This window comes from Alosa sapidissima, chromosome 12 (assembly GCF_018492685.1).
Source record: "Alosa sapidissima isolate fAloSap1 chromosome 12, fAloSap1.pri, whole genome shotgun sequence".
Lineage (NCBI taxonomy): Eukaryota > Metazoa > Chordata > Actinopteri > Clupeiformes > Clupeidae > Alosa > Alosa sapidissima.
In genome coordinates, this window is record NC_055968.1 from 22,646,348 (window position 1) to 22,788,933 (window position 142,586).

Genomic DNA, 142,586 nt, shown 5'->3' on the forward strand with positions numbered 1-142,586 from the left:
CAGTTCTCCCCTCTGACCAAAGACGCTCACAGTCCCAGAGAACTAGCAGCAGTCTGAACTGATGTGTGACAGCAGAGTAACAGAGCCGTCACATTCAAATGGAATAAGCTACTTGATAATCTAAGACATTACTGCATAACACATACAACACAATAAAAAGTTATTTTCCTACTGAACAACCTCATTTATGATCCTAAATCATTTTAGGCACTTTGGAAGGTATATGACAACAATGACTCCAAGCGCTGGCCCTGTGAGAGAAAGCTTCCTTTTTGCCAGGCGGGGGATTAAGGCGTTATATGCAGCACAAACGCGGCTAAGCTCTGGCTTTGCTCTAATGAGGGGCACACTGTGTTTCCCTCCCGAGAGCAGACACCAGCCTCCAGATGTGTGATAACATACAGCCAGGCTCTCCTGAGCAGAACAGAGCAGCCCAGCAGACCGACTGACCAGTCGCTTGCTCGGTCGCCGCAGTGGAGCAAGAGGGTCTCTGTTGCTCAGATTTCATTCTACTGCTATGGCTATGGCAATGGCTGTGGTTGGAGACTTCACAGAAAAAAAAAAGGGAATCTCACTGGTGTCATCTTAATGAGCAGCCACGTAAATCCTTATGCTGCCAAAGCTGATATGAAATAACATTTGAGTGATTTAGAATATTATAGAAATCAGGATGGTTAAAAATGTGTGATGTGTAAAGACATAGTCAGGTAGAGATTACAGTACAGCAGATTTATTTCATTTCATACAAAGGCCATTTCACCATGAAGAGATGACTTTGTCTCTTTGAAGCACTCCATACGAAACCAGAGATAAAGAAATGTATACTGACTTGTAAGCAAAGATTTCACTTCTTGTGAAAAATTACCCAGTCATTTCTTTGACCAGACTCTACATCAGCTTCAACCATATGACAAGATGCATATGTATAACTTATAATTTTCTAACTTGAAAAATCATATTGCGGACAATAATACTGCTTTCAAAAAAACCTACAAAATCTAATGCTCACATGCCTAACGCCCCATTTCTCAACGACTTGGTCACAGTAACAAATGAATGTACATGCAGCCTATCAGCAAACTCAGCAAAAACAGAACAATAAAAAGGTCCAACATTCAACTGATATAAAAAATATATATTTATAATCATAAGATTATGAGGTTTATAATGGTATATAATTTGTAATACTATTAAAGGATTCTCTGTCAAGTTTTAATGTACTGTACGAGGCAAATACTCCAATGAGTAAATATCCAAATGTCCAAATATCCAAATATACCCAAATCCGCAAAACAGGTTTCTGGGCAGTTATCAGCAGGCTCTTGGCTGGTTGAAATCCTTGTTAACTATATCTGTCTAATACTATTTCACAGACATCTTCATCACATCCCTGTACATCATGGCGTCACAGAGGGAGTACAAGTCTCTGTCGTGATCCTGTATACCAGCATGTGTTGGAAGTGAGTGTGGTTGCAGTGTTTAGGTTTGAGCTTGGGGGCACAGAACCTAGCCATGGTACCGCAAATGTGTGGTGCAAATCCATGTTTATGAGCCATTTATGTGCAATGTAAATACAACATTTAAACAGGCCACAACCCAGCAGAAACAACAAAGAGAAATACAATATGTTGGTTTACCAGAGATTATGACCAAAAATGGTTCAAATGAACTGGATACATTTTTATGACACCGACAATGAATGTTTGTACTGACTCAAGTACACCAATTTCATCAGTAAGACACTATACTGACTGTCTGATTACAAAATATTGTCCCCAGGGATTACCTTTGCTAATTACTTGACTGATACAATGTTACAACACAAAACAGTTATTCAGCACAAAGATATGCATGTTTAAGCAGCTCCATGACCTGCAACTAAATCCAAAAATTGTGAAACATCTTGAAAAGTGTAGTTCAAACACACACACACACACACACACACACACACACACACACACACAAAAGAGAAAGAGCACAACTTTCTTTGGCCTCATGTCCGGATCTGAGAGACAATGAAATTGTTCATTTGAAACTGGGACGATGGTGAGGGCACAATTGTGGGATAGAAGCTCATAAATGCTGAGACACATTCAGCAACATGTGGTTTGGATTTGGCAAGAAAAAGTAATAATCAACCCCTCCGAGTCTCGTTGTGCCGAGGGATGATTGCTAATATAAAAGTCAGATTTGTATAATCATAACGTAGAATGGGTGGATAATTACCTCCGCCCACCACCCCACTGACCCCCTCCTCGCCAGCGCCACACCATCATCTAAACAGGATGTCGGGGCATTAAGAGACATTGGGGTAAATGCCACTTGTGCATGGCCATGGAATCTGAGCATTATTGATGTGGACTGCTGTCACAAACACACACACACACACACACACACACACACACAGACACACACACACACACGTGCGCGCGCACACACACTGGATGCCCATGAGACAGGCGAGCCACATACAGACAAGAAACAAGTCCGAATCGGGTCAATAACACTGTGGCGAAGCGTAAAATGAAGACGTAAAAGACAAAACTTGCACTTCATTTGGAGAGAAAATCAAACTGCTGTGTCAATACAAGGACTTACAGCTGTTTCTGCAATATTAAATGTGTGAAGTCACATTTCGCAGTACTGCATGTTTAGATAAGTTGAGAGCCCTATTGTGACAAAAAATGTAGTCCCAACAGAGTCCCTTGAATAGAGCACTGTAATATGGAACTCAAAAAACACAAAAATGACGTCAAATGTATCTAAAACAAGAGAGCAATTTTAGATTTCCACTGAGTGCATTTTAATACAAACAAGTAAGTCCTATTATTGTTGTGTGATTTACTGAACTGCTTCATCATTTATTATTATGCTCGGCGCGACTCCACATAACAAACCGATGATAAAATTGGTATGTCTTGCATTTATTTGCCAAAATATTACACTCTGTTTCAATAATCCAAACAAATAAAATGCTCTACTCAAAACCACTACCCATTAAATGGAAAATGCTTGTTTCTTTTAAAAAGGTATTACTGCATTTATTGGAGGTTGGGATTTATTTTGAATTATAAAAACAATGAGGTCATACAAATGCATTATGCATTAGATCTGTCTCACCAAATTAATTTATTAAGATGGTCTCAACAAATTTAGCAGGTGAATCTTTCAGTGAAATTCATCATCTCAAATAATGATGAAAATGGGTATTCATGCAGTCAATATAATTTCATTTGCCATGTGCTTTCTGGGTACTTTCTAGAGTCCAGTAGTTTAAAAATGGTCAAAATCTCAGGCAATCTTTTCCAGTCTGTTCACAGTAACTAATGTATATGTTAAACACTTCCAATGAAATTATTTCAAGCTGACATCTGTTGGCATTCTTTCTAACAGAAGGGCCTCTGCTATCTGGCAGTTCTTCATGCAACACTTCATGATGTGATAGTTTTGGCTCCGTGTTAGATGCTGGCGGGACTTCATGCTCAGTTAATGAACAATCAGTTTAGTTGTGCGTTGGGTTGGCAAATGGGATATCCACACAATATTGTGTAATTGAGTGTGTGATGAGTTAGGGTCATTAGCTTACCCATTACTTTAATGGCTGTTAGTGTAAGCTAATCTAAATCGATTGGGGAAAAAGTAAATCTCAGCTGTTTTTCAAAACATTTTCAGAATGTTTTTTTTTTATTTAACATGTCCAATGCATTACTAGTTCTCGCCTACTCGCATTGTTCTTTGTAAGAACTTACCTTGTGCAGTGGTCAGGGGAAAGTATGCCGTTTGTCCTTTAGCCGATTGATGCGCCAGCGGTTTCTCCTGAGCTCCAAAGCGCTCTGCCGGGACAGCTACTCGCATGGGGCTGGGACCGTGTACATGATCTGGGTTATGATCAGGGCTACGGCATGGCTGGCCACCACAGTCGTCGTTCCCGAGGCGCTTGGACGCGATGTCTGATTTACTGTTGAACATGGAGATGGTCAGCCCTGCGAAGTCCGTGAACGCTGGGGCTTGATGGTGACTGACCATCCCAAAAAGCGCAGAGGTCCTCTGCATTTGGAGCTCTGACTTTCCTGTGTGCATGTCCCTTGGCTACGAATCACCCAGTCTGTTCTCCTACCTGCGTAAAGATCAGTGACATCAATGGTATCGTGGTATTGGTAAGAGAATACAATCACAGTGTTTTAACAACCCAGCTGCTTCAGTGATCGTTTCTATCTCTAGTGAACTTGAAAAAACACGATCAGCATTTAGATGAGTGCAACTTTATTACATTCCTGACATAAGGAACTTTCCCCTGATAACTCAACAAAGTGCATTGTTGACTCTTACCTTGATAAACTTTGGAAGGGAAGAGAGAACAGATTAGATTTGGAATGAGCGATGAGCATCCGCGTCTGCGTCAGGAAGGTTGGAACGTGCGCATTTACCGACCGCATCCTTTCTTGTTTCGGCCGCAAATTTTTATGAGTTTTCAGAGCTTGAGTTCTGAAAAACCAAAATACTCGTCCTTTTTTTCTGATTGACTTCTTTAACAACCATTCGGCAGCCCAAAAGAGGTAGGCACAAGTGACGATCACGCAGTGGGCAGGAAATTAGTAAATTGAGCGCTAAGACCGCTTGAACAAGCAGTTTGGAGAGACCGCGTTAAACAATGTGTCCCAGAGGATAACGACTGACAACCAGAGTGGACAGGTGCCAGTATCAATAGAAACAAATCATAGTGGGATGAACACTACGTCTCTGTTTCAGTGGACTTGAGTGAGACCCCTTTACCCACAGGGCAATAGACGCGCATAGTAAGCTACATCATCATCAGAAGATGCTGTGCGAGCTACTTCCACAGCACAGAATGTAACGGTTAATTAACATACCAAAGTTGTTGCTGACAAGTTTATTCAATATTTCAACGCACCGCCCCTGGCAGAAGAAGATCATTAGTCTTACCTCGTGTTGTTTCTCTTTACTTTTAAGTAACCCGTTTGAGAAACCCTTTTTGTGATTCAAATTTCAGAATAGATATATCATTATGTCACACATTTCAGTTGCTTGCGAGACCTCATCCATTGAGAGTTTATTTATTGTTAGAGTTAGCTATCAATCAATCCAATACCATTCCCTATATCCAGCATTTTCTGTGCTTTGACACTTGGTATATGCATATTTTAACTCTACAAAGATAACATTAGAAATACGCCAAATATGCTGGCGTAGTGCTACACCTTAGCACACTACAGTTAAGAAATGTTCCAGATGTTTATTTTAGTTTGCTAGAATATGTCCACAAACAATACGTATCAGGGAGCTGTTATATGTTATTAATCAATGTGGAAATAACTGTCACTATAGATTATGGTGATCTTTTTTGAAAGATGTAAGCCAAAGGGTTTTGTTGCAATATTGCTGGCCAGTTAGCTCAGGCATATTGCGGCTAATTAACAAAACATTCTTGTCTAATTGATGACAGCAGCAGCATCGGTCGACCCCGACAATCGATTCAACTGCACGAATCGATTGTTACATAGCTAAATTGCGACCTCATGTGGTCAATAATTTACTTTGCTAAAATGTATGTTGTTGTTCTGATAAGAGACTTACGTTCCATAATAATTTTATTTTGCATTATATTCACAGTTCAACTCTCCGTGGGTGCACAGATCATTACTGTAATAGTACATTATATGGACAACTATTTTTCTTTTAGATTTATAAACCACAAAACACACAGCATTCAGGTAGCCTACACTGCAAAAACGGCTTATCTGACCAAGTGTTATTAATCTTACATTAAGAAGTATCATCATTGTTTTTAGGAGCCTATAAAAACACTTAACTAGCACTTTGTAAGATGATTTTGATTTAGTTTAGGCCTAATAAGAGTTTGGTTTATTTTAAGACGTCTTATCAAGACAGATTGCCTTAATGCACTGGCAGCCAAGTTTGCTTGTTTTCTTGATAATATGTCTTATTAAATGAAGTTAAATGCTTTTATGAGAAACAGCTAGCTAACTGTCTTTATACTGAAAACAATACCAACAATTAGATTATTTGGTCTTAATATAAGATTAATAACACTTGGTTAGACTAGCAGATTTTGCCAATTTGCCAACTTTTAACTTCCAACAAGAATACTATATTTGTGGCTCAGAATAACTGAATGATGGCATCAATAGCTTACGATAAAAGATAAATGTCCCTTGTTTCTGGAAACCTGTATGGTCCATGTAAGGCATTTGAGGTGAAAGGGCGCTCACAGAAAGGGAACAGGCAGACATAACAAGTGATTGGGCACAAACAGGAAGCAAGTCAACTTTTGCTACACACATGTGCAAATACAGTATTTTTTTTTTAAATATCACCATAGTCCAATTAAAATACATTTTAAAAGCCCAATTACATTGAAATGGAATTGGGCCTATATAATAAAATTAATTTCAGACAAACTCATGTCATGTCAACTGACATGAGTAACAGGATCACTGCAGTAACAGGATCACTGCTTCTTGCTACCATGTTTTTTGTGTTTGCTACATCTTCAGGATGACCCCTCTGATGTGACTGTCCCCTCTGATGTGACTGTCAGTTATACTATAGGAGTGGCCTTGTAAACATGGACTGGTTTGAGAAGAACCTGAATGGTCCACTATAGCTGTGATTTTCAAGATCATAAAATGAAGTAGGCCAGGGAAGTTGGAAAACAACCCTCGTTCAATGTGTTGAGCCCAGGGGCTGTTGCCAAACAACCATAATGCCTAACTTCTTCGTTCTACTGAGGAGCATCGCCATTTGTTGTATAGTCTTACTTGCTCCTGTTGTGTCTATCTTAACAGTCATTTCTAAATATTGCATGGTACCTCTATTCAAATGTGTATGATAGGTAAGATGACCAGGCATTATCATAATAATAATAATAATAATAAAGCTTTATTTGTATAGCACCTTTCATACACAGAATGCAGCTCAAAGTGCTTTACATTTGAAGCATGTAACACAATAGTAGTCAGTCAGTCATTATCAATCACTTTTCTTTGCTGTTTATGATATGCTCAGCAACATATCAAAAATATAGAAAATGACGTCATAAGACTGGCAGCCTTAACCCTCTTACCCCCCACAAGCACGCCATATGGCAACTGTGGCAAGGAAAAACTCCCATATTCCAGGAAGAAACCTTGAGCAGAACCTGACTTAATAGGGGGAGCCCATCTGCTTCTGGCTGGCTGCGCCCTCCAATAGTAGCAGATGTAGAATAATCTGAAAATGTAGTCTACAGGATAAGATGAGTTAACTAAAGGCTTTCCTGTACAGGTATGTTTTCAGATCTTTTTTAAAAATATTTACTGAACTCGCCTGCTTGATGTACAGAGGCAGGGTGTTCCATAGTTTGGGGGCATAATGGATAAACGCAGCTTCTCCACTTTGTTTGTGGAGCACTTTGGGTACGATTAAAAGATTAGAATTGGATGATCTAAGTTTCCTTTGTGGTTGATAAGATATTAAAAGCTCAGAGATATATGAAGGTGCTATGCCATTCAGAGCTTTGTAAGTAATTAACATAACCTTAAAATCAATTCTATAGGAAATAGGGAGCCAGTGCAGTTCAGCCAACACAGGGGTGATGTGTTCTCTCTTCTTAGTCTTAGTTAAAAGTCTAGCCGCAGAGTTCTGTATGAGTGCCAATTTCTTTAGATGTTTTTTGGGAAGACCAGTGAAAAGTGCATTGCAGTAGTCTAACCTGCTAGTGATAAAGGCGTGAATTAGTTTTTCTGCATCTTGTTGAGTTAAAAAGGGCCGCACTTTGGCAATGTTTCTCAAGTGGAAATAGGCTGTCTGAGTAACTTTACTGATATGGGGCTTAAAACTTAACTCTGCATCTAAGATGACACCGAGGCTTGTTACTTTTGGTTTGACCTGGTGTGCCAAGTTCCCCAGATTACTAAGAATAATATCTCGCTTTAGTTTTGGTCCAACCAGAAGTACCTCTGTTTTGTCATCATTTAGTTTCAAAAAGTTTTTGCTCATCCACTGATTAATGGAGGTTAGGCATGCAGTGAGGGAGCAAAGGCCATCTGGGTTAGTTGGCTCAACAGAAAGATACAATTGGGTATCATCTGCGTAGCTGTGGAAGTTTACATTATGTTGACTTATGACGTTTCCCAATGGAAGCATATATAGAGAAAATAGCAGGGGACCAAGGCAGCTCCCCTGGGCCACACCAAAAGGCAAGTCATGTTTTTCAGATACATGATCTCCTAGACTGATATAAAAATCTCTGCCAGTAATGTAGGTTTGAAACCAGTTTAGAGCATTATCAGAGAGACCCACCCACTTCGCAAGGCGGTGAATTAGGATGCTATGATCAATGGTGTCAAATGCCGCACTCAAATCCAGAAGAATAAGGATTGAGACTTTGTTTGAGTCGGTAGCTAGTCTGAGATCATTGACTATTTTTACTAGAGCCGTTTCTGTGCTGTGATTTGATCTAAAACCTGATTGGAATTTTTCAAGGATACTGTTTTCGTTGAGGAAGGTATTTAACTGATTACAAACAACTTTTTCAAGTACTTTGCTCAAAAACGATAGATTTGATATAGGCCTGTAGTTGCTCAGATTGGTATGGTCAAGATTTGACTTTTTAAGTAAAGGTTTCACAACAGCGGTTTTAAAAGCAGTTGGAAATATACCTGTTTCTAATGAGGTATTTATTACCTTGAGAAAAAAGGGAGCTAAGCCATCATATACTTTTTTGAGGAATGTAGTAGGGATTGGATCTAAAACACATGTTGAGGAGCCGGTTTGAGTTATAATTTTACCAAGCTCAGATTGAGTAATAGTGCTAAAGGACCTTAATTTTGGGGGGCTGTTTTTGGGTGTACTATCAAACATATTACTTGTGTTACCAATAGCCTCCCTTATAGAAATGACTTTGTTTTTGAAGAAGTCTGCAAATTCTTCGCATCTTAGAGAGGATGCCTGACTGAGTGTATCAAAAGGTGTTTGATGCAATAGCCTATCAATGGTAGAGAACAACACCCTAGAGTTTCCACTGTTTTCAGCAATTACCTTAGAGAAGTGGTTCCTCCTCTCATTCCGAATAGCTCTATTATAATTTGCAATTTTTTCTTTTAGAATGGCACGGTGAACCTGTAACTTAGTTTTTCTCCATGTTCTCTCAGCTTTCCTACATGATCTTTTTAGATCATGGATATTTTCGTTCATCCAAGGTGTCAGTTTGCTACAGGGCCTTTTTTTAGTCTTTAAGGGTGCCACTCTGTCAAGCAGAGCGCCTAATTCACGATTGAGAGCCTCTACCATTTGATCAATGGGATGATGTAAAATATCTAAATTTATGGAGTCTATAAGAGCTATGAACTGCTGTTCTGCTCTAATGTCCAAGAGTCGCGATTTGATTGCAATTTCGGGATGAATTTTTGGAGTATGTAGTACAATATTAAAAGATACACAATGATGATCAGACATATTTATATCATTTACTGATAAGTCTGTGACTTCTATCCCTCTGGAAATGACTAGATCGAGGGTGTTGCCAAGGTTGTGGGTGGGTCCTGTAACATGCTGCTTTAGCTCTAAACTGTCCAACACATTAAGGAACTTACTGGCTTTAGCATCAGTTGTCTTATTGACATGAATATTGAAGTCGCCATTTACAATTATCCGATCATAGCTAGTGATGATGAGCGACATAAGTTCAGAAAACTGGTCGAGAAAGCCAGTCCATAGTTTAGGAGGGCGGTATAAGGTTAATAGAAGTACAGCTGGGTCAGCCTTCAGAGTGAGGGCAATATACTCAAAGGAAGCGAATTCGCCAAAGTTGACTCGTGTGCAACTATATTTGTTTGAGAGAATGGAGGCAATTCCACCACCTCGTTTGCCTTGTCTAATTGAGTGGAAGAAATTATAATTTGGGGGACAAGTCTCAACAAGAACAGCTTCGCTGTCTGAAGTCAGCCAGGTTTCAACAAGAAACAGAAAATCCAATTTTTTTTCACTAATAAAATCATTGATTGCAAAGGTTTTGGTAGTAAGTGCACCTATATTTAGTAAACCCATGTTAGCTGAAAATGCCTCTGGCTTTTGAGGAATATGCTGAGGTATGGAAAGAATATTTGTTAGGTTTCTAGTTTTAAATTTGTCTTTTCTTTTTACTATACGTTGGGTAGAAATCAACGTTGGAATAGAACTATAAGCATAAGTCATGCTATTGCATGACACAGCTTGATCTATGGTAGTAGTATTGTATGTTACCCTGCAGAAAACATTCTCAGACTCATCCACATGTATAATGCCATTCGAATCAATACCTGGGGGGCGTGAATCTGTAATATTTTCTACAGAATGTCAATGTCTCAGTGTGGACGCTATGTTGTCAGAGAGTAGCCTGGCTCCATGTTGGTTTGGGTGGAGACCATCACGGTTCATCATCTTATCCTGTAAGTAAGTGGCATGAATACATACACCAAGACATACACCAAAGTATTTGAGGAATTGTGTCCAGTCATGGTTCTCTGTACCCTTTGCATACAAATACAACTTGTGCTTCACAGCCAATTCAGGTGAAAGTGCATTGTCTGAAAGAGCCTACAGGAAAATCAGCGAAAAAAATGTGCTCTCTCTGTGAGATATTTGACCTACGTGTATGAAAGGAAGTATAGACTCATTTATAGAAAACATGACTATATCTCTTGCATGCAAACACACACTGCCCTGGCACTGCAGATCTGCAATCCCAGCAATAACAGCTGTGGGTAAAACTGAAACCAAATTGCAAACTTCATCTTTTAATGCTTATTCCTGGGAGTTTTTTGTCTTTGTTGGTATTTGAAGCAAATAAAATCATAAATAATAAATTATAAACAAAATCTGCCATATGATTACTTGGCAATATTAAGGCACACCTGTCAAAACAATAACATCAAAAGTACATATTATGATACTATATATGAAGTCAATATATCAGTTTTTCACCAGCAGCTTTTGATTTCGCTGTTGTGCTCTCTCTTGCTCTCTCTCTCTCTCTCTCTCTCTCTCTCTCTCTCTTAGGGAGGGATGGGCTGTTGGGGTTGCGCAGAAAATGAGGTAGCCACAGGGGATTAAATCAATCTTTGATTATTATCTAATGGGGGGTGGATTACAGAGGTGGGCGAGATTGTTGACTTGTTCTTCTTTTGTTGTATGGATAATACAACAGGCAACTACACTTACACATACACTATAGAAGGTGTGGAATGTTCACTAATACATCATAGCAAGGACTATCACTGCATCATAGCTTGTAGCCCAATTACTGTTTTTGTAGATTGGCATAAATATGAAGATGTCTGATGTGTCTCTCCCCCATACAGTATATTTTCTTTTTTCTGTGACAATAGGTGACTGCCAAACCATGGCTCTCTCCTGCTTACCATGGCTCTCTCCTGCTTGTCCAATGTCTTCACATTATAGAAGTAAATCTTCCATTGCTTTTAGTTTATAGTTTGATTTGATTTGATAGTTGTGCTTCCCATAGTTCTGAATATAAAATTGTTGTATAGGTCTTAACTGCTTGGTAGCCTCCAGTCCTGTTCTGGTTTTACGCACGGACATTGCTCATACAGTAGCCTAGCTTAAGAACTCAGAATTGAAGATTAAATTATTACCACTGTTTGCAATTCAAGGCCAGCCAGATGATGATATTTTTCTGTGTCCTTCTACGCACGGTCCGCAAATTCTAAACTAGTCAGTGTGCAGGCAGCCTCCGTTGTCCGGAAGTTGCGAAATAACTGAGTGAGGGAAAAGCGACGCTCGTGGAGAAAGTTGTTAGTGTAGCTGTAGAGCAGATAGTGGAGAGGGATATAACAGCGAACGAGAGGCCACTGAACACCAGCAACAGCAGCAATGCCTAGCGTCGCTGCTTTACTGAAGGCCATCGGCCTTCTTTGTTATGCAACGATACAGACTTCTGTCTTCTTTGTTCTTTCGTTCATTTCTCCGAGTTTAACAAGAAAAATCATTCTAAAAGTTAGCGAGAGGACAACAATGCCCCAGAATCCTAAATTTAAGTACGAAGACTGGGGGCCAACATTTATCAGCTGGACATTCATCAAAACCGTCGCAAAGCATGCCTGGATTAATCTTGGAGAAGAGGCATTTGTTGGCCATAAGGCTCCTAATTCAACAGTAATCACAATGGATAAACAAAGAACAACAATCCTGAACTTTCTCAAAGGTGAGTGGTCACGTAGCTGGTTATTTTGTGCGTAATGTGGCTTTCTGTGTTGCCGGTGTTTCTAACAGTATTTCCAATTCTAGGCAACAGACCGCTGGTGATTAGTTTCGGAAGTTGCACATGACCCCCGTTTCTGTTCAAACTTGGTGAGTTCAAAGAGCTCGTCAAGGACTTCAGCGATGTAGCCGATTTTCTCGTAATCTACATTGCAGAAGCACACTCAACAGGTAGGTAGTGTAGTAGGCTACATGGTATACCCTTTAAACTTTAAATGCTGCGTTTGCATTGCAAATCCAGTACATTCCTGCTCTGATATGCTGTTGTGTTTTGACAGATGAGTGGGCATTTGATAACAACGTTGACCTGAAGCAACACAAGGATCTGGAAGATCGGCTGGCTGCAGCACAGGTCTTGGCTAAGGAGGATCCCCTTTGCCCTATTGTGGTTGATGATATGACTAACCTCGCTACTGCAACTTACGCTGCAATACCTGAGAGATTGTATGTAATTCAGGGTGGCAATGTAATCTATAAGGTAAGTGATAAAGAAAACAGCTGCTATATTATTGGCAAAAAGTCACTCTAGCCTAGCGTGAGAATTTGCGTGAGGTAGCCTAAAGGAATTTGAAACAGTGGAATCTTATCACGCTGCTCCAGCCTTCACACGCAACCCCGTCCATATAGTGGCTCACTGCCAAGTGTTACGAGAATGCATTACAAGAGGTGCTGTCAGTGAACCTTTGAACTGACGTCGAGTTGTCACGCTATTCTTGAATTTCCCCTTGAGGATCAATAAAGTATCTATCTATCTATCTATCTTCAATCCAGGCCTCACACATAAACCTCGTCCATGGTGGCTTACAGACAGTTTTTTTACAGGGGCGTAGCCAACTTGGCGGATGGGATTGGTCTTTTCCCCCCAAGCAATGATAGGCCTCTGATATGAAAACAGTCAAAAAATGTTGTTTTTTATTTAAACATAGTATATACCCAAAGAGCCACCGTGAAGTAGACTGTTATAACTGTCCATCTACAGAAGACTGAAATGTGTTCCTTCAGATGGTTTGGTATACACCCCCCCTGAACTGACCTCAGGGATTAAAGTGAAAAAAAATTGTTTGACTGAACTTTTTTCAGGCCATAAGTCATACATATCTACCTATAGAGATAGCAACCCTTTTGCGGTCGCGACCTATTGGTTTTTAATGTACAAAAAGATGCAAACAGCAAAGTAAAGGGAGTATTCGCCTTATTCACACGGCGGCCATTATTTAAACCAAAACGAGGCTACAGGGTACACTTACTATAAAATTAATGCCACCTACAGGTGAATGCATAGAACATAACAATCCTATGGTTTGTGTACCCTGTAGCCTCGTTTTAGCCACCAATGGCCACCATGTGAATAAGGCGAATTGAGAGTGTTCTTGATTGAGATTTGAGTTTTCCTGATGAACAAAAATATATTTTAGTACCATCCCTGACCATTGCTGATTAGCCATTGCTGTTCTTTTCTACTGCAGCAATATTGTAGAAAGGCTTTAACACACTCTTATTTAATTACTTCAGGCCAAAAGTGTTTAAAGGGGAGATTTTTTTCTTGTTAATATGCAATTCTACACCAAGTAAAATCTATAAAATCAAGTTTGTAAGACTTCCCATTTCCTCATCAAAGTAACGAATCAGAACATTCTAGATATTGTTCATATTTCCATTTGTTGCCTCATCCGCATTTAATGAAAACATGGTAATTTTGAGTTTTACAGACAACTCAGTTTTCCAATGAGCAGCAATACTGTGTGTGCTCATGCAGGAGGTCTGCGCATTTGATAATGACAATCTGGAGATGGTGCTTTTGTCTTCAGCAACAGATTGTATAAGGTTGACAAAAGGGTTGCGATATGGTGAGGGACAGGTCGTGTTGCGCTATGAAAGAACATGCGTAGCCTACTTTCTAACGTAAAAACGGTCAGCCATAGATAAACGTAGCCTACCTCTGTCGTGGTGGCTAGTTGCACCAGGTAGGGAAGATGTCCTGAAGTGCACGAACGTTAACCTTATGACGGTCTTCTGATTGGTGGCGTGCTAAAACGTTTTCCTATTGCATCCATAAACAATTTTCTTGCAGCGAACCGCGCAAAAGCAAACCCCTGGCGCTTTAATTTCTTTACACCATGGCTTGTTAGTTCTCCCCCGTTTCCAACAGCTGACCATCTCCATTTATTTTTTTAACTTTTGACACCTGCCTTCCTTTAGCAACAACGCATCCATGACAGCTAGTGGCCTTGCCAAATAGACGCACAGAAATCATGACGCTAATATGCGAGGTTCTGGTAGGCCTACTGGTTATGGTTTTGTGCTATAAATGAATAATATTTTATAGAAAAGTTTTAAGTTGACTATTTTAATTGTATGGTTATTTTTTGTCAACATACACTCACAACCTACTGTCGTTAAAAGTGAGGCCTAAGCAAAATAGGCTACAAGGCTGTCTGTGCGTCACAAACAGACTGACCCCCTTACTCAACAGTTCGCGATGATGACAGTGATATTATTTTTTTTATGCTAACACGCTCAGTCAAAACCTTGCGTCGCAAATTGTGAAAAACATTGTTGTACATAACAGACGGGATAATAAATTGCATAGGCTACGGTTTATATTGCGTCGCTTTACACATAATGTTAGTTGCATTGATTAAAAACTGTAACAATAATAGTAGCCTACATCGGGTGGCATAGAAGGCTATCTGTTCAAGTCATAGGTGACACCCAAAATGAATGACCTCCCCTGACAAGAGTTCGCGATAGTAAGAAATTGTCTACATTGATGCACGGAAAGAACACGTACGCTTCTTCTCCGAATTCGCACATAGAGCTCACAATATCATATCCAAAAAAGTTAAACGGATTGGCCAACCTCATCAGCTGTCTCTAATGTGTCACTATAATCCAACTTTTAGACCGTTATAGTCCTCCATATGTGTTCTTTGGAAAAGCAAAGGTGATAGCCGCCGCCGCCCCCCCCCCCCCCCCCCTATTTTTTTTTCTTCTCATCGGATCTGCATCGATCTCAAATATGACATTTCTAAAATCAAATTGACGGAAATCCGTCCTATGACAGAGAACTTTAATCCTTGTGACCTAGAGTTTACAAAAGTGAACCTAAATAACCAAACATAAACTGTGTGTGCTACAGTGTGATTTACAGTTTTTCTCAGTCGCTTTGGTGCATTTCTCGAATCATCATTAACATTTGCACAACAGTAGGTGCAGTTCTCAAAACAATTAGTGCAAACTGCCCCACATAGTGGATTACATGCAAAAGCGCGTATCTTGCTCAAAATGTCTCAAAAGCAAATATTTAAACAATGAAACTAGCCTAAATCTAGACGCACCCTAGCGGCAGCAAATTTGCTACCAGGGCTAGTCTAGCAACTCTCCGTTGGCTTGTGAGCTTGAAAAATTTAACTTATTTTAGGACGGGCTTAACATAATAATGGATGGCAGAGTTGCAACGGTTGGGCTTTAATTCCCTGCTACTTGAAAACAAAGAACATGGATGTTGCTGTTGGCGAACAGTGTGACACGAGTTAAGCTTTTTTTAAGTTGGCAAAAGTTTGAACTAGCCAACTAGCTCCGCTGATGGGAAAATGCATGGGACTCATAGCACGTGCAGAGGGAATTTTAAAGACAACCGATTATCCCGCCCCTCGGACTGAGCACTGCGAACGGTGAGTGCCCAGACCCTACATGTGTGTCTGGCTTGTCAGGCTACCATGAAACAGTCAGTGCAATCAAAATGACAAGTCCTGACATCATTGTTTATGTTACTGTGAAACAGTTTTGTCAACATGACCGTTTTCTCTGTATTTTCTAATAAACAATGTGCAAAGCAGCACTATTTTCTATTTCAAAAATACAAAGTTGCTTATTATTGTGTGTAGAAGGGGTTGATTACAAGACAGTGGATATGTTTCAAAGCGTTTACTGTTGAAAGCCATTGTGACCGTATAAAGAAAACAAAGGCTTTTACAGCATTGTGCAAATGAAAAATGACCAATATACAGTAAAACACCCTTTGGTCAGAGCTGTGCACCACTGCATCTTTCTATACATCCTGACGTTCCTGTCTGTCAGATCACATATATGACAGACTATGACAACTAGTTATGACAACTAGTTCAACATATTTCAATGTAATGACACAAGGAATGAAATAAGGCCAATTTATTTTATGGGGTCTATTCAGCAGGGAACCAGTATAGTGCACTTTGACCAATATGGATCCGAAATTTAAAAAGCAGCCGACATTTGTACAAAATCAGTTGCATGGATGTACTAAAGCATTGCTATTTGTTCAAGATGGGGAGAAACTACTTTAATGATGTACACAAGTGATAAGGTGATATAGAACAAACAGTTTTGATAATTTCAATTCTAATCTGAGAAATGCACCAAAGCAGCTAAGAAAAACTGTACATTCATTATGCTGACATGATCAAAAAGATTTAGCTTGCTCATGCATTCCATGCATTTAATTTCCCAATTTTGTTATTTTTTGATTGTGATCTTAGTGAGTTGCGTTACTTAACCATTCATCTTTGACCATTTTTGTTTCTAGGGAGGGATGGGTCCATTTTTTTATGAACCCCAGGAGGTACGTGAGATATTACAGAAAATTAAGTAGGAGATTGAGGGCACTCTTCTGTGTGGTTTGTAAGGTGAGTGATGTTAAGGAATAGCAGTGATAAGGGATAGCATAAACCTGCTTTTCTTGTTTTGCATGAACTTAAAGCTGAAGGCAATCAACACAATTTAGAAGTCGCACCTTGTGTGCATAGCACATGCTCTTGAGAAGTGTCCACAGACACACACTATCTAGTAGTCCATAGTGTGCTATCATTGTGTCCTTTTCATTAGAAGCCTGTAGCCTAATCTTGTCTGCTGATGTAGCAATATATGTTTTCTAAACAAAGTTTGTGAGGTTCCCATGGGATGATTGACAGCCATCACTCCCTACTTCCGTTTCTAAGAAATTTAAGCACTCCTTACCTGTCCATGCCACACGCTCTGGTATTTCAAAGCCCCCCCCCCCCCCCCATTTTGTAGCCCCTGATCCCAAAGTTGTTTTAACTGCATGGATATGCCATCTGTAAAACTTGTTGTCCTTATCCTTGGCACTATCTTGTCTCGTGCTCTCTGTTCTTAGACTGTCAAGCTAGTGACTGTTTTTCTTTTTCAGGGAGGCAGTATATTTTATTCCAACTGCAGTCCTCAGGAGATGATTTATTTCATTAGGTAAATCCCAGAATAATCCCAGTAATACCAGAAATTAAAAAAAGGATTGTGGATATAACAGGATAAGAAGCACTTTGTTCTCATTTCTTCATTTTCAAGAGGGTTGTGTATAAGATCACTAACATGACAGAGGTGTGTTGTAGTGCTCAGCTAAACATTTGAATCACAGTAGCTCACTGTTTTGTTTATGATGACTACAGATCAAACCCCTGGCCTCTGTAATCAGATGTTTAAAAACATGAGCTGGTGATTTACGTGTTAAGAGGACACTTTCAACATTCTATAGGAGTTTAACATAATGTTTGGTACTTCAAGTTCGCAAAAATTGTATTTGTTTACCAAGAGCAAAAGCAGAACATGCTTGAAATCTGGATAAATGTGTTTTTTTGTTCCTGGAGATATTTCTGTCATCTTAAGCAGCCTATTCTTTTTAAAGTGGCACATTAATTACCTTTGGGGGTGAAATTTTTGCTGCATTCACCTACATAATATATGCACAACTCTTCATCTAGTTAAATGGTGAGAAAATGAACGTTTGGCTGACTCAAGAAATGAATGACAACGTTCCAATACATCTCTGATTAGAGACAGTTTGCATTGACACTGCTTTAGAAATTAAACAAAGACATAAAAGGTTGCTTTTTAAAATGAAAGATGAATGTTTTAAATATTAATTGACAGTTCCCGAAATATGCAGCGTGAGTGGATGTCTTGCCCCCCCCCCCCCCCTTTTCCCCTTATGTTTTTCTTTGTGAACAGCCATGTTTTGGGCATTATATCTATCCGAGTTGTGTTCATGATATCACCAAAATATATTATTTACAAGTTGTATTTGCATATATGTTAACATCTATAACATTAACTATATCTTGGAGAATAAATGTTTGTAATGTTATAACTGAACTGCAATGCTGAAGTTAAGATTTTCTCTCCATTCAACTAGTGTTTCATCGTATACGTACATTGTGTGCTAATGTTCTCCCATGATTTTGTATCATCAGTATGATATGTGATGATGACAGTGTAAACCTTTAGGTCACTGTAATCTGATGGCTTCATAGTAGATTGTGTACAAAGTTCTGAGACAGCATTGATATCACAATTGTTCAGCTCTGTGTCAACTTTTTTTTACTGTAATGCACACATTACCTGTTTTAATAAACAAATGTACCATATTGTTGTTTGTCCTCACAACACACACTAATTTAATATATATATATGAGATGTGAAAGGCATTTTGGAACACATAATTAAGAATGTGATGCTATTCATAAGGTATAACAAAAGCAAAGGAGAGAAAGACAAAGAGAAGAGTTTCACCAGCCTCAAGACACAGTTTAATAAAGAGTAAAGTGCAGAGGAAATACCTTAAAGTTATTTGGATTGAATATGTTAAGTTTCATTGTATTGTGCCTTAAGAACACATCCACATTCTCTCCTCAGCTACACTTAATCTTTTTGGATGAATAGAAAAGATAAAGCATTTACAGGATTTCCCATAAAAAGAATGAAGATGCCTATAATTTTGGCCTAGACATGTTCTCTGGAGTCGCATCCTATAAAAAATGTTTTACCAGCGTTCTGTTCTAGTTTGTATATTTACATTGGATTTAGTGGATGATAATATAGTGGAAAATGCTAATTTAAATAGACATCAAGAAGTATTGTATACCAGGGCACAAAACTCTTAAAATGTTATATAGCAGATAATACAGCTTTGTCATAGCACAGAATACTGACCGACATGGAAAAAAAAGGGAAAAATCAGTAACTACCTTCCGTGCACCAGCTTAGGGTTGCTATGAAATGAACCCCAAACACTCAGTTAACCTGTAAAGATTTATTAGACTTCTGTTCTACCGTGCTAAATCTTGCAATCACCAACAATAGGTCTAACTCAACCAGACCATGAGAATTCATGTCTTTGATTGTGAAGCAGGAAAAAAAAACATGCATAAATTAAAAGAATGGTATAATTATTCTCAGACATTTCAATGATGAGTTTGATGTAGTATGTCCTCATTTCAGCTTCAATGTGATCTACTGGTCAAGCCTTGCCCAGCACATCTGCAACTGGGGAGATAGGCAAAGGGAAACGGCCAGGTCTTGTTATGTTGACAAAGCGTGACCGTTACTGTATGCAGGGAACTGTTGAGGGAGGTCCAAGCCAACTCAACCAAACCCTCTCAAACAAACCCTCAGCTCACAAACACACACTGAACTCAAGCCACAGGTGAGACCTTTTCCCTGTTGCTCAAATATCTTTGTCAATGTGAGATAATTTCACACTCATCTTTAAAATATTCATGGGTGAATCAGCAGTCTAAATATGAGAAAAAAAGCTAAATTAATGGCATTCCATGACAATACTGACATGCTTTTAGGGAGATTGAGGGTCATGAACTATGTAAAATATAAAATCAGCATGTTCCCTTTTTTTCTCATATTTCACTGTTCTACTGTAATAGTTTCACGTCTGCTCTGTCATTCTGTGGTCATATTTTAATTCATACTCACTGGTAGCTGAGAAATGAATAGGTCCAGGGAGACACACAGGATGAGCTGGGTCCCACTGAAAGAAACAGGAAAAGGAAACAGTAAAGAGGACAGAAACATCTATACATCCAAAGAGGTACAGCACAGCTAAATCATTGATTATTTACCACTTCTCTTTCTTTGTGATATGGAAATGAATATGAATAACAATGATGTTTGATAGCAGAGATTACAGTTCACTACATAGCTTGGGGTTGAAGTTTCTTTGGTGTCTGTTTACAACAATTATTTAAGAAACCAAAGATGCTAAAATGTTAAGTATCAACATATGGAGTGGAGATCTCAGTGTCTTATTGTGTTTGGACCCCAGGCCTCCATCACGCCGGTGCAGTTTTCCAGACAAGTCCAGGTCCGTCGCCTCATCAGTCTGAAGGGCTTGCTCACTGCTCAGAAGTTCTCAAAGGGGTTAAAGGTCAGAGTAGTCTCTATCTCCATATCACAGCTTGAAATTTAAATCACAAAAGGTAGGGGGAGCTGTGGTGCAGGTGGCTGCAGTGTCCATAACACATTTGGGCCCAAGAACCCACAGGGAGCGGGCTTCAGTTCCAACCCGCAGTCACTTTCCGAGTCCATCTCATCCTCTCACTTCCTGTTAACATCTGTATTTCCAGCAGAAAGCCTGTATAGATATGTATGTGTAATGCAGTGATCTGAGACAAACTAATTATGATTTACACTCTTAAATGTGTTGTATTCTGATGTTTCTGATGGTTGGTGCCACCTTTGCCCAATGTTTGTGCCAGAGTGTAAAAACCTGTGCCATCTTGCAATTGGTATTATGTTTGAGTACCATCAAGTGAATAAACAGCATCTCTGTCAAAGCTTAATTTGACTGATATGTGAATAAATGACAAAAGGTCCCAAAAAAAACATTTCTCTGTGTGTGTGTGCGTATGGCTGTATTCTCAGGAGCGGACAGCACAGAAACTAGCAGCAAAGAAAGGCGTCAGAGGCCCTGCAAGAAAGTTGATTCCAATCATAAATGACCAGGTCTGAATACGAGTATTTTACAACCTCTTCCTTCCTTTAAGTAGCTGCAGCACCTTAGCCATTGCTAAGTTGTGTACTTGTCATTGGGTTGTCATGTCAGACCACAGGTCTGATGCAACGACAAAGTCTCATGATTGGCAAGCATCTATGAATAACGATGCCCTGATGAGATACAAGCTTTGGCTTCCTTCAGACAGTTGGAGCACATTAATCCAGAACTCCATTCTCTGTCTCTCAGGTCTCTCGCTCATGTTCACATTGTGATCTGCAGGTGCCAACCGGCTGTGCCCAGCCTAAGGAATGCTTCCCAGTGGCCCACGTCTCACAGCTGCTGCATGACTTCCTGGCCTCCCGTCTGGACGGCGTGGCCTATGTTGCTGGCACCGGTGGGCCCTTGTCGGCCGGACCCCTAGCACTGGCGCTAAGTGAGGATCTGAGGGCACTGGTCCGGGCCATCTGCCCACCACGCTACCGGCTGGTGTGCACCGTGAGCCTGGGACCAGCGGGGCAGGAAGGGTTGATGATGGCCAGCCGATGCCTGTGGGACGCACATGCAGACACCTGCATCTCACACACCACCCAGACAGCGCAGATCTTCTGTGTGGCGTCAGCCTTCGCAGTATATTATGAGTGACAATGAAAATTTTTATTTTTAATGGTATTTGGCAGATGCTTTTGTCCAAAAAATTGCAGTCAATACCCATTACATAAATATTCAAGTGTTTCTAGTTTTGCCTTAGATTAGATATGCCATGGTTTATCTGTGTTTCTTCCCAGAAGAAAACATACTTTAAGTGGGAATTAAAGAAGTTATTAAACTCTTAGGTCTAGTTCCCCATACATGGCTTAAACCTGATCCTAACCTGAAAGAAAACTACAATGTGTGCAAGAAACTGGTATGGTGGAATAGCACAAGAGCTATGAGCATTTAGCATCCCATGAATGAAAAAGATGGCCTTAATCGGTTTGTTTTCACTTCATGGTCTGACTTAACAGGCTGCAACTAAAACAATGTTTCAGTGTTTACAATTACAGACAGGATGTCACACTGTTTTATAGGATGATGTCTCTGAAATGTTTTTTATTACACACAATGATGGGTTTATAACCAGTGCTGTAGAAATGGGTTTAATAATGGTTTAGATACTTTTACGTTCAATAAACATTAGAATCAGGAACAGTGCACAGTATTGCAAAGAGAGGACACAGTTCAAAAGCAACAACAAAAAAAATAAAATAATAATAAACATAAAATACGCTGTCTGTTTTCATTACCACTTAAAACCCAGGTCCCATTTAAAATAGCATTATGACTTGTTCTGCTGTGCCCTGGTTCTATCCAATGTTCTGTTTCCCTAGACCACAGCTAAGCCTAGCACAGGCCATGCAACGTGGATCCGGTTCCAAAGCCAGCTGCTTTCTGGGTCGTCCTACAGGACCTTCACAATCATAGGAGTTATTGTAAGATCTCACTTTTGATGTTTCGTGACAAAGAATCTATACAACAACTCATAATGCAAACTGGAAAATACAGAATTCCCCTTTTAAGTCTACATCTAAAGGACATCTGTACGGTCTGCCCTGGCTCAGGAAGAGTTTTTTTTTTTTTCTACTACTACTGTACGCATCTCATTGCTAAAGCATGCAGTGACCGTCCAGCAGAAAAAAGGGCAAAAAAAGAAGGAAAGAAAGAAAAAAAATATATACCCATGTGAAAGGAGACATATAATTTAGTCATAAAATTATATACACACAGGCCTTTCCCCTAAACCAGGTTTAACAGGGACAATCCAACAACAAGTAAAACAAAAAGGAGTCATCTGCATTATCAATTGTTCACATAAATATAATAAATTAAAAAATATCCTATACTATATTTGTGGATGTTGGATGAAGCGTTCCAAGTGGAAATAAGAAAAGTATGGCAGAAAGATTTCAATTAATGTCTCAAAAAGTCTTCATTTACTGACAGATTACAGAGCTACTGCTAACTTCAAAAGGTGTTCAAAGGAGATGATCGGGGCATAAACGGTCTAAATAATCAGCTTCCAACTGCACTAACAATACAAGAAATGGAGTGGCTACAACGTGCAAGGAACCTGGTGCGGGCAGAGAGACTCACGCACGCGCACACACACACACACACACACACACACACACACACACGCCTATGCAGAGGACGATGATTCGCAGACCTGAGGAGTGACCTGGCGTGGGCTCAGAGAGCCGCCCACTACACCAGCAGCTGACTGGACCAAGTTTGGGGGGGGGTGGGGGGCGATTTCTAGGTAGTACACTTGCAGACCGGGCAGGGAGGGCAATACTCTGTAGTTTCCAAAGAGTTTGGGATCTCCTTACGACACAGCAGTCATATACCTCATAAAAAGTCATAAAACGTTAAGCTAAAATCAGTGCAGAGGACAAGACATGGGAACTTCTCAGATGGTGTGTGATCCTTATCAGCATGGAAGATTTCTTGAAGATAAAAATATCTATATAGAATAAAAACCATTTACAACGGTAATTGCTTCTATTGAAACGTGTTATTCGGTCACTCTGACATTTTGTTCTCTTTATCATGTTGGAGAGTTAAAACATAAAATAATTAAAAGCGAATGAACTATATATCACACAGTTGAAGGCCACATATTAGCAATTCCGGATTTTGAAGTTAGTCCACTTTACCCCATGCTGTAGTCCGGCAATGACAAGTAGGCAATATCAGGGAAGTGGGGATTCTGGGCTGAATTAAAATAAAAAACAGTGATGGGGGGGAAAAAAAAACATTAACATGCATCCAACTGTAGACGTCGCAGTGGAGAATACTTGCCGACACCCCCGTAAGTATACTTGGTAGGTGGAACGTCAGACCAAAAAAAAAAAAAAAAAAAAGTCAAGAAACTGGTCATCACATTAGGAAAGTTCGTAGCTTTATGGCAAAGTCCTTTTCAGAAAAAAAAAAATTGATAACTCCCCAAAAAACGCTGAACGTAACAAAAAATTTGGGGCCTACGGCAGTTGTATTTGGTCATGTCCAGTATTTACGTATGGCGGTCAAATTATGCATTTCCCAAGGCAGGGTGGACAGGTCATCACACACTCATCGTCATGGAGGGGGAGTACTGCTGAAAGAGGGAGAGAATGTTTCATTTAAAACAGATCTTTAAGAAAAACAAACTTAACACATCAAGAAATACTTCAACACATTTCATATAGTGCATTTACTATGTTGGAACAATGATCTAACAATGAAAGTTGGCTTCCCCGCTACTTTTTCAGGGCTTAGTCTTTGGTTCTTCGTTATGACACTACTTCTTCTAACACTGCCATAACTTCTTCCAGTTATGGCAGTGGATGTGGATGACATCATGTGTAGCAGGACCAGGTCCACCAGTTTACCAATAATCTCAGTAGCACCATTGCACATGTATGTTTAAACCACTGCTGCCTGTTTTCTGAGCAAAAAAAAAAAAAAAAAAAAAAAAAAAAAAAAAAAAAAAAACTCACTCCAAATTCCCATAAAGTTGCCTGCCTCCACACATATTTGTAAAGAACATGTGTACTCTAAGTGCAGAGTGTAAATAATAAAAATGATTATTCTAAAATAATATAATAGAAATGTGGTTCCGTAACACTATATCAGAACCTTCCATGAGGCTATTTTGGCCCAGAACTGGCTCCAGACCAGGTTATTTAGTATAACGGAGTGCTTGACGGAGAACACTCACACTCTCGCTCTGGAAGGAATGAAGGTAGCTGCCTCCTACATCATCATCTCGCGGAGTTCCGGATGGATTGCTCATGCCACTTAAATTGTTTGGTGAATTCTGCAGAGATCATAATCATTCATTCATGAGCACAACAATTTCTACATTGAAAAGGCATGTGAAAACATTATATGACACAAACAATGCAGTAAATAACCTGTACAATGTAACATAATAGCATAAGAAAAAAACATTTTACCTTGGGTAGACCATCCAAATCTCCAGATCCTGAAAACCAAAGAAAATTAATTTCAATTAATAAAACAAAATGGGCCAACACACTGCTTGCTCTGCGTCACCACTGAGCTTTTGGGCTGTACTGTCAGAGAAACGAACAGCCGTACCTCCGTTCAGGTGAAGGGGATCCATTCCTGCCATGGCTCCTAGTGGACCATCAGAGCCTGGGCCTATTGGAAACTACATAGGAAGATATGGATTTAGACAGGGTGGACTTATCAAAGGGGTGAGATACAGGGAGCAGAAGACACATCTAGACTGAGAGATTAAACTAAAGATGTCCAATGAACGAACTCACACTACACTGAACAATAAGAAAGACATAATAGGAACAGTTTTTGTTCTGGTGGTTAACAATTATGTTAAATGAAATAAATGTAAACAGTACCCGGTATTGTGTATAACTCGAACTTACGTTCGATCTGTTTCCTGGTCCAGAGTTAACCATAGTATACAGGTTTTCACTGGAATTATTGGAGTCTGTAAGGTTAAAAGTAACATTTTGTTACTTAAACTATGTAATGAAATATCCATAATGTCTGACTGTGTGTGTGGTGAGCCCCTACCTGCGGGGCTGGGCACTATGGGAGTTCCAGGAGGCCCTCCTCCACCAGGGGGTCCCTGTTTCAAACACCACAGACCAGCAGGTTGGTCAACAGCAGACTGTGCCAAACTGTACTCACAAGTGTAACGTGTGTGCTCTACGTGCTGCATATGGAACTCAGTAGTCCTAGTATTACCGTGCTTACACACAGTTGCGTTCCGTCACTGCATGCCAGTGGGTGTTCCCGACGGTCAGGGTGTGTAATCTACTATGCAAATGCCTTGAAGTAGCCCTATAACTGTAATTTGATTGGCTGGTGCCTTCGGTTGCTCTCTGTCGGTGCAGCACAAATTGAACTTCTCGATGGGGGCAACGGGAGCAACGCGACGGACCCACAATTCAGTTCGGCAGCGGATGACGTAAGCCCATGCAAAGTGAATGAGATGAGTCTTCAGCACTGCACTGCACGCAAGTGTGTGTAAGCACCGATACAGTGTGTGTTTAGTATTTGGTGTTGCCTTACCCCATAGTTGCCAGGAGAGGGCGATGAGTAAGGCATCTGAAATCCAACATAAAACCAGTTTTAAAACTGAAACTAGAAACACTATAACTGAACAACAAGGTGCAATCTGGGCTGGGTGAACTCACATTGTTGTTATTGTTTGGGTTGGGCCATGGTGGTCGTCCACCTCCTGGTCCCCTGGAAAATAGAAATCAATTGTACACCAATCACAAACTGCATGACCAAATACATGCACAGTACCAGAATTAAAGGATTAATGAAGTAGATGAATGAACGAATGAAGTAGAAAATTGCAGTCTTACATGTTCATTCCTGGCATGCCCGGGCCCATAGCGTTGTGTGGAGGTCTCATGCCGCCGCCAAAGTTCTACAAAAACAACCAGACGTCAGAACACCAAGGAGGGACCCTTAATTTGCAATCACGTAAGCGGCACTTGCCATTTTATCTCTTATTTCACTGAGTTCCGGAAACAAAAAACAACTAAGAAATGTCTGAATGAGATGGAACACACCATGTAGCTTGTCATGTCATTTCAGTTAGGACAAGTAATACACTTTCCTTGGTAGAAAGATTAATGTAGTGAGGGACCCTAATATTCAGTGGGAAAGCTATGGCTACAGTGATCACCAAGTTGTCATTGTAGCTTTTCCTCATGCACTTCCTGGTACTGATTTAGCTATGCAACACATGGAGAATGTTTTTGTTCCACTGAGCCTGCACTGAGCCAAGTACAAAATGCCTTCAGGAAAACAGCTTTAGGCCACTGGTGTGGACATGTGTGACTGGTGATGTTACCTGGGGTCCTGGGCCCATTGGGCCCATTCCTCTGGGATTGTTCATCCTCTGCATTGGTACTCCTGCTTTTAACACACACACACACACACACACAGAAAGAGAGAACTCAGAGAAAGCATGCGGCTCCAGAGAGGAGACCTCAGCAGCAACCTCAATAAACTCAAATTCACTTGCTCAGCAACTCCAACCCACCTTGCATTCGCATGGGGTCCATGTTTGGGAGCATGGGCTGGGCAGTAGGAACACCTCCGGGAGGCTGTCAGAACACAGACATGGGACACAGATTAAGGACATGCTAAATGCAACTGTATTGGATCTGGAGTTGAAACCACCATAATCCTTTTCAAAGAGAGCTCATCTCATTAAGCAACAGCAATGACTTGGGCTCATTTGGCTCTTCCTTTAACAAGATCTAAAAGTAATACAAACATTTTGTCAACACCACCAACAGCACAGTTGGTTGTGGTAAAATCTTGCTGGTATGCTAACCGGTGTATTTTGTTTTGGTTATATATTTTATGTCTTGTGAAAGCTTGAATGTTCACAAAGAATGTTAAAATGTTCACAGGTGGTCTCTCCTATAAAAGTCAACAAATTGCTGCATGGCAATAGCACAGTATATTATCATGTTAATAAATTGAATGAAGTACCAAACACAGAAGATGTAACATTGGTGAACACCACCATACCTGGTTGCCCATGCGGATGGGTGGGCCTCTTGGGCCTCCAGGAAAGCGTGGCGACATGAACGACTACAGAGGCAAAAAAACATACGTATTTCAAATACTTTCCGTAGTCCACGATACAACAATAATGGCAAAAAATGTTTTTATACTTGCACATTACAGGCAGACAGTACAGACATACACAGTAAAGCTTATCTGCGTAAGAGCAAAAAGGGTGTGTGACACTTAAAGCGAGGGAGTGAGCGTGAGCAGGACAAGTTGGGGTACCTGGCCGTGGGGTCCCATCATACCGCTAGGAGGGGGAGGCTGAGCGTGAGGAGACGCCTGGGAGCCAGGGGGTCCCTGTGGCAGATCGGCACAGAGGGGGGCAAGGAGGCAGAGAGAGAGAGAGAGAGAGAGAGAGAGAGAGAGAGAGAGAGAGAGAGAGAGAGAGAGAGTCAGCAAGCAGGTATAATAATAAAAAGCAGAGTGGAGAAGGGAAGCACTGGACGCACGAGTGGTTAATGAAAGCAGGCGTGGCAGGAGTGGAGCGCTGTGAAACTGGGCTGAGCGAGAGCAACTGAAACAGAACAAACAGAGCAGGCCTAACCAGACACAGGAAGCTCTTACCAGTCCTACACAACTGGTTCACTTCTATTTAGGACATTACACTACTGCAGTGACTATGAATATACAAAACAGTGGCCACTCACTTTTTGTGTATAATAATTGACTCAGTATATAAATGTCCTATGTCTAAAATTACTTTCACCATTTCTCAATACATTATCTACAGACTATAAGCTCTCTCGCCCATGTTTTATTTCAAACCAGCTGATGCACCGAGAGTGTGTGTACAGAGTACATGGTGGTGCGGTTGGACACATTACAGCCATAGAGTCTATTAACCTATTAGCAGTTTGCCAACTCAGCTAAACTGCAATTGGCGGACTTGCTTAGTTCAGCTAACATTACTGTTGACCTCATGGGCACTTCACCGACAGAGACTGCCAAAGTGATGATGGTGAGGTCAACCAGCCATCCTCATTGACCTCATTCTACCCTCGTCAATGCAAGTCACATACATTACGATGCCAGGTCAAGAATATACAAAAAGCACAAGCTAAATCAGAAAACTTTGCATTCCAATTCCTCCGGTGGACATGTCATGAAAATCCTTGGGTCCTTGGGTGTTAATGTAAAAGGTATAAACTATTGTGATTATCTGACACATGAATTGTGCTTTGGGATGTTTAAATCATATAATAGCCGCCACCTTGCATGACTGTCACACTGAACGTAGACACACAGAACGTAACTACTGAACCTTCTAATGCACATAATTTATTGTGTACCTGAAGTTTTGTGGCAACCTAGATATTCATAATTAAAGTTTAAATGAGGCAGCATTTTCACACTTTAAAGGAGACTCGCGCCCTTTTAGCGTCAACATGCACAACTTGACAGATATTATTCTCAGAAATGCTCTGCCATCTTCCTGGACCAAAACATGACAACGAAGCTATACATGCAAACGTAACCTGAGAAAAATTCCTACAACCTGCAAACAGTACTGAGCCAGTCCAACAAGAAAAATCGCCAGGTTACAAAGCTAATTCTTAAAATAACACAGGAAGATGCTACTGTGCCATAGGTTAATGGAACTGTTGCTGTCTGCACATACATTTAACAGAGCAAATACACATTAAATCAGCATATACCTTAAACATCCAAGAAAGAACAGCAATCCCACAGTCCAAAGACAGAAATTGATATCATATCCCTCTAATGATTAGTAGACAGCTTCTAAACAGAGGTGCCATGAGGTCTGAAGGCAGATTTAATTCAAAACGTGAAACTGATTTAAAACAATTATCACTAATAAAGACTAGACACCAATTATCTATTCAATTTAGTTCAATTCAATTCAGTGAGCACACCAAGTGGTCTTAACAACCTACCTAATCTCAAGAATGCACCCTGGACAAACAGCAGACTGGTAGATTGTTTCTGCATAAACTAGTAACATCACACGACCAAACCCCTGCTAGTTCACACGTAAATAAACTCACACACACCATAATAGCTCACACAGTCAATCGAGGAAGACAGATAGACTTGAACCTGACCTGAAAGAATCCCGGTGGCATCGGTCCCCCTGGCATGCCCTCTCCTGGAGGCATGTTGCCCAAGACTGGGCTGGGGGCGGCTGCTGCACTCTGTGAAGATTAAAAAGGTCAAACATGCAGCCAAAGGTCAAAGGTTAAAAGCCCAACAACAACAGAAAAATCCACAGCACTGTGTTTATAGTGCACAGTAGTGCATAGCACACCCAAACAAAGTGTGGGAAAAGTGCTGAACGCGGTAAGACATGTTGTCAGGCCAGCATAAAGATGGAGGCTCAGCAACAGTGATCGTCTCTACGCTACATGCGGTTTATTTAGACAGGCTCGGCTCGCACCGTCCCTGAAGAGCAAAAGCACTTAGAGGCATATCACCGAGGACTATTTCCCTGTATATCCTCAGATTTAATTTACAACCATCATTAGTTTCTGATCGTTTATTTGGGCCGTAATTGGCCATTTTCCTGTTGAATTGAGAGCACTTAGAAACATACTCTAATGCCCGCAGTGAAATCCTAGAAAAACAGCTGTGCTGGACAGGGAAATAAGAAGGCATATTAAAATGAGAGTAAACACTTGAAAAACAACGCCACACTGCCGCTGAAAGGGGTGAGTCTTGCTCACACCATCTCTCCATATATCCTGTGGAGGCTGCTCACAGCCCATGTGAAATACCACAACAGGGATCCAAGGGAGGTCTAGGAGAGCTTCTTCTAGTCCATTTCCCCCAATCCTGTGAGTATTTAAGACAAAACAAAAGCTCTCCCGAACCACTATAAAAGTGACAAACCTCTTAAGCTTTATTTACATAACATTTATTAGTTTTACTAAACATACTCCAGGCTTAACTGACTACATGCTCTACAGTGTTTTCTCCATCCCTCTCTTCGGATAGGGAGTGCTCCATCCTTATTTGAGAGGTCCCATCACCAGTACACTGAAGTTCCTCTTTGTTCTGGATCCTTCTTCTCCTCCACCACCTCTACTGAGCATCTGTCACTCTCCTCCCCTTGCAATCTGTCCCTCAGCTCCTTGACAGCCATCAATCACACTGCTAACGGCACGGGGGCCAGAGGGGGAGTATCCCTCCAACGCAACATGAATGCAACATGGCCTCCGCTTTACAAGGCTGGAGACAGCCACCTCCCCCACCCTCTCAAGGGAACGCAGAGCTCAAAACCCTGACTGAGCTGTCTACCCGCTGGGAACAAAGACAGGGCCCTAGTCAAACGCCGGTAGCAGCAAGCTCGCAGACTCATGGCCGGGTCACTGCTTACCGTGCGGTTACTATGGGATGCACAGCTCAGTTTAAAGGCTGCGGTTAAGGTTAGTTTAGTAGAGGTGTGTTTCTGACAGAACTTTTTCTTCCAAAGAAATGTGGTCATAGTAAACAAAGGGGTTTTTATCAAAGTCATTACAAAAGGGCAGTCACCAGGAATCAGTGTGGATTGTAAATTTAGAAAATATGGTCATGAAATGCTCTTTAATTCATCATGCTGACATTATTTTGCTTGTAAATGCTATTAGAGCAAACACGGCTACACAATTTCTTTGAACAAAACAAAATAGGCAAATCACTGGCATACTAACTGACGTTACACAGGCGGATCCAATCTGTTTATTTGCAATGAATTTAATGCTGATACTTGATGTGATTAAATGGAGTAAGCAATCTAATGTGTTTAATGGGCCAAATGTATAAATGACGGCTGAAAACTCCCAGATCTTTTGTCTCTCTGATCATTTCATTCAACATGGACTGTAAAGATTCCCCTCAGAAGCTACTTGTACTTCACACATAGGAGTTGGATGACGTTTTATTATTTGGAGGACCGCCTAAAGGCTATGTGTGTAGATTCCCTTCAACACTGAGTCAAAGGGGGAGAGAGAGAGAGAGAGAGAGAGAGAGAGAGAGAGAGAGAGAGAGAGAGAGAGAGAGAGAGAGAGAGAGAGAGAGAGAGAGAGAGAGAGAGAATGTGTGTGTGTGTCAGAGATCCTTGTGCTAATGCAACCTAATGCTAGGGAAGGGGATGAAGTAATGTTGATGGCTAGTGAGTTTGCTCTACACCTGCTTTTTAAAACAGCGCATCATCTGAACATCTTTACACAGACCATTAACCTGTGCTCAGAGTCTAAAATGTAGGCATGCATAGGCAGAATCTAAAATGTAGGCAAAAGGTCCAGATGAGGCTATTTTCAGTTATGATAGTATCTGGAGCTGAACTACCACCTCTCCCCACAGAAGGGAAAGCTGACAGCTTCTGACAAAGTCCTAGGCACCAAACTTGCCAAGGACATGGAGCTTTGTGTCCGCCAGTGACCCTGAGATTGACAGAGTGTTTAACCTAAAAGTTCTTGACGTCAGCAGCTCTTTCCAAGATGCTTGTGAACTTCTCTCGCTCCTCTCAAACAGGAAACGAGCAGCGAAGGTGTCATATGGATGCAGTGTAAAACCCAGGAGAAAAGGATTCTCAAGCATAAACATATACAAAACCAAGCTACTGTACATGCCAAGGGGAAACACATAGGATTCTAAAAGAAACATTTTTTTCTGCTACATCCTAATCTAAATACACATGAATGGCTATCACATAGCTGATACCCAACATGTAATTCACTCAAACTGTAACTACCAGGCCACTTCACCTGGATTTGTTTCTATGGCTATCAAAATCCAGGTGAAGCACTGTAGTTCTTTACATAAACTCACTACCACTGAGATTTTATAAGGTCTAAAAATGAGTGATAATACAGCTATTTTGTCATATAAAGAGTTTATCGCAAACATAGTATCTCCTGCTGTACAATTCAAACTGAACGGGATGAAAGAGAAAGTCTAACACATAGGGCTTTGTAAAACAAAAATGGTCAATAATAAACACTGCAACCAGGGTGTTAATACTTTCAAACAGCACATGGCCACAAAACACAGTTCCCTCTCATTTACGGTCATCTACCACAAATAAAATTATGATGGCTCATTTAAAACACATTGTGTGTTTGAGCACTGCCACAGCATATATAATATTCTCTCCCTTGCAATCATTTCATGCACATTTAGAAAATCAGAAAAGGCATGAGAGGGATGAGACAATGTGGTTCATAGTTAAGACTGAATTCTGAAAGAAATTTGAATCAGAGTTGTTGGATTCAATTCAGGCTGATTACAGTCATGGTATTCCCTGATCACTCAACCTACTTAACTCTCATCTTCACCTCCAGTTTGGGGAAAACTGAGCAGTACTCACATAGTCATGAAAGGCCTTTGCTTCACTCGAGTGTTCACAGTTTTCTCTTCTCTCAGGAGCTGCACAGTACAAGTCCCAGAAAACACTAAAGGAAAAAACAATGTTGTTCAAGTTACGGAGGGAATCAGTTGATATATTCATTGAGATATAGGCTAATATAATACACCACTGTCACACAATGCCAAAAATGATGGAGACTTACCACCACCATGAGTGAAGAAATCCTGGAGGTTCCCCTAGTGTGATATTCTTCTCCCATCTGATCTGAAACAAACATTCACGGCATATTGAAACTTTTCAACATCTTTGAGATTCCAGCATCACATAGGCCTAACACCATAGCAGCACACGTTTAACACTCAGAGAGAACCTCAAAGGTATCAAGAAGACTTCAGAGCATGCCTTACCTCTGACAGAAATGTCTGTGCCGACTTCTGTGCTCCTATGTGTAACAAGTACTCGTAGACGTACAAGGCTAACCTGGGAAAGAAACATAAGGATGAGTTTACAGACAGGTACCTGGGAGGGGGTCGCAGATGACAAGTGTGGTGCTATTCTAAAAGTGCCCGGCACCTTCTAAAATTGCAATCATCTCTTGTTCCCGAAGGAAACTGCCAAATAAACAACAACTTGCCTACTGCATACAACTTTGAGTCAATTTATTAATATGGTTACAACGATTGCTCACTTGTGCACACAAACAATGAATTTCGGCTGTGATAGAGACGGGGTTCGAATAGCCTACATGGGTTTACTTATAACGAAAAGAAACTATGTTGCCAACTCGACCACTACTGTGGTGAAGGCTAGTGTGTTTACTTATCTAAGTACTTGCCCATTCTGATAAAAAAAAAAAACTGTTTCCATTCCCGCTCAGATAGGTGCTATGATGTTTTAGAAAACGTTTAACTGCGCGGCCCAAATAAAAACATTTCATGCGTAGTACTCAAATGCGTTAAATTGTGCAACAACACGTTCGCCTAGCCACAAACATATTTTAATGGTTTCGTGCGTTTGCCGTTATTGATGGCGATTAACACTAAAACCAGGAACCTAATAGAATGGCGAATGGAAAGGGCGGTACATTCAATTCCTCACTGCTGGTAGTCGCCCCGCAGGCAACAACCAGTCCTGAAAATCACACAAGCAACGCCACAATAGATAGGGAAACAAAGGAAAGTCTTACTTTTCGCGTGCCTGGTTATCCGATGGCACAACGGAGCTTTTGCCTTTGGAAAACATAATTAATTGAAAAAGCTCGCCCGCGTTCTTTTTTTCGCTATACCCTAAAATCCATCTATGAAGACGTTTGTCTCGGCTTCGGCCGCCGCAGGCTCAACAAGGAAAGTGGTTGAGTCTCAACCGAGCCTGGTAAGGGATGGGTACACGCTGACTGGCAAATTTAATTACCAATGAGAGCACAATAATTCCCTGAAGTCCTGCCTTAGTGGAATGACGTCATTCACCATGTCCAACCCCACAATGGTTGCTTGAAAATTGCAGAACACCCTCTGTGATAGCCACCAACGTGGATACGAAGCCTATCTGATTATTTATTCTGGTTTGTAGCTTGGAATATTGTATTACGATAAAATCATTGCACGCACAGCTATTTTCCCCCGATGAACCTCCATCAGACACTGCCCATTATTTCCGCTGTTAAGAAAATATTAAAAATCATGGAAATGACACAAGTCTCGATTACATAGAACATTTAGAAAGCATGGCCACGTTAGTGTGTTGCGTTTGAGATGATAAGGGGGTATATTAATTTTATATCCGATTGGCATGTAGGCTACACAGAAAAGGCAGGCTGCGTGTTTGAAAACTTGACACCATGTTAACAGCAGCAAGCCTCCTGAATGTAACACAGCTAACAGACATAGCAGTAAAGCGCTTCACGATTTGCTCTGATTTTTATTGAGCTGGTGGTTTAAACGGCTTTTAAAAACACACGCCTCGCAGAATATGCGCATGCAAGATTAAATCTCTCCAGTCCAAAGACGGCAGATGTATTTTCTTTGGGAGCAGCAAACCGGAGTGTGAAAGCCCTCTCATTGGTTGGGCTTTTGGACTGGGTTTAGGGGTTCCTTAAAACCGACATATGTAGCCAAGCATGCATAGCCTAATGTCAGAAAACACAGTTGCGTCTGGTTCAGCCAGCTATACTTTTCAGTTTGTTACAGTGAAATTACCATGCTTGCTTTTCATTAGATATGCCTGTCCTAAACTAAAGAAGAAAGCAGGCGATGTACCAAGAGGCCTAGTCTATACGCAATGTCAAAATATGCAAAATAATTATTTTAGTGCCACCTATAAATTATTGTAATTCTGTCCAAAATCTAATTTCTTAATGGCATAATTAAATTAACATTTAACACTAAAATGTATCCAGTCCTAAATGTATTAGGCTACTGTTTCATAACCCAGTTAATATGAACAAAACTGGTCCCAGATAAATAAATGTTTGGTAACACATGTTTAAAAGCTTGAACTAAGTTGAAATATTCGTAACCTACAGTCAAATCTCTACAAAAGCAGACTACTTTTAAATATAATTCTATACTTAACCACTAGGGGGTATAAGTAAACAACAGAATAGAATTGTCTACAGGCCTGCGATGTGGTGGCTTGCGAATTTCCTACTAAGGCACATTTGATGGGGATCTCTATCTCTAGTAAGATACTATGAAAATAAAAGTTTGCAGACCCTTTCAAGTTTTCCACATTTTGTCATGTTGAGTTTTTGCTACATCAAATCAAGACTGAACTATTCAATCTACATAAGTATTCAGTCTCTTGGTTATAGCTCAATTGATTTGGTGTTGTGCATTTTTCAAATCAATGGTCCTTGAGATTCTTCTGCAATGTCATTGGAGTCCACCTGTGCCTAACTGAATTCATTGCATACATTAGGAAAGACACATACCAATCTCACAAGTGAAGGTGTATTTCAGTGCGGAAACCAAGACTTGAGGTTGAGAGAATTGTTTGCATATCTACCAGATTGTGTCAAGCCACAGATCTGGGGAATAAAAATGTCACCTGCATTGGAAGTGCCTAAGAGTACAGTTCCCTCCACCTTTCTCACATGGTGATTTGGAACCACCAACATTCTTAGATCTGACTGTCCAGCCAAACCAAGCAATCGTAGACAAAGGGTCTTGGTCAGACAGGAACCCAACAGTCACTATGAATTAGATACAGAGTTCCTTTCTGGGAGTAGAACCGAAGGATTAACATCAGGGTAATACCAGGCAGATCAGGCATTTACAGTGGCCAGACGGACACATTTCCACCCTAAAAGGCACATGGCATCTCACTTGAAGATTGCCAAAAATCATCTGAGCAGCTCTCTCATGAGAACAAGCATCCTCTGGTCTGATGAAATGAAGATTGAGCTGTTCGGCCAAAATTCATAACATAAAAGCAAGCACTGAGCATCACCTTATTAATGCAGGAAAAATAATGAGCAATCCGTAGTACTTTTCCATAGTGCTCAGGCTGGGGTGAAGCTTTGCATTTCAGCAAGGCAACAACACAAAGAATGCATCAATAAAACACAACAGTGGCTTTAAAATGGTTAATTACCAATGCTCACCATCCAATCTAGCTGACCTTGAAAGGATTCTGCCAAATAATTACCAAGAATACTTGAGGCTGTCATTGCTGCTAAAGGTGCTTTATCCAAATAAGTGAAGGGTCTGTATACTTTTGTAAATGATATCATGGATGGATTATTTTGAATCGTTAAATTAACAATTAACATTATTATGGAGTAATGTATGTTGGTGAGTCTCATTTAAGAAGAAACAAATGTGAGAAATTTGAAAGGGTCTGAAAACTACTGTATTTAAATGCAACGTACATGTAGATGGCCACTATACCAATGATGGGCAAGGCCTAGGAATATTGTTATATTATCCACACAATGACTGCCATACCGATGAACCCACCAAATCTACACCCCAGCATCAATAAACACTGCTAAGAAACACTGTCTGTGCAACGACATCTTTATGGGTACCAGGGAGAGTATTTACATGTAGTCATGTAATCATTCTGAAATGACCTGCAGCTATATATAATAACTGTACATCAGCCACAACATTAGGACTATTGATAGGTGAAGTGAATAGACGGGTTTCCTGTTTACCAACATTAGTAAATGTGCGTGCAGCCACGGGGCAAAATAAACGCTCAGTGGCCGGCCACAATCTTATAAGCATAACCTAATTGTCGACTGCTGTAACTTAGAATTGCCATGGTTAATAATAACATGTCATTTCAGAGTTTGTCTTTCATCTGCATTATTAAAATAACCCACTGTTTTTTGGTGAAGGCATGCATTCCTTTGGGAATATTGAACATTCTCTAACCAGCGCTGTTTTTATTGGTGCGGTTTACAACTAAAAAACTCCTTGTAATTGCTTTCGTGGAGAGGGCTGCTCTATGCTGTTTTCTGTCCAGGAGTTGCTCACACATTTTTTCGTGATGCTGCATAGAAACCCATGTATAACACTGATTATCTCATTATTATGCCACCTGTCAGTGGATGGGATATATTAGGCACCAAGTAAACATTTTGTCCTCAAAATTGATGTGTTAGAAGAAGGAAAAATGACAATTGACAATTGACAAGGGCCAAATTGTGATGGCTAGACAACTGGCTCAGAGCAACTCCAAAACTGTAGCTATTGTGGGATGTGCAGTAGCCAGTACCTATCAAAGTGGTCCAAAGAAGGAAAGTGGGGAATCAGCGACAGGGTCATGGGTGGCCAAGGCTCATTGATGCACGTGGCGAGTGAAGGCTGGTCTGTGTGGTCCGATTCATGTAGATGCTACTTTGACAGTACCTACCTAAGCATTGTTGCAGACCATGTAGACCCTCTGATAGGATTCAGCACCTCCCTCTGCAACTGGCTGCTGGACTTCCTGTTGCAGAGACCACAAGCAGTACGTGTCGGGAACAACACCTCAAGCACTCTGACCCTGAGCACGGGGGCCCCACAAGGGTGTGTGCTCAGTCCTCTGCTCTTCACACTGCTAACACATGACTGTACAACCACTCACAGCTCCAACCATCCGGTGAAGTTTGCGGACGACACAACACTGGTGGGCCTCATCACTAAGGGCGATGAGGCTCACTACAGAGAAGAAGTAGACCTGCTGGCTAAATGGTGCAAAGACAACAACCTCCTGCTGAATGTCAGCAAGACCAAGGAGATTGTTGTCAACTTTCAGAGAGGCCACAAACAACTGCCACCACTGTCCATCGACGGAGATGCTGTGGAGAGAGTGAGCAGCACAAAATTCCTGGGGGTGCACATCAGCGACGACCTCTCCTGGACCACCAACACAGCATCACTGGCGAAGAAAGCCCAGCAGCGCCTCTACTTCTTGCGCAAATTGAAGAAGGCAAGTGCCACGTCTCCCGTCATGACCACATTCTACAGAGGGACCATCGAGAGCATCGTGTCCAGCTGCATCACAGTGTGGGGCGGAAGCTGCACAGATCAGAACAGGAAGACCCTCCAGCGCATTGTTAACACAGCTAAGAGAATCATTGGAGCACCACTCCCCTCCCTACAGGACATTTACACCACCCGCCTCACCCGCAAAGCACTAATGATTGTCAAGGACACAACCCACCCTGCACACAAACTGTTCAGCCTCCTGCCCTCTGAGGTACAGGAGCCTCCGCTCCCGCACCACCAGACTTGCAAGTAGCTTCATCCACCAAGCAATCAGGATGCTGAACACTCTACCCACTCTCCCATCACTGACATTGTCTATGGCTATGTCTATGTCTAAAGTATGTCTATGTCTGTATTTAAAGTATGTCTATGTCTGCATGGGAAAGTAAGAAACGAAATTTCAATTCTTTGTATGACCAGTGCATGTAAAGAAATTGACAATAAAGCCGACTTGACTTGACTTGACTGATGGAAACAGTATTTCCTGATGGCAGTGGCCTCTTTCAGGAGTATAACCTCCTGGGACCCAGAAGAAAAAAGTTTTTGATATTAAGATTTTTTAAAGATCTAAAAAAAATCTAAAATGTTATTTCTTTATTTGTTATCGTATGTCCCTTGCAGTTGACATCGGGTCATCATTCTTCAGAAAATATCAATTTAGCGTAATGTTATAGCAATGAGTTACAATGGGATCCTACGGTATTTGTGACATTAAATGAAACTAGATGTGCTAGGGAAGAAGTGGTGCCCCTGTAGGGATTTTAAGACTGCCTCCAGAGATGAGCACTGTGATGGAGTGCTGTTACTAGGTTGAGCGTGCACTCTGACGGCCATACCAATGAGCCTAGGGTTTGGCACGGCCCCCTGTGTGATGGACCCTAGTAATGCGTGGGTGGGGCACCCTAGGATGACGTACAGACGTAGACGTACAGAGGAGAGATGCTTGGATGGATAATTCTGTCTGTGAATACACTTTTAACAAAGGCATTATCAATTGCATAAGCAAATGGGGTAGTAAGACCCGCTGTTCACTATAAAGGACATTGAATAAAAGTTATGTTTTGAAAGTTGTTCACTGTTAAATTTAACTTTGTATTGTTGTTATTTGTATGTCACTTTGGACAAAAGCGTCTGCTAAATACCATAACCATAACCATTACCATATGCAGGAAACAAGTTGATTATTAACAATAGAAACATAATGTCTGCAAAAAAAATATTGTTGCTATAAAATGAGAAAAAATGCTCTGTCTGCCATTTTGAAAAGAAAGTTTGTGAGTTCTGTTAACCACACACATATAATTGTGAAGAATCACCAGAAAGCCCAGGATGTCCTCTAGACTAGAGAGTGTAGTAGGACTCAAACACATGGCATAAATGGTGCTTGACTTAAAGGAATCTCATATATCTCCAATTAAGCATTTGTGGGAGATGCTGGACAAACAAGTCCGATGGAGGCCCCACCTTGTAACTTATACGACTTGGAGGATCTGCTGCTAAAGTCTTGGTACCAGATACCACAGTACTGTACATCTTCAGTCTGGTGGAGTCCATGCCTCGAAGGGTTAGGTCTGTAGGCTCTTAGTTGATTGGTTGTCACCGGGATGCAGACTTAGAGTTCAGTAAGGTGACAGCCGCAGGAAAGAAGCTTCCTCTGAACCTGCTGGTTCGGGTGCGGAGAGACCTGTAACGCCTCCCGGAGGGTAGTGGGGAGAACAGTCTGTGTTTGGGGTGAGAACAGTCTTTGATGATGCTGCACGCCTTACGCAAGCATCGTTTGCCCTGGATGGCCTCGATGGAGGGGAGTGAAGAACCGGTGATACGTTGGGCAGTTTTCACCACCCTCTGCTGTGCTTTTCGGTCATGGGCAGAGCAGTCGCCATACCAAACTGTGACACAGTTGGGGAGGATGCTCTTGATGGTGCAGCGGTATAAGTTCACCAGGATCTGGGGAGACAGGTGGACCCTCTTTAGTCTCCTCAGAAAGAAAAGACGCTGGTGAGCCTTCTTGATATATATATATGATATACATATGATATGTATAGTTGTTGAGGGTTCAAGAGAGGTCCTCAGAGATGTGGACACCAAGATGGTGACACGCTCCACCTCAGTCATTTGATGAGAATGGGGGTGTGTGTGCAAGCTTTAGACTTCCTGAAGCCCTCAAAGAGCTTTTTGGTGTTGAGAGCCAGGTTGTTGTCAGTGCACCACGATGTGGTGCTGGACCTCCTCCCTGTAGGCATGTTTCATTGTTGTTGCTAATGAGACCAATCACCGTAGTGTCGTCTGCAAACTTGACAATGGTGTTATAGCCATGTACAGGTGTACAGTAAAGAGGGAGTAGAGGAGAGGGCTCAGCACACATCCCTGTGGTACGCCGGTGTTCAGGGTGATGGTTGAGGAGGTGTGATTATCTAACCTAACAGACTGAGGTCTGTTGGTTAGGAAGTCCAGAATCCAGTTACAGAGGAAGGTATTGATGCCCAGTTCACTGAGTTTGGTGATCAGTTTGGAGGGGATGTAGTTTGTGTTGAATGCTGAACTAAAGTCAATGAACAGCATTCTCACATTATATAATATATGGGTCTGCTGCTTAAACATAAATTAGTAAACCAGATATAGTACATAATCAAGCTCTGAGGTTATGCTGTGCAGCAATCAAGACCACGCCACTGGCAGCACTTCAAGTAGAGATGGGGGAAATGCCTCTTCATCTTAGAAGAGACTGGTTGGCTTTTGTATATTGGGTGAATTTGAGGGCTCATAGGAAGAGTCATATGAGCCAGTCAGTGTTAATGCAATACTGAGAAAGAGAGAGAGAGAGAGACACAGAGAAAGAGAGTTCAAATTGAGTTATGGCTGAATAATAAAGCAAAAGGTAAGTTAATTGAAAATAAGCCCTGGTGTATCTAGCTGTTCCTCCCTGGCTATTTAAAGAGTTAAAGCCCAGATGCAGTACACACATTAAAATATAATTAATCATGTCATGATATTAGTGTTGTTTGCTTATCTAGCTTCTGCTCGAAACATACAACTAAATCCAGACTGCTCAGAAAGGACTGACAAAAGGGTGAGAATTGCCTGTTAACCCAAAACTAAAAATAACAATTGCTAAAAGAATGAATGATGATTTAGCTGTGTATACAGCAGAATAGTTACTAACTATGTAACTAACTTTGTTAGAGGACAATAGACCTAATAAGGCTGTAATAACTTCAGACTCTAGCTTAAGCCTCAAAACATTGCTATCTGAATCGAGAGATATCCTTTTTGAGATCATGCAACTGCCAAATAATCTGATAAATTCCGGAATTAGTAGGCCTATATTATTATTATTCTGCCCATACACTTGTGGTAGAAATGGGTAGGCTACAAGCTCATTGAAGAAGAAAACAAGTTAGCAGACAAATGTGCTATGTAAGCAGCAGGAAAAAATAATAAGTTGACATTAAATATGGTAAAGCAAAAGTTAAAAGTATGGTTAAAGCTAAAGGAAAGGATAAATGTCAATATCTGGATAATGAGCAGACTGGAAGACAGTTTTATAATATTCAAAGGAAAGTGAGAAAGAGCAGGAACACAAACAGAAGCAAGCAAAAAGATGTGTTGTCAAGAATGTCATATGGATAATAAATTATTTCCCTAAATATCACCCAGACAGACAAAGGTTAATTTTACAACTTGAAGAGAACCTGATGAGTTTGAATCGATATATCTTTTTTTTTTTTTTTTGAAGAAGAAGAAGACAGGGTTGAGTAGTAAATGTAGGGCCGGATTAACACCTTGATCCATACACTTCAGTCCAGATGGTGGCAGTAATGCACCAACAAAGCTGGTTGCCAACCACGATAGAAGTTGAAGAAGAAGAAGTAGTTGAAGTTAGCATGTTAACTGTTATGTATGTATGTAGCTACCACCTAACGTTATCGATAGCATGCTCTGGCATAGCTTTCTAGATGAGTAGTTGGATTGCAAATAGCATTCAGCAAACATTTGAAGTTAGGTACACCCCTGTGGCCTTTAAAACACTGTTTGGTGTGTGGTGGCATCAACCTTGGGAGAGACTACATTTCATTATTTGGACATAAGCGAAGAACCAAGATGGACAAGGTAACGTGTTAATGTTAGCCAGTTGGCTAGCAACCTAGCTAGATACTTTGCTAGCTATTAACGTTACCTACTGTGTTTGTCTAGGTGTATTGATTGGTTACTATTTAGTTTGCCATTCTGATAGATAAAGCTGTTAAGATGTTAACTGTTAGTTTATTCCTAAATCCTGTATTGAGGTCTATGATAATATAGCTTAGAAAGGCACTCACCGCTTTGGTGCAATGTGTCAATATGACAGCAAGCCAGATTATTTAAATCATCGAACCCATCAAGACATTGTTGCACAGGAATGTAAAGTATTTATTTTGTGCTACGGTAGAATCCAATCTGTAGTAATTTCTGTTTAAACCAAATGTAGCCTATCTATAGCCTGTCAGGATTGAAATAGCAGGCAGACAGCCTGGGAACGCCCATGTTTTATGGATGGATAATGTAACGCTGCAAGAAATCTTTAATGAAACTGAACTGAAAACAAATGAGCATACCAATATGCAGTATTTGGTATTTGTCTCCTTTTGAAGCAAGGAGAGCCACTTAACGTCTCTTACCAGGAACACTCAGCCTTGTTGAGTTTTACCGTTTTATCTTTCTGCAGGCAGATTTTTTGAAGGGTCTGCCCGTGTACAACAAAACCAACTTCAGCAGGTTTCATGCAGACTCTGTGTGCAAGGCGTCGGTAATGGTGTATTTCATTTTCAGCTATATTTCTTTTCATGATATTGCTATGTGCCTTTGGTGTAAAACATATATATATATATTTTCCTCTATCCAGAATAGAAGACCATCTGTCTATCTTCCAACAAGGGAATACCCTTCAGAACAAAGTAGGTATCTGCAGAATCAAATTGTGGCTTTGATAATGTGCTTTGTGCAATAAAAATAATGTACATGAATATTCACTGGACATTTTGTTCTTTATTGCTGGCTTTATAATTCAATATCCCATATTTGCTCTCCATAGTTATTGTGACAGAAAAAACCAATATCCTCTTACGCTACCTTCACCAGCAGTGGGATAAAAAGGTATGGAGTCCAAGATGGTTACATTTCTGGCTATACACACAATTTACAGACCTGCATGTATATAGGTATACAGCCGCCCAACTCTGAATTGACCTATGTGTTTATATATTAACCAAAATGCAGAATGCTGCTAAGAAACGGGAACAGGAGCAGGGAGAGACCGGAAGCCCACCACCGCCCCGAAAAATCGCCCGGACCGACAGCCAGGATATGAATGAGGATTCATAGACATGACTGGAATTGGAGAAACTACTTGGTTGGAGGACATGAGTACTGATGGAACTGTGGGAGGGCAGGCACAAAAGAACGATTGAGCATGTTGCAGAAAATGGCTTGCACATCCAGCTCTATGGTCCAGTATAGGTGCCTGAACACTGAACTGCTGCACAATAGAGGAGCAGGATTTTTGGAGATGAAATGACAACAGGATATCTATTTTTTAAGTTGTATTTTTTCCCCCCTTTGTTGTTGTTACTTTTACAAAGAGCTATCCGTCAGGCTCAGTGTGTCCTTTCTCAGCTTAACTGCCCAGTCTTGAGCACATGGTGGCGCTATATGATTCGATTTTCACTGCCAGTTATGTAGTAGACCCATGGAGACACTGTGAACTGCCAAGTATTTAGTCTTTAGGCGAAGTCTGCACAACGTGTTGACTCTTACCATGCATATTTTTACTGTGTGTTGGGAGTTTTGTTAGTAGTTCTTGCAGCATTTTACTTTTTGACACAGGTGGATCCCCTTGCGTATAGGGTCATTAGTATAAGATCCCATCTCAAGCGCGAATTCATAAATCCATTCATGTTGGTGCATGTCTATCTAGAATGGGATAGATGTATTATGTTGTTGAGTGTTCTTGTTTGTGATTTTTTTTTTTTTATCTGCACAGTGCACATACCAGGATTTACGTTATGTTTTTGTAAAGGTATTATGTTTTACATTTCTTTGTTACAAGGGATAAAAAAAAAAAAGGTATTCAGTTACCCTTCACCTCATGGCAGTAGTGATGTTTTCAACAGGATAAGTAAGACCGTATGATTTATCTGTCCCTGCTCATTTTTATAAAAGTTAAAGGTGTATGCACATTTGGTGCAAAGTCGCAGTGACCATGACCATCAGTGGCCATCTCATAGGACTCATCACAGTAAGGTGTTTATAGGCAAATGCGAGGCGTCACTGAAGAACCTGCTAGTAAGTTCCCCCCTCACTTCAAGCTACATTTTTGTGGTGTATGAATGCAGTCCACATAAATTGAGGTCATATCTGTTTAAGCTATGATTTTTCTCCAATGTTGTAAGGTGAACATGGAGGTATTTGTTTTCATAAAGAAGCATATGGTGGGCAAGATACTGGTAGTTTTGTCTCTTCCTCTGTCCATTTTCTTAAGTGTGTATGAGTTGTGCGTGGTTAACTACACTAGTTGCTATGTGATTCTTAGAGTTTTACACAGAGCAACTTATCTATTATACATACAGGTGCTGGTCATATAATTAGAATGTCATCAAAAAGTTGATTTATGTCAGTAATTCCATTCAAAAGGTGAAACTTGTATATTATATTCATTCATTACACACAGACTGATATATTTCAAATGTTTTTCTTTTAATTTTGATGATAACTGACAACTAATGAAAATCCCAAATTCAGTATCTCAGAAAATATTACTTCAGACCAATACAAAAAAGGGTTTTTAGAAATGTTGGCCTACTGAAAAGTATGAACATGAAAAGTATGAGCATGTACAGCACTCAAAACTTAGTTGGGGCTTATTTTGCCTAAATTACTGCAGTAATACGGCGTGGCATAGAGTCGATCAGTCTGTGGCACTGCTCAGGTGTTATGAGAGCCCAGGTTGCTCTGATAGTGGCCTTCAGCTCTTCTGCATTGTTGGGTCTAGCAGATCACATCTTCCTATTCACAATACCCCATAGATTTTCTATGGGGTTAAGGTCAGGCGAGTTTGCTGGCCAATTAAGAACAGGGATACCATGGTCCTTAAACCAGATAGTCTTTGGCACTGTGTGCAGGTGCCATGTTGGAAAATTAAATCTGCATCTCCATAAGGTCAGCAGCAGAAAGCATGAAGTGCTCTAAAACTTCCTGGTAGACGGCTGCGTTGACCTTGGACCTCAAAAAACACAATGGACCAACACCAGCAGATGACATGGCACCCCAAACCATCACTGACTGTGGAAACTTTATACTGGCAACGTGGATTCTGTGCCTCTCCTCTCTTCCTCCAGACTCTGGGACCTTGATTTCCAAAGGAGATGCAAAATTTACTTTCATTAGAGAACATAACTTTGGACCACTCAGCAGCAGTCCAGTCCTTTTTGTCTTTAGCCCAGGCGAGATGCTTCTGACGCTGTCTCTTTTTCAAGAGTGGCTTGACACAAGGAATGCGACAGCTGAAACCCATGTCTTGCATACGTCTGTGCATGGTGGTTCTTGAAGAACTGACTCGAGCTGCAGTCCACTCTTTGTGAATCTTACCCACATTCTTGAATGGGTTTTGTTTCACAATCCTCTCCAGGGTGCGGTTATCCCTATCGCTTGTACACTTTTTTCTACCACATCTTTTCCTTCCCTTCGCCTCTCTATTAATGTGCTTGGACACAGAGCTCTGTGAACAGCCAGCCTCTTTAGCAATGACCTTTTGTGTCTTGCCCTCCTTGTGCAAGGTGCCAATGGTCGTCTTTTGGACAACTGTCAAGTCAGCAGTTTTCCCCATGATTGTGTAGCCTACAGAACTAGACTGAGAGACCATTTAAAGGCCTTTGCAGGTGTTTTGAGTTAATTAGTTGAATAGAGTGGCACCAGGTGTCTTCAATATTGAACCTTTTCACTGAGATTTTTCTTTTTTTCTTTCATAAGTTGTCAGTTATAATCATCAAAATTAAAAGAAATAAACACTTGAAATATATCAGTCTGTGTGGAATGAATGTATACATTATACAAGTTTCACTTTTTGAATGGAATTACTGAAATAAATCAACTTTTTCATGATATTCTATGACCAGCACCTGTACTCAAGTTGACAGAAGAGGGTGCTCACATCACGAGTGCGTGCATTCATAATTTTACTGACTCTGGTATTCATTTTCACCCATTGGTAAGTTATGGACTATGTACCAGAGTACAACATGGAAACAACCTTAGGGTCTGTGTCAGTACCTACTACACAAATGGGCTACTTGCACGAAAGGCTCTCAATGTGGCCGCTTTTTTTCTAGTGGAGTGTTAACTGTGTTGTAACGGCATCTTGTTATATTCTGCTTTTAACATCTTCACTCCGACACTGAATATCATGCTTGCCCTATAACAACACTATTACAGTTTTTTTCTGAATGCTTAAACACAACCGTGATTCTTATAGCACAATTTCTAAAACTATTGATACTTATAGCAAAACCACTCAGTGAGTTCGCAAAACTAAAAGCACAAACACTGCTTTGCACTCAGTTTGCAATTTTGTAACACACACTTTGCACAACTGTAGGCACAATTCACTGCACAGCACTCTTTTTGCGGAACTGTAAACACAACTCATGCTTTACACTCAATTTCTAAATGATCAACACACTCCTAGCAAATCTATACACATGTATGGCTATTATTTTCACTATTTTGCCAACTCTCTGGCACACTTTCTCATGTGAAAACTGTTTTAGATAATTAGTTCACTTTGCAATCAGCCTAAGCACTATAAATAAGCCACAGGTAATGTACAATGGGTACAATGGAGGGAGCAGGAAAAGTGAGAAGAGTAAGAATTAGAGGAGGCCGAAGAATAGGACGTAGAGGTGAAGAAGTAGGAAGAAAAAGAGGAGGAAGAGGATGCAGAGGTGAAGAAGTGAGAGGGAGAGGATAACAAGGAGGTGGAGTTAGAGGAAGAGGACAAGGAGGAGCAAGAGGAGGACGAGGAGGGGGAAGAGGAAGGGTAAGAAAAGAAAGAAATAGACCTCACATCAGCTATGGTTCCTATATGCACAGGGAAAATACCCTACCCCAAAGTAGGAGCTTAAATAGTTATAGGAACTGTGGTCAGAGGAACTCTAATCCCCAGTTCCGTGCTGTCTGAATGCGTAAAAAAACAGGGTTCTAGGAACTGCAAAAAGTTCTTCTACATGTGTGCGAAAGGGACTTATGGTTCAAACACACCTGGCCCCACCGAAAACAAATGAGTCGTACATGCAAAGAGCCTATTGCATCAAATATTTCACTGTGCATATTTTGTGACTTAACATTTTTTGGGGTTATACTGTTTTGAAATCTTGCCATTAGGGCAGTCGTGGCCCACTGGTTAGCACTCTGGACTTGGAGGGTTGCCGGTTCGAGCCCCGACCAGTGGGCCGCGGCTGAAGTGCCCTTGAGCAAGGCACCTAACCCCTCACTGCTCCCCGAGCGCCGCCGTTGAAGCAGGCAGCTCACTGCACCGGGATTAGTGTGTGCTTCACCTCACTGTGTGCTGAGTGTGTTTCACTAATTCACCGATTGGGTTAAATGCAGAGACCAAATTTCCCTCACGGGATCAAAAAAGTATATATACTTATACTATACATCTCATTTGGCGTAACAGACAGTGAATCTCACGTAACAGGAATGTGCTTCTTATTCACCCCTTTCTGTAGAATCCCAATTTAAAGCGAAATTGGGATTATTGAACTGCTGCTAGACTTGCAGAAATTATATCACAAATTAATCTAATTGCAATTACAATACCCATCAGAAAAATTGCAATTAGATATTTTCCTCAAATTACCAGACCTATTGTAGTGGTCATTCAGAAAAAATAAATGGGTGTTGACATCAGATTGAGTTATGGCAGCTCATTGGCTATCTAGCAGCAGACACGACCTCAGTACTAGTATCCTTTTACGGTTCGAGGTTTAACATAATGAACAAATATTTACCCAAGCCAGATCAGAGTCCTTCATGCAGGTACACAGACAGTGATCTAGTTCTGGAACTCAAGTCAAGTATACCCAGATTTCTGACAATCTGGTTGTGGCAAGAGGGAATAATAATGGGTAATGCTTGCACTCCTTCCTCAGAGATAATGCAAAATCTCTACTTGGTAGCACAGGATGGGGGCATCATGCCAGACATTTCCTTCGACAGGAGCCTTGCTGGCTACCTCTCTCTGAACTCTGGGACTGCGCTGACAAACCACTACGAAACCGTTCAGCAGCGTCTCTCCACTGAGCAAATGGCTGCGTTCAACCAGAATCTTACTTCTACTTTCAGTGGTACAAAGGTGACGTTTGGAAATATAGGAGTTGTGGCGTTAGCATTGTCATTGTTCTTGGATTCTGTGTCCAATGACATCCTGGGTCAAACAACCCCAGACCCTATCCGGAGAATGTTGGGGACAAGTGACTCGTCAATTGGAAACATAATCGGTGAGTATCTGAGGAAGGTACCTGAAGTGGTCAACGACAGTGAGGGGATGGCAGACATAACAGAGCTCTGTGATCAAGAGCTCAAGTTTGAACTCATTGATCTTTTTGAGAGGATGACTTTGCATCGTCAATTAAGCTCACGTGCCATTAAACTGTGGTTGAACGGGGCGGCCATTCACCTGCATGTGAGGATTCATGGAATCCGCCTAGGCTCTGTTCCACGCGGTTCTGCAGAGTCACTGCGACTGTCCTACAGCACGGCATTCTCGAGTATTGCCCGGAGATACACCGGTTACCTGCGGCGCTACGTCAAAGAGATGCCACCCTCCACTAGAACACATGCACCCGGATTACTAATTATTGAGCCCAACAGGAACATCAGTCACTGGGTCAGGCACAGTCCCTGTGAATCTCAAGCAATTGAAAATGCCATAATGACTCAGATCATTGCAGCACAGCGCATACAATGGAGTGAAGACTATTTTGAGAACTTAGGGAAAAACATCAATCTTCTGGTTCGACAACACAGCAATTTTGAGTTGAAAAAAGGAGTCTGAGAATGTGCTATGCGTAGGGCAGATGAAAATGCACATGGCCTCTCCTTGTGAGGAGATATCAATAGTGCTACAATATTTCCTGGTATACAATTCCAAATGCATTACACAAAAACAAACAAATCAGTTATTGCACTGTTAAATGGGTTTATTGTCTGAGCTACCCCTCAACTCAATATGCTGTATTTTTGCAGGTATAAATCATATTTCTCACATCCATTTAGAAATATGCATGGGTTCACAACATTAACCTCAATATGTTGGTGCATTCACATTTTAGAAAACATTTACCCATTACAGAAAGATCCTCTCAAAAAGAAAAAAGTACATTTTCAAGGTCACACACAAATTGGTGGCTCACCTTAATACCATGTTTACATCTGATACACTGTATTAAAAAGATTTTGGGTGGACAACAAAAAGTCTATATCCAAGTAAAAACTGTACAAATACAGGCTATTAAGCTTTGAAAAGGCTATTAAGCTTTTTTGAAAAAAAAAAAAAAAACAGAAAAAAGGAGATGGAATTTGAATTGGTGGAAATTAAAAACATCAGTAAAAGTAAACAGACATCAATCTCTTCTACTCTTCTTGTGACTCCTCTTGGATCTGCTGCAGAATAAAAGTGGAATTAAAGGCAATAATAAAGTGCTTCATTATATATATTCAAGTGAAGTAAAGACAAGAATCTGTCTTTATTATTGCGTTTAAAGATTTCAGCTATATTCTCTTACCTTTCTGGAGATTTTGAATGACTGCGATGCCTGTGACTCCTGTGATGACCTGTGGAGGAAAACAGCTTACTCAGACTTTTCCCACTTTATTAGAATGTTGTATTTTAACTGCCTGGCTTAAGTCTTTGCACTATAATGACCGAAATAATGTTGACACAAAACAAAATTTTATGTGTTATGGGTATTTCTAGATTTGTACCTGGAGATTTGGAGCGGTGACGTCTTTCTCTGGAGCGGCTGCGATGCCGCCGCGGGCTTTTGCTGCGGTGGCGTTCACGCTCACGCTCGCGGTCGCGATCACGCCTCGGTGAAGGGCTAAAAATTAAATAGTAATAATTCATTTAAAAAATAAATAAATAAATAAATAAATAAATAAAAACACTACCTCACCATTTCTATTCATGATCAGTAATTTCTCCAAAATTGTGTTTTGGATGTTAAACATTGTATGCCAATTAAATTTGCAGATTAGTAAACTGGACAAGATGCAAATGGAATGAATGCTGCTCATAATTTTTATGAGAAAGAAAAAGGGCCATATTTACCTCCGGCGTTTCGGAGATCTGCTCCTCCTAGACAGAGAAGAATACAGCATGTAGCTTCAAAACAGTCGTTTTGTAATAGCAGTACATGATAACCAGGTTAGTAATAAAAGGTGTACTGGATGTGATAATGGAGTAACAGTAAGCGCATGAGTCCAACCTTCTTGGTGAGCGGCTGCGTCTGTAGCGAGGAGATGGCGAGCGGCGCGGCCGATCATTGTCACGATAACCCCGTCTGTGGGGTTCAGGAGTCACCACTCTCTCAGGCTACAAAAAGCAGTATGGAGTCAGCAGTATGCTCACCCAAAGCCACATGGTGCATGTATAATGTTCTATAAATTTGTAGATAGTTACTAGGAGAAATCAACAGTTACTTACAAAATAAACATATCAATCTCTGCTTGTGCTCCCAGAGAATTAAACCCCTGGGCTATGCTGGACATGTCTGGTAAGTTACACAAATACCATGTGTACATGCACTGTAGATCACTGCTATCTGTATAGCTAGGTATATGGAATCAAATCAAAATATGCTCTATTCTCCCTATGTGCAGGTTGGTGCCTTGCATAGCACCCTCCGCCATCGGTGTATCTAGATGGAGATCTGTGATTAATACCTTTTCTTCATCCTCATCCTCCTCTTCACTGCTCTCCACTTCATCTAGATCTTCTTCCAGGGCAGATATTCGTGCATCGAGCAGTTCTGCTTCTTCCAGGACCTGTCTTTTCTGTATTTGAAGCACAAAGTCCACTTCAATGTTGGTTCAAGTGATGTACCTTGACTCAAACGTATTAACCGAGATTCACAAACAACAAACAGATCTTCACTAAATAACCAGTCTTCACTAAACACCCTGTTCAGGTGAGAATGCAAAGGTATCAAGTAATGTCATTCAATTTATTGCAAATGTGTACAGAATGTGCACTATAATAGACAGGGCAACCGTATGAACTGACCTGAAGCCGAGGGAGGATGACATCACAGACTCTCTCAGCATGCAATAGCTCATCAATAAATTCATCCACATGCATCAGTTCAAACTCTGCAGGAGAAGTGGGGAGGTCAAAGATGAAATAACTTTGACAAAAAGAAGATCGATGGGGAGATATAACAGACGTCGTTACAACAATAGAAGACAAATATAAATACCTCCATTTCTGTTCTGCATTTTGACTTTCCTGTAGTCATTGTATAGTGGTTCCAAGTATTTGTAGCAATCCACTGAGGTGCCAGTCAAGCGCATGTACAATGCACCAAGCAGACGAACATACCTGTTAGAAAGAGTATGTGAGTTTATGACTAACCATGCCTTTCTAGTTACTATAATGCTACACCATAGATAAACATTAACGGCTAAAGCCAAATAAGCTCTAATAGGTGATGATGGATCGCTATTTCACATATTACACAGAAAGGCCTAGATGTGACAGACTTAACACCTCAACAGACCTGCAGTTTGTTTGCAACAGTACTTACTTGAAATCTTCGTTTTTAATAAACTCAACGATGATATCTTTCTCCGGTTGGATCTGTAACATCTTGAGGGTCAAGCACAGGAATGGGGCAGGTTTGATGTTACCACCATACACCCCACCAATATACTTCAGCTCCATGGCCTTGTCAACAACAAGCTCGGCTTTATGAGGGAATAAGAGGTGAAATAGTGACGTTACCTTATAATCACGTGTAGCATTTAGAAAATGCATTCACACATGTAACACATGCAAGTAATTACTAACTGTTTACCACAATATTTGGGCATACGTTATAACTTTTGTAGGCTAACTACATTAACGTACTGGCTAAATGGCTAATGCCTTGTTAGCTAACCCAGCCAAAGCATTACAACACACTCACCGGTAAGTCCAAAGCATTCTTCTTTCCAGTACTTAGACTCATAGATACGGGTGCGTATAATCTTTTCCACGAGATACTGGGGATTTGTTCCATGTATGCTGTTGGCATCTTTGACTGTCCTGTTTGCCATTTCCAAAGAATATATTCAATGGAACGCGTTTTGGATACAGTCAACAACTTCCGGGTCAGCTGGAAACACTTTCCTGTGTATGCAAGTGGGCGTACGCATTCTTTATGCCCAATCAGATGAAAGGTGGATGCAATCTACGCGCGAAAATCTAGTGTGGTATTCTCCGGGTTTAAATGACACCAACAGCTCATGGCAAAGTAAGGTTCTACTATTGAACAAAACGAAATTACCCGTGGATGCCACTTGAAGTAAATTAAAACAATTTTGTGATATTTAGTCGTGGTATCTAGCAGCACTAACCGACTGACACATACATTCTAACTGTAAGTACTTTTCCTGATCAACTTTGTTTGTCCAAGCTAGCCAGCTAACTTATGGTATTCGGCACTATGACTGTTAGCTATATGATCATATTTAGTTAAATGCATCTGTCTGATGTTTTTAAAAGATTGGAGTCTTTCCTTGTCAATTCAGATAACGTTAAGGTTGTTGTTGCACCGTTTTAGATTTTGTTTAAACCGTCTGTATCGCGTCTCAAAACAACTAACAGTTAACGTTAAGGCCTGTAAAATATATGTTCAAATCCACTGTCTTCATATTTTTCAGCCTTTGGTATTCAGCCTGACGGCCTGAAAAACACATTATCTGGAAAGTTATGTTTAGGCATTAATATATTCATACTATAAACGCATTACTCATGGGCATGGCCAGCCCAAACCATCGAAGACAAACATGTTCTCAGTCTGAACCTTTAACGTTAAAATGTTGGTAAGAAAAAAAAATGCAAAAGGGAGTGGCATTAAGGGTATTTTATCGTTTTTTACTCATTTGGTATCAATCACTATCTTTTTTCTTTAAATGCAATGTTTTATGAATGTTGGTAGAAGTAGCTTAATGTATGGACATTTAGCGTACCATAGAAAATCAGGGTTCCCAGGAACAAGTTGAATAGAGTTCCTTAGGAGCAAGAATGAAGAAGCAGAGGTACAACAATGTAATGAACTAAAGTGTATTTATCTATGAATGAAACATTGTAGGACATTGAGAGTTTGTACACACAAAATCTGGATCATACCAACTACCCCACATGTATTGCCAGTCCTATGAAAATGATCAAAAAATGTAACCCCACCTAGTTTAATCCTTAATTTATTCATGTTAATATGTATGCTGTGGATACCTCAAATATTTGCCCAAGATTAATAAAGTATTGTATAGTTAAAATGTTGATTTGATGTCCTGTGAGTGGGTATAAAAATATTGTTTATAATACCCTCAATATCACCCTCTTTCCACAACCTTCAATGGGCAAATCAAGTAGCCTGGAAATAACCAAACTAAAGTGAATAGAGTCTGGTACTCTCGATTGGGAAACGTTTGCAACACTTGCATCGCAACGGGCACTAACTTTGAAATCATTGGTCGAGCCTTACCAATCACATTGATCAAAGATTCCTATTGTTACTTCCTACTTTGCCTAAACTTAACAATCTGACAATAAACAGCATCAACAGTCAGTAAACAATGTATCTAGGTCTTTTATTGTAAATAAAATAAAAAAAAAAAAATTTTTCAGCTGCATTTTTTGACGTTTACAGGTGTTGCTGCTTCTGTTTATCACAATAAGTTTCTTCTTCCTCTCTCGTCTCTGATTGGCCTGACATTTTTCTTTTCCGAGAGAAATGGTAAACTATGGTGTTAACTTGGTGGTTGGGCCTGTCTACAAATTAAGGGGCACGCAGTACAAATTTTTAATGGTCCGGTCATACAGAAAATATGTTTCTCTTCCATCCTACAAACTTTTAAGATATTAATGTCCAAACAAGGCTCCCAAGATAATATATTTTTAAGTGTAAAAGTACCAGGTCAAAGACAACATGAAACTTTGAGCAAAATATGACACGGTGCAGCAACCATTTTCCTGGATTCTGTCTTGATTTGACATGGAATGACTCGCATTGATAAAGATGAATGTTTTACAGAACAAAACATTGGATCAAGTAAGCTGATTCGCTATGGTTTGTTTGTTGCTATGAGCATGGAATTTGCACCAGTCAAAATGCTTATTAAACGTTTACTTAGCAAGAGAACTATCTGTTTGTTTAGGGATTGGAAAGTAGCAATGTGTTTCACGCATTGTTTGTAACAGCATGCTTTTATCTTGTAGGTTTGCAACATGAGCAGATATTCCACACGGCTACGAGTGAAGAGGAGCTACAAATGGAAAAGTGGACCCATCAGTACTGATAGGAAATTGAACACACACTTTTATGAGTATGCTTAAGTTACCTATTGTCTAACATTGCACATAGTTTTGCCATGGGAACAGTGAAGCCTAAATGATTTTTTACACTTTGCTTTGTAGATCGTTGATTATTCAAGTGGAAGGGAAACCTGCAGAGACCATTGTCACTTTAGGCCAGTACATTCTCATTGAAGGTGACGATGACGACAACCCATATGTCGCTCAGGTCCTGAAGTTGTTCAGTGATGGTAACAGTTTTTGTCCTATCACATCACACAGAAATGCTTTGCTCATAGGTTGAAGATATCTTGACTTGTTCTGTATTTGCTTTGCTTTCCAGAGGATGGCAAGGTGAAGAAGGCAAAAGTGCAGTGGTACATACGCTACTGTGAGTTACCTCATAACAAGAGAAAGCTGCTTGGCAGATCTGCACATGCTCAGGAGGTCTTTTACTATAATGACTCCTCATGTGACAGTGAGGTGGATGCGGAGACCATTTTGGGCACAGTTGAGGTGAGCTGAGAAATTGGTAATGCCATACATTTGTTGCATGTCTGCATTTCATACAGTAGTGCTGTATCTGCTACATTTTTCGTTTTTTCAGTGCCAAATGCTGCTTATAAAGTGCTTTCGAATAATAAACTTTGAAGCTCCTAACTTAGAAATGATACAATTATTCAACATGGTCTGTAGTCAAGAATCATGGGACATCAAATTACAAAATGGTGTATTTGTTTTTTCAAAGAAGTTTTCTGAAAAATGATGATAAAAAAGGGTCTTTGTGTCTGTCATTTAAATGATCCACAGGTGAAGCATATTCCGGGAGAGCTCCCTTTCCCTGACAATGCAAGTAAAGACACTCTCTTTGTCAAGCTGTCTTGGGACACCAAGGCCTTCAAATCGTTCGACCCAGATCTCATGAATCCATTCCAGATTGCCATGACTCCTCCACCAAAGCAGATGCTCCAGTCACCCATGCAGAAGAGTCCCACGTTAACTCCACCCATCACCCCCAAAGCTCGGAGCACCACTCCACGCATGCTGCCCACACCAGACCCCATGGTGATGAAGTGGGCCAGCTCCGCCGCGAGCCAAACTCCCTACAACCGCGGCTGCATGAGCACGGGACGGAGGAGCAGCCGCGAGGCCGAGTCCATTCATTCGGCCTCCAAATTGTCGGCCTCCAAGCTGCTGAGCGGGAAGAGGCGCGGGCGGATCGCCTTCGAGCCAGCAATCCGCAAGAAGCTGGAGCTCAGCAGTGAGTCGCAGCTCCCCTCCTCCAGCTCCCCTCCTCCACCACCATCACCAGTACTGCAGTGTAATCACACAGTGAGGCGTAGATCACACAGGAAATGAAGCACAATTCAGGCCACAATAATTCTATATGTTAATGAAAAGTTCTATGACCTAGCTAGTGAAACAGTAATTTCTGTGCAGCGGAAATGAAACATCCTGAATGTGTAGGAAATCTTAAATCTTTTGATTAGTCAGAAGGCCTGAGATGTTCGGACCAATACATGTCCTTGCATGTAAGCTCTGTATTGACTGGTGTTTGTGCGTACAGGTCCAGGTAAGAAGATGACCAGGGAAGACGTGCTGGGAGAGCTCCTTGATGATGATCTGGCCCAGAAGCTCACCACCTCTCCTCCACGTTCTTTGAAGCTCACCATACGCCTGACTCCCCTCAGTGTCAAACAGCCGTCCTCCAAAGACGAGGAGGAGGAGGATGACGACATCTCCCTTCAGCCTCTTAGCCAGAGTCCAGATAAGCCCACACCTACTGCTGTGGACGAGCAGGATTCAACAAGGTGGGTGGTTATGGACACACAGGGATTTGGCATAAAGACTGAAAGGCCTAAGGACAATAATGAAAATCACATTAAAATTGGGCTTTTTTGTATCATTAGTGCTTTTAATGATATTCAATGTAGTGGATCGAGTTTGCAGTAGGTTTGAGCTGCATTTGCCCTATTTTCCTAGCAAAATGGAGGCATCATGCACTGTCAGCTCTAACACATTCCCATCGCAGAGGAGAGGAAAGACACAATTGTCCAAACACCCCTTACAGAAATTTCAGGTTTCTGGCGAAGTTGCCGCAAATTTGTGGCAAGGTCATATTTTCACATGCAAATTAGATTTCTGGCAAACCGTTGCAGTTAACTTTTGGTAATGTTGCAGCAAATTTGCAGCAATGTCATTATGCAAATTAGGTTTGTCACCAGAAATTCACGTGTGATGGCAAATCACTGGCGAACACATTTGTCACTAGTGGCAAACTTCTCATTGTTGCCAGAAGTTTGCCTCTAGCGGCCAACACTGGCAAACATTCTGGCGATATTTTCTAGCGAACTCATTTGTTTCCCACAAATCACCCACAAGTTTGCTGCAAATCTGCCACAAATATTTCATTTTTGTAAGGGACATTGTCTAAATATTCAGTCTAGGGGTATGTCCCCTGGAGGATTCTGCTGATGAGGGAGTGACCGTGCTTCCAACCCCCCTACAGAGAAGGGCTACTCCCAGGAGAGGCAGTCTGAGGAGGCAGTGAGTGGGACTCCTCTCTGGGTGTCTGCAGTGGGGCAGGTCACACTGGTGTTATGGGTTTAAGAGTGTTGTTTCCCAGGCATTCACCCTCTGAAAGATGCTCTTGAGGCATCCCACCATTCCATTCTTCTAAGGCACCAGGTGCAGGTTCTACATGTCCATATGAGTTGTTCTCCCAGTCACGCACTTGCCTCCTAAAAGATGAGGTCCCTCTGGGTATCCCACCAGTCCACTCTACTACGACACCAGGTTCTTGAAGAAGAATTTAATTCTGGCATTTTTCAACCAGAGCTCTTTTGTTCAATGTCTGTAGGTGATTTCATTATGGACAAAAATGACAAAAATCTGTTCAGTATTGAGCTAGCTAAAGAAGCGTCAACTTAATGAGGGCATTGGGCTAACGTCAAACACATACCGTTTCTTTGCCTTTTCTGATGTAAACAGGCACACTTGTATCTCCATGGGGATCCTGTCCATGTTGGCTGACACTTGTAATGACATGTTGAGCCTTGGTAATGGTGAAAAAAAGCAGTTTACTTTGATAGCCAGCTGCTCCCATGAATGCATTGCTGGTAGCAGCAGGCCAGCTAGTTTAATACTGAATATATCTTCATTGTTTTTGTCTCTAATGAAAGTACTTAGACGCCATAAAAATGGGGACCCAGGTTATCACAAATGCCTTGTAGAGGAAGAGGAGAATTATTTTGTTTTCTTACGCCTTCCTCTCTCTCAGGTCAAGGACCCCCTCGCAGAGGAAGAGTTCCTCTGATCTCCTGCGGGAGCCGTCACTGTCCGTGCTGTGAGTGCTTTTCAGTTGTCTGATGCCCCTAGTGGCTCTCCCTTCTGTGTGATGGCTGCTTTACTGACCTCTCTCTCCCCCCTCTTTTCTTATCCTGTCAGGGCGGAGGAGGAACATGAGGACTCTCCTTTCCAGACTGCAGTCACCCCACGCTCCAGGAGGAAGTGTGCCCAGCTGGTGTCCTCGCGAATCAGGAAACAACTGTAAGTAGCTAGATCCATCACCTTCATATTAATTTAATGTGAAGTCTTGTTTTGTTTGAACAATTTTAAATACCTGCTCGCATACACAGTATATAGTGTGGTGATGGTGATGGTAAAGGTAAAAATGTAGACCTTTGCATAAATGTTAGGAATGGAAGCATAGTTTTATGTCCATAGAGATGACAGAATTTTCACTCTTCCCTAATGTAATATGTGCAACGCAATGTAACACTCACTCTTATGTTAATAGTTGTCATCCTAAACAATGACTGTTACTTCTAAGATAGATGCAGATATCCATGCTCCTTATATCATTGGAGCTGTTTGCAGTGGTTCATTAGGAAGGTTCAGTACTTTTGTCAGTCATTGGTGAATGCTGATTTGATTTCAATGTTTCTTCAGTGGTGTTGGTGATTGTGATGCCATGAGCTTAGACGATGAGGATGGCGATGACGATGCCTTCGTTCCATCTAAAATCGACCTTCATAGCAGCAGCGATGAGGACGTGGACGCAAAAGTGGAGAGTGACGATGAGCTTGTGATTATAACTCGCAAGAGCCGAAAAATGACTGGGTCTCACACCCCGCAGGCCACAGAAAAAACGCGTCCCTCTACCAGGACCCCACGCAAGACTCCCAGCAAAAAGGTGGGTCATAAACAGCTGTGGCTGATCACCATGTCCACATTAATGTCCAAGATGTGAATGATGGCCCTTTTTCTTACTGCACATTTCTTTTGTCAGACTGCTCCCACTACCCCTCGGACACCGAAAACACCTCGTCATGCAACGCCCGTCATCCCCAGCCGGAATCAGCCTGCCAGAACTCCAGGGAATGTCTTGGAAGTAGCACGCGCAAGGTGAGGAATGGATATATAGATAGATAGATAGATAGATAGATAGATACTTTATTGATCCCCAAGGGGAAATTCAAGAATGTTTTCTCTATGAATGTTCCCAATGTAATGCAAATATATTTTTATTTATATATATATAGCCACTTGTAATGTAATTTGTAATGTAATTTGAGATGTATCGTAACACCTCCATTTATCACCCATTTCGTCCTAAAATTCTGAAACAACAATGTTTTTTTAATACTTCAAAATAACATTTGATAAATGAACCTTACATTTTTCAGTAGCCATAGATGTGTAATTTGAATAAAATCTGGTTTGGTTCTTACCGGGGCTTTTACTGCCTGAAATATCTGATTTTGTTTACCGCGCTCGGAGGTTAGTGCTGGCCTGGTGGGTCGTCTACTTCCACCCTTTCAAGGGCACATGAACGGTTAGACTAAGAATTGTTGTCGCTACCTCAAAATTCCACTGGAGCTCCAAATGGATTTGTACACGCAGCCTTACAAGACTGTTTATAGCTCTTCGAGTCACGGTAAAATGTAATTTGTGGTACATAGCTAATTTAGATACACTTGGGTGTGGGTGCTTGTGTTTCTTTAGGAATCCGCCGTCTTGGTTTGTATAGAAATGAATAGTAAGTGACCCATACACGTAAGAGGACGGAAACACGGGGCTGGTGTTAATAGGGGGCGATCCGATAGTTCCGTAATAATACAACTAATACTGTAATTCAGTTGTAATGCCATCTAAGTTGTATACCCTTAATAAGGCTGGCTGTTAAATAGCCATAACTCGTACACTCAGATGTGTGACTGTAGCAAATAATCACTTGTTTTTAACAGTTTGGCAATTAAATGCCTTATTTTGATCGCCGCACAGCAATTCCCAGGACACTGAAAGGCCGAGGTTGCCGAAACTTGGTGGCCATGTTTTTCGTTTTGATCCGTCGCCCACCCGCCGCAAGGAGGGTAGGCCGGACAAAGTTTTCTGTGAATATCTCGAGAACCGCAGGGCCTAGGATGACCAACTTTTTTTCGTATGTTGGTGCCAAGTTTCATAGAAATTCCGTTCATGGGGGTCCATACAATAAATGTATAGGTGTACATTTAGTGACTGTACAGTACACCAATCGGCCTGTAGATTGCCAGACACAGTTTTCTGTGAATAGGATGACCTAATTATTTTTGTATGTTTGTCTCCAGGCCAGGGCCCATGTCTTGAATTTCCCCTGGGGATCAATAAAGTATCTATCTATCTAACACATCCCATATTCACTCATTTGAGGTATAGCACCACCTAGTTAAAAATGAAAAGGCAAAAACGATGGCGTCATTTAGCTGACTTAAATATGCGAGCGCATAAAGAATGAAAACGAACGTAGATCTAGAAATCTAGACCGTAAATACAGAAACTGAGGGTTAATCTTGTGAATAATCAATTAATTAATAAAAATTAATCAATTAGTTAATAAAAAATAATCTTGTGGTGAATAAAACCTCCGATGCTCTGGGACTGGGAAATGTTTAAGCAGGCAGCCACTTACAACAACCAGACAGACATTGAGGAGTATACAGACACTGTAACCTCTTACATCACCAAGTGCATCGATGATGTGACCCACACAAAAGACATCATCACTCGGGCTAACTGGAAGCCATGGCTGACAGGGGATGTCCTCAGGCTGCTGAGGGCCAGAGACAAAGCCTACAGAGCTGCAGATGAAGCTGGCATGAGAACAGCGAGAGCCAACCTGTCCCGTGGCATCAAGGAAGCAAAAAAGGAATACACTTACAAGATAACCACCCACTTCAAAGACAGCAGGAACGCACAAAGCCTATGGCAGGGCATTCAGGCCCTCACGGACTACAAGCCCGCGCCACAGAGCTGCGAGAGCAACATCCTCTGCTCAACAATCTGAACCGCTTCTTTGCTTGCTTTGAAGCACAAAACAGCACTTGCCCACAGAAGACCCCTCCCCCCTCCACACGAGCACCCCCTGTGCCTCTCTGCCGACAGTGTGAAGAGGACACTTGCTGCTATCAACACCCGTAAGGCAACAGGCCCAGACAACATCCCAGGTCGTGTGCTGAAGGACTGCGCTGAGGAGCTTAAGGATGTCCTCACAGACATCTTTAACACTTCCCTGAAGCAAGCCATCGTCCCATCATGTTTCAAAGCTGCCACCATCATACCTGTGCCGAAAAAAACTGCTCCATCCTGCTTCAATGACTACCGCCCCGTGGCACTGACACCCATCATCATGAAGTGCTTTGAGCGGCTTGTCATGTCACACATCAAATCCATTCCCCCCACCCTGGACCCCTTCCAGTTTGCATACCGAGCAAAACGGTCCAGAGAGGATGCAATCTGCTCTGCCCCCCACCCAGCCCTCACCCACCTGGAAAAAAGAGACTCATATGTGAGATTGCTGTTTATAGACTTCAGTTCTGCATTCAACACTATAATACCACAACAACTCATCTGCAAACTTGACAAACTGGGACTCAGTACCTACCTCTGCAACTGGCTACTGGACTTCCTCTGTCAGAGGCCTCAAGTAGTACGTGTTGGCAACAATATCTCAAGCAGCATCACACTGAGCACGGGGGCCTTACGCTGTGTGGGGCGTAAGCTGCACTGAAAACAACAGGAAAGCCCTGCAGCGCATAGTGAACACAGCTGGAAGGATTATTGGTGCTTCACTCACCTCCCTGAAAGACATTTACACCACCCACCTCACCCGCAAGGCGACCACAATTGTGAGTAATGCAAGTCACCCCGCTCACAATTTGTTTGATCTACTGCCCTCTGGGAAGAGGTACAGATTGCCTGCGCTCCCGCACCACCAGACTCACCAACAGCTTCATACACCAGGCTGTTAGGATGCTGAACTCTCTCCCCCGCCACCCTCAGCTACATAACATCCTGGACTTTAGACCCACAATGGCTGCCTTGCACTACTCCACTTGTACACTTGCACACTTTGCAACTTGTTGTTGTTGTCCTGAAAACACAACACACTTCTGCTCTTACATAACTTGCACCACTATGCCACTTGCATACTTAGGTCAAACAGAACTACCTCAGCCATTTATTGGCCTGACTTTGCACTATTATATTGACACTCTGTGCACAATTGCACAATTTCAACCCAATTTTGCTGCTCTTATTTCTTCATTGTATGTGCCTTCTTATTTACTTTTTATTGTTTACTTGAATGTTATGTTTGTCTGTGGACTTAAATTGGTACAATACGTCTTGTCTCCACTGTGGGATAGTGATGTTTGCATCGGACAGCTCATCGGCTCTGTCTTCTGCTTGCTCTCGCTTTGAAACTTTCTACGCTCCACGAGTATTTTTTCCAACCGGAAACACGACACACACACACAGTAGCATCGGGAGGGGTTTTCTGATTTTTGAGGCAGTGAGGCCAATATTAGCACAAGCGCAAACTGTGATTGACAGGAAAGTGGAGCTTTTATTTTCTACAATTCACTGTTTAGAGTAACTCAAAAAGGGTCAGAAAAATACTCAACCAAACTTTAACAGCTCCGTTTCAGCAAGGTTTGTTATTCATTAAAGTCCCCCAGATAAATTCACAAACTTAACTTTCACACACACAACCCATTAACCCCCCCCTCCCCCCACACACACACACACACACACACACACACACACACACACACACACACACAAACACAGACAATTTACATACACAAAAGTAGGAGATGGAGACAAATTGACAAGCGTGAATTATTTTTGCTGAGAGAATGTGCAGGACTGGGCGGCGGTCATATTTTGTACCGTTTTGTGGTACATCTAGTATTTATTTTGACAGTGCTGTCTGTTGCTCCTAGGCTGCACGTGTCTTCAGTCCCTGAATCTCTGCCTTGTCGGGAGCAAGAGTTCCAGGACATCTATAACTTTGTGGAGAGCAAGGTCATCGATGGCACTGGAGGGTAAGACTGCTTTAGGTGTAGTTGGGATGTTTGTATTGATGATGTGTGGCTCTGTGTTACTCCTCACAATCATTTCTTTGATCATTCCAAAGCTGTTTGGTGACCATGCCGTGTGCGTGTGTGTGTGCTTGCGACTGACAGGTGCATGTACATTTCTGGAGTGCCAGGCACCGGGAAGACGGCCACTGTACATGAGGTGATCCGCTCGCTGCAGCAGGCAGCGGATCTGGACGAGATCCCACAGTTCCGTTTCATTGAGATCAATGGCATGAAGATGACTGACCCGCACCAAGCCTATGTCCAGATTCTACAGGTACTGGTCAAAAAGGCAGAACAATTTTGATCTGGTCTGACTCCACTACCATTGCTTTGACATTTGCAGGTCAACAATATAAGATGACATATATAGGAATGTGTATAATACTACATACTATAATGTTAATCTTAAAAAAAAAAACATTCTTGTTATAAATCTGATCATGAGAATAATAACAAGACTGTAGCATTTACATGGTTGGTTAATGACCTTCATGTGAATGCACACAAACAATGCTGAAAAGCCAACACATTTTTATCACCAAACAGAAACTCACCAATCAGAAGGTCACCCCAGACCATGCAGCCAGTCTTTTAGAGAAACGCTTCAGTAATCCTGCTCCCAAGAAAGAGACTACTGTCCTACTGGTTGATGAGGTGAGTTGTGTAGGAACAATTCTAATATGACTATGCCTGAGAAGGCACAGTTGCCAGTGTTGAAGAAAAATCTAGCTTGAAATATGTACAAGATTACTAAAGATAATTGTCCTTTACCGTAGGATGTTTTCAGCAGAATGTTTTTGTTGTATTTAATTGATGTCTGATGATATAATTGATGTCATAAATACATACTTAACTATTATGGTTGTACTGGGTATGTATTAAGAACTGACACACAAACACTTTTTTATTGTTTTGTCTTTTTTTAGCTGGACTTGTTGTGGACCAGGAAGCAGAATGTGATGTACAACCTGTTTGATTGGCCGACACGTCGCCATGCCCGTTTGGTAGTCCTGACCATTGCCAACACCATGGATCTTCCAGAAAGAATCATGATCAACCGTGTGGCCAGTCGCCTGGTAGGGCATCTCTAAACTGCTGTACTCAGGGCAGCTGACCCAAAGCCATCATGGCTTTTAATGTAGTGTTTGTTAGTGTAACTGGTTGACTAAACTGTAACATCAGAAGGGAATTATGATTCCCTGCACTATGAGGGTGAGGTTAGTTGGTTAAAGAAGTGTGTTGACACACAAGCCAGGGTTTTCAATGGCACTAAGGTGCCTCTCTTTTTACCTGGGTAGATTTTAATGACCAGGGTTTATTTTAATGTGGGAGTTTATACTTCTCTGTATTTGCAATTGACCACATGAGTTCAACACCACCCCATTCATGAAGACATGGACAGTGTGAAGCAAAAAACCTGGGTTAACAAATCAAAATCACCATCGAAGTACCAATCATCTCAGATCGCTAGATCATGGTTTGTCAAGCCATCTCATAGCCATCATCATATCTAGAAAGCCAAAATATGTGTAAATTGCTTTGTAGTATACCTCTCTGATTTGCCATGCTTTCCACCGAAAGTGTGTTTGTTTTCTCTTACTTAGTTACTTCTATCAAACATATCAAGATAAATCGTAGTATTAGCCCCTTTCGCACTGTAGGGACTTTTTGTAGTTCCTAGAGCCCCTTTTTCTGTGCATTCAGACATTATGGAACTTGGGATTATTGAGTTCCTCTGACCGCAGTTCCTATAACTATTTGAGCTCCTACTTTGGGACAGGGTCTTTTCCCTGTGCATAGGAACCATGGCTGATGTACAGTACATGCCAACTTGGCCTAGGCAGCTGAAGCACCATTTTTAAAAATCTCTAAAAAATAGTTCAGCTTATGTGTCATAACTGCACGAGAAGGCTGCAGAGACTAACCACTGTCATGTTCTGGACAGATGAGAAGATTAAGGATGAAAGCCAATGTCAAAAATTTTTTTTTTGCTTCCTGATACCATGCGCTTAGTTTGGCTATGAACTTCAGTAGCTAGTAACTAAATGGCAATGTTGTCAGTTTCATTACTTCATGTTCATGTAAAAATTGGGCTACTAATGTGTTATGTCATCTCAGAGTTCCTACTGTATGCGAATGTGAACAAAAAAGCCCTAGGAACTGGGCAGGAATAGACTCTCTAGTTTGTTATCAGTAGAACTGTGCTCATAGATCTGTGTTTTCATACTAACATACTATATTAAGGGGAGGTTGTGTTTTTCGGTCATTTTCATAGGATTAAAATGTTATGTGGGGTAGGCACTTGATGATCTACGTTAAAGTAGCTCAGTGTATGGGCATTTAGTGTACAAAGTGCCAATGTTGTACCATAGATAAATAAATTGAGTCAAAATCATTGTTTTACCAAGTAAGTGTATTTATGTATGAATGAAGCATGGTACATCATTGGTACTTTATTCACGAAATGACTATAAACTGAGCTATTCCCACGTTGATTTTCGTGTTACTACTAGCTACCCCACATGCCATTTTAGTCCTATGAACATGAATGCAATCACACCTTGTTTTATCCTTAATATTTTCATGTGAATTTGTTGCAGAGACCTCAAATATTGGCTCAACATTAATAAAGTATTGTATTTGTAGACAAAATAGTGATTGGTGCCATGTTGAAACAAAAAACTAGTTTACTAGACCCCCAATATCAGTTTTGCGCTTTTTTCCATATCTAGGGTCTTATATGAAACTAATGGGCATGTAGTACAAACGTTTAACGGTCCAGTCATACCGAGAACATGTCTGTCTTCCACCCTACAAAGTTTGGGCAGGCTAGGAATAATACTTCAAGATATTAATGCTCAACATGGCCTCCAAGATAAGGCATTTCTGAGTGTAAAAATGATACAAAGTCAAGGGGGGGGGGGATTAACAGACATATTTTACAGGTCTTATCAGGTACACAGACTTTGAGCAAAGTCTGAGACGGTGCAGCAACGGAATGACCCGATGGCTCAATTTCTGTTTCTTTTCTTGTATGTATGTCTGTCTGTGTCTGTGTATATATGTGTGTTTGTGTCTTAGGGCCTCACTCGGATGTCGTTCCAGCCCTACACCTTTAAGCAGCTGCAGCAGATCATTGCCTCCAGACTGAACAGGGTGCGGGCATTTGAAGAGGATTCCCTCCAGCTGGTGTCCAGAAAGGCAAGCACCTTTTGCTGCACATGGTCAGAACATTGTTTGTGGTGAATAACTGCCTATCCAGTGAGATAAGAGCTGTGTTTATGTGCACCTCTATGACCAGAGAAGACTTTCCATTCTTAGTAGCCTTATCCCTGAGTGTTACTGTCAGACTTGATTAGTTTATAGGGATTGAAGGTTGTCAGTGTTATCCGCTGCAGCCAGTTTGAACAAAAAAGATTCATGGTTGCAGAACAGTCATTGAACTTAACCTACACTGAGATCAAATGTCCACCTGTGTGTTCTCTTAAGATGGACTCGCCTTATATGGCTGAAACATGAACCCACTGTCATTAAGTGCAATGATGTGTAGCCTAACTGTGTTTCCATGTCAGGACATGACAATGATTATGATCGGTTGTCTCTCAGGTGGCAGCGTTGTCAGGTGATGCCCGACGCTGCTTGGATATCTGCCGCCGGGCCACAGAAATCTGTGAATTCTCGGCCAATCCCAAGAGCGGCACGGGATTGGTTGGAATGAGTCATGTGATGCAAGCATTGGATGAAATGTTCTCATCCGCCTACATAACTGCCATCAGGTGAAGTTAATTATTTTTGAGTGTTTGTTTCAACAGAAAGACTGGTATTCCGCCACGCCCATTTTAGAAATGTATTTTTCTATTTTCCTATTTTTACTTTCCGTCTTGTGTTCAATCTTCCAGTCGGCTAGTTCCGGCTAATTAACTTTATTGGGATAACACGGCAGAAGAGAATGGAGATTATTGTACTTCACCACCCAAGGCTATACACCTCTATGGAGTGGGTAGATTAACACTTTAGTCAGTGTTCTCCTAACTTCAGATCGGAAAAGTGTATTACAGACATGTCTGAAGTCACCAAAATCCTAAATAAACATTCCTAACTTTAGGATCACCCATAACATATGATAGCACAGCTCTATCGAGATGACTGGTATCTCAATGTATCGCAAATAATGTGCTACTCAATGGGAAGTTCGGGCACAAAGCGGGCAAAGATGGCACTGGGAACTTGGGTTGGGACATTTTTAAACTAAAATTAAATATTAAGTATGTCTTAAGTCTGCTGTTAAGGCTCTCTTTGACAGAACTAGTCAACGCTAGTGACACGCTATTCTCTAGATATTTTGTGTGTGTGTGTTACTGTAATGGCATCTAATCTAATGTACGGCCGATTGCCCTGCAGGTGTGCATCCGTTCAAGAGCAGCTCTTCCTTAGGGCCGTGATCGCAGAGTTCCGACGCCTCGGTTTGGAGGAGGCTACGTTCCAACAGGTTAGAGATCACTGCACCGCGAAAATCATTGTGTCTATGTAGGGCTTTAGCTGATTCAGATGTTTTACTGAATGCCTAGCTTAACAAAATATACACTGAATGCCAATGCTTTGCTTTAGCTACTGGACTTGTGTTTGGTACACTTGAAGGGAGTGCTTGAACTCCTCTTTCTCCCTCTGTAAACCTCCGTCAGGTTTTTGTGCAGCACCAGGCTCTGTGCCGCGTGGAGGGGCTGCAGCCAGTCAGCGTGTCCGAGTCGCAGGCAGTGTGCCAACGTCTGGGCGCGTGCCGCCTCCTGCTCCTGGAGCCCAGTCGGCTGGACCTGCTGCTGCGCGTTCGCCTCAACGTCAGCCAGGACGACGTGCTCTACGCCCTCAAGGCCGACTGACTGGAAGGCCTACTCCCCGTGGGCTGCTGAGCTTGAGGGTACTAGGACTAACTTAGGCTTGATGTCACACAGAGCGTTAAGCCTGACTGAGGATGTAACTGTGCTCATCTGAAATCCAGCCACACAACCTACCAGGTCTCACACAACTTCACTCATCTGTCTCTACTGACAACTACACCCAGTCAGGACAACTTGCTCTGAGCCCTGTAGGATGAGCACTTGAAGTAGCCATTATCCTAGGCACTTTTATCAGTCAGGATGGCATGTTTTATTGCCAACAAACTAAGTACACTTTAAAAGACTTAAATGCTGCAGGTAAAATCTTTTTTCACTCGTCTCCAAATATGAGCTCCAATTCTTTGTCTGTGGCTCCATCTTGGGTCTCCTGGGCCCCACCACTGATAAGTCTCCTCACTAACCCCCTCTAGAGGACACTGGGTGATAAGTGCAGAAAAAGTCTTGAAGGGTGAGCCAGGTTGAGCTTGACCTTCACACCATTGAAGTGTTATGACACATGTGGCTGATGTATGGTTTCTGAGTGTGATGTTTTTTGAGTCAGGTCGTGTTTTGGTTCCTCTTTGGGTCACCTGTGGTTTTAAACTTAAAAAAAGGTTTTAATTTTGAGAATTCTCACAGCTTTTGAGACCAGTAATGTGATTCAACTGTTTGCCATTTAACCCTTCAACTCATCATCATGTCACTCGAAACATTATATAAAACTGTGAATGTTTTGACTTCATTCAAGTTGTTTTAAATTATTTTTAGTATTGTATGTTTTAATAGGGTGTAGGTGATTGTGCTGTATTGTCTTGGATTTGCATATGGTGTCTTGAATTCCTTTGCTTGATTGGTGTGCTTTTATTCTCTCAAAATTTTAAATGTATGTATGTAAATGTGTTTGTGGATTTAATAAAGATTGAGTTTTGGAAGCATGGCGCTTAAGTGGAATCAAGAAGGTAACACTTTTATAGTTTAAAACAATACATATATACAAAGATATTTCCATTGATAAAGATGTTTCCATTGATTATTTAAAAAGGGTATGAATAATTTTGGACAAGGCATTTTTCATTAAAAAAATCTATTTCTGATTCCATGTTTCTACCACATTGTCTTACAACCTTTTGGCAGTGCCAATTTCAGTCAGAACAAATGTATTGGTCAAGAGAAAACATTAAATCAATATTTGACAGGGGTATGAGTAATTTTGTTCCTAACTATCTGTATAGTTTTTATTATATAAACAGTTATATAAACAGCTGACATATTAAGAATACATTTAATCAATTGTACCTGATGACTAGCTCATTTCAGGTTGTTTACCATGGATTTTCTGCATGTTTTTACGCAAAAGAAAGAAGGGTACACTTAGAATAACACATTTTATATTATTCAAAAGTAAAGATCACCACAGAGCGAAGCTGACCGCAAAATGTACCATTCATTGAATCTAAATATACAATCCCTAATATTATACCAGTGTGTGCAATGATCTTTACTTTTGAAGTCTGATATATCTGCATCACCAGCACATGGGATTTGAAAACGGACAGTGTACAGGGATTTTGTCTTACTAACAATATACATTGTTGTCCAGACAATATCTGCAAGAATATGTACACAGACTATTTAAATGTTGCTGAATCACATGACATATTGTTTTGCATCACAAACACTGGAAAACGCAACAAACAGTATAAGCATTAAAATATATTTATAGTTGTATATGTAATACTGTTTCCAGAGTTGTTTTTGTCCACCCCTATTTACACTGCTTTTTTGTAATCCCTGTGAGTACTACTATTACTTCATACAATGTACTGGACAACTGAGAGCCTGCCCCACAAACATGTTTTCTAAGGAGGCCTATCACAAAGGTTCTGGATTTCAACAAGACTGTCCCTACATGTGTTATTCTCTCAGTAGATAGAGAGATAGATAGGTAGATACTTTATTGATCCCCAAGGGGAAATTCCAGAAATACCAGTAATCACAGTGTGTGGCATATCTGGAACTTTACACTTGCGTTTGTCTTCATCCAGTGTGTTAGGACTTGTAATTGGAATGTTTGCACCTGGTGCATGTTGCAGGCCAGGTGCATGTTAATGGCAGAGCCACAGCAAAAACAAAATGCTTTGTAATGGATGGGGTTGCTGTTTTGTCCAGTTCATACTGTTCTGTACATTTGATTTCTTTATCTTTGTCTGAAGGCTTCAGGCAGTGCCCGTAACTGCAGCATCTAGGTTGGTGTAATGAGTGACGTTCTCATCCTCCCAGCCTTCTTCGCGCTCGTGGAGCAGCTGATATGAGAGGTTGAAGATGCTGGTTGGGGTAAGGCCTGAGGCGGGAGAAGTGAGGGTTTGTGTGTTTGTGCAGTGGTATTGCATCTCCGCCGAGCACGACACCGATATGTCATCGTACACATACTCATTGCCGCGGAGACAAGGGATGATTTCGCTGGTCAGGGTCACATAGTCACGGCCAGCTTCCACACAACCCTCTACCACTGGACCACCGACTTCTTTCTGAGCGACCCAATTGTAGGAGCCTGTTTCAGGGCCAGAGGTGCAGACTGTGTTCCCCTGAATGGTGTCAGAACTGGTAGGGTTGTCAGACAGGATCTCCAGCACCGAGGCAGGGGTTTCATCATCACACTGCTTAATGCTGAATGTCGGTTCCTGAAAACAGGAAATCATTTTGCCTATTCGTAAATGAACAAATTCTGTTGGAGAGTTATTTCTGCAGTTACACTCAACTGGGAAGAGCAGACAGATTTTTGCTACATTAGTTACTAGCCAGTGAAAACATTGTTGAACACAGAGAAAGGAATACTGCTGGACTACCCTTTGTTGTGTTTTATATATACAATATACATGTTACAAGACACAATATATTGCAGAATGTTGTATCTTTAAAGTATGCAATGTCTTCTGTCTGTAGAATGAAATCAATAAATATCATGCAGCTAGTCAGTGTTAAACACAAGAAAATAATGCATTGTTCACCCATTGGGGCCCCTCTGCTAGAAAACTCTCCAGTATCTTGTCAAGTCTGGGGACTGGTGGCCACAGATACCGTTTGACTTTACTGTTGGAGAAAAGTACATTTATTATAATTAAAGACATATTTGACAGCTGCCTGAACCATATATTTTTTTCCACCAAGCTTATTGTATGTAATACTAAAAAATATTTTCCACATTTCAGGGTATAAAAAGTGCAGGTTCAGAGAGTTTGTGTTTCCTGTAGGAGAACATCTCTGATAGTGACACATTCTGGTTAAGGTGGTTTAGAAAAAAAAACATGCTGAAGTAACAGAAACAAACCTGAAGTACTGTGAAAGCACAGAGGCAACCACAGCCGATAGGAGAAGGATCGCAAGAGGAATACACGCAATGAACACCAAGCCTGGACAGAAAACATAATCTGTACTGCTCCCTTTTAATATGCATCCACATAACCTTACAAAGCAGCTCCACAATCATATCTCACTATATTTTTGTGCTCTGTACGAACCATAGTTGGAGGGTACTTCAACAGTTAACATGCTAGACCAGTCACTCCAGTATCCCCCGTAGAAAGAACCATAGGGCTTGGATTTGACTTGGATGAAGTATTGACTGCTTGCTTGTTCATGTAGATATGTACTGGTCCTTGAGCTGTTCCATACAAAGTGCTGTGACCACAATGAAATTGAAGTGAATTTGTTTTGCAAACCAGTAATATTGCTGATTTTATTTATTTTTTCTCCTTACCTTCCAGTCTTTCTCATCCTTGGAGCGGTAGCGTATTTGATATATCAAGTGCTTTGCAAGGATCTCAGAGGGACAATCCCATTGCAGATGAAGCCTCTGTCCTGCCTCCGCCCGGAGCCCCATCGGTGGTTCAGTCTTAACTGAGCACACAGACAAGAGGTCAAATCCATCCACACTTTGGGCCCGTATACGTATAACGTATATATGATCGTATAACGTATAACGTATAACATATATATGATCGTTGCCATGTCAGAATGAAGTTGTTCTTTCAGGTAGTGCAAATATTTTATTTATTTGTTTTTTTTTTCTATGTGTGTGTTTTATTTATGTAAAATCTCTTTCAACTGTATATTGAGATAGGGCATCTGTGAAAACACACCTTCCACAGACTCCGTTAATACAGGATAGGTATCTTCTTGATGTTATTGAGGATTTTGCTTTGACCATAGAGAACATTATGCAAGGCTATAAAATTGAACTCACTGCTGTTGTGCATTGTAAATTCCTCCGTGTAGAATGTTCGACTGAGTGGGCCAGAGCCTGCATGGAGGCTCACTTGGATGGCTCTAGACTGCTGTCCATTAAAGCTGCAGCTCAGGGTGCTTCCGTGGTTCTTAGTACAAAGTGTCCAATTTCCCCATCTACTGCTGTTAGTAAAAGACAATGTCACCATAGTCAAGAACTGACATTATAGTTGCTTGAACAATGGTCATTCTGAGAGAAGCAAGACCTGATCCTGTACCCAAGTGCACCCAATTTAATTTTTACCTTTTTTGTGAGTGCAAGCACATGTGTTTTAAATGATAGTTTGTTATAGCCAAATTCCCAGAGGGGTATTTCACAAAACCTAGATAAGTGATTAAGCTCAAATTTACATTAAACACTAATTCCACTATGCCCTGCTGCAGTAAGAAGAAAGTTGTTAGAAAACAAAAGAAAATCTTTACTTCACTGTTAGTCTATATCAAAAGTGGTTGTTCTCTTTGTGTGAATGACGCTATTTTCTGCACCACCGTTTTAACTGCTTCGTTCTCAATACCAATTTCAAGTTTTTGCCTGAAATTGCACAGCGCCTGCTTCAGAGGCCACTGTTCCCACCTTGGCCTATAATAAAATTCTTGACCTCTTTGGAAAGCTGAAACACTGTAGTTTTTTGGAAAACAATCAGAGGAACTGTGTGATGTTAAAAGAAAATGAAAAAGCTGAGTGCTCTTGTTGTGAACGTCGGTAAACTCCACTTGTGCCAGTTGCTCTTAAAGTAAAAAAAAAAAATACTTTAGTTACTTAGTTACTTTAAGTTTTTAGTCAAAAAATGTGGTAAGCCAGTATGGCCTACTTCAGGCAACTCTCGCACTGAGCCAAGGAAAATAAGTTAAAAACCCTTTTTTTTTTTTAAAGCTGGGGCATATAGTAAACGCCAACCGGTTTCAACCCACACTGGGTCTTCGTCAGGGCGTAATACGGAAGAGTCCCATTTGTCAGAGAATTTATAGAAAAGGCAATAGTCACATGATCAATTAACATCAATCTTAACTATTTCTCTAGACATGTAATTTTGCATATGTAGGCTATGTAGGTCCATTTATATTCATTTAAATTCCAAATACTGTGCTGGAGATGCAAAAAGGTTACATGAATAAATACAAAAAATAAATAACAACATATCTATCTTCTCATTGAGGCCAGGATGACTTAATTCATCAAATTTATCGATCCAGTATGTTTCTCTTTGAAGTAATTTTTTGAGGCGGTCTCCACCTCTAGGGGGCAATTGTACTTGTTCCAATCCTTCAACTCTTAACAGATTAGCATCATTATTATGAAAACTATTAAAGTGCCGTGCCATCGGATAGGCCTCATTGTTATTTTCTAATCGCATATGTATGCTCCGCTATTCTATCTATAAGACGCCTTTTTTGTTCGTTATATAAAAACAATTTCAGGGGCATATGAGACGGTACACTACAAAAGTTGTGTTACATCTAATGAAATGTTTACTTCTAAATGTTTCTTGTGTTTTAAAATCTTTAAACTCTTTATGTTGTATAATGTTCGTGTAGCAGGTAGACCTTCTCTGCCTGCTATAGAGTGTCCCAGTGACTTCCGTTTTACTTCCGCTACAAGGGACCTATCTTTCAAAAAACTATGAACGGGAGTTAATGGAGAGATAACAATTATTTTTTGGTCCAGTTTGAATTGTGCCACGAATTTCACATTTGATGTGTGTGAATTTAAAAGAAAGTACTGTTGTTCGATAGACTTCAAAAGTTATGTTGGTTTTGTGCGAATCCGCTCAGTGGACTACATCTCTCGTCTCGAACGATGTACGTCACCAACGTAATTAACGATAAGATTAGCTATTATGCTAGAAAACGGTTGCATCTTGCTGCCTGCTATGTCACTTAACAGTATCTAATGTACAGTCTATGGACGAATACAACTTACCTCATGTGTTTAATCCTCTGACTCATGGTATTTTCATCGGCAAGGAAAGCCCAATTAAGACCTGTTGCTGGTATGCTTGTACAATCTAGTGTGGCTAGATGAATGAGCTAACGTCACTAGCGCGACTGATGGGTTTGTAGTCGTTGGAATTACGATCTTTCACAATGTTGTAATTCAATAGTTACGAAACAAACTGCAAATGTCTTTACATGAAAAATTGTCTTTAAAATTGACAAACATCATATGGGTAATTCAAGGCACAAGTCAACCGGGACCAGAAAATAATTTATTTTTCGCCATAGACTGGCGTTCAAAATATTTTGAAAGATAGGTCCCATGGAGGCAAATGGAAGTGGCGTCACTGGGACACTCTATGGTGGCAAATGGAAGTGGCGTCACTGGGGCACTCTAGCTGGTAAGTCCCGCCCATCCGCTAAACCCCCAGTGGACCTCTAGATTGAAAAATCGTCAATGCAAGTGAATGTGAGAAAATAATTATTTTCTGGTCCCGTTTGAATTGTGCCATGAATGTGAACATATTATGTTGTCTGTGAATTTTTAATATAATTTTTCATGTTACGAGTTTGACAGTATATTATATGATTCTTCGGCTATCCGTTGTGGAAAAGACATAACGAGAAAGACTACATGTCGCCTGTGACGTGAGCTAGCTCTAATTGCTAACATTAGCTGAGATGCTAGTTTTTGTAACGGCAGGAATAAACACACATGGTAACAAAAATATTCGAAACATGTCTAGCTTTACTCAACACATTAACACTATGATACAGTGCGATTGTAAAGTTGTATGGTTCACTGTGTTCAAAGTCGATCTTAATAACCCTCTACATCTCGACCAACTGATGGTTGTTATGGGAAACTAGTTAGCTGTCGTCTAGCGGAAAGTTGTAGTCCACAAAGTGCTCTCACACAAAGTTTAACCGCATCAAACTTCTACCTGCTCAATTGTAGCATTCTTTACACGAAAATTTATATAAGATTTATTTATTAAAAAAATGATAACATTTTTTATTTATTAAAATTTATATAAAAATTCACAGACAACATATGTTCACATTCATGGCAAAATTCAAACGGGACCAGAAAATAATTATTTTCTCACATTCACTTGCATTAACGATTTTTCAATCTAGAGGTCCAGCGGGGATAGCGGAAAGGGCGGGACTTACCAGCTCTATAGCACCTGCCAGTGCTAATGAAGGGGCATGGGCTTAGGCAATTAATCAATCTGGCACCAGTGGAGCGCTACTTAAGAGGGGCAGCAGCCAGTAGCAATGTAGACTCCACTGGTGTAGCCCCTGTATGCGCTACTGTCAGGTATGCTGGCTCCCCATAGATAGTTGTGGTTTTCTGTAATGTATATTGTGGTGTTTTCATTGTTTAATCTTCTGTGTTCTGTTTTATTAGGCAGCACAGTCATGCTGGTGGGGTAACATGGGTCGTGCTGCTGTCTTGTCTTGGTTTTAGTTTGGTTATTTGTTATGTTTGGTTTTTGTTTTGCTTGTCTTGTCCTTTTGTTTGTAACTTTCATCTTTATTTAGTAGGGAGGTGGCTCTGAGGGGGGTCTAGTTTAAGCACATGTGTGATGTTTTTGGTGTATTTCTTGTAGCTTTACTGTGTACCTTTGCTGTGTAACAGGTGAACCTTTCTTTATGCTTGCATGGTATTGGTGTGAACTTCCATAGTTGCCACCCTCAGATCTCCACTTCCCAACCTTTTGTCTTAATAAATATTGTTTTCCTGGAATTCATGTCCCCACTGTGTAGTTACGAACCTGAAAGAGGTACAATCTCTTAAAGATTCCCTGACTCCTTAGGCTTCAGGGTGGCGTAGTCAGGCTGCTGTGATTGGCCCCTTGGCCCTTATCACCCTGTTACATTCGCACAGTGATTACATGATTGCAAGCACTTCAAAAGTACCCACTTGTCTCTTTAACCACTAATCTTTTTTCTTAGCTGGGAGGTAACTATGAGTAAGACTGTCTCTCAGGGTAGGAGCTCGCTTAAAGCAAAAAGTAGGCAAGTTCTGAAATCTCATTTAGGGAGGGATCCCTTCTGAGGATATTCCAGTTAGACCGTATGATCTGTTTTATCTGTCTGGTTTGCGTACTGTGTCTAATGACAAAACAGATAGATACTTTATTGATCCTCAAGGGGAAATTCAAGTTTGATGTTAAAACTGATGTTTTTATTCATATTGTCCAGGTAGTTGTAAAAGTATATTAAATCATTCTGGCTGCCTTTTGTAAAGAAGGAAAATGTCGTCTATAAACCTGCAATACATTCTGATGTCTTTAAAGCAGTTCTTTTCTGAATTGGAACACATACTCTAATTCCCACAGTACTAAATATAAACAGGCATATTCTGGGGCAAAAAATTCATCCATACTTGTACCTTTTGCATTGTCTATACATTTCATCTTGAAACAAAAACACATTATTGAGCACCCAGTCAATTAATTCCACAATAAAATGTGTAGGGGGTAGTTATCTTTCTCTATCTGACAGATAGCTAACTGCTCTTAATCCATCAACATGATCAATATTTGAATATAGAGATTCTACATCCATAGTAACCAAGAAGTCCCAGTCATGTCTTCCATGTTGCTTATTTTATTTAATACATCGGTATAGTGTCCTGGACATAAAATGGTAACTTTTGCACAAAGGGTTTTAAAAAATGATCTACTGGGAGGCCGTTTCTGTCAGACTTCCATTTGCTGCCACTATTGGTCTGCCTGGTGGATTGTCCTGTGGTTCTTTGTGGACTTTAGGCAGCATGTAGAAGGTAGCCAGTCTATTATGTTCACAAAGTAAAAAGCCATATTCTTTGACAGTAATCCATCCAGAGTCTCTTGCTTTAGTCAGTAGTGTATCTAGCTCTTTCTTCATCACAGGTAATGGGTTGTTAGTGAGCTTGATGTAATATTCCTGGTTCTGTAATTGCCGTTGAGTTTCCTTAATATATATCCTTAATATATTTCCTTAATATATATCCTTAATATATTTTTCGTAATGCCATACTACTACTGTTCCGCCTTTGTCAGCCCTTTTAATAATAATGTCTATTCTCTTGAAGTTCTTTTAAGGCTATAGAATATTGTTTTTTTTTTCTGCCGGGTAACAAGCATCTCTGAACTGACCACATTTCAGCCCTCTAGGTCACTTGATATGACTTAGAAACACAACTGAGCCCTAGCACCAGGTCTTGTGAAGCTGTGTTCAAAAAGAGATCAATATAGAATGAAAATATTGAGTACTTTAGACCATTATTTGCCAAGGTATGCTCATGCGTTTTGTAAAATGCGCTATGAAAACTCCCCATAGGAGTTTAGGTTATCCAAAATGCATACTGACAATAAAATGCTTGCTGCATATGAACCACTGTAGAAGCATAATCTTGGTCTCAAATTAAAGTGGCGTTGGCGTTAGTGAAACGTGTTGATCTAGAATGACTAGACAACGCTAGATCAAGCTTCACTTTATTACATCTTGGATTTATTAATTCTGTCTTTGTGAAATACCCCTCTGATATTTGTAATGAGAAACTTGCTCAATTTGTGTCCCATTCAGGGAACAAATGCTATACGGATCAAGGTCATTTACATTTTCATTTATTTACATATATCAATTATATTACAAGGGCCATTCTCCAGAGCAGCTCAGGGTGCAGTGCCTTGCTCAACGGCAAGTGTGGAAGGCGAGAATTGAACGCATGACTTTCCAGGCTACTTTTATTGTTCTTGTTTTGTTATTATGACCGCCGCGCAGCGAAGCGGCGGTCATATAGGTTTAGTCAGATTTTTTTTTTTTTTTTTTTTTTTTTTTTCTTTTTCGCATGCCCAAATTTCCGTCAATGAGTCCCGGGACACTGAAAGACCGGGGTACACGAAACTTGGTGGGCATGTAACCCCACATGGATAGCATGGAACCATCGTTTTTCGTTTTGATCTGTAGCCCCCCCGCTGGACTGGACCCCCCGAAAGGAGGGTAGGGCAGACACAGTTTTCTGTGAATATCTCGAAAACCGTAGGGTTTAGGAGGACCATTTTTTTTTTGTATGTTGATCTCAAGGGGCCATGTCAACCCATTCCATAACCACTCATTTCATGTATAGCGCCACCTAGTTAAACACAAAAAAGTAAAAATGAGGTGTTGTAATTGAAGGTATCTGTGACCTAACATAGTCAAAACTGCACGAAATTGGAAGTGTAGGATCATTATGACACCCTCTGTATGCACGCCAAGTTTCGTGGAATTCCGTTCATGGGGGGCCACACAATAAATTAATTTATGTTACTATACACCAACTGGCCTGTAGGTGGCCGGAGACAGTTTTCTGTGAATATCTCGAGAACCGTAGGGCCTAGGAGGTCCACCTTTTTTATGTATGTTGGTCTTAAGGGGGCATGTCAACCCATCCCATTACCACTTATTTCATGTATAGCGCCACCTAGTTAAAAATTAAAAAGCAAAAAATTTGGTGTTTTCATCTCAATATCTCTGGCTGACAAGGTCAAAACTGCACGAAATTAAAAGTGTAGGATCATTATGACACCCTCTGAATGCATGCCAAGTTTTGTGTACTTTCGTTCATGGGGGGCCTTACAATAAAATAATTTATGTGTACATTTAGTGACGTACACCAACAAGGATTCCCGGGACACTGAAAGACCGGGGTAAACAAAACTTGGTGGGCATGTACCCCCACATGGATAGCATGGAACCGTCATTTTTCGTTTTCATCTGCAGCCCCCCTGCTGGACTGGACCCCCCGAAAGGAGGGTAGGGCAGACACAGTTCTCTGTGAATCTTTTATGGTATGTTGGTCTCAAGGGTCCACATCAACCTGGCTCATAATCACTCATTTGTGATTTGCCCCCCCGGTAAAAAATGGAAATCAGTAGGATTAAAAGAAAGCCAAAATAAATATTCATCATCATCATCATGGCTGCATTTTCAGTATTGGCGAGAAGTAGTCGTTTGTCCACTAGATGGCGCATCGTTGCAGTGAGACGTAATTTTGTTGGAAGTTAAAAGTGGGTTGGAAAAAACAATGGACTCTTCATACAAGGACTGTAATTTACCGCAGTGAACATCTAATAAGGATAGGACGATGTTCACATGAAGTGTAATTCCCATTTCTTCTTGAAGCCGAAATAAATCTGAGGATGTTTATCGGACATGCTTGGTTTTTACTGCAGGTACGTTAATCTTGTAATATCAATAAGGACCTAGGTAATGTTACCGTTAGCGTTGGTTGAGTGATGGAGGCATTTGATTTATTGCATTTGTAGAAAACTATACATGCGGTTATACCAAGCAAATGTATAGCAGCACTGTTTGTATCTTTCGACTGTCATTTATTGCACGTGCTACAAAATCATTCTGTGCAATGGAAGATTTACCAACGTTACACCGGTCTGATACAGTTTTGCCTATACATGTGTGAGACTGAGACGCCTGTTTATTTTGTTTTAAGTGCGTGCAGGGTGTGAGAGGGGAATCGATGTGCTTTGATTACAGCTTGGTAGTTGTAGTCTGTGAAATTAAAAAGCACGTGTGTGTGAAGTATCCAAACAATGACACCTTCATTTCATTATGGCTGCTTTAGCAAAACACCTTAAGCTACTGTGTAGTGGGTCCCATTTAGAAGTGGCTACTTCATTCGCGCTTTCCTTGACTCATGGAGCTGCGTGAATGTTATTACAACTTTTCGCCACGATATGACAGTTTAAGTCCGTTTGATACTGTAAGGCGTAAGCCATTGGTTTCCAAAGGAGATTTTATTTGTGTCGCCAGCATAGCCTATTGACAATTTATGTTGTAAATAGGCCTACCTTATAATCCTACCTGTAGCTTAGGGAAGCTTTCTATTAGGATCTAGTTTGTTAGTTACCGTTTTGTCATAACTCCCTGATGCATTTTTGCATTTAGAATAGCCAGAGCGTGTATATCTCAATCGGAAAATTAAACAATATCGGGTGCCTATGGACTAGGCTGGGTGAACCCAGCCTGATCTGCCCGCTATTTATTTTTTGATTTCTTAAAAGATTGAGCTTGGTCTGATGAAAGCCAGACTAGCCATGGACCTCAGTTAAACAATGCAAGGGAACATGAATCAGCCTATATTTGCACTAACAATAACGGACAAAAGCTCTTCAACTTTGGCCCGTTAAAATGTGTATGAACAGTCTAGCGACGCATTTCATCAAGGCCCATTTGGACATGTCAGTTATTTGCACCACTGGTTAGATGTAAAACAGCATTTCGTTTCAGACTAGGCTACTGTTACTTAATTTGTGCATTAACAATAACGTTTCAGACTACTGTTACTTAATTTGTGCATTGACAATAAAGTATTACATGAACTAAAGATGACTAAAATCTTATGTAGAAGAAGAAACATTCACAAAAAATCCATCCATCCAAAAATGACCTTTGTTTTTGATAGCTGTTGAAAACGGCATGGAGCTGACAGAGATGTTTTTGTTTAAAAATACATAAAAAATAAATAAATAAATAAATAAATAACATTATGCTGATACCTTTTGCTTTTCCCAAATACAATGTAGCCTACAGGTGTAAGTGACCTTTCATCAATCCAGTTGCAATGGATGAACTGTGATGAACTGCCCTACTTGAGATTGTTTAGAGATTTTAAAGGTTTTATAACAATTCTACATCTTCTTTGGCTATTCTACAATCTATTCACCTTTTCAGCACCGGTAGGGTACTTTCTGTGCAGCCGCACACACACACTCAGGCATGCCAAACAAGCATACACAAAAGTTTCAAGAGTGGGGGATGGAGTAAAATATGGAGACAAATTGAAGTGTGATTTATTTTCGCGGAACGGATGTACAGGACTGAGCGGCGGTCATATTTTGTACCGCTATGCGGTACATCTAGTTTTGATTATTGTTGTTGTTGTATGTTTTGTAAACTCATTGCTCTGATGGTAGAAGCAACTGTGAAATCTGACCTATTTTTTTCTCTGTAGAAGATGGTGACCACCTCGTTGCTGGCACTGCCATTGATCTGGGCTTGCTTGGTCCACTGACACTGGATGCTGTTCAGGTCAGAGGTGTAACACAGGAACCCCGTATCCTCTGCAAAAGATCAGTTGATGACATGTACATACCTGGCTCTTGTCAATACTCAATAGCTATTTCAGGTCTACAAGTAAATTTCAGTAATCTGCACTATCCCAGTGAACACAACCTAATGCAGTATTTTATTTTGGCAATTTTTTTTTGTATGTTGGTCTCTGCATGTCAACCCATCTCATATTCACTCATTTGAGGTATAGCACCACCTAGTTTAAAATGAAAAGGCAAAAACAAATTTTGAAGTATAAGATTATTATGACACCCTCTGAATGCATGCTAAGTTTCGCACACACACACACACAGGCACGCACATACATACATAAACACACACGCACTCATGCACACACACACACACACACACACACACACACACACACACACACAAGCACATACAAAAATGAACACACACTATGCACACACTCCTTTACATGCGCAAAAGTAGGGGATGGAGTAGGAGATGGAGACAAATTGACAAGCGTGATTTATTTTTGTGGAGAGAATGTGCAGGACTAGACCGCAGTCATATTTTGTACTGCTCTGCAACAGACAGGCCTTTATAGATTTAAATCAGCAGACAGTAGGCACATTTTGTGATATCTCAGCTTCCTGTAAGAAAATTTTGCAATATTTCTCAGTGTATTTACAGTAATATACACTGGATTGCATAGTATTTTGAGTGTTTTTTCAAAGACATGAAAAAAAAACAACAACTATACAGTGTCTTCCATTTTTGTGACAATTGTACAATAAACTTGAGAAGTGAAGTGGATTAGATTTGTATCCCTAGGAAGTAGGAACACATTGTCTTGCCTCTCGCTGCACATTCAAGTGTAGGCCTACCTGCTTTTTGAGGGACCATGGCCATGACGGGTTCGGTCCAATCACTCCAGTATCCTTTCTTTCTGGACTTGACTCTCATCTGAACACAGTACACTTCTCCAGAGACCAAGGATGTCAGCACAGCATTATCATGGTCTATCTGAAAGACATGCAATTTCTCTTACAGCAATAGGGGAGTTGTGTAGTTTAGTGAGACTTGAGTTTTGACATTTAAATTTGATATGGCAATATCACTACCGCATAAACAATATACTGTACAGTCATTGTATTCTGCTGTTGTCACAAAATGTGTTTACTGCATAGCTTCTTCATGTAGTAAGCATAAAGTTTAAACAGACATGCTTATAACCATAAACAGAATGCAAGATAGTGTGAGTATCTGAGTCCCATACCACTTTTCTCCTCTCAGGCTCTGTCTGGGAGAAGTATCGGACCTCATACTGCTTATGCTTATTTGCCTTCCACCTCACCAGCAGTTGCTCAGCTTTCCCAGTTTTCTCAACCGAGATGTTGTTCGGAGGGTATGGTAATTCTGTACGAGAGAGAGAGAAAGATATGGTCTTGACCAGTATGGTGCTGGGTAGATTGCACAACTCGTCCTCTCAGGTCCCAGGTGAAAAACCTGCTAGTAAAACCTACAGTTAGAACTAAACATGGTGAAGCAGCTTTTAGCTGCTATGCGGCTCAGCTGTGGAACCAACTTTCGGATGACATTAAAAAGGCCCCAACTGTAGCCAGTTTTAAATCTAGACTTAAGACCAAACTGTTCTCAGACGCTTTCTGCTAACTGTGCCGAGTTACAAATTCTGAATCTGCCTCGATAATTATTATGACCGCCGCGCAGCGAAGCGGCGGTCATATAGGTTTAGTCAGATTTTTTTTTTTTATTTTTTTTTTTTTTTTTTTTCGCATGCCCAAATTTCCGTCAATGATTCCCGGGACACTGAAAGACCGGGGTACACGAAACTTGGTGGGCATGTAACCCCACATGGATAGCATGGAACCATCGTTTTTCGTTTTGATCTGTAGCCCCCCCGCTGGACTGGACCCCCCGAAAGGAGGGTAGGGCAGACACAGTTTTCTGTGAATATCTCGAAAACCGTAGGGTTTAGGAGGACCTTTTTTTTTTTGTATGTTGATCTCAAGGGGCCATGTCAACCCATTCCATAACCACTCATTTCATGTATAGCGCCACCTAGTTAAACACAAAAAAGTAAAAATGAGGTGTTGTAATTGAAGGTATCTGTGACCTAACATAGTCAAAACTGCACGAAATTGGAAGTGTAGGATCATTATGAGACCCTCTGTATGCACGCCAAGTTTTGTGGAATTCCGTTCATGGGGGGCCACACAATAAATTAATTTATGTTACTATACACCAACTGGCCTGTAGGTGGCCGGAGACAGTTTTCTGTGAATATCTCGAGAACCGTAGGGCCTAGGAGGTCCACCTTTTTTATGTATGTTGGTCTTAAGGGGGCATGTTAACCCATCCCATTACCACTTATTTCATGTATAGCGCCACCTAGTTAAAAATTAAAAAGCAAAAAATTTGGTGTTTTCATCACAATATTTCTGGCTGACAAGGTCAAAACTGCACAAAATTAAAAGTGTAGGATCATTATGACACCCTCCGAATGCATGCCAAGTTTTGTGTACTTTCGTTCATGGGGGGCCTTACAATAAAATAATTTATGTGTACATTTAGTGACGTACACCAACAAGGATTCCCGGGACACTGAAAGACCGGGGTACACAAAACTTGGTGGGCATGTACCCCCACATGGATAGCATGGAACCGTCATTTTTCGTTTTGATCTGTAGCCCCCCCGCTGGACTGGACCCCCCGAAAGGAGGGTAGGGCAGACACAGTTCTCTGTGAATATCTTGAGAACTGTAGGGCCTAGGATGACCAATTTTTTCCGTATGTTTGCCTCCAGGGGTCATGTTAACCCATTCCATGTGCACACATGTGCATAAACAGATACACACGCATACACATACATTTACAGTAATCATACGTATGACACATACTCACACAGTAGACATATGTACGCATGCATGCACATGCACAAACACACATACGCAGGCAAACACACAAGCACGCACATACACACACACACACACACACACACCCACACACATAAACATAAACTTGTACATGCACACACACATGCACACAATTCAAGAATTTTTCCCGTCATCTACTTCCTGAATTTTTGGTCATTGATACCCGGGACACCGAACCACCGGGGTACATGAAATTTGGTGGGTATGTAGCCCCACTAGACTTTTACGCAAAAATTTCATTTCGTCCCCATCCCCCCGGTAAAAAATGAAAATGCAATATTATTCTGCTTTAATCGCCCCTATCTTCAGTTAAGATGTTCAGAACTGCACCAAATTTTATGTGTATGATTGACCTGGCATTCTCTGGGGGTATGCCAAGTTTCGTAGAATTTCATCCATGGGGGGGTCTAAAAAAATTAGGTTATGTGTACATTTAGTGACTGTACACTCATTGGCCTGTAAATGGCGGTGCACACATGTACACATGCACACACACAGGCACCCACATACTATCGGTATTAGAACGGCCGATACATAATTACAAATTCAGTAGGATTAAAAGAAAGCCAAAATAAATATTCATCATCATCATCATGGCTGCATTTTCAGTATTGGCGATAAGTAGTCGTTTGTCCACTAGATGGCGCATCGTTGCAGTGAGACGTAATTTTGTTGGAAGTTAAAAAAAGTGGGTTGGAAGAACAATGGACGCTTCCTACAAGGACCGTAATTTACCGAAGCGAACATCTAATAAGGATAGGACGATGTTCACATGAAGTGTAATTCCCATTTCTTCTTGAAGCCGAAATAAATCTGAGGATGTTTATCGGACATGCTTGGTTTTTACTGCAGGTACGTTAATCTTGTAATATCAATAAGGACCTAGGTAATGTTACCGTTAGCGTTGGTTGAGTGATGGAGGCCCATTTGATTGATTGCATTTGTAGAAAACTATAAATGCGGTTATACCAAGCAAATTGATAGTAGCACTGTTTGTATCTTTCGACTGTCATTTATTGCATGTGCTACAAAATCATTCTGTGCAATGGAAGATTTACCAACGTTACACCGGTCTGATACAGTTTTGCCTATACATGCGTGAGACTGAGACGCCTGTTTATTTTGTTTTAAGTGCGTGCAGGGTGTGAGAGGGGAATCGATGTGCTTTGATTCCAGCTTGGCAGTTGTCGTCTGTGAAATTAAAAAGCACGTGTGTGTGAAGTATCCAAACAATGACACCTTCATTTCATTATGGCTGCTTTAGCAACACACCTTAAGCTACTGTGTAGTGGGTCCCATTTAGAAGTGGCTACTTCATTCGCGCTTTCCTTGACTAATGGAGCTGCGTGAATGTTATTACAACATTCGCCACGATATGGCAGTTTAAGTCCGCTTGATACTGTAAGGCGTAAGCCATTGGTTTCCAAAGGAGATTTTATTTGTGTCGCCAGCATAGCCTATTGACAATTTATGTTGTCAATAGGCCTACCTTATAATCCTACCTGTAGCTTAGGGAAGCTAACAGCTTTCTATTAGGATCTAGTTTGTTAGTTACCGTTTTGTCATAACTCCCTGATGCATTTTTGCATTTAGAATAGCCAGAGCGTGTATATCTCAATCGGAAAATTAAACAATATCGGCTGCCTATGGACTAGGCTGGGTGAACCCAGCCTGATCTGCCCGCTATTTATTTTTTGATTTCTTAAAAGATTGAGCTTGGTCTGATGAAAGCCAGACTAGCCATGGACCTCAGTTACACAATGCAAGGGAACATGAATCAGCCTATATTTGCACGAACAATAACGGACAATAGCTCTTCAACTTTGGCCCGTTAAAATGTGTATGAACAGTCTAGCGACGCATTTCATCAAGGCCCATTTGGACATGTCAGTTATTTGCACCACTGGTTAGATGTAAAACAGCATTTCGTTTCAGACGACTGTTACTTAATTTGTGCATTAACAATAACGTTTCAGACTACTGTTACTTAATTTGTGCATTGACAATAAAGTATTACATGAACTAAAGATGACTAAAATCTTATGTAGAAGAAGAAACATCCATCCATCCAAAAATGACCTTTGTTTTTGATAGCTGTTGAAAACGGCATGGAACTGACAGAGATGTTTTTGTTTATAAATACATAATAAATAAAATAAATAAATAAATAAATAAATAAATAAATAACATTATGCTGATACCTTTTGCTTTTCCCAAATACAATGTAGCCTACAGGTGTAAGTGACCTTTCATCAATCCAGTTGCAATGGATGAACTGTGATGAACTGCCCTACTTGTGATTGCTTAGAGATTTTAAAGGTTTTATAACAATGCTACATCTTCTTTGGCTATTCTACAATCTATTCACCTTTTCAGCACCAGTAGGCTACTTTCTGTGCAGCCGCACACACACACTCAGGCATGCCAAACAAGCATACACAAAAGTTTCAAGAGTGGGGGATGGAGTAAAATATGGAGACAAATTGAAGTGTGATTTATTTTCGCGGAACGGATGTCCAGGACTGAGCGGCGGTCATATTTTGTACCGCTATGCGGTACATCTAGTTCTACTTTGTCTTTTATTACTTTTTTTACTACTTTTGCCTTTGTTTTTGCTTACTAATTATTCTTTATTTTTAAATGATTTTACCTTGTGTTTTATGTTTTCTTTTTATTATGATCTTTACCTTTTAACTATTCTTTGACTGTATTTCCCTTCTATGCTTTTATTTGTTATTATCGTTTGGTTTTGTTTATGTAAAGCACATTGAATGACCTCTGTGTATGAAATGTGCTATATAAATAAACTTGACTTGACTTGACTTGACAACAATTTCATTTTTAACAATTGTGAGGTGTTCATATTTTTGTTACTCGCAATGTTCCCAAGTCTGGTGGACCCACCACATTATTAGGCTTTTAAATCAATACAGCCATTACAATTTATGTAAACATACTTATTGATGTTCACTTAGCTTAATTACCAATGATAAAGACATCATTTATGGTTCATATTTGCCATTTACCCCTGTGAGATCAGATTTATGATTGTATGAATTGAGTTATTTTTTGTGTGAGAAAATGAGGGAATTAAATTATAAACATGGTCATTATTGATGCTTATTTCTTAGAACTTAATCAGAAAAGGTGGAAGTGCTTGAAATGTAACATTTTTGTAACTTTGTCTGGGAATAGCAGGTGCAGATAGACAACATTCCCGCACACAGACACAGACACACACACACACACACACACACACACACACACAGACACACACCAGGCCAAGTTAGGAGAAGGGCACAGTTAAGGCACATATCTTATGACTGCTTGCTTCTTTCAAAAATAATAAATAGCATAATGTTTCTTTTAGCAAACATTGAAAACTGATCCCACAGACCCAAACACCTTACAAGGGTGTAAAAAATAAATAAATGAAAAAGCACTTTTAGTTGCCTTAAAAATGTGTTAGATAAATAAACTTCACTTCGTTCTCTGCTCACCTGTTTCATCTATACTTATCTCCCGCTGGAAGACTGTCATGTTGGTGAGCGCATCCACCACCTTAATGGTGATGGGGATGTAGAGTAAGACATGGGAGCGTGGGAAGAAGCAGATGTGTAGGACGGTGCCGCTTGCCGTTGTCCACTGAGTTAGATTGCACTGTGACTTAGTCTCTGAGACACTGAGAAGGAACAGCACGCGTGAGTGTTTACATATGCAGAGTGCTCTTCTTTTGATTTAACATTACTTTGATTCAAACAGATATGGGCAATACAGCTCACAAGTACAGTGATGCACTGTGATAAATGCATTCATCTGGCCACTCACCCTCTTTTCTCCCTCTTTATCTCTCTCTCTCTCTTTTAGAACAAAATGGTGTAAAACATCATTTTACCTCTCAGTGTAATAATGACACCACTATTTATTGACATTCACAATTATATGAATACTTACTCATCTATAGCATAGGAAAAATTATAAGAGTGTCCATCTCTGGCCTCCCAAAAGCATGTGAAGTCATAGTCAGTTCTCGTAAAACACTTTGGGTCATTTTCCAAAGCCAAAAGTTGGAGTTCTGTTTAAAAACAGATCATCATGATAATTATCTTTTGATTGAACAGCATCATCATTACTTGACAACAGTTGACATCCGTTTACAAGCTTCACTAAGAATAAGACATATTATATTATATGACTAATGATTTCAGATAAGAGCAACAGATTTAAACCATTTGCTACTCTATGTAATGCATTCTTGAATTCATCAATCTAGAGGCTAACCATTCGTGTCAAAGTGCTGGAAGGTAGCAATACTTCAGTGATTTGTTGAAAAGAGAAAGGCCATTCTCAGGTTAAGTTCATGAAGTTCACTATGGTGTGAGAAGGGAACTTAAAATGCACAGTCATTTGTGTGCATACGCCTAAGCAGAATATCAGCAGCAATACTAAACTGCATATTAGATATACTCTAGATATATTGCAAGCCTTATGTATATCTTATGTATATATTATATACATAAGGCTTGCAATAAACCAACTTAAGACTTAAGATGCAGCTGAGGAGTATGTCATGAATTTAACCTATGAACCATTATAAGGGACAAAGTATATAAAAACAAATGAGTTGTTAATGTGCCAATTACAGATTTCTTACCTTTCTCCGATACCTGGACAGATGGCCCAATGTCTTGGGCCAAAATCCAAGAAGTTTGCAGCCAGACAAAAAACATCCAGAACAACATGGTGGTGGGCACCAGACTGTTATTATCAGGTGCTCAGTGACCCATGTTTCATCAACAACTGCATGTGTGTGTACGTGTCTGTGCGTGTGCATGTGTGTGAGAGAGAGAGAACTGAAGGTGTGATAAACAGAGTTGGTGTTTGTGTCTGTGCCTGTGTTGGTTGGGGGGTAGGCAGCCCTATCAGGCAAGGCTCAGACAAGCAGGAAGTGTGTTCAGAGAGGATTGAGGCAAGTACCCAGGCAGGGCCTCAGAAAACACACTCACACGCACACACATACACACACACAAACACACACACACACACACCCCGCACACACCAACTCTTTCCTCTCTATCCTGTGTATAATCAGAAAAATAAAAACTGTTTTTCTTGATACACTGGAAAAAACCAAGATAGTGGCCCACTTTACCACCGCACTCGAGAGCTTGCAGCTAATCTGATGGGGGCTGTCTGATACACATCAAAGAGTAGAGGAGCAAGCAGCATCAGTTAAGCTGTGTGATGTAAATGCAGTTGCCAATGCATAAGTTTATGAAATATGTCTGATGTGCAAGCCTACTCCACTATGATGACAGAAAGAGTGAAACATCAGTCCCATACTGGTTTAAGCATGACTCCTTGCTTCTTCTACATATTGTTTGTTCACAAATGTGCAGCCACAGAGAACATTCAGTGTTCATTAAATTAATTAATTAAGGAGTAACCATGTTTCAACTGTGATGATGTGTGTGTGTGTGTGTGTGTGTGTGTGTGTGAGGGTGAGTATGAGTACACATGCTGTCTCAGGAAACTGTGCTGGCATCCCACTGCATGACAGCCTGTGGCTCTGTGGCTTGTTGCTCAAGGAAATCCTCTGAAAGATCAGTGACTTGCAGCAGGGAAGAGGCTAAGTTTACACTGGTTCATCACTGTCCTACAACAACCCCCAACTAATCCCTAACTGATGTGCATCTATGCCTGTAAACACACAGTATGTGTGTCCATGTGTATTGATGCATATATGCAAGTAGATGATAATAGGCTTATAATGGTAGGCAGTAACTGACAAAATAACTTGCTATAACAATGAGCAAGTTGACCATTTTGCACAAATCATCAACTGGAGAGGCGACTCTGTATAAACCATAGAATCCTGATTGAAACCAAATATTTTCTTCAACAGTAGGGGAAGCATTTGAGCTATGAATTGGCTCTAAGTTTAGTGTAAACAAAACAAAACAGTTCAAGCAACCCTGTGTCTTAAGTCTATTCATGCATCACTTATGTTAAAAACATAGGGCAGAGCAGTAAATTCGTTTCTCTTTGTAGTGAGGCCAGTCACAGCAAAGATCCTTTAATTAAGAAAACACATGAGGACATTACTTGTAGATTTATATAATAAAATGTCAGTAAAAATAGGTTGCCTATATTCACTTTTCAAAAGACTCCACATTCCATCCAGTTCATGAAAAATGGACTTGGTCTGCACTTCATGACATGGGCTCAAAACACAAGTATACAAGGCAACATACAGTAAGATAATATGCTATAAAGCCTTATATAAATACACCAGTCAGAAGGAAGGAAGCGAACGTACATATACAGTATATTGTGTATACTATTTATCTTAAGTGCTACATTGTGAGACATTATTCACCTCTGCTGATTTGAGTCAAGTGTAATCCAACGTATGTCCATTGAGTCTGAAACAAAGGAATAAGTCCCCCATAGTTGGGGACAGCAGAGTTTTGTGAGCAGTGTACACCCCCAGACCCTGTCGTCTGGCAAAATCACCAACACAGGGAGTTGCTCGAAAAGTCCTATCCATGTTCGGGCGCTCCCGAGGCGAGAACCATACACGAGACCACCAGGCCTGAGGCTCAAGCCTCCCCGGCAGACAGCTCCACGGCGGGCTCCCATAGGCCCCCCCCGCATCAGTGTCCTTTCACAGTTTGCTGTCTAGAGCCAGGTGGTCCGGGTGGAGTGCCGGTTATGGACCTCGGCACGAGCCGCAGGGGGGTGGCAGTAGCGCGGTGTCCGGCCACGGCGCTCCCTCCCTGGGCGGCGCGCCCTCTCAGGGTCTGGGGGGGCGGGTAGTCAGGCTTCTTCAGCAGTGGCGTCTATACCAGCATAGGTGAAGTTCTCAAAGAGCGCCATGTTCACGTAGGCCTGTGAAGCAAAAAGCGTTATAAGGAGGTATTGACTAACACAGCAACACACTACATAGAAATGCGGCTTGAATTGCATGCTATCGTGCTATCCTCTTCAGCTCTTGCTTTGACTGACTATGCTGTGACCACACATATGTGACTGTAACAATATCCATAAATCTGTGCTTTCAAATTCTACCTCAGCACCACAACAGTTTTGTGTCTTTGTCTGGCCAATTAAAAATGGCTTGCGAGAAGGCTTTTTTGCTTGAGTTCAGCTTTACTGGTATGGACCCAAGTAGCCCATGACTACATTTCAACTTTTGCATTCAGGCCCTCACCTTCCTTGCCTCTTGCATCCTGGTGAGTTGCACAGAGATTTGTTGAAACGGTGGTCGCTCGTACGGCCGATCCCTCCAGCACTGTCGCATCAACTCATACCTGAAGAATAAAAAAAGCCTCTCTCAGTTCTCACTTCCGAGTCATTTGGCAAATGTGTGAGCATTGTGTGTTAAATAAGCCTCAGTCTTATTTACTGTGAATTTCAACATATGTTTTTATATTCATTTTAACATCCCTCCTTATAATGCACAATGCAAAGCATCAATGTATCAGTCGACAGTAGATAAACAATCAGGCCGTATGTCTTAATAACGCTGTTGGCCTTGCAGTGGAGATTGTGTGAGAATGAGAGAGTGGGTATATTTACACTTCATCATCACAGTTCTTGGGTTTCTCCATTCGGTATCCCTGTGGGAGTTTCTCATAGAGCTCTGCACAGGTCATCCCACAATATGGCGTTCCACCTGAAAATAGCATAGATAGTGATAGTGAGTGACACCCACACCAATATAACTAACCAGCCAACCTCATTATTACCAAGTACATTACAATTATCAAGTACAGTATCATTATCAGTGTGGCAATTAACTGTTATCATCACCAGCATCACCCAGTCATACTCATCCTTGTTGCTCAAGTCAAATTCTCTCCACCAGATATACACTCAAAAGTTTGGGGTCACTTAGAAATTTCCATTCCACTCCACAGAATACCAACTAAGATCAGTTGTATTGTTTTTTTTTAATCAGGGCAGCAGTTTTCAGATTACATTATGTCCTTACATAAATGCAAAAGGGTTCTCCAATGTTTTTTCAGTTAGCCTTTTCAAATGATATCAGATTAGTAAACAGAATGTGCCTTTGGAACATTGGATGAATGGTTGCTGATAATGGGCAATGTAGATATTGCATTAAAGATTAGCCATTTCTTTCTACAACAGTCATTTACAACATTAATGATGAAAACAAGGACATTTCTAAGTGACTCCAAACTTTTGAACGGTATTGTATTTGGTGCACATTACAGTGGTTGAAAATTGTCAGCTTCGTACTGCTAAACTGAAAAAGAGACATTTTGTAGAAGACATATTTGCTCACCTAAGCTCACAATCTCCCAGAGAAGGACCCCAAATGACCACCTGAGGTAGGTGAGGAAACAGGGAGGTGAACATCAGGAGAAAGGGAGGAAGAAGAGGAGAGAAGAAGGGAGAGAGAGAAGAGGGAGGAAGAGAGAGAGCAAAATAACATATGATTGGAGTTGTTTACTAGACAACATAACTGAGCAGAAAATCATATTCAGTCATTTTAAGATAACTTTCTTTAAACATTGGTGCATTTGTTTGTGCTTCTGCAATGTGATAGAATCGAGTCTGCCGAGGGGTAATAAAAGAGGTGGCACCTCTGAAGCTGCTTGCCACTTCTGCACTTGCCATTTGGGCCACCAACTTCCTTTGGTTGTTGAACTCTCTAGCACACTCTGTTCTCATGGCTATAAAAATAGGGCTTTGACAGGGGGCATGCAGGCTTGCGGCAGAAGTCTCCAACTTCCTCATTTACTTTATCAGTTCCTTTGCATGAATTTATCAGGGTGTAGAGTAGCACATGTTGTAGAAGAGTAGGAATTGTTGTTTACTAAGCTATATTAAGGTCACATTATGACATCGAACAACTGGTTGTTGTTCAGTAGAAATGGAACAATACAGTATATTGAATATTTCAGTATTGAAATATTTTTGGCACAATATATAATTTGTGGCAGCAAGTATTGCAATATTAAGTCATTTCATTATTTTAATTTCATTCCGGTACATTTATCTAGTCTGATATTATTGCTTCTGAATTCTGGGAAACATCCTCAGTTCTGTACCTTAGCATCATTGGGTGTTTCGGCCTTTTAATCAAAAGGACACCCTCTGCTAAGACAGGCCCATCGCAGGCTGATCAGACCCGGTATGTGTCCCAATACCCCTGGGGCCCAGCCAAGGTCTTTTTTTCTCTCATCAGCCATATCCTCTGACTGTAGTGCTCTGGAGTCACTGATGTTGCCTTACTGGTCCACCGCAGGGTTTAGCTATGAATTCCCAGGTTTTTCAGGAGCTGAGCTCATTGTCCTTATCCGCACCAACACAGTTCTTATCCACATTACTTAACACAACATTGGTTTTTACTCATTGATCTGAATAATACAAATCAAGATAGGATTAGTGAAACGAAAGGGAGTGATGCCCCAGACACTCACACATCACTCTTTGTGGTGTAAACACTGTAATTTAGAGACTCTATGGCCATCCATCGCACAGGCAATCTCCCCTAAGAGATAAAACAGAAAGATTTTGGTCTTTAATATTTAACACACATGCACACACATTTTCTTTCTTAATGCAATGATGCAATTAAACATTAGCATTTGTTCAGCCACAAGTGTTTATGTATTTTTTCGTGATAGGAGAGGCATGTAATTTGGCTCTCTGCTAACCTCTGCTGGCTAAAATTGAACACGCAAAACATGCACTGCTAAAATTATGAGGGAAAATTGATACTGCTCAGCTAGAAAAATGTTGCATTTTAGATATCATATTACAGAATAAACAAACACATGAAATACCAAATGCCAAATCCTAAAATCTAGTAGTGCATTTACCATAGTCTTCTTGACATACACCTCCTCCCCTCGAGACAAACCAAAATCAGCAATCTTGGCAACCAGGTTTTCTCCTACCAGCACATTTCTGGCAGCTAAATCTCTGTGGATAAACTGGAGACAGAGATGAGAGGTCATACTAGGTTTTAATCAGGACTGAACTAAAAGATCTGCACAGTGCTCAAACTAAAAGTATTATCCCTGTGAGAAAACATGTGGCTAAAATTACATTTTCCTCATCTTAAGAGACAAAAGACAAAACAAGTATGTAAGTATAGTATAAGTATATATACTCTTTTGATCCCGTGAGGGAAATTTGGTCTCTGCATTTATCCCAATCCGTGAATTAGTGAAACACACTCAGCACACAGTGAACACACAGTGAGGTGAAGCACACACTAATCCCGGCGCAGTGATCTGCCTGCAACAACAGCGGCGCTCGGGGAGCAGTGAGGGGTTAGGTGCCTTGCTCAAGGGCACTTCAGCCGTGCCTACTGGTTGGGCAACCCTCCGCTTACAAGTCCGAAGCGCTAACCAGTAGGCCACGGCTGCCCCTACACGAGTGAAATTGTTGAACAATTGAAATTGTTAAAAAAAAACATTCTAAAGCACATTCTACCCTTCTGCTCATTTAATAGTGCAGTCCCCTTTTTTAAAACAATTTCAAACAATACTACATAAAAATGTATGCTCCGTACAAAGCCAGCCACAGAGCCATACCTGTTTGTCACTAAGGTAATGCATGCCATTGGCTACATCAACAGCAAACTGAAGCAGCTGTTGAGAGGTAAGAGTGGAGGCAGTGCCATGCTCTTTGGCGAAGGCTGGATCTGTCTCTAAGACACGGCTCTTCCTCAAAAAGTCCAGCAGATTCCCGTAAGGTGCGTACTCAATGGCAATGTAGAGGTACCCTGTGAATGTACAAGGATATAAGACAACTCTGAATGTGTTAAAGAGAGAGTACTCTCAAAATACGTTGTTGGTTGAACATGCACCTGAAAAAAACTGAGAGAAGAAAAAACTGAAAGATTACTGCTCAGAACACTCTATGCATGAGTTGCTTTCAAGGCAATTATGCAACAACCTAATCTGGTTCTAATGAAGCTGTGGGAATGGCAAAAAAGGGATTTCTTTTTACTCAAAATGCACTCGGGGCCCCATATCAAGTTTTGTTTTCTATAATAGTGGCAAAGAAACAAACAAAACAAACATAATCGTCCAGATTTCTCTAACAGTGCTGATATTGGCGTGCCAAAAAAGAATCTAATAAAATTTGAATCTGACTATAGACGTTAACTATTTCCTGTATGCTTGCACACTAAAATATCAAGAGATTTAAGACAATGATTAATCATAATGTATATCTTGACTGTTATTTGTACTTAACTGATGGTCGATTTATGTCTAAGGTAAGTACCAGAAATACCCACAGGATGGCGCTCTCACCTCTATTCTCACAGGCACCAATGAGGTTAATGATGTTGGGGTGCTGGCCAAGCTTACAAAGGACCTCCAGTTCTCCTGCAAAGTCTCTGTGATCGTTCTCAGAGGCAAACTCTAGACAGGATAAACACAACGGGGACACACACACACACACACACACACACACACGCACACACACGTTGGTCAATTGGACAGTTGGACAGTTGGACAGTTGGACACATGTACGATCCTGCATATTCTGTGTGTGTCTGTGTTCATTGTTATCCGTGTCTCTCCCACACGATTCACCTTTCAGCATTTTGATGGCAGCACTCATCTTATTGCCGTCCTTGTTCTTGATCATAGCCTTGATCACTTGACCAAAGTTGCCCTCGCCGATAACGTCCTCAAACTTGATGTCGTCCCACTCCAAGATGGGGTATGTCAGAGGCTCTGGGTTGGGCTTTGGGCGCCTGGTCAGGGTCAGGGTGCCTGAGTTGAACTGTAGAATGGTCTCCTCCCCCTGAGCAGGAACAGGGAGAAAGGCATGATCTCCACGAGGTGTCAATGCCTATGAGCGTGTGATTAGACCAGTTGGCACTATGAAGAACAGTACAGGTTTTACCTGTGTGTGTGTGTGTGTGTGTGTGTGTGTGTGTGTGTGTGTGTGTGTGTGTGTGCGTGTGTGTGTGTGTGCGTGTGTGTGTGTGTGTGTGTATGTGTGTGTGTGCGTGTGTGTGTGTGTGTGTGTGCATGTATGTGTGTGTGTGTCATTACTATTCAGAAAGCTGGGGACTGCAATGCTTACCGATCCAGACTGGTAGGTGAACGTGCGCCGACGTTTGAGCAGACTTTTGCGTATGCAGAAGAGGACCACGAGGGCCAGGAGGATGGTGACACAGGTGACGGTCACTGAGCCCACCACTGCCACCAGGAGCTGAGAGCTGTCCCCTCCTGGTTTCATCACTTCCTGGGTGGTGGGTGTGAATCTGAGTGTACCTGCAGCAAGATGGTTTAATGTCTCAGAGCAGCCAGAGGAGCATCCACCCTTGTTTCATTGGCTCTATGAATCAGTTTAATGTGTTATTGTAGTGCTACAAGAAAATAGGTATTAGTAAAACAAGCATTACAGGTCTCAATAGGTAATCATGAAAAATGCTTTGAGCATAAGACTTTCTTGTACATTACACTATCAAGTGATTCTGACGAGACTAGTACAGAAGTGTTCTCTTGAAACACTCATCATGTATTGTGTAGATATTTTCCTTTCAAGGGTAAATTCTTTTTCAACAGTATTTTTTTTATGAGTATCTAGTTTTTATGGCATCCTCAAATTCAATCCCATGGGACAGCGTTATGAGAACAGATGATAGCCACACCTGTGATTTCCTCTAGCCTTGCAGTCTAACCACTTTGTAGTTGTGCCATTAAAAAAAAAAATTACAAATCAGCTTTTAACACGACATCAAATATACATCACTTGCTGTTGTTGGTGGCTGACAGTTAGCTAGTAAGCTTGCAAGTTTTAGGCAAAACACCATATGTCCTTTTTTATCAACTACAACTTTGTTACTCTGTCTCATTGCTAATATCCTTGATAAAGGCTTTGGTACTACAAAACAAAAAGTGCCTATTATGGCATTTGCCACACCACATGTTGGTTTTAAAACTGCAAGAATCATTCTTGACCTTTTCTAACAGCACTTAAACAGCACTTTAAATAACCTTAAAAATATTTCACAACCTGAGCAATAACATATTAAGATTTCTTTATGTTCACTTTTTATGTTCAGACACTCACCATCTCCTTGGATCGGGGCTTCCACAAACGCACTCCATTCTCCAGGCACCTTCGAAAATGCCCTGACCCTGAACTGATAGTGGGTGCTGCCATTGAGGGCAGTAATGTCCTTGGTGGTCTTATTGCCATCTTCGGTGTCCACCCAGAGATGCACGCTCTTTTGGCCAACCGGTTGGTACTCAATGGTGTACTTAATAATGCCCCCGTTGGGGTCCACTGGGGGCTGCCACTGGACTCGCACTGCGTTGAAGGAAATGTGGTCCACACGAATGTTCTGTGGTGACGAAGGTCCTGAAATGAAATTACGTAAAAGAAAGCCACAAAACAGGTTACTACCAGAGGTGGACTCTCTTTCACTACAAATCCACATTCAAGTTACTTTCCCTGCACTTGCTTTAGTACATCTGAAATTTAGCCTCTACTGCAATTTAGTAACTTTTCAAAGAATAACAAGACCTCCTCTCTCTATTCTCTCAGAGTCTAGCTAAAACTGTGCACCTATAGCATTGGACCTGACGTAGAAAGCACAAATGCAGCTCTCGCAGGCCTCTGAGTCAAGCACAGAGTGGCATTGCCGTGGATGGTTAAAGGGGAAATGTTACCCTGGCTGTTGACGCGGAGGATGTAGGGCTTTGAGGCCGGCCCAAGACTGCCACAGTTGACCAAACGGACGATCACGCGGTAGTCCTGGTGGTACTCCAGGTTGTGGAGATCGATGGAGTGCACACTGAGCATGTTGTGCTTCTCCCACAGCTTCGTCCCCGTTGGTCCGTAGAACTCAACTAAAAAGCCTGTGGCTGAGCCGTGGCCTTGAGGCAGAGACCACTTGACCGTGGCGTTACGGCCCTCCAGCGAGCGGAAATCGATCTTCGGCCTGGCCGTGGGCTCTGACGACACAGAACATGCAGTCAGAGGCAGTCCGCCATGCCTGCTGGATCACTCACAGACAGGCTGGGTCACTTTCAGCTACCCACTGCTGCTAGCTAGCGGGCCAATAAAATGGAATTAGCTATGATGCCAAGATTCTTTCCTCTCTGCTCTACACTGACCAATTTAGTGTACTGTGCTCACTACTCTCATGCCCTGACTGCCCTGGTTTTGTGTATCACTGATTGGACGGGTTTTGATGTCCCTTACCTGGACAGTCGGTCTTCATGATGGCCTCTGGTCCCGAGGTCCCCTCTCCTCCCTCCCCAGGCCGGCTGAGCTGAACCTGCACCAGATACCTGGTGGAGGGCTGCAGGTGCATCAGGCTGATGGGGTCAGTGTTGTATACTGGAAGAGAAAGAGAAAGAGTCAAAGACAAAGACTCTCTGATGGGTCCTTGATCTGTACACAACCTATTTATGTTTTAAATAGAAAACATTTCACAGAGGCATTTGTCTTACTTTTTTTGACTTGCAGGGCCAGATGTGATCAGCAATTTTTGAGGAGACTTTTAAGGAGACTTGAAAGAGATTTTGAATTGCTATTTATTTGCTACCCATAGAACAGATTCCTTAATGGTTGTCTTCCGAAGAAATCAATTCTGCCAGACTAACTCTTTCCAGACTAATCGAAGGTGAGATGACACCCTTGTCTCAAAGAACTGTATACGCCTTGTGCTAATACAGCTGTACAATAAAACAACATGCATTTTACCCCATTCATTTCATTGGTATATGACATCAGCTGTTACTACATCTAATACTACAAATCCATCTTGTGAGTGTAGACCAAACAAGCACAATGGCACAGTGTCAGCAGACAGCCTTGTACGCCTTCAGCGTGAACTCACCGCTAAAGGAGGAGAACAGGTCCGTTGAGTCCAAACGTTTATAGAGGACTTTGGTGGAGGTGATGGGTCCGTCTCCTCTGTAGGCGTCCCACAGCTTCACCAGTAGCTGCTTGCTGCCCTTCTCCAGCAGTGTCGGAGGTGTGGTAGGACATGGTGGCTCTGAGTGGAGAAGGCAGATCTTGTCATGAGAGGCAATATCACGTCAGAGTATCTACCAATGTACAGTGTAGGCTGAGTCCATTAGGAGGAGAATGGTGAACTGTAACTGCTATGACAGTTTATTAAGAGTCTAAAAAGTATGTTCAAAAGTATACTTCTGGTTTAACAAGACAATACATTACAATTATAATGCCATTAGTGTTTAAATGTGTTTTTTTTTTCATCACATATGCAACAACCACTTCTGTTATTTGCGTCTATTCATTTTCACTGTCGTATTCTTGATCATTATGAGCGTCTTTGCTTACCTTTGACAGTGAGATTGAACTTGCGTGAGTCCTGCCCGCCGTTTGTCGACACTCTGCACTCCCACAGGCCTCCGTGCTCTGCTTGCAAGCGTGGGATCTCAAAATGGGCGGTGCTCTTGTTCGAGTCTGTGGTCGTGCGGATAGGCTGGTGACAGAACATGGAGAAACTCTGTTAATGCTATCAATTAATATTGAATAGAAAATGACTGTAACACCCACACCTACCCACTCCTCCACACACACACACACACACACACACACACACACACACACACACACACACACACACACACACAGAGACACATACACAAACACACACACACACACACTGACATGTTACCTGAAGTTCAGTGCTGTCCAGCTTGCGCAGCACTATGCTCATGTGCCTAGGCGGGGGGTTGCCCGTGGCAGAGCATGTGAGCTTCGGGCTTGAGTGCAGGTTCCACTCTAGGTTGTCGTCCATTTCAATGATCCGAGGGGCATGCTCTACAAGGGCAGAGAAAGACCATCAGACAGCAGACAAATGAAGACAGCTTCAAATTCAGACATTTAGCAATTCAGCAAATAAGCTCAAGGACACTTCCACTAGCACCAGCTACCTACTGATTAGTGAACGACTCCTCTACCTCTCGAGCCAGTGCTGGTGATATAGTACACAGTTCAACAAAAATGCTAAATGCCATTCCTGTATTTAGAGACTTTAGTCTTTCAATATTTTAACCCAGTCTCTTTATAGTCTCATTGACTTAAATCATCAAGTATCTACAAAGCATCTGGGTGTCAGATGTAGGAGTGTTTGAGGAGTGCTAAAAACAACAGGAAGGCAGTAAACCAGCAGGAGTAATGAGCACAAACGTCACCAAATACAAGCATCTTTTGGTTCGTTGAATACCACTGGAGAGGAGTCACTGCATAGCACCAACTGCATGGGATGTCGTTCGAATAATAAGTAAATATTTCAACATTTTTCCCCAAATTTAATTCAAATTGAAATGATGGACATAGGAAGGCCCATGAGGTCTGGATGTGAGTCCTACCCTGTGATACCCTGATCTCTCCCAATTAGTGCATCAGGTGTCTGAGCTGAAATTCCTCTGTCACCTGATTTCTCGCAGTGTTGCCCGCGCCACCCTGTCTGGCACTGGCACCCGCTGTAAGGGTTGCAGGTTCCCCCGTTCTTGCAGTCACAGCGCAGCCGACAATCCGCACCATACATGCCATCAGAGCATTCTATCAGAAGGCACAAAGGATCTTAGTCGCACATTCTTTTTTTCCTGCAAGTCTCATACCCAGTAATCTACACTGATCCTGTGATCCTCACCTCTGAAACAAAATACATAATGTGTGTAATGTAAGTGTTTTACTCCTGTAATATAATGATTAGACTCCAATACAGCATCTGGAAGAGGAACAATATACAGCATCTGGAAGAGGAACAATATAGTGTCCCATATAACCCATTCAACAACTTCATTACAGAATCATTAACCTAACCAATGAAGTACTCTACACACGAAAAAGACATAAAGAGTTTCAGCAGACTTGCCACATACTACAGTAGATGTACCTATACTAGGTGTACTAAAGCTGAAGCTGCTCTTACTTTCATTGCAGAGAGCTCCATGCCAACCACTGGCACAGGAGCATCCATAAGGATCCAGCAGACAGAAGCTTAATCCTTTGCAGTTCATCAGCTTATTACATGATTCCTGACAGTTGTGACCAAACTTCCCTTCCCGGCATGCTGCAGAGGACAATACAGAGGCATTTTAGGAAGCAAAAGATCATTATAGACAATGGATTTTTTACTCAGACACAGTACAGTCGGATGGGTGTTCTCCCTCCCTAGCTCTGTGGGAGAAAGTTCTATGTCCTGTCTCACCACCAGGAGCATGATTCACTTCAGGGCGAACCTTTCCAGCCGTCCACACCCACCTGTCTCACAGCGCATTCCCATGAACCCCGGCGGGCAGATGCAGTCTCCACTCTTGTCATGACACACACCCCCATTGAGGCACTCGGGACAGTCCTGATCACATGCAAGCCCCCACTTCATGCCTGGACAAGCTGGTACAATCACACAACAGGGTGGTTAGCCTCAGCTCCAACATCAACAGGTATCATCTAAACACGATGTATACTTGTGGTTTACAATGGGTAATGCTCCATACCTCTCACAATGAGTCTCATTATGGCACCAAATAGCAGACTTTCACCAATGAAGTTGGCACTGTAGATCCCAGCGCTTTCCTCAGTGACTTGGTTTAAAGTCAGCCTGGCTGTATTGTCTACCCGTTCTTGCACATGTGTTGTGGAGTAGAAATTACCTGAAATGTTAAAATGTTTCATTTATCATCTTATGAAATCAGGCCATTTAACACAGGTAACTTTAGGTAACATAGAAGAGGAAGAGGAGTATTCCTGAGCTTAATTAGTCAACAAAGCAATATATGCAGCTCACAAAATCATGTTTTTGTTTACTTGGAGGAAAGAGAAGATATTATTACCATTATGTTTCCATGTGATCTCTTCTTTTCTGTCCGTTTTGTGGATATGTGTGACCAATTCCACTGTATCCCCCTTATTGGCAGTCATGGAAAGTTGTGCTGGGACCAACATCCCTTTGTTTCATATAAATAAAACATGTTTACTATGACACAAATCAAGTGACAGAACATCATTTTATAGTTTGTCTGTGTCTATTGTCATTACTCCATCTTACCTCTGTTGAGGTTGCTGACAAAAGTCACAGTATGATGGCTGGAACGGCAATGAAAAATGCCTGCATGCTCTATGTTGTGGAAGCCAGATGCAATCACCTTACTGGCTTCATTGGCCACATTGGCCACTTGTGTCACTTTGAACTTGGGTTCTTCTGGATACCTGATGATTTTGTCGTCTTTCTTGATTTCCAGATTAAGTTTGGGGTTGCGCTCACCACTGACACATGTCAAGGTGTGCGTGTTACTGTGCCCGTTACTACTGTGCCCCACATTAGAAATCATGGTGAGATCCATGACAGAATCTACAAAAGACAATGAAAGTATGTAATGTTTAAACTGAAAACCTTAAACTGTGGTCCCATTATCCATGACTTTTAACACAAAGTATTGTCCAGTTAACATCTAAAACAACTGTTATCCCAGATTTGATTAGGCTACTGTACTGCCTTATTCCCTAATGTAACAAAGAAATAACTTCAGTGGCCATATTTTGGATGCTCCCAAAGAGAGATAAGTTATAGTTAAGCCATTTTCGCTGAAGAACAACATGTTAAGCCATTTTCGCAGAAGAACAACATGTCTACAATCAGTAGCTTCTGCTGCTTTGAGACTGTTGTTCTCTCCATCCTCCACCTATCCCCTTCCTCTACATGCCATTACTAGGCATATGACCCCCAAACAATGGTAGGAAACAAAGATGAGCCCTGGTAATCTCAAGAGATCACATTCCACTCCAGACATTGTGGGCTGGTGAGTTCCCTTACCAACCAGGAAGGTATTTTACTGGCTGTAAAGAGTAAAGTTATAACATTGGCTGGGCATAAGTTTAGTCCGTGTAGAGGTGCCTTGAGTTGTCCATACCAGACCAGATTTCACGCACACATCAGATTTGCGATGGATTGATAGTCCTTTTGAAACGTCTGAATTCACCCATTTACCACATAATGTGAGCTAATGCTAAATACTATAACGTATGTAAACTACATCTTGACACTGACTCTACACACGGAGCAAGAGTTCATCATATAAAGTTGATTTTTTTGTGTAGGGTTCGGTTCGGGCTAAATACTGACTGTTTTAGCCATACACAAAACCTTAATTCATTAAATAGTAGCGGGTAAATATTAAAACAATACTCACCTGATGTGGAGATAAAACATAACAGTAAAATGACGTTAATCATAATTCCAGATATGTTGTAATCCGTTAATTTGTGGATAACTCCGATATTTTCAAATTGGTATAAGATCTGCTTTCCAGATTATTATTCCACTGTGGCGCGTTAATGCGCATCTCCAGTAATTCCGATGTTACATCCGTACCATTAAATTCAGACAAGATCTGATATTTTCTGAGATGTCTCTTGGTGTAAAAGCGTCTAATACGTCCAAAAGCCAAGCTATGTTTCCCAGTAAACTCCTCTCCTCTGGGTGGGAAAGGAAGGAAAACGCGTCACGGCGCTGGAGAGAGAGGATTGAGGGTTTTGGCACTTCACATTGTTTGACATCAAAACATGGCATACTTGTTGTCTGCATTAGAATACATAGAGCCTGTTAACTTCGATTATAGTAAGTTTATAGGATAAAAGTATTTCTTCAGATGTCATGATAATCTAAGTGACCTTTAATCTGCGTATATAAGAACACCTACTACAATATTAGTGAGAAATGTGTCAGCTACAACAAACTTTCTCCGATTTTTTTGAGGTTTTTGACAAATGATTGGTATAAATGAATTAATGTATAACGTAATCATTTTTGGCTTGCATTGCACTTATTAGCATATTTCTCTAATAACTTTTACTTATTTATGTGTTTAATATTATGATTTAGCCTATATGCTATGGGTCAGACTGAGGTTCATTTAAACCAACCACGCAGCTGCATTTCAGATTTTACATGTCCATTCTGTCCTGTATGCCACTCATCTGCATGTGCAGGTTGCAAACCACAGAGAGTGATTGCGCAAACATTCATAGAACCAGATGGTCGTCGTTCACCTGTGTTACCAATTGAACGTGATTCAAAATTCTTATGCTGTTGGGAACACGTGCACTGCCAATAACACAAACCTTTCTGTGGTTTCGTGATGTGTGCCTGTGCTTTAGCTCCCCTGATAATCAAGAACAACACATGGGTTTCAACTTTGGATTGGTCTGTTGGATTGAACAGATTGGAAATGTCATCAGCATTGTGAACATCCAAACATTCTTCCACTACTTCAGTGAGTGTGAGGAAATGAAGAACAATCTTGCACTGCCTTTGTTATGTCTGTCTGTTCAGTCTGGCCTGTAATTACATGGAAATCATCCAGCATCACACTTTTTAAAGTCATTAAGGGAGCGCTTCAGCACACTTTGAACAATTATGGATGGGCGGTTTGCAAAAGTGTTGATTTCATGCTTTCCCTTGGTTTCCTGATCACTGTATGCAGTTTGAGTTGACTCACTTCGGTATTGTTGGAGTTTCCTGTTTTCAGTTTGTCATAGGCTAAGATAAAAAAAAACAGTATGAACACTTCTATATATTCTTCTGCTGACTAGTACTTCTTCTCAGTTTTGTTCATTGTTTCACACAGCTATCATTCAGGTCTATCATCCTTATATGCTTATGCATGCACATTATGCAAGCAGGTTATCTTGAAGTACCATTGTTTTTTTTTTACTTCTTATGGTGACCTTTGAAGACACTGCAAAGTAGACACTGGACAGAGCGGAATGTTCTTTAGTCTTCTTTTGGCACTGTCACTAAAAGTCCACTGCAGGAGTGTCCCTCGCACCAAGAATAGCACATTACCTTGAGCAGCCTTTCCTTTTCCCCTTGCACATGGCCAAAAATGCAAAACACCCATAAACAATCTCATCTGTGAAAAAACAAAACTGTTGCCACTGGATATATTAAAAAAAAGTTGATTATTCTTTTAAATATACTCTGTAATATGCTCTTTAGTATTGGCAATATGCTTAAGAAGCAATACATTTGTAAACATAGGGTCATTGTTGTTTTGACTGTCTGTGTAAAGGTAAAGATGATAGAGATGACAGAAAAGATGTAAAGATGATAGACATGTATGCATGCCTGTGGGGTATATCAGTGGAAATAACTACTGTAACATTCCAACATACCAAGTATATCAAATTGATGTCAATGTTTTATGGTTCTCCAGTGGTCACATGGGTAATGACTGAGTACCTGGTGTTTCACGTACCCCAGTGTGCAGAGGACATCACTGAGGAGAAGGAGGAGGAGGGGGAAACCTCACGGGAAAAGGACCACATGCTGTATCAACACAGACACTGGACCCTGGGCTCTGCTAGACAGGGTGTGTAGATGTGCGGTCTGCTCTGTTGGGGTGGAGACCTGGCTGGGGTACAGCGCCACTCTTTAAGCACCAGCAGCCATTGTCTCAGCCGCCTTTTGTTGTTCCGCGCTGCAATCATGTGTTGAGTTTATTATGAGAGTGGAAGGCTTGTTGATTATTTTTCCTTGCTGTTTTTGCTTTGCTTGCATCAGACAAAGACAAGTCCTTCTCTGTGTCTCTTTACATGCCTTCCTTTTTGGGGTCAGCAGACAATATGCACATGGTCAGCAAGGTCATGTCTGAGAAAAAGAGATACAAAAAAACAAGGAACTGTTGTGATTTATCAGTACCTTTTCAACTTAAAGTTACTGGTATGTTTATTTTATGTTTCAATTTCAGTCATAGTATTTTGCTATTGTTTTATGTATTTGTGTATGAATTATCTTAATGTGGGTTTGCAGTTTAGTTCAGTGTTTTTCTAAACAGTACTGTTATGAATCTGTGGGAATATTTCAAATCTCACCAGTGCTCAGAGTCACTTAAAACACCCGGGCACTGCTTTGGCACTTTTTTTTTTGTGCTATGCATGTGTGATGGGGGTTTGGATGTGAAAGCCTTGTGAGAAAGTTTGTATTAAATTCCCATTTCCACCCATTGTGAGGAGCACTGGCAGACTTCCACACGCACCGAACCACTCTGTGTGAGGGAGAGCAAGAGTGTGTGTGTGTGTGTGTGTGTGTGTGTGTGTGTGCGTGGCACACGGGTTGTGACGGTGGGGGGGTGCGCGATCTGAGACGACCGAGTGGGCCCCCATGGAGGAAACCCTGCCTGGGATCCTGAGCACTCTGGGTGCTGCGATAGACCTCAGGGAGGCTGCAGGAAATCCCTGCCGCGATAAAAGAGGGTGAAAACACTGGGCAGCTTGGGAAATAAGTGTCGGGCCTCCTGTGTATACTGTCAGGACAATCCATCAATCAGCTTCCGGCCCAGCACTGCAGCGAGTATTTTTCCTGCGCACCCACTTTTCCCACCTTGCCAGGGTGGCGGGAAAAAGCTCCTCGGTGTTTGAGAGCTCACAAACAAACATCAATCCATCCTTCATCCTAGATGTCACTCCCTGTTTTATTCCAGAGTCACTGGAATAATATTGTCAGCGTTCTGTACATGTGGGACGGTCAGAGCTGTCCTGCAGTGCTCCGTGGAATAATAAACAAGGCGGCCTGGCTGAGGGAAGATGTTCCCTTCCTTGGACGCGGTCAGTCAGGGCCAGAACAGCAGAGCGACAGAGACAGAGGCCGATGTTTGATGATGAGCAGCAGGCCTGAGGGACCTTGTGAGGAGGATACAGGGGCAGGGTGGAGGAAGGGACAAAACAAAGAAAGGAGATCTTGCAGGCCGGGACGCCAAGGGGATCAACACTTCCTACGCTCCCGCCGAGCTCCATACGCTGACCTTCGATTGTTAACACGGTTATTCTTGTCAGGCGTTGTCCCATGCAAACACACAAACATGTGCACAGAGATGGACTGGACAGAGACTTTTGAAGTACATCAGACAAACAATTTTTGACATTCTAAACATATTTTTTACTGTGAACAAATTACTTTTGTAAATTTGTAAAATTACTTGTTTTGTTTTTTTTGTGAGTCATAAATATTGGCCTATCTCTTACAAGCAGATAATATCTAACATTATTGTTATATCTGTATTAATGGCACTGTAGTTTGAAAACAAACTATAGTAGTGCTGTATAACCCAGTTTAAGCTATATTTCATGCAGAGATCTGATATAATGGGCAAACAATGTTATTTTGTCAACGGGAGGTCAGATGAGCTCACTGTACAGGCAGTAAATTATATCCATGTACAGAGTGCTTGCTAAGCGCTTGCTCAGAAGAAAGTGTAGAAACTACCCAGCGTGTCAGGCACACTCTCTGCACTCTTTCCTTTTCCTCCTCTTCTGGCTGGAAAAAAAAAGAAAATGTGCTTAAATGTCTTGAGCCAAATATCTGTGATGCAAAAATATATTCTGTCATCCCATACCCTGATTTCCACTCTGCACTGGTATCAGTGCCTTAGTGACATATTAATGATTTCCTACCGCTTGATGTGGCTACTGGGTAATGGAAAAAACATCTTCTGTATAACGCTATGACAAGGTCATACACGCCTGTAAGATTTCCCTTACTTAAGCTGGTGGCCATGTTTTGTCTTGATTCTGTAAAAGAAAATGTGTTGAATCTGTTTTTTGGTGAGAATCATATTGCTCAAGGAGCCACTAACTATTCCACTTTTTCAGTTCAAGTCATCCTTGAGCATGCTTGGTGCCAAAATTGAAAAGTGCAACCGGCAACATGACAAAAAGGATAAAACTCAGACACTGGATCAGAATACGTTTATACTGAATTAGAAACAGTTCAAATATGCAGGCACTGGATGGGTCTGATATTTCCACAGGCTGTTGGTTAAGCTTTTCATACTTGTCATCTCATGTGGAATTAACTTATTGTGAGTCATTGCTCCTAGGAGGTCAGTTTTGTGTTGCAGTCTGCAATCATATTTCCACAAAGACTGCCCTGGCTTTTTACTCATATTGTCATTATTCAACCTTGTTTCCATGTGCTGTCACATACGATGTGTGTTGACAAGGGGGAAGTCCTCCATCCGGGTGTACTGTGACCATTCCCCTGAGTCAGCCACTGGCCTGTGCTGTGTTTCCTATCACGCCTTGGTCATCTGCCGTTCCTGCTAACGCTAACATAGCTTCTCATAGTGACCCCATGCCATATTTACAATGCTGCATAAATTGTCCTTCCAGCCAAGGGAGCTCCCACCCACCCACACACACACACAAACACACACACACAAACACACACAAAGCTGGACACTACAAGCTGACATATGCTGTAGTATGGTGGTATAATGGACAAGAAGGGAGAGAAGGGGAGGTCTCTGCAGGTGATGACTAAGTCAGTCAAACAAGATGTCCATGTACTGTACTTCCTGAACTCCCAGCCCACAGTTTATTAGAGGGAAGTAGTAATCATAACATATCTGGTGTCGATATCATGCAGCATTCCTCTATTTGTCTGCCAGACTCGTTGTCAGAGGCACTTTTCTTTTTGGGGGATTGGGCTCGCCAATTTAGCAGTGACATCTGTTATTCCCCCTGAAGAGTAAATCATTTCAACTCACTGTTTTTCAAAGAAAAACATTTTCCTCTTATGAGAAGTCAGATTGGGGCACACAAACTTGTGGCTGTCGGCTAATATATTGCTCCTTGTGAAGGTTACAATAACAGAAGGAGATAATGACTATCTGTGAGGTAATTTTAGCCACAGAGCTTGGGCAATCACCACAGGAATAGGACAACCTACCCTTTACAATTATTTATAACATGGACTGGGATGATATTTTAACCAGCGATAGTCTCTGGGGAATAGAACCACAGTCAGGAAGTTTTGATATTGGACAGGACATGGGTGTGGTTTTTATGAACTGTGTGTATTTATGAGTCAAAGAGATCAAGAAGAAAAACAAATTCTGTATGAATAAATGACAATATTACACATAAAAAACATGACAATAAAAATAGAAGGTGCTAACTGAGAGAGCATGTAAGAGAGAAAGACCGATAAAAAGAGACTTCTTACTTCAAAACTATACCTTAATACACTTAAAGGACACCTGCATTATGCCTTTCATGATACTTATTGATCAATCGATGACACTGTTAAAGCAACAGTGGATGATGTGAACTTTTTCACAAATACCACATTTCACTGTTTGTCAGATTTTCATGCACAGGCTACCCATGGTGTAACATTATACTGTCAGAAGGCATTGAACTGGTTTACACACTAAACATTGCCACCCACATTGAGATAGTAATGTCTGAGCTGTCTACTACATATTCACAATGGAATGTCTACAGCTCGCTGTTTGCCCCAAACTATTAGTAGCAAACTATAAAAACATCAACCACAATATAACAAAATTGGGAAATGATTCCATTTTAGATTTTGGAACTAACAGTTTATTGCATAATTTATTACATTGCCAGGTTTTTATTACATGTTTTATGGAGTTAAGTAGAGATTTTCATTACATTATTGGGAGTTATTACATTATTGGGAAATTATTATATAATTGGGTTCTAAATGGCACAACACATAAAAAGTAAAATAATCTGGCAAACGACTGTACTATGTATAAATCCATGACAATTAATGACAATAATGATATCAGTTCAATTCATTGTCACTCTTTCACACTGGCACGGCATAGCTCATACTGGAATAACTTGCTTCCTATAGTGTAGATTATGACTTGGCATGCTTGACATTTGCTGTCAGTGACTTTGATCTAATTAGTTGTATGCTACAGCCCACATATACTTCAGAGTGTAAGGATTTATTGGTCACGCAAAGGACTGAAGTAGTGAACATGATATGGTAGAAACATTATAATGGACCAGTGTTCGACAAGTTACTGCAACCTTAAGCAGATATTAAAAGTCAACATTCAATTTATTAAAATTTCAAAATATGTACAAAGAATTTAAAATCATTTAAATCACAAAGGCCAAAGTGATTCTATGGTAGAGCTTTAAAGCAGTGTTTTAGGAGATTTTGACAAAATTAAAATATAACCAAAGTCTTTGTCCAAAAGAGTCTTTATTTCAGTACGTGTAAGAACTGACTGTCAAATACCTCTGATTTCAACCTTTTGTAAAATGGGCAAGATGACTGAGTTTGACTTTGGCTGCTGGTGCAAGTCTCTGCTATCTCTCTTGTACCTTTTCCAGCAGGCCACGCCTAAAAAGGTACTGACGATGGCGGCCATGCAGACCACTACAATGATGATCAAATGACTGTCCTCACCCTGGTCTGGCTTTTTAGTGGCATTGGTGGTAGGTAGGGGTGTGCTTCTTCGTGGTGGGGTTGTGTATGGTCTTCTCCTCTTCTCTGTTGGGGTCACATGGTCCACAGGTGTGGTGGGCTGTGTTGTTGTAATTGTTGTTCTTAAAGTTGTTGTAATTGCTGTTGTTCTTAAAGTTGTTGTAAGTTCAGTAGTGGTTGGTGGAGTTGTCAAAAGCAGTGTTGTTGTAGGTAATGTTGTGGTTGTTGGTGTTGTTGTTGTCATAAGCGGTGTCGTTGTAGGTATTGTTGTGGTTGTAGGTAATGTTGTGGTTGTTGTTGTTGTTGTCATAAGCGATGTTGTTGTAGGTATTGTTGTGGGACATATTAAGACACTTTCTTCTAGTTTGATGATCTCTTGGCCTTTCAAAGACTCAGGTGAGGCACATAGTACTACAGATTTTAACATTTTGGGATTGGATTTAATCCATTCGTAAAAGGGTTTCAGGTTACAGTCACAATGCCAAGGATTGCCATCCAGGTATAATTTACGCAGTTTCGGTAGAGAACTGAAAACATCATTTGGTAGCCATTTCAGTTGGTTTCTAGAAAGTTTCAGGGTTGATATAGAGTTTTTTAAGGGCTCAAAATTGTCTGATGTAAGGGATGTAATAATATTTTTCTGAAGATTAAGATCTCCGACCTTCTCCAAACCAACAAAAAACTCTCCTGCCACAGTTTCAAACAGATTCTCTGACAGATCCAATTTTTTGAGCTTTGAAAGGACACTCAGACCTCCTGGAGGAAGTGTGGTGAGATTGTTGCTCTTCAAACTTAACTCTGTAAGTTTAGGCATTTCTCCAAATAAGTTTGGTGGCAGATGTGTTAATTGATTACTGTGCAGTGTCAATGTTTTAAGTAATGGAAAGTTGACAAACATCTGCGGTGGCAACTCTGTCAAGAGGTTGTTGTCTAAAAATAACTTTACTAAATTATCTTTATGCAGAATTAATTGTGGCTGTATGTATGATATTTTGTTGTTTTGTAAAGCAATCTCTGTAATTTCTTGCAGATTGTCAAATATTCCATCAGGTAGAGATGGTAATTCATTTTCATACAGTCTGATTACTTTGAGTTTCTTCAATTTTGAGACGAGAGATGATGAAATGGAGCTGAGTTTATTTTTTGCCAGATGAAGATTCTGAAGATTTTCTAGCTGATCGAATATCCCATCCTCGATGGTAGCAATTTCATTTATATGCAGCTGTAGATCTTTGAGTTTCTCAAGACCATCAAACAATCCCTTCTGTAAACTCTGGATTTTGTTGCTTTTCAGGACAAGATTTTCAAGGCTGGTCAAATCCTGAAAGACTCCCACAGAAAGTGACCTCAGTGGTGTGTTAGATATCTCAATGCTGTTAATGTTATTTAAGCCCTCAAATGCTCCAGGTTCAATAGAATCTGTAGAGGTACCAAGGAACTCAACCTTCTCAAGCTGAGGATTTGTGGCAAAGGCACCTTTGTGAATTAAACTGATTGGACTGCCCACAAAAAAGACCTCTTTGGCCCCTTCTTTTTTCAGTGTGACCGGGATTGCTGTGACCTTTTTGTCATAGACGTCTCGGTTGACACAGCTTTCCTCATCTTGATCACACTCAGACTCACCAGAGCAGGCTGTTAAAAAAGCCAGCAAAATGCATTGTGTAGTTTGAACATTTGTCCTAAAGTAAAAAAGAGAGAAAGACAGGTGTATTTACTTAGTGGTAACATTGACTGTGTGTGTGTGTGCATTGTTGTGTGTTTTTTTTTAGTGACCCAGTTATAATGATAACTTCTTTCACAGATTAAAGAAAGAATTAAAAGAGATGGCATTTCTGCAAAACACACACAACAGAACAAAATATGATTTACATAATGTATTATTACAATGCATCATGTGTTTTAAGCAAAATCTAAAATGTTGGTAGGAAATAATATTATTACCATACTTTCAAAATAATTGACTCCTTATATTTTTTGCATGCTCATACTCATACTACTTTTTTGATCATTCACCAATCACATCCAGGAATAAAGTCTAATTTAGCCAAGCAGTAATAAAGGCTGCAATACATACCACATTGTTGCGTATGTCTTGTAGGAAGCTATGAACATAAGCACTCTAAGGGATACCACCACCACGTAGCCGACCTGCCTTATCTCTGAGCTGCCGCAGGCACAGGCTCTGTGGTTTTACTTGGCCAGAAAAGGCGAGGCCAGCTGACTTTCTGTTTTAACCTTTAAACACTGTTCCGGTCGAAAATGACCGATTTACACATTCCCTGTACCATAAATATGGCATTTTTCATCAGATTGCCACAAGACCTTATGATCCTTCAAAAAAAGGCATTTGAACACATAGAATTCATTGTGACTACTTTCTTTGAATTTTGAGTGATTTATTCAATTTGGTAACACTTTTTTTGTCAAAAATGACCGCCATAGGAAACATTACATTACATTACATTTGGCTGACGCATTTTTAACCAAAGCGACTAACAGTTTAAGTTTGAAAGCAATTCTCAATAATTTTAGGACAATTTAAAAACGGTAGAGTACAGTAAGAATAAGTGCGTCAGTGAGTGCTGTTTTTTACAGTTACAGTACGTGTCAGTTCAAGACGGCTGGTAAGTGCTAGGATCAGCAAGACTTGTTGTAAGTGGTGCTATGAGAGGAGATGTTCTCTAAAGAGCTGGGTCTTCAGGAGTTTTTTGAAAATGGAGAGGGATATCCCTGCCCTTGTAGGAACTGGCATTGTGTTCCACCAACGTGGAACAACAGATGAGAAAAGTTTGGATTGGCCTGAGCGTACCGGTGGTAGAGCTAGCCGTCGTTCATCTGAGGAGCGCAGCGGTCTGGAGGTAGTGTATGTCTGTATGAGGGCATTCAAGTAGGCGGGAGCAGAACCGGAGACTACTTTGTAGGCAAGCGTTAGAGCCTTGAATTTGATGCGGGCCGCCATAGGTAGCCAGTGCAGCTGGATGAGCAGCGGGGTAACATGTGCCCTTTTGGGTTGGTTGTAGACCAGGCGCGCGTGAGACGACTATTGCCTGAACCAGAAGTTAGGTAGCATCTTGAGTCAAGTAAGTCCTGATTTTCCGTATGTTGTAGAGTGCGAAACGGCATGAACGGGCAACTGAGGCAACATGATCTGAGAAGGTTAGTTCGTTGTCGGAACAACTCCTAGCAGTCCTGGTAGGTGAAACAGACGGGGAGTCAAATTTGATGTTGATGTCGTGGTGTATAGTAGGTTTAGCTGGGAGGACCAGCAGTTCAGTCTTAGAGAGGTTCAGCTGGAGGTGGTGTGCCTTCATCCATGTAGCTATGTCTGAGATGCAATCCGAGATCCATGCTGAAACCAAGGGGTCTTCAGGTGGAAAGGACAGATAGAGCTGTGTGTCGTCTGCATAGCAGTGGTATGAGAAGCCATGCGAACGGATAATCTGTCCCAAAGAGGTGGTGTAGATAGCAAAGAGAAGGGGGCCCAGCACTGAGCCCTGGGGGACCCCCAGATAGCTGACCAAGCCATGATACAGCCGTGGCCTACTGGTTAGCGCTTCGGACTTGTAACCGGAGGGTTGCCAGTTCAAACCCCAACCGGTAGGCCACGGCTGGAGTGCCCTTGAGCAAGGCACCTAACCCCTCACTGCTCCCCGAGCGCCGTTGTTGTTGCAGGCTGCTCACTGCGCCGGGATTACTGTGTGCTTCACCTCACTGTGTGCTGAGTGTGTTTCACTAATTCACGGATTGGGATAAATGCAGAGACTAAATTTCCCTCACGGGATCAAAAGAGTATATATACTTATACGATACGTTAAACGAGCATCATGTGAGGTAGGATTCAAACCAGATGGGAATGGGAAAGAGTATGTTTTTCATCTCCTGGATGAAAATTATCTTCATACACACACTCCTACAACTTACCACCAATGTTCCCACACACATGCATGCACGCACACACAGAAGCACACACACCCACCCACACACCGTAGTCACCATAGACATTGAGGGGGACGTGCCCCCACCCCACCCCCAATATTCAAATATACGGACATAGCAAAATAGGTAGGGCCAGGGCTGTAGTCACCATAGACATTGACATTCCCAATATGCAAATATGACCTAAATGCCCCCCCCCCCCCCCCAATATACGGACATAGAAAAATAAATAAAGAAAAAAAAACGCTATACTACAGGAAACCAACAAGCACCACCATCTGAAATGTAATCACAAATTAGTACCTAGTGATGGTTCCATTGGTTTGTCCTGGTGGTTTTCCGTTTATCTAATGTTAGGAGGCGGTCCTGGCCCAAGCTCTTCGTTGTCTAGGATGTTGTAACTACGACTAAAGCCTTCCACAATTGCAACTTTAACTAAGCAAAACAAACACAGACAGACCTAACTTCTCCCTACACGCTTGGTATAGGCAAAGTCCTTTTAGGCAAGTCCCCCCACTTGGCGGCCATATTGCAACGCTTTTTGGGCACTCTTAGGGGATCCTCTTCGGCAGAAATGCGTGTGAGCAAGGCTTCATGACACCAATCTTGCTCCAGCGGCGAGTTCACAACACACCACATGATTGGCTCAATGTATTCACATGTCGACATTTTGCCGAGGAAGGGGTGTGATATGTGTAGACAACGGCCATATTGGCGTTACAAACTAGCCCCATGCATTTCTATGGAGGATTTTTTGAGTGCTGTGTCTCCTCGTTAGAAAGTCTCTGGTATAGGTCCTATCCATGTGTGAATGCATGTTATGTGTGTGCTTGGCAGGAGCCTCAGAGAGCGGTCAACATACCTGTGGCGTGCTGGCACTCCCTCCCCGGTACTCCTCTGTGTAGCTGGACCAGCCCAAGCTGTTTTGGCTTTTAAGTTCAAGTTTTTATTTCTCTTTAAAGTGGCATAAAATCCAAAACCACACACACACATTATATATATATATATACACACACGCACACATATATATATATATATATATATATACACACATATATACACCGGTACATGTTTTTGCTACACTGTGCAATTAGTTAACCTTAGGCTACTTAGGTAACTAACTTCACAGTGTAGCAACACTTCAGCAATTCAAGTATAGTTTACTTGATTTAAATGATCATGTTTACTTTTCCTCATTTTAGGCAAGTAATCTCAAAAGGCAAAATCAACATAATCAACAAAAGACAAAAACTGAGTTACAGTAACTAAACATTTTAAGTAATGATAGCTATTAGATACAGTGCAAAGTAACCTTCCCAAAACTGAATGTATGTGAGATTCAACACATTCTTTCTGTCACAGGAATGACAAGCAACACCTGACTGGCATAAAGCAACAGCTTAGCTACAGCAATAAAAAAAATCCTGTCACCGCCACTGTTTTTTTCTCAACTGGTTGTAATTTTCACACGTGTCACGTGTGTACCGATTTTTAGCCAATTCATGGTGCATTGTTGCATACTTGTTGTAAACTGGAAAACGGTATGCTAAATGGTTACTTATCTGACAGAGAAAGGTAGTGCAAAGGTGAGATGATCTCAGTTAAGTGAAGTGAAACCTGACAGAACACAGATTTGACTTGCACAATAACCCTCACTTGAGTCTTCGCTTACTGGATGTGAAAGTTGCAGAATACATGGAATTCTAAAAGCGAATGTACAGATTGAGCTCACACACCGTGTTCTCTCTCTGCCCTTCCTCTCCTGTAGCATGCTCTTTTTAAGTTGAACTAGGGTAGTGCTTAAAGGGGAAATCTGGTGTTAAATGGGTTTTAGATATGTTAAATATGACCATAAGCTATGAGTCATGGACAAGAAGCACCTTTTTTGCCTTTACTTTGTTCATGCCAATGCAGTAAAAAGTTGTTGTAGAGTATCGTCATGAGTGCACACATAGGCTAAAGCCTAACACGCAAACTCGGGTCATGTCAGGTCAGATCAGTTCGTGTCACAGATATGGAGCGCAGAAACGTCATTTTTCCATCACTAAATTTAAAAAAAGGTATTTATTTCTGTAGGGCGCACACCACATACAGTACCGTATGTCTGTAAATTGCTCAGCCCCCTCCACCATGGTTCTTATATTGTCTGGCCTACACATACATGAAAGTCATGTCCAGCTGGCAGCTTGCTGTGGGGAGATACATTTCAAATTTAAAAATTGTACAATATGATTTTTGTTTTATTTAAAAATCAAAACCAAATCAATGTAAGAAGTAATATATGAAATGGTGGCAGATCTAGGTAGCTTGTGCTGAAAAAAAATATAGCATGTGTAAATCACACTTACAATGACAGGATAAATGCTTATAACTAAAGGTAGTGAGAATGGCCAAACATAGAGTAGTAGGGCTCATAGGGCTAAAAATGGCATTTATTTCCGCAAGGCACACACCACATATTTTTCACATTTGCTCAGCCCCAGAGAATCCCTCCACCATGGCAATGATATTGCCAGATTCAGGACAGTCTGCCCTACACACCCATGAAAGGCAAGTCGAGCAGCCCGCTTGAATTGGTGAGATACATGTCAAAATATAAAAATTTCTATAATACGCTTTTTGTATTTTTATTATTTAAAAATCAAAATGAAATCAATGCAAGTCACCGCACACTGTTATATTTCTTTAGTGATTTTTATTGTGCAACGCGTTTCGCCAGTTGCTTCATCAGGCTCAATTCAAAACTAAGCAAGTGAGATAAAATAAGGTCCCATCCCAACAGGTGATAGGCCACTGATACATCACATGACTCAAGTCATCACATCAATTAGTCACATAGTCCATTGACTCAGGTCATCAATTAGTCAATTAGTAAATCTATCACACAGCTCAACTAGTCATCTTCCCTACTAGAGGCAATCCAGAAATCTTTTTCTATTACTAGTCAAATATTTCACAATCAACATTTCACAATTTTAGTATCACATTCTGATATTAGAGTCCATTACATTGTTTACAGTATTTAAATGTCCATATTTGTGTACAGTACATATCCACAATCACATGAATCCTTAAAAACGCCAATGTTCACAGCAAATACATATTCAATAAACAGTTACACTTTTAAGCAACATTTAGACAATTCATTACAGTTAACCTTTCTATTAAAAATGTGCCCAAAATGTGTTCCATACACAAATGTCAGAATTCATATACTGGTTAACTTTCAATTAAAAATGTAGTATATTTTAAAGTGCTTCAGTGCTTACAAGTACAATTATACCATACAAAATAATAGTAATTTCCCATCTTCATAGCAGAGTACAAGTTACCAATAGACCTTCCTATAAAACTCCACCTGTTAATTAAAGTGCAAGTGCTTGATTACTCATATTTTCTGTCAGTGTTAAGATTCAAATTTTCAAAAGACCACAACTTTACAAAAACATACTTAAATCTAGTAGTTCATTCAAACCAGCAGGCTCTACAGTATTTAATTCATGGATCCAAAATGCTTCCCTTCTTAGGAGTTGATTAATCAGATTGCCCCCCCTCGGATGAGGCTTAACTCTTTCAATACCCATGAATTTCAGAGTGGAAGGCGATCCATGATTTTTTTTCTTTATAATGTCGAGCAATTGCATAGTCCATATTTCCATTTCTAATTGCGGCTTTATGTTCAGCAATTCTTAATGTGAGATTCCGTTTTGTTTGACCCACATACATTAAACCACATGGACATTTTAACACATACACTACATGTGTGGACAAGCAATTAATAAATTCTTTTATGTGGTATTTTTTGCCTGAATGTGGGTGGTAGAATATTTTAGTATCACTAGTATTCGAACAATGAGCACACTTTCCACATCTGTAATTTCCATAAACAGTTTGGGTAAGCCAATTTGTCTGCATAGGTTCTCTGTACATAGAACTCACAACCATATCCCTTATTTTTTTTTTGCTTCTTTTAAAACAGAATTGTGGTTTTACCGACGACAAATGATTTAAATTGGGATCACAATCCAGTAAGGCCCAATGTTTGTTTATTATTCGCTTGACCTGTCTAGAGACTGTGGAGTACTCAGACACAAATGTAAGCCTACTATTGTTTTGAACCCCCTTATTGGAAGAGTTTAACAATTCTTCTCTGTCTCTTTTACTCACTTTATCCAGAGATTGGCTAATGCATTTGTCATTGTACCCCCTTTGTCTGAATCGTTGTGCCATTTCTTGGGCTTTATTTTGGTAGTTGTCTTCATTACTGCATATTCTTTTTAACCTTAGGAACTGCCCATATGGAATATTTTGAATCATGTGATCGGGATGGAAGCTTGTTGCATGCAATACTGTATTCCTGTCAGTCTCTTTTCGAAAAATTGAAGTTTCTAATTTCCCCCCATCATTTACCTTTATCAAAAGATCTAGAAAATGGATGTGATCATTGCTGTAATCCATTGTAAAACGCAAAGAAGGATGAGTTCCATTAATCTAATGGTTAAATGCAATCAGCTCATCTTCTGTCCCACTCCAGATCAAAAAAATATCATCGATAAAGCGTTTAAAGCATTGGATGTGGCCTTGAAAAGGATTATTATTGAATACATGTTGGTCTTCCCACCAGCCCATAAATAGGTTTGCATAATTGGGTGCAAACGGAGACCCCATACTAGTGCCCTGACACTGTAGGTAATACTTATTATTAAACATAAAGTAGTTGGATTTGAGAATGAATTTAGTAAGAGTCATCAGAAATTCCACTGGTGCGCCACTCTCACTGGCCTCCAGAAAAAAATTGATGGCTTGCAAACCACCTTCATGCGGGATGTTAGTGTAAAGACTTTCTACGTCAAAAGTTACCAAAAGGGAATGCTTAGGTATAGACATCTCTCTGACCAAATTTAAAATATCCCTGGTGTCAGCGACATAAGATGGAAGTGTTTTGACTATGTCTTTAATAAAAAAAGTCCACAAATTGGCTCAGGGGTTCGGTTAGGGAATCCCTACTAGCCACGATAGGCCTACCCGGTGGATTCACCAGTCTTTTATGTATTTTAGGCAAAAGATACAATACAGGAGTGATTGGATGATCTATTTTCAAAAAATCATATTGACTTTTGGTAACCCATTTACTCTCTAAAGCATGGTTTAGCAATTCATCTCTCTTTTTTATGTGCTCATCTATTGGATTTTTACCCAGCTGTGTATAATATTTGGTGTCACTCAATTGTCTTACTGCCTCTGCAACATAATCCTTGGTATTTTGTACAACAATTGCCCCCCCTTTATCTGCAGATTTGATAACAATTTCTGTGTTCTGTTGTAATTCTTTTAGTGCCTTCCTCTCCTCACCACTGATATTTCCAGCATTCATTTTGTTTGTTGATTTCATCATAAGATTTATATCTTTTTCTACAAGTTTACAGAATGTGGCTAAAGTGGAGTTCGGGGAACCAGGCGGCATAAAGGTGGATTTTTTCTTAAATTTGGCAATTGGATCTATAGATCTAGAACTCATTGCATTCCCATCAATTCTAGTATGAAAAAAATGCTTTAAGTGCAGTTGTCTAAAAAACTTATAGCTATCCACTTTCAGTTTGAATGCATTTACTTTGTTAGTTGGAACAAAAGACAATCCACGACTTAACACACTTAGCTGAGGGGCTGTTAAACTGTAATCAGAAATATTGATCACCGTATTTTCTGGTTCTGGACCAGGAATCGGGTCACTCGATTTGGATCTCTTTCCCCTCCTCGTTTTCTTCGTCGATTTTGTTTTTTTCCTAAAAAACTCCCATCTGTGGAGGTGGCGCTCGTTTGTCCTTGGTCACTAGTGTCTTCTTCACTGGTCAGAAACAGTTCACGTCTGCGTTCTGTTGGCCTCTGATTCCATGAATGCCTTTGTTGCGGCCTGCGGCTTTGCTGTCTGTGGTCATTCCAACTGTAGACCACTCCTTTTTTGTAGTCTTCAGCATCACGTTCATACTTTTTGATCTTGAAAACTCTAAGTTGTTCCTCAAAAGCTGTTAATTCCTGTTGGGTCTCTGTTTCCAGTTGAGTGAGCTGTGTGTTTTCCATCTCTTTCTTCAGATTTTCTTTTACTGCCTGTATTTCTGCTGTTACTTTCGACGAATCTTGCTTAGTTTGTTCAATAATTAGTAAAGTTAAGTCTTCCAATAAGGGGTTCAAAACAATAGTAGGCTTACATTTGTGTCTGAGTACTCCACAGTCTCTAGACAGGTCAAGCGAATAATAAACAAACATTGGGCCTTACTGGATTGTGATCCCAATTTAAATCATTTGTCGTCGGTAAAACCACAATTCTGTTTTAAAAGAAGCAAAAACGTAAGGGATATGGTTGTGAGTTGTATGTACAGAGAACCTATGCAGACAAATTGGCTTACCCAAACTGTTTATGGAAATTACAGATGTGGAAAGTGTGCTCATTGTTCGAATACTAGTGATACTAAAATATTCTACCACCCACATTCAGGCAAAAAATACCATATAAAAGAATTTATTAATTGCTTGTCCACACATGTAGTGTATGTGTTAAAATGTCCATGTGGTTTAATGTATGTGGGTCAAATAAAACGGAATCTCAAATTAAGAATTGCTGAACATAAAGCCGCAATTAGAAATGGAAATATGGACTATGCAATTGCTCGACATTATAAAGAAAAAAATCATGGATCGCCTTCCACTCTGAAATTCATGGGTATTGAAAGAGTTAAGCCTCATCCGAGGGGAGGCAATCTGATTAATCAACTCCTAAGAAGGGAAGCATTTTGGATCCATGAATTAAATACTGTAGAGCCTGCTGGTTTGAATGAACTACTAGATTTAAGTATGTTTTTGTAAAGTTGTGGTCTTTTGAAAATTTGAATCTTAACACTGACAGAAAATATGAGTAATCAAGCACACTTTAATTAACAGGTGGAGTTTTATAGGAAGGTCTATTGGTAACTTGTACTCTGCTATGAAGATGGGAAATTACTATTATTTTGTATGGTGTAATTGTACTTGTAAGCACTGAAGCACTTTAAAATATACTACATTTTTAATTGAAAGTTAACCAGTATATGAATTCTGACATTTGTGTATGGAACACATTTTGGGCACATTTTTAATAGAAAGGTTAACTGTAATGAATTGTCTAAATGTTGCTTAAAAGTGTAACTGTTTATTGAATATGTATTTGCTGTGAACATTGGCGTTTTTAAGGATTCATGTGATTGTGGATATGTACACAAATATGGACATTTAAATACTGTCAACAATGTAATGGACTCTAATATCAGAATGTGATACTAAAATTGTGAAATGTTGATTGTGAAATATTTGACTAGTAATAGAAAAAGATTTCTGGATTGCCTCTAGTAGGGAAGATGACTAGTTGAGCTGTGTGATAGATTTACTAATTGACTAATTGATGACCTGAGTCAATGGACTATGTGACTAATTGATGTGATGACTTGAGTCATGTGATGTATCAGTGGCCTATCACCTGTTGTGATGGGACCTTATTTTATCTCACTTGCTTAGTTTTGAATTGAGCCTGATGAAGCAACTGGCAAAACGCGTTGCTCAATAAAAATCACTAAAGAAATATAACAGTGTGCGGTGGCCACCTCTTTTTATATATGAACTTTAAAACCTGCAATCCACCAGCACCTTTTTAAGTTGGCTGTGCAAAGGGATCTCTTCTATTTTTCAAAAAAAAAAAAAAAAAAAAAAAAAAAAAAAAAATATATATATATATATATATATATATATATATATATATATATATATATATATATATATGAATCCCAAAATATGAAATAGAAACCTATATATGACAACCGTCACCTTCTGTGTGTGTGTGTGTGGAGGGTCAATCAAATTCTATGATCGCCACTGATGTGAATGGTGGCGTCAAGGTGGTGGGGGCCCTCAAATCAAATCAAGAGATTCAAGAGAATAAATCGAGATTCTTCACTTGGTATTGGTATTGAAACAATACTTTTGATATTGTGACAACAGGAGTTGGCAATGTGTCCCCACCAAAGCTGAGACTTGCTTGGCACAATGCAGTCAGACAAGTACGACAGTAGAGTTTGGTGTGGATGAACTTGACTGTCCTGACCTCAACCCTACACCTTTGGGATGAACTAGAATGGAGACTGAGAGCCAGGCCTTCTCGTCTAACATCAGTGTGTAACCTCACAAATGCGCTTCTGGAAGAATGATCAAAAATCTCCATAAACACACTCCTAAACCTTGTGGAAAGCCTTCCCAGAAGAGTTGAAGCTGCAAGGCTTCTGAGGACTGACGTCAGATTAAACCCTATGGATTAAGAATGGGATGTCACTTAAGTTCATATGTGAGTCAAGGCAGGTGACCCAATACTTTTGGCAATATAGTGTACAGTACCCTCCAGAATTATTGGCACCTCTGCTAAAGTTGATTAAAAGGGAAGCAAATTTATTTTGAGAAAAAGGAAAATCTCATTAAGAAATAAATATTTTTAACAAAAACATGTTGCTCACAATTATTAGCACCCCTGCTTATAATACCGTCTTAAGCCTCTCTTTGCCAATAAAACAGCTTGTAATATTCACCTATGACGCCCCATAAAGTTGGAGAATACAAAGTAAGAGATTTAAGACTGTTCATCTTTACAAAATCTCCCCAGATTGTCCAGATTCCATAGGTCCACACTTGTGCATTCTCCTCGTTGACTCACCCCACTGTTTTCCTATGGAGTTTAGATCAGGGGACTGAGATGGCAATGTCCAAAGCTTGATTTTGTGTTCAGTAAACCATATTTGTTTCGATCTGGACGATTGTTTTGGTTCATTGACCTGATGAATGATCCAATCATGACCAACTTTTAGTGTCTTGTCAGAGATTGACAGATTTCCTTTGAAAATGTTCAGGTTTTTCTTGTTGTTCAGGATACCATGCACCTTAATTAGATTCCCAAGGCCTTTGGGAATAAAAAACACCACAATAGCACAGCGCCTCCACCATAATTCTCATTAGGTATGGGATTCTTTTCAGTATAGTCATTCTTCTATATATGCCAAACACACCTAACGTGTTTCTAGCCAAAGACCATAATTTTCATTTAATCTGACAATAGACCACACTTCCAAACAAAGTTACTGTACCATTTAGTAACACCTTCTGTTAATGAATTATTATCACCCGGAGAGAAGAAATACTCTTTGCATAGGTGGATGGACTGAACTGAACATCGCGAGACTTTGGGTGAGATCCAAAATGGCAGCGCACTGAACACTGACGCTTGTAAACAGAAATACAAAACTTTATTTTTCTTCTACTAAAAACAACCACTACCTCTCTACAACTCTCATCAAAAACCGGATTATATTCTCCACCTTTTCCAACGGCAACCTCTTCATTCTGGACGTTATGTCATCTGAACCAAGCAAGAAACGCACTCGTGACTACTCAACAGAGACTGAACCAGAATCACCTACCGCTTGCGCTACTTCTACATCCATCGAGGTTAGTTTACTACAATCCATAAACAACAAACTTGCAATACTGGAACATCTGCACGCAGATATTAAGGACTTAAAAGCCAGCCTCGAATTTTCCCAATCACAGATCGACACACTCGCATTAGAAAACCGTGAACTCAAAGGAAATATCACAAACTTATCCGACCATGTTAATCAACTCACCAGCGAAAATCGGATCATGAAAGAAACAATCCTAGACCTCCAGTGCCGCAGCATGCGCGATAACCTAATTTTTTCCGGAATTCCCCTGCCAACTTCTAAAGATACACCCGACGACCCAGAGAAAGCAGTTAAAGAATTCTTGCAGTCATCTCTCAAACTACCGCCAGAAACAGTTGACAAGATTACCTTCCACCGTGTACACCGTCTCACTTCCAAAGACAATAAAAAACCTCCTCCAATTATCGCCAAGTTCGAACACTTCAAACACAAAGAACTCATCAAAAGCAAAGGAAAAGAACTGAAAGGCACTTCATTCGGACTAAACGACCAATTCCCACAAGTAATACAGGAAAGAAGAAGAGCCCTCTTGCCCATAATGAAACAACTCAGGCAAGAGGGCAAACGAGCAGCACTGTCAGTCGATAAACTGTATGTCAATGGAACTCTGTATCGCAACCCCAATATCACCACCTGGCTATAGCACATCATACCTCATGCCAACATTCATCTTGATTATAACATTGTCACCCTCAACTCTCTCTAACCCACTGCCTATGCTTGGATCACCTCTCTCTTCTCTCTTCTTATGTTTCATTCCTTTTGCTCCCCCTACCCACCCATTCTCTTTTGCTCTCTCAATGTTTAATGTTATTCATGGTGTTTTGTCTATACATGTTTGCTTGTGTGTCCTGTCTGTTTTTGTTTATTATGTCTATAGGCTAAAGTCAAATTATGATCTATATGTTTTCAATGTTAAACAGGAAATGTTCATGCTGTCACCACTCCAGAACCAAATTCCTACCTCTTTATGCTCTATATTCTTCTCAGCCCCTACCCTTTACATCTCATTCGCACACCACATTACATACCTATTCCTCCACCCCCCCTTCCCCCTCTCCTATCTAACGGACACCTGCACACACTCTCACACACACAATACCCACCTTATCAAACATTTTCATAACTGTACAATCACAACATGGTACCACTTACATTCCTGACCTGGAACATCCGTGGGATTGGATCTCAGGCAAAGAGGCTCAAAATCTTAAATCATTTGGATAGTTTAAAAGCTGACATATGTCTCCTACAAGAAACTCATCTCTCAGAATTAGACTACACCCGCATCAAATCAAGACAATTCAATCACATTTTCTCATCTCATTACAATACAAAACAAAGGGGAGTTTGCATTCTGATTAACAAAAGAATCTCATTCATCCATAACGCCACCATCACAGACCCAGAAGGACGTTTTGTCATCATAAACATCTCAATTCACAATACCCCTGTAACAATTGTTAATGTTTATGGCCCTAATACAGACAACCCAGTTTTCTTTCAGAACCTCTTCACCTCCATCTCAACTCTATCTGGCTGTCCCATCATAATTGCAGGCGACTTTAATACCGTGTTAGACCCCACATTTGACAGATCTGATCACTCTAAAAGCAAACGAATCTGGCAATCCACAAAAACAATAAAACAGTTCATGAGCGATTCTGGCCTTGGCGATTGTTGGCGGCTTCAGCACCCAGACTCCAAATGCTACTCTTTTTTCTCTCCGGTCCACCACTCCTATTCCCGTATTGATTATTTTCTAACCAGCAACTCTATAATGAAAAATATCTCTGATTCAACTATTCATCCCATAGTCATTAGCGATCATGCCCCAGTGACAATTAAATGGAACATAACGAACCAACAGCGACCAATTAGCAAATGGCGTTTTAATACATCCCTCTTACAAGACCCAAATTTCATCAGTTTTGTTGGGAGAGAGTGGGCATTCTTTCTAGAAATGAACGGCTCCCCTGAATCATCTCCTTCCCTTCTGTGGGAAACAGGAAAAGCAGTACTCAGAGGAAGAATCATCTCATATTCAGTATACAAAAAAAAGAAGGAAAAAGAACAGGAAGTAGAACTCAACAATAAAATTAAACAGTTAGAAGAAACCAATGCAAGCAACCCAACTGAAGAAACACAGGCAAAACTTAGGAAACATAAATCCAAACTCAATGAAATACTCAATAAACACACTCAATTTATGATTCACCGTCTAAGGCAGGAAAACTTCCACCATAGCAATAAATCAGGTAAATACTTAGCAAATCAAATCCAACGTAACAAAGAAAAATCAACAATCCCGGTCATAAAGAACTCAGCAGGGAAGCTAACCAGCTCACCTGAAGAAATAAATCATGTTTTTTACCAGTTTTACAATAAACTATATTCTTCAGAAATAAACCCCAACCAGGAATTCATAGACTCTTTCCTAAACAGCATCGAATTACCACAAGTCAATGAGACCGAAATAAAAAACCTAGAATCACCTATAACTCAACAAGAACTGTTTGATGCCCTGAAACAGATGCCCGATAATAAAGCACCAGGTCCGGATGGCTTTCCTGCTGAGTTCTACAAACAATTTTGGACCATCTTAGCTCCACTTTTCATCAGAATGATTAATGAATCAAAACAGAAAGGACGTCTTCCAACTAGTTCCACCACAGCCTCAATTTCACTGCTCCTCAAGCCCAATAAGGACCCAACAATGCCATCCAGTTACCGACCAATTTCTCTCCTCAATGTGGACAATAAGATAATCGCAAAAATGCTAGCACACAGATTAGCAGAGGTCACCCCATCCATTATCCACCCAGACCAAACAGGCTTCATTAAAGGTAGAATTTCATCCACCAACACCCGCAGACTGTTAAATATAATGTATCACTCTACAAATTTTCAAGATAATACCATCATAGCAACTCTGGACGCAGAAAAAGCTTTTGATAGGGTGAACTGGAATTTCCTGTTTTCCACATTAGGGAGGTTTGGCTTCGGGGAGTCGTTCATTAACTGGATTAAACTTCTATATACCTCTCCTTCAGCCACAGTAATCACCAATGGACTAACATCACAAAGTTTCACTCTTCACCGGGGAACTAGACAGGGGTGCCCACTCTCCCCCTCACTATTTACAATCTTCATTGAACCCCTAGCAGCTGCCATCCGTCAGAACCCCCTCATCAAAGGTGTCCAGACTCCATATATGCACCACAAAATCAGTCTTTATGCTGACGACATTCTTCTCTTTCTTCAAGACCCCACAACATCAGTAGAAGAAACCATCAAACTCATTGACACATTCTCTAAAATTTCTGAATACTCAATCAATTGGAATAAATCTGCAGTTCTCCCATTACATCCCAACAGCTGGGATGTGACAGCCAACTCTTCACCTATCCCACTCTGCACTAACTATATCACTTACTTAGGGATAAAAGTCTCCCCCAGGCTGTCAGACTTATTTAGCCTAAATTATTCCCCTCTACTCACTTCAATAGATCATGACCTTCAACGCTGGAAGAACCTCCCATTATCCATCATGGGCAGAATCTCAGTAATCAAAATGACAATACTGCCCAAAATAAACTATCTATTCTCTATGATTCCAACCCAGCCCACCACCCTCTGGTTTAAGTCTCTCGATTCATTAATCACTAAATTCTACTGGAAAGATAAGACCCCAAGGATCAAACTCGCCACTCTCCAAAAACCAAAAGCAATGGGAGGACTAGAGGCCCCACACTTCCAGCACTATGCCCTGGCCAACCAGCTCCACTTCATCCACAAATGGCTACACCCCACCCCCTCAGACAACACCTGGTTAGACCTAGAACAAACAATCTGTAAAGAAATTAAAATATCAGATCTCCCTTTCTGCAGTCAGTCGGTCAAAAAACATCCATCCTTCAAAGCCCCAACAATTTCAGCTACTCTGACAGCCTGGTGGAGATTCTACCACATCACTGATTCACCTATAGCACCATCAATTCGCACCCCGATTTGGAATAACCCAGATTTCACCGTCAATAAAAAAACACTTAACTTTCACACATGGATGGGAAAGGGCATCACTCACCTTCAACACATTCTTCAAGACAATAATCTGGCCTCATTTTCCTGTTTGGTCCAGAAGCACGGCATCGAGAGTAAACACTTCTTACAATACCTGCAAATTAAATCATCTATCCTAGGAAAAATTAACATCCAGACAGCTAACCTTGACATTCCCCCACCAATCTCAGAGCTGCTTAATATTCCCTCTCCCAAAAAAATACTCTCCCAAATTTACAAAATTATATCTCGTTCAGAAAAAACAATTGGCCTGCCATATCACAAATGGGAATCAGACTTATCAATTACTCCCGGTGCCGACTTCTGGACCAAAATGTGCAAAAACATCTACCTCATGACAAAGAATAGTAATCTACAACTAATACAATACAAGGTTCTTCACAGATTCCACTTCACTGCACATAAATTGGCTAAAATGGGGTTTGGCTCGGATCTTTGCACTCACTGCACACAAAATAACCCAGATACATACATTCATGCGGTTTGGCATTGCACTCCAATCAACCACTTCTGGGTGAGTGTCACAAAATCTCTCTCTTCCATCTTTGGCTGTCACATCCCAGCATCCCCTTCCTTATGCATACTTGGTGATACATCCACAGTCAATTTAAGCAACTCCTGCAATAAAACACTGCTGGTAGCGCTGACTATCGCCAAGAAAACAATCCTCATGAACTGGAAATCTAGGAAAAAAGCTCACATCACTCATTGGAAAAACTTGTTAACAGACTATATATCATTAGAAAATCTATCAACTACAAACTTAATCAATACTCAGGATACAACCTCTCCTTGGTACCCCTTTATCACCTACTTACAGTCCTGACCCTCTTTGCCTGAGTTCCATCTCCACACGATCATAACACACTTCATCAACAGATACACATATCATCGAACACTAGGCAGGGGAGGGTAGCTGGAACTATTGTTGTTGTTGTTGTTGTTATTATTATTATTATTATTATTATTATTATTATTATTATTAGTAATATAAATAGCACCCCCTTCTTTCCCTCCCCCTTTTATTTACATTCTCTGATAACTTTACTAATTTCACTCTTTCTCTCTGCCTCTCCCATCGTTATTCTGACGGGGCCCCATTGGATGGCTTGGGAGACTCGGTCCTGGCGGGTCGCTGTGTGGTTTTGGCATTGGTTGGGTCCTGTGGGTTATCTATTGGCCCTGGGCCCCCGGTGTGCACCCTCCTCATACGCTCATGCACATGCCTTGTCCTGGAAGCACACAGCACGCTTTACTCTCTTTTAATCGCACTACATGTTAGGTGACATACATAAACAAAAACCACAAAACGGGCTAGGGTAAGAGTGGAGTGCAGGTAGATGCCTCATCAGGTGTCTATCTGCATGCCTCACTTATTTTAATGCACACATTGAGGAGGCATACATCTTACACAGGGTAAGTGTGGTGTGCATGGGGAAATCCTGACAGATATTCACCATGCATGCCCACTTCTTTTAATGCTACACTCTAGATAGACCCCTCAACCTAGCCATTCACATACTGTACATATTTAGGTCAAGAGTGGCGTGTTGGGTGAAGGTCTGGGGGCGAGGTGTGGTTGGTCGTGGTAGTGGGGGATGTGTGCATATGCTGGGGGCCTGTGGCGATGGGTGGCACGCAGGTCCTCCCCTCTGTCAGCTCGTCACAGTATAACTGCAGGGGCTGGGTGGAACTGTGGCCATTAATGGGTGCCCAGGTTGGCAATCAGTCAGGCAATCAACCAGGCAATCAGTTATTCCTATTATTATACTTATCTTTAATAGAATAATTACAACTCCTCTCCTCTGAAACCCTCCCTCTCTATGTTCCAGCTTCTCTCCTCCTGGCCTTAAGCCAGCCTTATACATATGCGCACACACACACACACACATACATCCTCACATACTCACTACCCCTCACCCCCCATCCCCACCCCCATCCCAACACCACCTCATTCACACTCTTAGAGCTACCATCCGCACCCCCCCCCCCCCATCCCCCCTTCTTTTCATTCCGGTCATCAATTTCATCCCTGATAATCATATCTGTAATCATCCTGGACGCAAATCATCCTTAGCCTTTCTGTTATTAATGTTATGTTGTGTTATGTTTGTGGAAGCCAAGTCAATGTGATGTCTTGTTAAGTTACAGTATGTGTTTATGTAATGTACGTCTGTTTGTCGTATGTAGTGTTCATGTGCATGTCGTAGTGTTGCATTTTCTGTAATGTCAATGATGTTTGCAAATAAAAAAAAAAAAAAAAAAAAAAAAAAAAAAAAAAAAAAAGAAATACTCTTTTCTGATTGGCTGGCGGGGTGGCTTTTAATTCTGAATAACAGGACACCTAAGTAGATCTGGTAAAACAAGTTTAATCGCCGTTCCATATTAATGCTTATGAATGGTAAATAACAACCATAGTAAGACGACGGTTGAGACTGTAGGCAGGCTTCGCAACAATAAAATCAACTGTAAACAAGTTGACTGTCCACGCTATCGCTGTTATAGGGCCAAAGAAAGTTGTACAACAAGCTGAACTATGGGCTTCTTTTTAAACGGAGCCGCATGTTTCCTTTGCGTGCTATAGAGGCATGGCTTTACAGTGGCAACCGGGTGATAAGCGGAATAACGGCCTTCAAGGTTTGTCCTGTTATAATGGGATTAATGGACTCGGGCGGAGGCAACTCCGCTGTGCATCGGGGAGTTCTTTGCCCCTCGCCCTCGTCCATTAATACCGTATAATAGGACACCTCGGCGACCGTTATCCCTTACTTAACATTAATTAAATGACTGGACAGGCTACAAGGATACAAGGATACAAGGAAGTTTATTGTCACATGCATATAGTTACTGGAAGTAAGAAATGCAGTGAAATTATGTCTGGTGTCAGCCTATTTGTGCATTAATGGGGGGGGGGGTAAAAAGTGCAGTAGAAGAGGGGTTTAGTAGATTAAGTGGCAAGGGCTGCATAAAAAAGGTGGGCGAGGATTGGGATTGGGTGGGGGGCACCAACAAGGAGCACCCAAGAGCAAGGCTGTTAGGCTGTTACCTAACATGCCCTCTAAATAAGCTATTAGCAATGAGGTCACTTTTAAAGATTTTTTGGGGGACTTGGTGACCCCAAGATGACACCTTTGTTTGTAACTCTCCAATAGTGGTTCTTATGGAATTGTTTGCCTATCTTGCCATCCTCCATACTGTACGTGGAGGCAAGATAAGGGTCTTTGTTTGTCACTTTTCCAGATGATTAGAACCTTTTAATCATTGTTTTAACTATAAATATAGGCATTTTCAACAAAGTCCCTATAATTTAGAGCATTCTCTTGCCTTTCAGATGTTGAAAAATGACTAGAGGATTTAGCCTCTGTGTGACTTTATGAGGTAACACTTTATTTGAAGGGGTCTACATAAGGGTGACATGTAACCGTCATAAGAATGACATGACACGTCATGTACATTAAGGACACATTATTGATGTTTATGACTGTTGTCATAATGTGTCATTCGGTTTTTGGAATGTCAAGTTGACATTGTTTGGGTGTCATCATTATGACATTAGCCAAGATTACATTATTTGACGGGTCTTTGTCATGACAACTTGACATTAGCCAAGAAAATGTAACCCATTTACAATATTGTCATGACGACTTGACATAGCCAAGAAAGAAATGCAAGGTGTTTGGCATGATACTGTCATGACAATTGACATATAACTGTGTTGGGCCTGACTTATCTTCTAGGTTTGTAAAGTGAAGGGCCTGAACAATTGACTGTCATGACACCATTATAATTGTGTCATGAATACTTTCCTTGACCTCAACTACAGTGGTACAGTTTTGACTTGTCATTAAGCTGTCACAAAGAACTATTACACACCAAAATAGTTTCCTGACAGTGTCATGAATTGTCATGACAATTTGACATAACTGTTTAATTATTGCATGAACAAGTTCATATAACTGTGTTTGGCCTCACTTATCTTCTAGGTTTGAGAAGTGATGGGCCTGAACAATTGGCTGTCATGACGCCATTATAAATTGGTCATGAATACTTTTCTTGACCTCAACTACAGTGGTACAGTTTTGACTTGTCATTAAGCTGTCACAAATAACTATTACACCAAAATAGTTTCCTGACAGTGTCATGAATACTTACCTTTGACCTAAAGTACAGTGAACCATCTGAGATGTTTCCTGAACATGTCATTAAGTGTCATTACACTATCATGTAGGTCCTATTTCTGTACATTTTACATTTCTGGAACATTGAGTCTAATTTCAACTATAATGACAACAAATACTATACTCAGTCATGACTTAAGAGTTTATTTCAGCAATGCATTTTGCAAAACCATAATACATGGACATGTTACTATGCCAGCTAACCTAACTGTGCATGTGGAACATGCATTCAACTATTCCATACTAGTCTTTAAGTACCATTTCATTGCCATCATTTCTGCAGCTTTTTCAAATCATGCACGAGTCTACCCAACACACCATTAGATGACGGATTCCTAACCAGTAGTACCATTCAATTATTTTAAGGTGTGTTTTGAGGGACTGAGGGGTTCGATTCCCCCTGAGACGCCATATTTGTCTGTGTAAGGGGCACTTATTTTAATGTAGAGTGAAGTGCTGCCTTTCTAAGGAACTTTTCACAAGAGGAGTAGACAAATGAAAGTACCAAAATAGTTTACCCAGAACATATAGCCGGCATTTATTAAACATCAAATATCAAACAGTATGACCTTGTTTCTCTTTTCTGTCCTTTTAGTTGTGAAAATCAGTATTTCTCTCAGTTTTCAACCTTTTAAACACATGTTGAGAAAAATATAAAGTAAAATGACCTCAGAGCTCTGATAAAATAACCCCAAAATAATAATAAGTCCATCTACCTGGGTAGTATGGTTTTTTTTTAAGTGGTGAGATCTCGCGCTTATCTGTGGGCTACGATGAAATGAAGAAATATTGAGTAGAAGCAGTTCATGTCGCAGGCAAGATTATCATTCGCGCCCTCTGCTCTTCTGCCTCCCGTGTCCAATGGCGAATTTGTCCAATGGAACACTCTCAAATCATGTAGGCTATCCAAACAAAAAAACAACCTGCATAGCAGAGGGGTATTCCAGAAAGGAGGTTTAACAAACACTGAGATAAAACTTAACCTCTGGGTTGTCTGAACCTGTGGCGACTAAACCCGAGCTGTCGGTTCCAAAACACCGGTTACCAGTTAGTTCAATCAACCCTGTGTTAGATAACCTAGAGTTGTGCGCGTTCATGGCGAACTTATAAAGGCATCATCTATTGAGAGTCGAAACAATGAGTGAAACCGGCGAAACGAAGAGCACCGTATTTTTCAGAGGCGGAGTATAGTCGAGGCTTACGAGGAGAGAACTGTAAAAACAAAAAAAGAGCTTAATACTACTAAAATACTTAAGCGCCTGCGTCCGAGACCTTGCTTGGCAGAGAATAGCCTAACTGACCGTGTAAATGCGTACGTTTAGGATAGCCTATTTAATGTCAAAAGCACAATTAAATAATTCACTGGACATCACGTATTGTATTGACTGCTTTGAATGATGCTTTCTTAAACTAGCCTACCTTATCACAGATTGAGTGGGCCATAGAATTCTTTGAGAATCCCAAATGTAATTTTCTATTTTAACACGGGTTCTGCAGCTGTGGGCCAAGTTAAACTTTTGCGCTCCATCATCGGAAGGGTGAATGTCGGAAGGCATGGGTAGCCTATTGGGCACATTTGGAAAATTTAATAAAGTGATGCTGACCTGCCAGTTGGTGAAACTACACATTAATGATCCTCGTTAGCCTAGAAATCTAGACGCACCCTAGCGGCGGCAAATTAGTTTGCTCAGCCTGTACGTCTAGTATCGAACCATAGGGATTTCTATTGGCTTAGCACCGTGGATGTTCTCCAATCACAGCGCTCTATTTTGTTAGAGAGTCTTAAGGCGGGCTTAACAGGATAACGACAGTCCTGCGACTGCGAACAACAAGGAAGGTGGCTATGGCGAACGAAGAGCGGTTGTTTGAATCGGCGTTGGCGTCAACTTTGGAGGAGTTGGACTTGTGCTTTTCTTTGAAAGTTGAGCAACACAATGCACTTAAGTCATTACTTTCGAAGAAGGATGTATTTGCCGTTTTGCCGACCGGATACGGATATGGTCGTAGCGCTGGCCTATTGCATGCCTAGGCAGTTTGAAAGACAATTCTCTGCCCGCCCCTTGGATTAAGCGAGGTGAATGGTTCGATGCCAGACTATACATCTCAATGATATAGGATGGCCCCGCCAGGCTAGATCCTCGTGGGTTTGTGTCCAGGAAAACGAATGAAGTTGTGCCGGGACTGCTTTAGCGCAAGGCAAACTTTACGCACCGACCGACAGCTTGCCGATATGCTCTGCGTCTCCAACACTACAAAAACTCCCAGTCGGAGAGCGTGTGTAGCCTATTAAAAAAATATTTTATCCCAAATGCCATCAGCATTCTAAACCAAACTTAGTGACAACATGCATACCCGGCTGAGCTGTACAGCTATATTTAAACTTATTTATCAATTTTCTATAGGTCATGTTTCCCCTTTTTTGTACTGTACTTGTTTTAATTATATCTTCAATGTGTCTGAGATGTTGTTTGTCCATCTGTCTGGTGAGCAAAACACAAATGTCCACTATGGTGTAGGCTACATTAAAGATTTATTTTTATTCTATTCTAATCCACCATGCTGCTTTTCAAGTAGCCTATATTTAGGATTCAGCTGAAAAACTCTAGCGCTCTTGAAAAACTCGTTTGGAAAAGAATGGATAGGCTATCATGTGATGTCGTGGTCTTATCGCCCTCTCACGGTGAATTGCACGGATGAATATTACATGATTTTGTGCTTCTTTGTCAATCGGACCTTCCTCAAAATGAAACGCCATTGTGTGAAAACTGTAAAAATAGCGGCCTGATTGAACATGCACTGAAATAACCGAACATAATTGAACATAACCTGAACAAAACCTACCAGGTTAAGTTCAGAGCCTATGTTACCATAGTTACTTACATAGCCTGATCATTTTTGAGCTTTCTGGAACTGAAATCCCAGGTTTACCGTTTACTCTGGGTTTACATACCCAGTTAAGCCAGTAAACCTGCTTTCTGGAATACCCCTCAGGGCAACAATTCAATTCAATTACTCTCTCGATACATTTTAGCAGATCTGGGAATATAATTCATATTCATGAACTGTAGTAGCTTATTCTTATTTTTAATCTATACATTCACTACATAGCCTACATGAAACTTCAGCACTAGCATATCACGTTGTTAACATGGCTTCAACATAGCATGAAATAGCACTTCAAATCATTAAACTCATGTTCAACTCCGATTGGTTTTTAGCTTATGCAGTACCATCAATACATTTCCACACAATGCATTAAACAACTGAGTTACAGCAAAATAAAACTTTTACGTGCTTAACTCATTAAACACATCTATCACGCCATGTCTGCTACTAACATAAATGACGAACACGTGTAAAACACTCACCGGAGAAAACTCATACAAGTAAGTAAACTCCTTGTCGTAATTTCGACCCTTTGCTGTTATTCCTTCCTTAGAAGTAGGTTTGGTGGGAAAACCCCTTTTAACTAGCTCTTCAATGTTATTTTTAAGTTTTCTTCTCAGTGTGGAAAATCTAAATATGGCTTCCGCTCACTATCTTTCTGCTGTCCTTCTGCTGTTTGCGATTTCTATCTTCTTCTCTAAGAATCACTGTAGCAGTTTCCCCTCTATGCAGCGCCACCACTGCCACCTACTGGACAAATACGGTGTGCAGGGAAAACATAACTAAAAGTAATCAAGAAATTAGATATTAAACTAGAATAATGTAATCCTATTAGTAGGCTATTTTCGAGTGGGTTACATCTGCAATGCACCTTCAATATGTTGAGTATATCTAATTTATAATGGTGTCATGACAGCCAATTGTTCAGGCTCATCACTTCATAAACCTAGAAGACAAGTCAGGCCAAACACAGTTATATGTCAAGTTGTCATGACAATATCATGCCAAGGAAAATATTCATGACACAATTATAATGTTGTCATGTCAATCAATAATTCCGGCCCACCACTTCACGAACCTAGAAGATGAGTCAGGCCAAACACAGTTACATGTCAATTTTGCATTTCTTTCTTGGATAATGTCAAGTTGTCACGACAACGGTTTACATTTTCTTGGTTAATGTGAAGTTGTCATGACAGAGACACCCTCAAATAATGTAATCTTGCCTAATGTCAAGTTGCTATTATGATGACACCCAAACAATGTCAACTTGACATTCCAAAAACCGAATGACACTTAATGACAACAGTCATAAACATCAATACTATGTCATTAGTGTGCATGACATGTGTCATGACATTCTTATGATGGTTACATGTCACCCTTGTGTAGACCCCTTCAAATAAAGTGTTACCCTTTATTTTCATACCATAGTGAAAAAGAAAGTCATGAACTACTTCTGAAAGTTCACAGACACTCTGATTAACTTAAATAAATTCAAATTAGTTAGGAAAATGCTTCTGTTAGGTTTTGTATATAAGATTGTTCAGGGGTGCCAATAATTGTGAGCAACGTGTTTTAGTTAAAAATATTTATTTCTTTGAGATTTTTCTATTTTTTTTTTCATTGTGAGATTACAATAAATCACCAACAGATTTTTTTTTTTTATACCGGTTTTTAGTCAACTTTAGCAGAGGTGCCAATAATTCTGGAGGGTACTGTATGTAGCTCTACCCCAGTGACTGTTTTTCTTTTGTTTATAGAACTTGAGAACAACCCAACAAACAGATATTCTAGTGTATAACAGAGGGTAAGAAAAAAGCAGCATATGCACTAATTATGACTACAAGTGCATTATTGCAGCTGTGCAGTAATCAAAGCTGCGAGAGGTTTGGAGGAGTAGGCAAGAGAGGAGATAGTCAGATATGTCATAACCAAATATAAGCGAAAGAGAGAAAGATGGACAGATATGCGGCCTTTGGAGCCTCTGGGTCAGGAAGCGTTGCTGCTGGAACTGATATACGAGCAGGAAACGGGCCAAGCGGGAATGAAACAGTGGGCAGCAGAAACAGGAAGTCCTGCGCTGGCCTCCTGTCTGTTGTGTGTTTGCTCAGCCCACAGCTCCTATCCCAGAAGCCTCTCTGGAGAGCAGCTGGAGTGGTGGCTGCACGCCATTGGCCCAGCATGCACTTGGGCCTGACCAGGAATTCTATCAGTGTGACACATGCAGTAGTATTGGTTTATGATAATGTACACTTCGGTTTCATGGTGACTTCCACAGTAAGTGTTTTGGGGGTTTATTCACATGACCAAGAGATTCACAAAGCAGCCCATGAACACATGCAGTAAGGCAGTACTCAGCAACATACATATATGTATACATACTGTATTACTGCTGACTCATTGGGGGTCTTCATGCATGTTGTATATTACCCCCTGAGATATGGAAAATACATGCCAGAGGTTTCAGATTTCTTTTACAGGCTTTTTGTCTTCATTCAGGTATAGAACAGCCTTTGTTCAGATAAGACAGTGATATGTGAAGAGTAAGATGATATGGGAGAGAGATAGGATTGAGATAGATGGGATTGGGAAACAACCGTGAATCAGATTTGAACTCAGATCCCCATGAGCAGATGAACCAGAATGTGGTATGGATACTGCAGCCACTTGTACCAGAGCTGAGATTTAAGATTATTTTTGTTTTGGTGTAAATGCTGGAAGGACTTTTGTCCCTGGTCAACTCTGGAAGACTGTCATGTCTAGTGTGTTACAGTTTAGCTTGCTCTTTCAATGATTAGTTGTTGAGTTTGTCCTCCTTGGTTATATGTTGTTTGATCTTATTGAACTACACTTGCAGAAAATAAAACTATGACATCATACAACCATAGCATGTTAAATAGTTATTTTCAGTAAAATATTTAATACTGACAGTAAACATTCTCATTTGTGTTGTTGTGTAGTAAAAGTGTAGCTTTTTTGAGCTATAAACTATGTTAGATTATTGTTTAAGATTTGAAGTCTGTTTCGATGGATTCGAGGTTGGAGGGGCAATTAATCTGGGACACTGAATGTGACTTTTAAGCATTTACAGGCTACGACAACCGGGGGGAAAGGTGCCTGTAAAACACAAAATGACACACTTGTTGACTGCTGCTGTTTAGGAGACAAGTCATTTGCATCTGGGAGAATATGAATTTAAGTGAATGGGTGAAGAATGCCCCCTGATCACCAGTACAATACACTCAAAAGATTATTTTTTTAAATTTGTATTAAAGCAACAGTAACATCAGCAGTCACATTGGTGCAACTATTTGATATGTGTGCATCATAGACTGTATAGAACATATATAGTCTATGGTGTGCATGCATTGGCTGACATTCCAACAGCTGTGTTGAACAAATCAGGACAAAACAAGGGGCAGGTAGGTTTCACAGAGTGCAGTGCTGAAATGAACAAACCTTCAGGCTTTTGACAGCATATTGGTTCTGTTGTCATAACCCTCTTGGTCACATGCTCATGAGCCAAACTAAACAGTGCTGTGATAAAAATCACTGGAATACCACCTGAACAAATCACATCTGGTTTTCAATGCAGTGAGGATGTTGGTAGTTCCCATTTCAAAATGGATGGGATGTTCAGATGCTTATAAGGAACTGTATAGATGCAAAATTACCAGAGTATGCACCATGTGGTCGTGTGTGTGTGTGTGTGTTTGTGTGTGTGTGTGTGTGTGTGTGTGTGTGTGGGGTGGGGGGGGGGGGGGTATAAGTGTATGTGAGAGAGTGAGAGTGTGAGAAAAAGATGTGGGATATCCAGACAGCTGGTCTAAATCTTTGTTGTGCCAAACACCCGCATCTTGAGTGAGTAGACCTTGTGGACTCCATGGCTATTGTTTTTGTGTCAGTTGTTTTTCCTGACCAACAGAGCGAAGCTACTGCAGCTGTCCCTGTGGAGACCTGTGACCCTCTCCACACCAGCCATGTCTGTAACATCTGCAACAATAGGGACACAAACAAACAAACATGCAAGCACATAAACACGCACATATCACCATGATTAACAACAACAATTATTGTCATTATGAATCATGATTATGATAAATTACACTTACACTGCATATGTGTACACCCATCACAGTGAAGAGCTAATTTTTGCCACAAATAGGCTAAAAATGAAGCTGCAAATGAAACAAAATGAATGAGGTGAGAAGGAGGTTATGGAACATAACATGTACTAAAGAATGTACATATTACTCAAAATGAAAATAATCAAACAAATTAAACAGATTAAAATGTTGCAGAGTGAAGATGGTGGAAAGCTATCTGAAGAAAATTCACTTTTTCATGCAGACTTGCTTTAAATCTTGACAACTAAGTAACTTTTACACACACACAAACACAGGCGCACACACCTACACACACATGTGCGCACACGCACACACACACACACACACAGGCGCACACACCCACACACACGTGCGCACACGCACACAAACACACACACACACACACACACACACACACACACACACATGACAGAGGGGGGGATTACTCCATTGTTTTTAGAAGCTCTCCTTATTTTCTTCACAGCCACCAAAATGGTGGTCACTGCTTTGCGTCACCTATGTGATAGCAAGGACTTAAGTGTCTAAATCCCAAGTGCTGCATAATTTAGAACTTTTAGCTACAAGTCATTTTAGAACAAGTATTAAGTTCAGCCTGTTGAAGTGTATCTTAGCACAGATACATAAACCATTTGAATTTATTCTGAGATCATTCTGAGTCATATAACTTTTGTGTTTTTTTTTGTGTTCCGTGTTCCAAAGAAATAATTGTTGACATTCTAATTTCCTCTGACGGTGATTGGGTTAAGTCAAAGTACAAAGAGAATGGGGGGATGACTTATCTGGTTACAGAGTTACTTATTAACCAGACTAAGGGAAACTATAAATGTAAAGACACAATGCTCTCAGACTCGACACAACATGGCTCTCCCTCTGTCTTCATCCAGGTAAACAGTTCTATCCCTCATTACACTTTGACGTAGCTGTGATATAGCAGGAGCTGTTGGACTAAACAACGTCAGATTCCTGGTAAGATGTCTTCCCAGCCATGTTTATGGTGGGTGAAACTGAACTTTGCACTTAGCATACAGTGTGCTTGCACTGAATTCATACCTTTCATACTTTCATATGTAAGTGGTCTAACACTTGATTTCAGAATTCAGTCTAACACTTGATCTTAAATGTATCATTTAAAAGTATCTTTACTAGATAATCTATGAGAGGTGAACAGGATTAGGAATGGTCAGTGTTTGTGTTATGCTACATTTAGTCTAACCCGTATAACACTGCATGCCTTTCTGTTTTGAAAATAAGATCAGGTAAGCCGTACATGAGGTGATCTCTCTTCTAGTTTCCATTCAGAGTGGAATACAGAACTGGATTGCTCTTCATGGGGCTGCCTGTAACAACTTTACAGTAACAACCAAAGGTAAAACAAAATACATAATCTGTTCCCTATTCACTCTGTTTATCAAGTGTTAAGGGGCTAATGGTTTCATGTGCTTGAGGGTGAGAATTAGCCTTAATATAACTAACTTGAACTAAACACAGAGACACAGTGATTATATTGTCTGAATTGCATAAGCTAATGGAAACCACAACATACTGTAGTTGAATCTTTGTTTGTGTCTTATCTAAGTGTATGACATAACATGAAGGAAACACAGGAAATTGGCCTCTCTCTGTGTACTGGGTGGTAAATTACAATGATATCATGTAATCTACCTGAGATTTAAAGCAAAGACAAGAGATTGTGTATGTACATGGGGGAAGGGAATTACTCTTGGGCTTGAGCAAGTTTCACCATGGGGGTCAAGTGAAGGACTCTTTGTGTGAGATTTCCGCACTTTGTGCCGTCTGACGAGACGAAAGAAGCCTGGGGAACACATTAAATTCCACTCTGAGTAACAACTGGTCAGAGTAAGATAAGGCACTGGGTGTCTGATGTTTTACTGTGTTGGTGGGAAAGATGCTTATTTTGCAGGGCCAATGGCCCACATAAAACTAGACATAATATAGTATGACATAGAAAAGCTTGCAGACATGATTGAGTGATATGTTTGATACGTTTTGTGTATCAAATATATTACGACAAAGAGAAACTTACAAATTGCATGAGCACATGATTTACTACGACATACTATTACATCTCTGGACTGTTACTTAAAAAAAACAACAACATAGAATTACACACACACTCACTCTCTCTCTCACTCTCTCTCACTCTTCCCTTTCACACACAAACAAACACACACATTCACTCACACACACACACAAACAGCCACTCCTGCTTCACCTCACAGGCTGCAGGGTGCAGCGTGATGTGTTGTTGTGCCTGTGAGCAGAGTGGGACAGGAAGAGATAATGGGAGACCCTAACGAGTGTTTACAGCCAACAATGCAGAATTCAATAGCAGGAGGGAGAGAGGGGAAGAGGTCTAATAACAGACCAGGCCCCTCGCTGAAAAATGGCTTCTGTGCCAAGAGGGGTCTACAAGACTAGGGGTGCACACGTACACACAGACCTATGGGAGGCATAGGGCACTGTGGTATTGTAACACTTTCAGACCGTGCAACTCTATAGTCAGTGTGAACTGTGCAAAGTGTGACACCCACAGGTGGACCGTGTAGGTTCTTTAAGCTGTTTTCAACATAACATTGACCAAGTGATCAAATTGCCAGTGAGAACAATAGCATGAAATTCTTGCAACAGCAGTTTTTATGATCGGCAGACACTTCTCAATGTGCTCAATGCTGAACATGATTTATCATATTTCCCAAGTTACTGCAACACTGCTCCACTTTGTGCACACTGTTCAAAAGTCAAAAAGTAAAAACAGGAGACACTTTCCTCCTTGACAGAAGTTCTGTTCAAGAGGTATTCAAAGTATCTTGTGAAAATGCCTTACAAGTTCTCATGCGGACTAAGAGAACAGAGCTTTTTGTGTTTATGTAATTTTACAACATAATTGTGTGTGTTGAGTTGTGCATTCTGTATTGAAATCTTTATATGATGGGAACTCTATTGATGTATGGGTGGAACAGCTAGTAAAGTTTGAACACTGTTCTTATAGTAATTAATTTATAAAGAGAACT

At 40.8% G+C, this 142,586-nt stretch overlaps 10 protein-coding genes and 1 long non-coding RNA gene across 28 annotated transcripts in view; 5 read left to right on the top strand and 6 right to left on the bottom strand.

Annotated features, from left to right (window-relative positions):
- The first annotated feature begins 11,784 nt into the window (after positions 1 to 11,784).
- On the top strand, positions 11,785 to 18,695 carry dio1 (iodothyronine deiodinase 1). Of its 3 annotated transcripts, XM_042057743.1 has the most exons (6): positions 11,785 to 11,847; positions 11,882 to 12,223; positions 12,307 to 12,450; positions 12,558 to 12,757; positions 16,844 to 16,879; positions 17,465 to 18,695. In XM_042057743.1, the coding sequence occupies exons 2-6, from the start codon at positions 11,893 to 11,895 to the stop codon at positions 17,522 to 17,524; spliced, it is 771 nt and encodes a 256-aa protein (XP_041913677.1). In that variant the 5' UTR covers positions 11,785 to 11,847; positions 11,882 to 11,892; the 3' UTR covers positions 17,525 to 18,695. The 3 variants fall into 3 exon arrangements, with proteins under 3 accessions (XP_041913677.1, XP_041913678.1, XP_041913676.1); XM_042057744.1 differs by lacking the exon at positions 11,785 to 11,847 and having other exon boundaries at positions 11,856 to 12,223; positions 16,844 to 16,943; XM_042057742.1 differs by lacking the exon at positions 11,785 to 11,847 and having other exon boundaries at positions 11,856 to 12,223.
- Positions 18,696 to 18,768: 73 nt separating this feature from the next.
- On the top strand, positions 18,769 to 21,922 carry LOC121678308 (dynein light chain Tctex-type 5-like). 2 transcript variants are annotated; one of them, XM_042057751.1, is made up of 5 exons: positions 18,769 to 19,753; positions 20,044 to 20,152; positions 20,387 to 20,488; positions 20,986 to 21,066; positions 21,338 to 21,922. In XM_042057751.1, the coding sequence occupies exons 2-5, from the start codon at positions 20,051 to 20,053 to the stop codon at positions 21,698 to 21,700; spliced, it is 648 nt and encodes a 215-aa protein (XP_041913685.1). In that variant the 5' UTR covers positions 18,769 to 19,753; positions 20,044 to 20,050; the 3' UTR covers positions 21,701 to 21,922. The 2 variants fall into 2 exon arrangements, with proteins under 2 accessions (XP_041913685.1, XP_041913686.1); XM_042057752.1 differs by lacking the exon at positions 18,769 to 19,753 and having other exon boundaries at positions 19,922 to 20,152.
- Positions 21,923 to 22,117: 195 nt separating this feature from the next.
- On the bottom strand, positions 22,118 to 34,348 carry ssbp3b (single stranded DNA binding protein 3b). 7 transcript variants are annotated; one of them, XM_042057721.1, is made up of 18 exons: positions 34,156 to 34,348; positions 33,377 to 33,449; positions 33,172 to 33,233; positions 32,970 to 33,054; positions 29,728 to 29,817; positions 27,887 to 27,961; positions 27,623 to 27,685; positions 27,126 to 27,189; positions 26,934 to 26,995; positions 26,440 to 26,504; positions 26,263 to 26,314; positions 26,138 to 26,173; positions 25,637 to 25,691; positions 25,459 to 25,550; positions 25,178 to 25,250; positions 25,033 to 25,061; positions 24,795 to 24,893; positions 22,118 to 24,191 (listed from the first exon to the last, which is right to left on the bottom strand). In XM_042057721.1, exons 1-18 carry the CDS (start codon positions 34,209 to 34,211, stop codon positions 24,159 to 24,161), a joined length of 1,164 nt encoding a protein of 387 aa, XP_041913655.1. In that variant the 5' UTR covers positions 34,212 to 34,348; the 3' UTR covers positions 22,118 to 24,158. The 7 variants fall into 7 exon arrangements, with proteins under 7 accessions (XP_041913655.1, XP_041913657.1, XP_041913656.1 ...); XM_042057723.1 differs by having other exon boundaries at positions 25,486 to 25,550; positions 34,156 to 34,345; XM_042057722.1 differs by having other exon boundaries at positions 22,118 to 24,188; positions 34,156 to 34,344.
- A 7,958-nt stretch (positions 34,349 to 42,306) lies between these two features.
- Positions 42,307 to 44,925, top strand: LOC121678311 (DET1- and DDB1-associated protein 1). Its single transcript, XM_042057757.1, has 5 exons — positions 42,307 to 42,556; positions 43,152 to 43,232; positions 43,329 to 43,380; positions 43,518 to 43,579; positions 43,703 to 44,925. The coding sequence occupies exons 1-5, from the start codon at positions 42,548 to 42,550 to the stop codon at positions 43,805 to 43,807; spliced, it is 309 nt and encodes a 102-aa protein (XP_041913691.1). The 5' UTR covers positions 42,307 to 42,547; the 3' UTR covers positions 43,808 to 44,925.
- A 4,737-nt stretch (positions 44,926 to 49,662) lies between these two features.
- On the bottom strand, positions 49,663 to 52,856 carry prpf38a (pre-mRNA processing factor 38A). Of its 2 annotated transcripts, none has more exons than XM_042057735.1 (10): positions 52,666 to 52,856; positions 52,285 to 52,444; positions 51,958 to 52,079; positions 51,765 to 51,850; positions 51,425 to 51,535; positions 50,968 to 51,074; positions 50,811 to 50,837; positions 50,465 to 50,580; positions 50,266 to 50,314; positions 49,663 to 50,140 (listed from the first exon to the last, which is right to left on the bottom strand). In XM_042057735.1, the coding sequence occupies exons 1-10, from the start codon at positions 52,793 to 52,795 to the stop codon at positions 50,104 to 50,106; spliced, it is 945 nt and encodes a 314-aa protein (XP_041913669.1). In that variant the 5' UTR covers positions 52,796 to 52,856; the 3' UTR covers positions 49,663 to 50,103. The 2 variants fall into 2 exon arrangements, with proteins under 2 accessions (XP_041913669.1, XP_041913668.1); XM_042057734.1 differs by having other exon boundaries at positions 49,663 to 50,143.
- Positions 52,857 to 52,926: 70 nt separating this feature from the next.
- On the top strand, positions 52,927 to 69,248 carry orc1 (origin recognition complex, subunit 1). Of its 2 annotated transcripts, XM_042057663.1 has the most exons (19): positions 52,927 to 53,118; positions 54,963 to 55,069; positions 55,161 to 55,288; positions 55,381 to 55,553; positions 55,848 to 56,298; positions 56,605 to 56,848; positions 57,480 to 57,584; positions 58,318 to 58,383; positions 58,485 to 58,586; positions 58,989 to 59,232; positions 59,329 to 59,444; positions 63,302 to 63,403; positions 63,545 to 63,716; positions 63,989 to 64,096; positions 64,369 to 64,518; positions 66,524 to 66,643; positions 67,049 to 67,218; positions 67,844 to 67,931; positions 68,125 to 69,248. In XM_042057663.1, exons 2-19 carry the CDS (start codon positions 54,972 to 54,974, stop codon positions 68,317 to 68,319), a joined length of 2,832 nt encoding a protein of 943 aa, XP_041913597.1. In that variant the 5' UTR covers positions 52,927 to 53,118; positions 54,963 to 54,971; the 3' UTR covers positions 68,320 to 69,248. The 2 variants fall into 2 exon arrangements, with proteins under 2 accessions (XP_041913597.1, XP_041913598.1); XM_042057664.1 differs by lacking the exon at positions 57,480 to 57,584.
- Positions 69,249 to 69,515: 267 nt separating this feature from the next.
- On the bottom strand, positions 69,516 to 89,437 carry mpl (MPL proto-oncogene, thrombopoietin receptor). 3 transcript variants are annotated; one of them, XM_042057702.1, is made up of 12 exons: positions 89,218 to 89,437; positions 88,518 to 88,638; positions 88,064 to 88,245; positions 82,886 to 83,025; positions 82,494 to 82,632; positions 81,527 to 81,653; positions 72,560 to 72,720; positions 72,074 to 72,213; positions 71,835 to 71,994; positions 71,645 to 71,726; positions 71,325 to 71,406; positions 69,516 to 70,997 (listed from the first exon to the last, which is right to left on the bottom strand). In XM_042057702.1, the coding sequence occupies exons 1-12, from the start codon at positions 89,303 to 89,305 to the stop codon at positions 70,533 to 70,535; spliced, it is 1,887 nt and encodes a 628-aa protein (XP_041913636.1). In that variant the 5' UTR covers positions 89,306 to 89,437; the 3' UTR covers positions 69,516 to 70,532. The 3 variants fall into 3 exon arrangements, with proteins under 3 accessions (XP_041913636.1, XP_041913635.1, XP_041913637.1); XM_042057701.1 differs by having other exon boundaries at positions 72,560 to 72,723; XM_042057703.1 differs by lacking the exons at positions 88,064 to 88,245; positions 88,518 to 88,638; positions 89,218 to 89,437 and adding an exon at positions 87,394 to 87,845 and having other exon boundaries at positions 72,560 to 72,723; positions 82,886 to 83,086.
- A 1,169-nt stretch (positions 89,438 to 90,606) lies between these two features.
- On the bottom strand, positions 90,607 to 103,995 carry tie1 (tyrosine kinase with immunoglobulin-like and EGF-like domains 1). 4 transcript variants are annotated; one of them, XM_042057653.1, is made up of 23 exons: positions 103,748 to 103,995; positions 102,607 to 102,909; positions 102,392 to 102,505; positions 102,056 to 102,211; positions 101,820 to 101,951; positions 101,488 to 101,628; positions 100,986 to 101,114; positions 100,225 to 100,370; positions 99,885 to 100,029; positions 99,418 to 99,576; positions 98,778 to 98,915; positions 98,243 to 98,527; positions 97,641 to 97,931; positions 96,648 to 96,838; positions 96,149 to 96,362; positions 95,864 to 95,974; positions 95,138 to 95,328; positions 94,418 to 94,531; positions 94,016 to 94,086; positions 92,875 to 92,915; positions 92,145 to 92,241; positions 91,777 to 91,876; positions 90,607 to 91,454 (listed from the first exon to the last, which is right to left on the bottom strand). In XM_042057653.1, exons 1-23 carry the CDS (start codon positions 103,788 to 103,790, stop codon positions 91,383 to 91,385), a joined length of 3,384 nt encoding a protein of 1,127 aa, XP_041913587.1. In that variant the 5' UTR covers positions 103,791 to 103,995; the 3' UTR covers positions 90,607 to 91,382. The 4 variants fall into 4 exon arrangements, with proteins under 4 accessions (XP_041913587.1, XP_041913586.1, XP_041913589.1 ...); XM_042057652.1 differs by having other exon boundaries at positions 96,149 to 96,410; XM_042057655.1 differs by lacking the exon at positions 98,243 to 98,527.
- Positions 103,996 to 109,947: 5,952 nt separating this feature from the next.
- On the bottom strand, positions 109,948 to 123,940 carry LOC121678285 (leucine-rich repeat-containing protein 15-like). Of its 2 annotated transcripts, XM_042057699.1 has the most exons (3): positions 123,937 to 123,940; positions 112,883 to 112,925; positions 109,948 to 112,487 (listed from the first exon to the last, which is right to left on the bottom strand). In XM_042057699.1, exons 2-3 carry the CDS (start codon positions 112,918 to 112,920, stop codon positions 110,612 to 110,614), a joined length of 1,914 nt encoding a protein of 637 aa, XP_041913633.1. In that variant the 5' UTR covers positions 112,921 to 112,925; positions 123,937 to 123,940; the 3' UTR covers positions 109,948 to 110,611. The 2 variants fall into 2 exon arrangements, with proteins under 2 accessions (XP_041913633.1, XP_041913632.1); XM_042057698.1 differs by lacking the exon at positions 123,937 to 123,940 and having other exon boundaries at positions 112,883 to 112,974.
- A 9,108-nt stretch (positions 123,941 to 133,048) lies between these two features.
- LOC121678318 lies at positions 133,049 to 136,141 on the bottom strand. Its single transcript, XR_006021210.1, has 2 exons — positions 135,907 to 136,141; positions 133,049 to 133,425 (listed from the first exon to the last, which is right to left on the bottom strand). It is a non-coding gene; the product is annotated as an uncharacterized LOC121678318 (long non-coding RNA).
- A 4,261-nt stretch (positions 136,142 to 140,402) lies between these two features.
- c12h1orf210 (chromosome 12 C1orf210 homolog) overlaps positions 140,403 to 142,586 on the top strand; it is a 4,690-nt gene continuing 2,506 nt past the window's right edge. The window contains exons 1-2 of the mRNA XM_042057753.1: positions 140,403 to 140,438; positions 140,843 to 140,920. The gene's annotated coding sequence lies outside the window, so the exon portion shown is untranslated. The remainder of the gene's footprint in view (positions 140,439 to 140,842; positions 140,921 to 142,586) is intronic.

Coding starts and splice junctions, on each gene's coding strand:
- LOC121678308 (XM_042057751.1), top strand. CDS start 20,051: ATGAATAGGTCCAGGGAGACACACAGGATGAGCTGGGTCCCACTGAAA. Junction 20,153..20,386: donor ACATCTATACATCCAAAGAG/GTACAGCACAGC, acceptor TTTGGACCCCAG/GCCTCCATCACGCCGGTGCA. Junction 20,489..20,985: donor AGTTCTCAAAGGGGTTAAAG/GTCAGAGTAGTC, acceptor CTGTATTCTCAG/GAGCGGACAGCACAGAAACT.
- ssbp3b (XM_042057721.1), bottom strand. CDS start 34,211: ATGTTTTCCAAAGGCAAAAGCTCCGTTGTGCCATCGGATAACCAGGCA. Junction 27,190..27,622: donor CCATCCGCATGGGCAACCAG/GTATGGTGGTGT, acceptor GTGTTCTGACAG/CCTCCCGGAGGTGTTCCTAC. Junction 26,315..26,439: donor GGCATGCCAGGAATGAACAT/GTAAGACTGCAA, acceptor TCTATTTTCCAG/GGGACCAGGAGGTGGACGAC.
- LOC121678311 (XM_042057757.1), top strand. Junction 43,381..43,517: donor GGAATACCCTTCAGAACAAA/GTAGGTATCTGC, acceptor TGCTCTCCATAG/TTATTGTGACAGAAAAAACC. Junction 43,580..43,702: donor ACCAGCAGTGGGATAAAAAG/GTATGGAGTCCA, acceptor ACCAAAATGCAG/AATGCTGCTAAGAAACGGGA.
- prpf38a (XM_042057734.1), bottom strand. CDS start 52,795: ATGGCAAACAGGACAGTCAAAGATGCCAACAGCATACATGGAACAAAT. Junction 52,080..52,284: donor ATTAAAAACGAAGATTTCAA/GTAAGTACTGTT, acceptor TCTTTCTAACAG/GTATGTTCGTCTGCTTGGTG. Junction 51,075..51,424: donor AGGATGAGGATGAAGAAAAG/GTATTAATCACA, acceptor TGCTTTTTGTAG/CCTGAGAGAGTGGTGACTCC.
- orc1 (XM_042057663.1), top strand. CDS start 54,972: ATGAGCAGATATTCCACACGGCTACGAGTGAAGAGGAGCTACAAATGG. Junction 56,849..57,479: donor GACGAGCAGGATTCAACAAG/GTGGGTGGTTAT, acceptor CTAAATATTCAG/TCTAGGGGTATGTCCCCTGG. Junction 58,384..58,484: donor GAGCCGTCACTGTCCGTGCT/GTGAGTGCTTTT, acceptor TTATCCTGTCAG/GGCGGAGGAGGAACATGAGG.
- mpl (XM_042057701.1), bottom strand. CDS start 89,305: ATGTTGTTCTGGATGTTTTTTGTCTGGCTGCAAACTTCTTGGATTTTG. Junction 83,026..88,063: donor GATAAGTATAGATGAAACAG/GTGAGCAGAGAA, acceptor TCTCTCGTACAG/AATTACCATACCCTCCGAAC. Junction 71,407..71,644: donor GTGCTTTCACAGTACTTCAG/GTTTGTTTCTGT, acceptor TTTCTCCAACAG/TAAAGTCAAACGGTATCTGT.
- tie1 (XM_042057652.1), bottom strand. CDS start 103,790: ATGATTAACGTCATTTTACTGTTATGTTTTATCTCCACATCAG. Junction 101,952..102,055: donor AATGAGACTCATTGTGAGAG/GTATGGAGCATT, acceptor TGATTGTACCAG/CTTGTCCAGGCATGAAGTGG. Junction 97,932..98,242: donor CCTCCGCGTCAACAGCCAGG/GTAACATTTCCC, acceptor ATTTCATTTCAG/GACCTTCGTCACCACAGAAC.
- LOC121678285 (XM_042057699.1), bottom strand. CDS start 112,920: ATGTTCATAGCTTCCTACAAGACATACGCAACAATGTG. Junction 112,488..112,882: donor AAGACATACGCAACAATGTG/GTATGTATTGCA, acceptor TTTTTACTTTAG/GACAAATGTTCAAACTACAC.